The 144,179-nt window shown below is 39.9% G+C and overlaps 1 protein-coding gene and 1 long non-coding RNA gene across 3 annotated transcripts; one reads left to right on the forward strand and one right to left on the reverse strand.

Moving 5' to 3' along the window:
- Positions 1-24,950: 24,950 nt before the first annotated feature.
- On the reverse strand, positions 24,951-99,016 carry LOC112929208 (uncharacterized). Its single transcript, XR_011996674.1, has 7 exons — positions 98,836-99,016; positions 92,896-92,970; positions 86,601-86,706; positions 30,167-30,219; positions 27,459-27,480; positions 26,957-26,984; positions 24,951-26,655 (listed from the first exon to the last, which is right to left on the reverse strand). It is a non-coding gene; the product is annotated as an uncharacterized lncRNA (long non-coding RNA).
- A 168-nt stretch (positions 99,017-99,184) lies between these two features.
- On the forward strand, positions 99,185-113,582 carry CLXN (calaxin). Of its 2 annotated transcripts, XM_026011099.2 has the most exons (7): positions 99,194-99,336; positions 103,041-103,199; positions 103,913-104,017; positions 104,706-104,857; positions 105,130-105,234; positions 107,634-107,719; positions 111,195-113,582. In XM_026011099.2, the coding sequence occupies exons 1-6, from the start codon at positions 99,279-99,281 to the stop codon at positions 107,691-107,693; spliced, it is 639 nt and encodes a 212-aa protein (XP_025866884.1). In that variant the 5' UTR covers positions 99,194-99,278; the 3' UTR covers positions 107,694-107,719; positions 111,195-113,582. The 2 variants fall into 2 exon arrangements, with proteins under 2 accessions (XP_025866875.1, XP_025866884.1); XM_026011090.2 differs by lacking the exon at positions 111,195-113,582 and having other exon boundaries at positions 99,185-99,336; positions 107,634-107,746.
- Positions 113,583-144,179: the final 30,597 nt, after the last annotated feature.

Genomic DNA, 144,179 nt, shown 5'->3' on the forward strand with positions numbered 1-144,179 from the left:
CTTCCTTCCCTTTTTTAATGGGTAGGACCGCCATGCCTGCAGCAAAGCAGAACACAAAGTCACGAAAGAGAAAGTAAAAATGAAAACAAATACAAGCAAACAAGGGCAAATGGCCCTAAATATGCATTAATATTCACAGAATAATGTGAAGAGCCAAAGCAGCTGTTGAGACCAGGTATGTGTTTCCATCAGAGGTGGCAACAGTCCCTCACAAGTCCCTGCTATGTGTAGATCAATGTGTAGACTTTGGATTACAGTATCACTCCACAAATGAAACACCACAGGTGAAACGTAAAGAAAACTCTTGTTGTCTATATCATTTTCAAATCACTTAAAATGATCTGAAAAAGTGAAAAAGTCAATTGAACGACCTATCTTCTCTTTTTTTTATGTCAAAAACTTTTTAAGGCACTAGAGCATTAGGATACATGATGCTAATTTTCTGTTTGGGGAGAATCCACACTTAGAGTTGAATCAAAAGTAACCCTCAAGAATTATTAGTTGCACGGGATTGGTAACTAGGAAAGAATCAAGCTGCATAGATACTCTGAATGATAGAGGTTGTACTCTTCCTCTTGCATTTTCTAGAGCAGAATTTTTTTTAAAAAACCATGAAGCTTCAAAGAAAAGATATGCAAATTTCTCTTAGGTGAATCTGAGGGAATTTTCCCACTGCCTTATAAATGGACTGTGCATGGGTCAGTCACAGGGTAGGAAAAAGGAAGAAGTCCAGCAAAGGTAATCCCAGTGAGTCTGGAGAGAGCTGATCTCAACATATTTAGTAGCAGCAGGAAAACTTTGAAAAGAAAACTGGGGTGCACCTCAAGGTTCGTCTCCCCTTCCGTGTGAACAAAATTCATAGTTTCACCCTTTCTAAATTCACCTTTTCTCCAAGAGGCTCAGAAGGAAATAACTTCAACTCAGTTCAAAATGGATTTTCCCAAATTTGGCACTACTGAAGTCTGCACAGGGCGGTGCTTTGTAATGGATTGCAGGATGTTTAACGGCATCCTCAGCCTCCCTACCCTAGCTGCCAGTAGTCCCTCCTCTCACTAGGTACGGCAACTCAGAATGTCTCCAGGCATTGCCAAATGTTTCCGGGGAAAGGGGGCAAGGGAAAATCACCCTAGTTGAAAAGCCCTGACCCAAGCCAATGAGCACAGGCACTCACTGAAGTCACTGCCCCATGGGCACCTGACCCAAGTTGGCCTTAGCACAATGGCATGGGGACTGGTCGCTCTCTCCCTATTCCCACTTCAAAGTGAAGGAAAAGTCTGAAGCCCAAACTGCCCCCAGCAGCTACCCTGCCACTGCAAACAACATGACCAGCTTTTGTCAGTTTTGCAGCAGACACTGAGGACAGCTGGGCATACAAAACAAAAAGACCATGTGCTTGAGGACAATGCTCAGTCCTGGAGTTCTAGCTATGGGAGGAGACAGCATTTCTTACGTTCAAGCCAGTTTAAGAAAAGTTATCTTTGTCACTTGCTGGTAAAGTCATCCTAAATGATACTATATGCAAATCCAAGGAAGGGACATGACGTTATAAACTGAATGGCTATTTAAAGGCTGCATTTACCCAGGGTTTATGTACCTATATGCAACCTACACCAGACCAAATGTTTACAGGCAGCTCATCTCTAACCTATCCTCAAATGGAGGCCTGATGGGACTTGGAAACCTACTTTTCTCAGAGTCTTCCTCATCTCAGAAACTGGCAGCCCCTCTCTTCTAGGTTCTTTTATTTTTATAATAAATTTATTTTTTATTGGTGTTCAATTTGCCAACATACAGAATAACACCCAGTGCTCATCCCGTCAAGTGCCTCCCTCAGTGCCCGTCACCCAGTCACCCCCACCCCCTGCCCTCCTCCCCTTCCACCACCCCTAGTTCGTTTCCCAGAGTCAGGAGTCTTTATGTTCTGTCTCCCTTTCTGATATTTCCCACACATTTCTTCTCCCTTCCCTTCTATTCCCTTTCACTATTATTTATATTCCCCAAATGAATGAGAACATACAATGTTTGTCCTTCTCCGATTGACTTACTTCACTCAGCATAATACCCTCCAGTTCCATCCACGTTGAAGCAAATGGTGGGTATTTGTCGTTTCCAATGGCTGAGGAATATTCCATTCTATACATAGACCACATCTTCTTTATCCATCATCTTTTGATGGACACCGAGGCTCCTTCCACAGTTTGGCTATTGTGGACATTGCTGCTAGAAACATCGGGGTGCAGGTGTCCTGGCATTTCATTGCATCTGAATCTTTGGGGCAAATCCCCAGCAGGGCAATTGCTGGGTCGTAGGGCAGGTCTATTGTTAACTCTTTGAGGAACCTCCACACAGTTTTCCAGAGTGGCTGCACCAGTTCACATTCCCACCAACAGTGCAAGAGGGTTCCCCTTTCTCCACATCCTCTCCAACATTTGTGGTTTCCTGTCTTGTTAATTTTCCCCATTCTCACTGGGGTGAGGTGGTATCTCATGGTGGTTTTGATTTGTATTTCCCTGATGGCAAGTGATGCGGAGCATTTTCTCATGTGCGTGTTGGCCATGTCCATGTCTTCCTCTGTGAGATTTCTGTTCATGTATTTGGCCCATTTCATGATTGTTTGTTTCTTTGCTGTTGAGTTTAATAAGTTCTTTATAGATCTTGGAAACTAGCCCTTTATCTGATATGTCATTGCAAATCTCTTCTCCCATCCTCTAGGTTGTCTTTTAGTTTTGTTGACTGTATCCTTTGCTGTGCAAAAGCTTCTTATCTTGATGAAGTCCCAATAGTTCATTTTTGCTTTTGTTTCTTTTGCCTTCGTGGATGTATCTTGCAAGAAGTTACTGTGGCTGAGTTCAAAAAGGGTGTTGCCTGTGTTCTCCTCTAGGATTTTGATGGACTCTTGTCTCACATCTAGATCTTTCATCCATTTTGAGTTTATCTTTGTGTCTGGTGCAAGAGAGTGGTCTAGTTTCATTCTTCTGCATGTGGATGTCCAATTTTCCCAGCACCATTTATTGAAGAGACTGTCTTTCTTCCAGTGGATAGTCTTTCCTCCGTTATCGAATATTAGTTGACCATAAAGTTGAGGATCCACTTCTGGGTTCTCTATTCTGTTCCATTGATCTATGTGTCTGTTTTTGTGCCAGGACCACACTGTCTTGATGACCACAGCTTTGCAGTACAACCTGAAATCTGGCATTCTGATGCCCCCAGCTATGGTTTTCTTTTTCAAAATTCCCCTGGATATTCGGGGTCTTTTCTGATTCCACACAAATCTGAAAATAATTTGTTCTGACTCTCTGAAGAAAGTCCATGGTATTTTGATAGGGATTGCATTAAACGTGTACATTGCCCTGGGTAACATTGACATTTTCGCAATATTAATTCTTCCAATCCATGAGCATGGAATATTTCTTCCATCTCTTTGTGTCTTCCTCAATTTCTTTCAGAAGTGTTCTGTAGTTTTTAGGGTATAGATCCTTTACCTCTTTGGTTAGGTTTATTCCGAGGTATCTTATGCTTTTGGGTGCAATTGTAAATAGGATTGACTCCTGAATGTCTCTTTCTTCAGTCTCATTGTTAGTGGATAGAAATGCCATTGATTTCTGGGCATTGATTTTGTATCCTGCAATGCGGCCAAATTGCTGTATGAGTTCTAGCAATCTCGGGGTGGAGGCTTTTGGGTTTTCTATGTAGAGTATCAAGTCATCGGTGAAGAGGGAGAGTTTGACTTCTTCTTTGCCAATTTGAATGACCTTAATGCCTTTTGTTGTCTGATTGCTGAGGCGAGGACTTCCAGAACTATGTTGAACAGCAGTGGTGAGAGTGGACATCCCTGTCATGTTCCTGATCTTAGGGGAAAGGCTCCCAGTGCTTCCCCACTGAGAATGATATTTGCTGTGGGCTTTTCGTAGATGGCTTTTAAGATGTTGAGGAATGTTCCCTCTATTCTTACACTCTGAAGAGTTTTGATCAGGAATGGATGCTGTATTTTGTCAAATGCTTTCTCTGCATCTAATGAAAGGATCATATGGTTCTTGGTTTTTCTCTTGCTGATTATGAGGAATCACATTGATTGTTTTACGAGTGTTGAACCAGCCTTGTGTCCCAGGGATAAATCCTACTTGGTCATGGTGAATAAGTTTCTTAATGTACTGTTGGATCCTATTGGCTAGTATCTTGTTGGGAATTTTTGCATCCATGTTCATCAGGGATATTGGTCTATAATTCTCCTTTTTGGTGGGGTCTTTGTCTGGTTTTGGAATTAAGGTGATGCTGGCCTCATAGAACGAATTTGGAAGTACTCCATCTCTTTCTATCTTTCCAAACAGCTTTAGTAGAATAGGTATGGTTTCTTCTTTAAACGTTTGATAGAATTCCCCTGGGAAGCCATCTGACTTTTGTGTCTTGGGAGGTTTTTGATGACTGCTTCAATTTCCTCCCTGGCTATTGGCCTGTTCAGGTTTTCTATTTCTTCCTGCTCCAGTTTTGGTAGTTTGTGGCTTTCCAGGAATGCGTCCATTTCTTCTAGATTGCCTAATTTATTGGCGTACAGCTGTTCATAATATGTTTTTAAAATCGTTTGTATTTCCTTGGTGTTGGTAGTGATCTCTCCTTTCTCATTCATGATTTTATTAATTTGAGTCTTCTCTCTCTTCTTTTTAATAAGGCTGACTAATGGTTTATCATCTCTTCTAGGTTCTTAGGCCAAAATCCATAGAGCCATCCTTGACTCCTCTCTACCTCTCACACCCCTTACATTTACTGCAAATCTTCCCTTCCTACCACCTTCACTGCTTCTAGTTTGGTGCAAGCCGGCATCATCTTCATTGATACCAGTTCCAGAGCCCCATAAATAATCTTCTGTAATCCACACTTGTCTCCCTCCAGCCCGTTCTCAATGACTTGAGGAATCCCATTAAAAACATGGGTCACTGTGTGCAGTATTATCAGATTGTTGCCAGATGGAAAAGAAACATTATTAGAATAACTAGTGAAATTCAGATAAAAGCTATAGTTTAGTTGATCATATTATATCAATGTTAATTTTGCTAACATTTGGGGAAGCTGGATGAAGGGTTTGTGGGAACTCTCTATACTTCTTTGGTAACTTCTATAAATCTAAAATTAATCCAAGATAAAAGCTTTAAAAATATTGAAGTATTTATTTATTTTTTAAATATTTTATTTATTTATTCATGACAGACAGAGCGAGAGAGAGAGAGAGAGAGGCAGAGACACAGGCAGAGGGAGAAGCAGGCCCCATGCAGGAGCCTAACGTGGGACTCGATCCTGGGTCTCCAGGATCACACCCCGGGCTGAACGCAGCGCTAAACCACTGCGCCACCAGGGCTGCCCAATATTGAAGTATTTAAAAATTTAAAAACTATTATATAATGGCATTTCTCTGTACAGAATTTCCCAATTATACCTCATTTTATGCCGAGCATATATCCAAAGACTTACAGCCACTCCCAAGGCCTCTCATCATGTGGCCTTTGAGTCCTTTATCTGACTTTACCTCCTACTAATCACCGCCTACACACCCATACCCACACATATATATTATGCTGTTCTAGGCACAACAACCCCCCAATCAACACCCCAGGCACATAACTGTCTCAAGGCCTTTTGAACTTGACCTTCCACATGGCTTCATCTCTCACTTTCTATAGGTCTTTACTACAATGTCACCTTCTCAGTCTTCTGGCCAGCCTAAAATAGCAGCCCCTACCTACAATACTTATTTCTCCCTCTGTGTTTCATTTTTCTTCATAGTATGTACCACTAACTAATATACAACATATTTTCTTATTTACTGTAATTATTGTTGTCTTGTCCACTAGAATGGCAGCTCTAGAAGGGGAGACAGTTTTGTTTGTCTTGCTCACTACCAGTTTGGAATCTATAATGGTGCCTGGCACTTAGTAGCCTTCCTGGATGAATATTAATTATTAATGTTATTAGTAGTACATATTAATTATTCATATGCCTTGTAATAGTTTGTACTAAACTTGTTATCACAATTTTGTGGTAAAGGTACTAGTGTTATGTTCAACATATATCTAGAAATTTTAGGAAAGAGGAACATCACCTAACTGTGGTCCAAGAAATTGACTACTTACAGGAATTAATGTGAAGGAGCATAGAAGTCATCACTCTGTTCCAACAACAAGTAAAAAGTTAAACAGACTAAACAATTAACAACTATCTTGGATCCATAGGGAGACAAGGACCAGACCACTGTTCCTAAGTTTGGGCACACAGGCAAAGACAGGGAGTCATAGCTTATCAGAACTGTCTCCGGAGCAGAAATCACTGTGGAAAGCAGTACCTGAATAGGAAAACCTGAACTGCAATTGATGAATTTCTAGAGGTCTGGTAAAGGAAAGTCTGAGAGTTAAAGAATCCAAGCAGACCTCATCATGTGTGGGTGGGGAGAACACAATATTGTGGGATTTACCTCCAGGATCTCAGCCAACATTCCCACAGTAAATATCAGAGAAAAATTTCCTTGTGCATCCAGCAGTGGGAGGGAAAAGGAATTATTTTGAAATCCCCAGACCACTCTTCTTAAGATGGCTTGACTTTGGGAAAAACTAGTTAAGCAGAGCCTGACCTGCTGGAATATCATCAGAGACTAACTGACCTGGAGAAAGGGAAATATCAAATTTAGCCCTTTTGCGCCATTCTGTCCCATCTAAGGGGCAGGGGTGGGGGAACAAAATACAGATTAGGGAGGAAGAAATAAAGCTATTCTAGTTCACAGATGACATGATCATGTATGTAGAAAATCTGAAAGAAAAAAATGAACAAAATGAAACAAAAACCCTCCTGGAACTAACAAGTGATTATAGTAAGGTTGCAAGATACAAAGCTAATATATAAAAACCAAACACTTCCTTATACACTAGCAATGAACATGTGGAATTTGAAATTTAAAACACAATACCATTTACATTGGATTCCAAAAAGTTAAATATGTAGGTATAATTCTAACAAAATGTGTATAAGCTCTATATGAGGAAGACTACAAAACTGAGAAAAGAAATCAAAGAACTAAATAAATGGTGGGATATTCCATGTTTATAGACAGGAAGATTTAATATTCTCAAGATGTCAACACTTCCCAGCTTGATCTACAGATTCAATGTAATTCCAATAAAAATACCAACAACTTATTTTGTGGATATTGATAAGCTGATTTTAAAGTTGATATGGGGAGGCAATGACCTAAAATAACCAACACAACACTGAAGGAGAAGAACGAAGTTGGAGGACTGACATTATCCAACCTCAAGACTTACTATATATCTATAGTAACCAACATAGTACGCTTTTAGAAAAACAAACAAAAAAAGCAAATAGATCAATGGAATAGAATCAAAGGCCCAGAAATAGATCCACATATAGTCAGCTGATCTTTGACAAAGGAGCAAAGGCAATACAACATAGCAAAAATGGTCTTTTCAACAAAAGGTATGGGCACCACTGGACATCTACCTACCAAAAAAATGGCTCCAGATGCAGAGCATACATGATTTACAAAAGTTAGCTTGAATCACATACCTACGTGCAAAATACTAAACTATAAATCTCCTTAAAGATAACATAGGAGAAAACCTAGGTGACCTTGGGTAAGGCAATGACTTTTTAGAATCAACACCAAAGTCATTAAGGACTTCTGCTCTGTAAAATATGATGTCAAGATAATGATAATATAAGCCACAGACTGGGAGAAAATATTTGCAAAAGACATGTCTGATAAAAGACTGTTATCCAAATATACAAAGAATCCTTAAAACTCAACAATAATAAAACAAACAACTCCATTAAAAACTGAGCCAAAAGTCTTAACAGACACCTCACCAAACAAGATATACATATGGCAAATGAGCAGATGAAATGGTGTTGTACATCATATGTCATTAGGGAATCGCAAATTAAAACCAATAATAGGGAGCACCTGGGTGGCTCAGTGGTTGAGCATCTGCCTTCGGCTCAGGTTGTGATCCTGGGGTCCTGGGATCGAGCGCCGCATCAGCTTCCCACACGGAGCCTGCTTCTCCCTCTGCCTGTGTCTCTGCCTTTCTCTGTGTCTCTCATGAATAAATAAATAGATCTTAAAAAATAAAACCAATAATAGGATATCACTAGATATCTATTAGAATGGTCAAAATCCAAACCACTGACAACAAGAAATGCGGGAGGGGATGTGAAGCCAGGGGGACTCATTTTCATTGCTGACAGAAATGCAAAGTGATACAGTCACTTTGGAAGAGAGTTTGGTAGTTTCTTCAAACCTAAACATACTCTTACCATATGATATGGCAATTACTCCTTGGTATTTGTTTAAAGGAGCTGAATGTTTATGTCCATACAAAAAACTGTAAGATATTTATAGCAGTTTTATTCATAATTGTCAAAACTTGGAAGCAGCCAACATGCCTGTCCTTCAGTAGGTGAAGGAATGAATATATGCTGTGGTACAGCCAGACAGTGGAATATTATTCAGGACTAAAATAAATCAGCTATGGAGCCACGAGGAAACACAGAGGAATCTTACATCATACTGTTAAGTGAAAGAAGCCAATCTGGAAAGGCTTCATATGATATGATTCCAGCTCTATGACATTGTGGAAAAGAAAATCTATGGAGACAGTTAAAAAACAAAACAAAACAAAACAAAGGCAATGATTGCCAGGAGAGGGGGACTGGCGGGGAGGAATGAATAGACAAAGCACAGAGGAGGCTTAGGGCAGTGCGTGTACCCCACACAATACTGTAATAACAGATAAATTCTTACACATTTGCATAAATCTATAGGATATGCAATGTCAAGACTGAACCGCAAAGTAAACCATCAACTTTGGGTGATTATAATGTGTCAACATAGGTTTATCAATTGTAGCAAATGTACTATCTGGTAGGGGCATGTTGATAATAGAGGGGGCTGTGCATTGCATGATTTGTATCTACTTTTGTAAACACATACAATTATTATTAAAGAAAATTAAAGAGACTAAAAAAAAGAAAACTTCACGAGTGTTACACAGGTTGAGTTCCTCTCAAACACACTGTATAAAGTCAATTAGCTGGATTTTCCTTCTTTTTTTTACTCAATATATCTATCCCTAAGATAAGAGTGTCGATTCTAAGATGCAAAGATCAATGACACCTTTGGCACTCTGTAAGTATTGGGAATAAATTTTACCTATACAGACTCTGTGGTACAGAAAGAAATTGGATACAATTCCTTTAAAAATAGAAAATTATACACTCAACCTGTCTAGAAATTGCAGACAGAACCTTGAATCTGCTAGACCCTTCAAACAGAGCCCAAATAAAGTGAACAATGTGTATGGAAGACATGAAAGGGATGCTTCTGCGAGGCATTACTTCAGAGCACATTTCTGTTCCCACATCTGAGTTTCTCCTCTTTATTCTCTCACCTCTGGCCCTCTTTTACATCTGCAGCTTCTTTAGACACCGTGAGACTTCTACTCTCTACTGAGAGCACCGGCTTTAATCCTCCAGCCTTGCATTAAAGCTCCTCACAGCTACTGGATAACTGCATGCCTTTAGCATACCACCAAAATCCTGCATCTCCTTTTAGTCAGTGCAAATGGTCAAAGATCTCACAGTCTGATTGAGCAAGTGCCAAAATCTGTCAAGTGTAGGCTGCCTGGCTGGCTCAGTCTATATAGCATAGACTCTTGATTTTAGGGTTATAAGCTCAAGCCCCACATTGGATGTAGAGCTTATTTTTAAGGAAATACAAACTGGCAAATGATGTAAAGGATGATGCTTCTGTTATTCTTATAGCTTGTCCATGTTCTATGTCTTTCCAATTCCTCCTCCCGGGCATGCATTTAAACCAAGTATTACTTTTCCTTCAAATTATGTTTTGCTATTCCTAGATATTGGCAGGAGTAAAAGGCCAAGAATATGAAGATATGGTAGAAACAGTAGCTAAGAGACATTAATTGCCTTGACTACATTTAAATTCTGGAAATAAAATCACATTTGACAAGCTTAATATTAACAAGTCACAGAATTAGAGATAAGAAACATGAGAAAATGCTCTGTATCACTTGCCATCAGGGAAATACAGATCAAAACCACAATGAGATCCCACCTCACCCCAGTGAGAATGGGGAAAATTAACAAGGCAGGAAACAACAAATGTTGGAGAGGATGTGGAGAAAGGGGAACCCTCTTGCACTGTGGGTGGGAATGTGAACTGGTGCAGCCACTCTGGAAAACTGTGTGGAGGTTCCTCAAAGAGTTAAAAATAGACCTGCCCTACGACCCAGCAATTGCACTGTTGGGGATTTACCCCAAAGATACAGATGCAGTGAAACGCCGGGACCCCTGCACCCCGATGTTTCTAGCAGCAATGTCCACAATAGCCAAACTGTGGAAGGAGCCTCGGTGTCCATCGAAAGATGATAGATAAAGAAGCTGTGGTCTATGTGTACAATGGAATATTCCTCAGCCATTAGAAACGACAAATACCCACCATTTGCTTCAAGGTGGATGGAACTGGAGGGTATTATGCTGAGTGAAGTAAGTCAATTGGAGAAGGACAAACATTATATGGTCTCATTCATAAATAATAGTGAAAGGGAATAGAAGGGAAGGGAGAAGAAATGTGTGGGAAATATCAGAAAGGGAGACAGAACATGAAGACTCCTAAGTCTGGGAAATGAACTAGGGGTGGTGGAAGGGGAGGAGGGCGGGGGGTGGGGGTGAATGGGTGATGGGCACTGAGGGGAGCACTTGACGGGATGAGCACTGGGTGTTATTCTGTATGTTGGCAAATTGAACACCAATAAAAAAATAAATTTATTATTAAAAAAAGAAACTATGACTCGGAGAACTTGAGCATCACAGAAGAATGTCATAAAATAAGAATGCTACTAATCATTTGATTATAGGTCTGGTATATACCACAGAGTTCCTTCAAGGAGGTGCATACCAGTTTTCTTCTCTTAAACATAAAAGAAGTTAGAAGACAAGACACAGATATGACTGCAGCCTTGAAGGACAGAATTAAAACTCAAAGTCTCAGGATCCCTGGGTGGCTCAGCAGTTGAGTGTCTGCCTTCGGCTCAGGTCATGATCACGGGGTCATGGGATCAAGTCCCACATCAGGTTCCCTGCATGGAGCCTGCTTCTCCCTCTGCCTGTGTCTCTGCCTCTCTCTTCATGTCTCTCATGAATAAATAAATAAAATCTGAAAAAAAAAAAACTCAAAGTCTCCATGCTAAAAATCTGAGTGGCAATATTTCATATAGTTTCTAGTGTGTATTGTCAGCTAATGAGTGCCTGGCATCTAAGTGAACCAATGAAATCTGAAGTCCACTCAGAAATAAAGCTGTAGTAAGTTTCTCCTTCATATTATCTTACCAAGAAATCCAGAGTTTTGCCCCCTTTATTTTATTTGACTCACACCCTCAAGAAGAAGATAGAAACAGAATTTTACTTCTATCTTTAGATGAAGAATCAAAATAATAAGTTTTGAAAAGATTCAGATAATTACCACGAGATTCAAGTTCCAATATTTCCAATTACCAAGAAAACCCAGTTTTTTTTTTTACAAATGAAACTCCAGTACTTATTTTTCTCAGTTAGTGTTTCTCAAGTACTTGGAACTGGCAGTGATTGTGTGACTCTACGTACCATTTTATCACTCTGATAATGTTTTCATTGCAAATATCCAGATAGGGAATTAAAACAACTTGCTTGCAATGGCTGTGAGTTGGAAACACGATTCTCAATTACTGGATTGCATTCTAAGTACTTAATTTCACAATTCTTTGACAACAGACTGGTAATCGGGATCAGAAATGGGACTTGTCCTCTCAGTCTATGTTCTTCTCAAATGTCCTGAATCCCCTGTTGGCCATACCCCATCCTCGCTACATTTGGCAATAGTCTATATTTTAAGACCTTATCATATCAAATTGCTCTAGTGGCTTCGCTATTATCCCACATCAGAGCTGAGTGTCCTTAGATCGTCTCTTTCAACACCTGGCAGGTTCTAATAACCTATTTCTACTTCAACATAATTGTTAAAGCAACAGACTTTGAGACCCCCCCCCAAAAAAAAACACCAAACAAAAAAACAAACAATACCCACTTTGTTTAGAATCCCAGTTCTGTCACGCTAGCTTCAGAATTTAACTTTGTCTCCTTGAATTTTTAAATGAGCCCATTTTCTATCTGTAAAACAGATATCTGCTTCATATATATCTCTTAAATATTAAATGATATAATATATGGAAAATAATGAGAATTTACCAAACAATAGGTGTTGTTTCTTTTATTAAAAAGTCAAAATAGTTATTATTTATAAAGCTGCCATTGAAGCAAAGCAAGACCCCAAATTGCCTTTGAAATTATAAAAAAAAAAAAAGATAAAATTACCTTCAAATTAGCACTAGACTTTAAACACTTGCTCTCTAGCTATTTTATTCTCCTTTAAAATTTAGTAATCCTGGGACGCCTGGGTGGTTCATTGGTTGAGCATCTGCTTTTGGCTCAGGGCATCATCCTGGGGTCCTGGTATCAAGTTCTATATTATTCTTCCTTCATAGAGCCTGCTTCTCCCTTTGCCTGTGTCTCTGTCTCTCTCTCTCTGTGTGTCTCTCATGAATAAATAAATAAAATCTAAAAAAAATTAGTAACCTTGATAAATCATGTTATGTAATTTTCAATAAGCCAAAGTATTTAACAAATTAAAGTAAGTGAATGTTTATCCCACCACACAAGCAAGAGCTTATTAAATATCTTCCTGTGCTTTTCATAAGTCATGCTTAGAAATTTTTTTAAATCATACCATCGCAACTCTTTAATCATATTTCAATGTAATATTGTTAGGTTTACATTTCAGAATGTTAATAATAAAAATGTCTTATCAAGATAGTAAATTATAGAATATCAGAATAACAAAAAAGCTTCCTTTGACGTAAGTCTCTTGTTCAGACTATTCCTAGATTTGCTCTTGAAATCCAGCGCAATCCACCTACTCGTTATGAGTAAATGAAAACAGCAAACTATTTTTTTTAAGATTTATTTATATATTTGAAAACGAAAGAGCAGGGGAGGGGCAGAGGGAGAGAATCTTCAAGCAGACTCCCACTGAACCTGAGCCCAATGTGGGGCTTATCTCACCATTGTGAGATCATGACCTGAGCAGAAACCGAGAGTCCAAGGCTTACCCCGCTGAGCCACCCAGGTGCCCCAAACCCGCAAGCTACTAATAGACTCACAAATAAATTTGCATTTTTAAAATTCCGTGCTATAGATTGTGTAGCCAGGGGTACTCAGTGCTGCCTGCCTAAGATAGTAATAGAATCATTATGTAAACATACATTTTAAGGCCTGATCTTGGATGGAAAATGTCAGTAGGACCCAGTGAAAACACACACTAAATTACAAGTGGCAATGCTGGCCTGTCACGCGTGGCTGGGTACTTGATGCCGCACTGATCTAAGACCAGCCAGTCCCTCTGTGATTTTGAAAGGGAAGCAGAGTGATATTAATTGCCCAGAATAGGCTTTACCTAGGGCTGTTCTCCCAGCCTGCCCATGCCACTCGTCTTGAATTTCGAAAGGTGCAAGATCAAAATCCCCCTTCATGTTGCTGTGCCCCCCATTTGACCCATAGTTTTCCATCTTCTCACTTTCCCTTACATATTCCCTCACTGACTTGCAATAAATGCATGTTCCTGCCCGACTGGGGGAAGCCTGCAGCACTGTTCACCTCATGACCTTGAGAGGCCACAAGGGTCAGATAGACCTGAGAACACTTTAAGCCATGAAGCATCCTTCAAAGCAAGGCGCTATTGACATTTTTGCTTGTATCCACATGTAAACCAACAGCTCCTTCCTTAGCCAGCAGGGTCAGGCAGGTAATATGTTATTCTGCTGGGAGTCTGCCCAGGTAAGTACCTCTCAGGATGGCTCACTGCCTCCCAGGCAGGTACCCCGGGATCAGTGAGCCACACTCAAGCAAAGTGGCCTTTCATACCTTATGTGAGGAGTCTGTGCACACCTGGCTTACGGAAGGAAGGAAGCTTCCTAACCTGGCTCTCCCACGGGTTGGTGATGGAACACAGCCTGTCGGGTGCTGCTCCACCTCAGGGTGACAGTAGCAGCCACAAACCCGCAAGCAAGATGATATTATCATTTTTCATGATCAGAGATGTCAGAACAGCATCTTTTTTTCTTATCTTCAGAATCCTTCACTGGGTTTACTTTCTCTTTTCTCAGTATCTTTCAAGTATATTCCTACAGAAAATAAGTAGGTTTAATACTTCAATGTAAAATTATTGAACAGCATTAGTTATATAAACTCGTTCACTTTAAAGAGTACATGTTGGGTGAAGGGCTGAGTGGTTCTTTCAGTTCAGCAACCAACTCTTGATTTTGGCCCAGGTCATGAGATTGAGCCCCACATGAGGCTCCAAGCTCAGTGAGGAGCCTGCTTGTCTCTCTCCCCTCTGCTCCTTCCCCCACCATGTGGTGTGTGTGTGTCTCTCTCCCCCACCATAAATAAATAATAAATAAATAAATAAATAAATAAATAAATAAATAAATAAAGTAAATGTGAGCAATGAAGAAAAGTCTAGGAAGTATCAAAATCTGCTTTCACTGCTCTTCACTCGTTTTCTTTTTTTTTTCCTTTTAAATATTTTATGTATTTATTCATGAGAGACACAAAGAGAGAGGCAGAGGCACAGGCAGAGAGAGAAGCAGGCTCCATGCAGGGAGCCCGATGTAGAACTCAATCCCGGGCCCCCCGGGGATGACGCCCTGAGCCAAAAGCAGACTCTCAGCCAATGAACCACCCAGGCATCCCACTTCACTCGTTTTCAAGTTTTTTCATCAAATTCTGGCTCATTCTGACACATTTATTTTTAACGTTTCTGAAATTAAGATTGATCTAGGAAATCGTTTTGTCATAATCACTGGGAGCCAATAAGAGACCAGTTTCCAAACCAGCCTCTCTGTGATCAGTGAGGACAAAGCGCCTGCTCTCAGGACACCTGCCCTTTATCAGGATGTCACCACCATGTCCAACCTATGGGAATAGCTGCAGCTTTTTGCTGTGTATCATTGGGTCCAGTTGCCAGGTGTATAAATGAAGCTTATCCAGCTTTAGGAATTAGCTAAGAAGGCCTAGCTTTTAGCTCTAATCTGAAGTTCAAATATAAGGCCAAGGTGCAAGTATAAAGTTTCGTCTTTACCCTAAGTATTGCCACACCATGCTTGTGAGATGTCGGCTGTACTCTGTTGCTTTGTTTTGTTTCTGAAAATGAGGCTGTACCAACTTTTCTGAACTTCTCTTCAGATTGACTCAGATGTAATCTCCAGAGAATAAAAAACACAGGCAGCTGAAATCCTGGTACCATCCTGCCAATGCGCCCATAAAAATCACCATAAACTACATCTGCTATCTGGTGTGCAAAACACTGCTTCAAACCCATAATGCAGGTAAGCAGGAAATTCTGATCTACTGGGTTTAAATTCATTGATCAATAAAGTAGATCCAGATTTTTTAACTTGGTCTGCCAATGCTTCACTCCTTGGGATGCTCTCAGCTGAGCGCTAAGATTTTGACATTTCCTTTGGGGAAGAGAGGTCATTGGGGATGAGCTGACTTTGGTGCTACAGGTGTCTCCACTGTCTGGGCCTTTGGAACCAAACTCATTTTATCTAAAATATTTTCTAATCTTTTTTTTTTTTCTTAAAGAACTCACAGTCCTCAGAATTAAGCTTCTAGAAAATGTATAAAAAAATCAAAAGTAGATTTTTCCCCCAAAAGGATTATTACTTAATACACTTTTCTAATTAAAGCATTTTTTTCTTATAATTAAAGATGGATATGGAGGTGATAATAGAAACAAAGGTGATAATAGCCCTCTTCCTACCCTTGTATGAGTTGAGCAGATGACCCAGCAGAATCAGGCAAGACTCTCACAGGATGCTTCCATTGCCTTAAGGTTTTTCGTCCTCCACTATAAGGCCTTCACCCTGCTTCTCTCAGGGCGGATGTTTGGGTAGCCTTTGAATATCTGTCTAGATACCAGAATATTCCTCTTTGAATTCTCTTTTGAACATTCCCTCATCACACTTTGTATGGCCTGGAAAACAGAGACAAATTGTTCAAAGGCCCAAGACTTACAGGACAGGACACAGAAGGCAAGAAGGGGAGAAAGAGCCTTAGGAGAAAGGAGGCCTGGGGCAGAAACAGTGATAGAAAATGGTTGAAACATTCAAAACACAAACTAAGATTATTTCCATCCAAAGCTGTTCACAGGATAACTGATAAAGAGTCAGAAGTTGGAAGTCGGCTTTCAAAACCCAACGATCATGGTAAGACACAGAATACATAGTGAGGAGGCTGGCCAGGATCAGGAGGGGAAAGAGTGATTTTCAGAACACCTTTGGTGGGGTTCAGTGACACAAGCCACACCTTGAGGTCCAAATCACACAGCAAATGGACCTGAATATTTCACAAGTGTCTGGGGGATATGGATTTTCAAAAATTCAACTCTCTTTCCCTCTCTGCCTTTCTTCCCCCTTCCTCAGCTTTCCTAAAAACTAATTATGATTACTCGGAAAAAGTCATGCAAAGCTGCATGGGTTCAAATACTTCCTGAATATGAACAGATCCAGTGTACAGGAAATAAGAAAAGGATATTCCTTGAAGAGGACAATCCCCTTGAAGAATATATTTTGGAGAAGGTTATCTCTGCTTTCATTTAAAATGCCCACTTGAGGGATCCCTGGGTGGCGCAGTGGTTTGGCGCTTGCCTTTGGCCCAGGGCGCGATCCTGGAGACCCGGGATCGAATCCCACATCAGGCTCCCGGTGCATGGAGTCTGCTTCTCCCTCTGCCTATGTCTCTGCCTCTCTCTCTCTCTCTCTCTCTCGGTGACTATCATAAATAAATAAAAAAATTTAAAAAAAATTAAAAAAAAATAAATAAAATGCCGACTTGAATTTGAAAGAATGTTCTAAAACAAATAATCTGCCAAGAGACTCTATTCCAGGGACTCTACTAAAAGGCTGGTGCTCATTCCTGCCATCAGGCCACATCAGCTGACCTTGAACTATGGTCACTGCACTTCACTCAGCAGCACCTGCTCCTCCAGTCTATGTCTAGAGCTGCTCTTGAAGTCTCTGGTTGGTTGCTGCTATTTCTGACATCCCTGACTCCAGAACCTCCTACTTACACTGGTCTACTTACTTCTTCCTTTGAAAACTGACCTCCTTCCACCTTGGTCTGGAATATCTGCAGGATCCTTTCAACGGTGAGTGAAGTTAGAATCCTCGCTCTGCCCCATACTATTTAACAGCTTCCACATCTGTATGATTGGAATAATACTGACTGCACTTTGTGGGATTAAATAAGTTGTATGTGAAAGGAGATAATGCAGACATTGGGCGAATGTTTGTTCTTCCCTTCACACCTCACCCTACCCCACCCCAACCTCATCCCTTCCTGCTTATCCCTTTTCCTCCCTGACTCCCTGTACTGGCTCTCTACCATTTACCCCACGGTTGCTCCCTTCCAGGGTACCATTGCATGATGCTCCAGCCAGACAGATTGGGGGGGGGGGGCATTGAGAGACCCCGTAGGGCCACTGCACTAACCTGGACAGGTGACTGCAGGGCAGAGGGAAGAGATCCAACCCCGGCCTCAGAACTGGTGAGACATGTTCCAGCACTCCTGACAGGTGGCATTTATCATCTCCGACCTGAGGTTCTGCGTCTGGAAAGTGTCTTTAACAATACCAGCCCTTCCTCTGTCTTAAGGTTAGAAAGAGGGAATAAGAATACAAACGAGAAAGCACACTGCAGGTTATCAGCCCTGCACACATACTGGAATTGGGTTTGAGTTGGCTTCTCCCCCCACTATTAAGGTATGACTATGGTTGTGGAAACAGAGCATGGCTGAAGTCCTCGTGGCTCTGAAATCTGACCTTCGAAGCCTTAACTATAGCGTATTGAGGGCAACACCCCACTTAATTTAGGTGGCGCCCCACTTTGCCAGGTTGACTCTTTCCATGTGTAGCCAGGCCTGTCCCCAAGCACAGATTTGGGACCTACGCTGAGGGTAGTGACCCCCTCCAGCAGCATGCTAGTGCAGAGCTGGATCACCTTCAGATCTTCCTTCTCTAACCAGTGTTCACCCAGCGTACCAGGCAGCCTGTGCCTCTGTGCCACCACCATCTCATTAGAAGTGCTCCACCTATGTACTTTACCCTTTACGTTACTGTTATGCTTTGATTCTTTGGAAGAATTTGGTCTTCTTTAGCTCCCTTTTGGCACTTTGAAAGTCACACAAAGAGAAAGAAGTACTAAACTGTTCATTTAAAAGTGACTGTTGTTCCAGACTTCCCAAGCCATTTCCTTTAAAAACAGGTCAACAGCCTGAAAGAACAAGCTGCTCTTTGGCACCTTTGGCCTTCATGAGCTGGGAGGAGCACCTGCAGCTAGATGGGATCAAAGGGCTGGAGTCTGCATGTCCCACAGCCCCCGCCCCCAGTCGGCGCCCTGCCCACCTGCCCATGTCCATATATCTCCTCCATCTGCTCTGCCACCTGCTGTGAGTCTGTGACCCCTTCCTGTGGGCCGGCCCACCTGTTGGTTCCTGACTGTCCCTTCTGTTCTTCCAATCCTACCAGGTCATGACCGGGATCGTTTTCAAGGCTGACTCATCTGCCTCGCTGTCTGGCAGGGCTCCACTGGGAAGTGACTTCCATCCGCGGACTCTGGTCACCCTGGCACATGCAGCTCCAGTCCCCCACTCACGCCGCTGCTCTCTCAGTCTGCCTCCAGACATGGGGATTTGCTGCTGTTTGGAGGATCCTGCCACCTGCTTCAGGCTTGAGCTTCCCATTCAGCTGTTTGCTCCATCTGCTTAGTAACCCGGAGTCTGTTCACAAAGGAATTTTCTTCCCTTTGTCACAGTGCAGAATCCCTAATGTCAAGGTTGTGGGTCAGGCCCAAATTCAAAAACATGAGATCTTCCATGTTCTGTGAAAATAAGATATAATGTAGAACTTTTAGAGTACCTGCTTGTGTGTCACAATCCTCAGTTTTTAAAAATAGGGTCTGGGCTTTCTTATGTTCACTCAGAAGATGCCCAAGAAGAGCCCCAGTTGTGTGGTTGGTGGAGGAAAGGGACCTTGTTTGAGGTTCTGCAGAGATAGGAAATGAGCAAGGAGAAGAAAGAAGCTATGATGTGTGGAGGCGTAAAGAATAAGTGAAGAGATACAGTTAAGTAAAAGGGATTAAATAGGGGACTATGACTAATGTGCGATTCATAAATACAGGAGCTTTCCCATTTCCAATGCAATTTAGAGCAAAAAATGTAAAAAAAAAAACCACTTTGAATTACTGATACAATGATAATGAACGATACTTCTATACTGTAGTAAAAAAAAAAAATCCCTCATACAATCCATAACTATACCCTTTAGTATGTTTCAATAGAGAGTAGAAATATGATTTTCTCTTAATTATGTGCTTTCCCGATTGGCTCATACACATGAAGAAGTAGAGGACACACAATGGTTCCCCCAGGGCATCCTTAGACACTTTCCAGTCACTTTGACCCAGGACAGGAGCATCGTAACCTGAATGCAGCTGTGAGGAGATCAGAGAGTGGTCCCCTGTATGTTAAAGGAGCACAATGTTTCTCAGAAGCGAGGGCACCTGAGAACAGTTGTGCATAGCAGCACTGAGACTAGAGTCACCCCACTGCCTAACTTTTTATGGGTTCACAAAAGCCAAATTTAATTAACCACAAGAACAAAAAAAAGTGGCTGGTTTTCCTCACCCCTATGCAATGATCCCTGACACTCGCCCAGGGTGTGAATGTGTCACCGCATCTATGCTGTACACAGAAACAACTAACTACTGTGTCTATCACCACTGCTGTGTGTGAGCAGCCGGTTTTCAACTCGATAAAAGAATGCTCCAGAATATACGCAACAGAGTAACAGCTGGAAAAGCCATTGGAATATAATATCAACCCCAAAATAGTCATAATTTATTTTTTGAGACTTATAAATAGTTAAAGAAATGGAATCTACCTTTGGGAAATAATGTTTCTTTATTTCTCATCATATCCCATTTTCCCCCAAAGATTAAAACAAATGGCGCTGTTGTGGTAAATCATGTTTGTCAGCCTTGAGTAGCCCTGGAGCTCTCCTGTGCTCGCTGTTGGAGTAGACGAGATGTCCCCAGCTCACGAAGGGGCTGTCACTCATCCTCAGAAAGGAAGCAAGGAAGGAAGGAGGGGTCAGGACTAGGATGTAGTGGCAGCACATGAGAACTAGCACACGGCTATCTCAGAGGGGGCAAGCTTGTGGCGTGGCTGCAGGGAGCCTCCCACTTCCTCGATTGCACTGACAAACCCTTTCTGTCCCGTGCTCATCCTGTCCTGGCCTGGTGGCCAGACCCCCATTGTTTGGACACACTCAGGCTCTTGGCCTCTGGTGATGTCCGCGGCCCATTGTTGGCAGGCAGACTAAGAATCTCACAGCCTTAATGACTCCCTGTGGCTTCCTGCTCTCAGGCCTACCTAGTGGCATTTAAGAAATATATAACTGAGTTCATTAAAAATGAGTTAATCCTGCCTTCTTTTGTGTGGTCATTCAGAAAACACTTATTGAGTTCCTATCATGTGGCATGCACTTTGCTGGTTGTTGCATACATATAATGTACAAAAACACATGGATTTGGGGGCTCCTGGGTGGCTTAATTGATTAAGTGTCTGACTTAATTTCAGCTCAGAGGTAAGATCTAGCTCCTATCTGGCTCTACTCTCAGCACAGAGTCTACTGGAGATTATCTCTCTCTCTCCCTCTCCCTCTGTCCCCCGGCCCCTGCATGTTCTCTCTCTCTCTCTCTCTCTTTCTCATAAATAAATAAATAAATAAATAAATAAATAAATAAATCTTATTTTTAAAATACAAGGATCTGGCCTCTTGCAATCAAGCAGGAGAAATAAATAACTTTTTAATATCCAAACAATTATTTGATTGCAAGTACGATGAGTGTTTTGAAGAAAAAGGATGTTGGGAGAGTCCAAACCAGAGGGTCTTCACTTAGCATATGGAAATCTGTGAAAGCATTTCCTGGACAGCAACACTTAAACTAAGATTGAACTCGGAGTATAAAGAGTTGGCCAGGTCAGGAAGCAGGGGCTGGGGGCTGGGGGCTGGGAGTGAGGCGGGATGGAGAAGGCATTCGGAGTGAACAGAAAACCATTGTAAAGACCCAGAGATGGGTCTGGAAACAGCACAGGACAAAGGCCAGCATAGGCACCAATGGGCCAGGGGGTTCTGCACCGTCCACGTTGTCTACCCTGAGAATGGTGCCTGCAAAATGGAGTGCACTAAGTGTGGGGCATTAACACGGAGGGCTCACATTCCTACCCTGGGAACGGCACTCGCACAGCTTCACGTTACAGAATAGAGTGCGGTCGGTGGAGCGAACACGCAGAGCCCACACTGGCTACTCTGGGAATGATGCCTACACGGATACGTGCTGCAGATGGGAGTGCAGTAAGAGAGGAATGAACAGTAAGGAATGGGCCAGATCACATAGGACTTTTGTTTTCCTTAGGAATATGTTTCACTGCAGGAAGAGAATGTCAAGGAAAGGTGACCTACACAAACATGAACCTATTTGTCACATAAAAAGAGCTGGAGATGGGCTCTCAGTGGTGGCTCAACAATGCTGTTACTCCCTGTTTCCTGCTCTCTGCTATCAGTAGCACAGGGACTCATTCTGTGGTATCATAATCTTCTATACCTCTAGGGGCCACCTCCTCATTCCAGGCAAATAAAGGGTTTAAAGGAAATGGGGAAAGGATTGTGAGTTGTCTAACCAACACTGCCCTTTTGTCACTCAGTAAACCACATGTTTTCTTGGAAACTTTATTCAGAAATATCTGCACAGAAGGATGAGTTGAGTACACACATCAACAACTTCTGCCACAAGTTCATTTGGCTTTGCTAAGGATTTGAGATTGTAAAATTTGAAGATGTCAAGCCATTGTTCAGTAATTGCACTTTCAAACATATCATAATAATACCACCTTCTAATAAATATGCACACTCCGTGGACAATATTAGTGCAGCACTGGTCCCTAGGTTGTAATTCCACTCCATTAGTTTGTATTCTTTGAGGATACATAGAAGAGACCAAATCCCCTCCATCTTTGCACCCTCAGCATCTAGCACCATGCTCAGTACCTAATTCTCAGTAAGTAAATATTCATCCATGAAACAAATATACATCAATGTATGCCACATATGGTTCCAGGTGTTGGAGGCTAATTATTGATTCATTCATTTAGGACCTGCTTCAGGGAGCTATATGTCTCTCCATAAATAGTTCGACTTACTCAGTGCTTTCAAACTGGCAGATGACTGATTAGAATTTCTCCTTGCACCATCTTTATGGAAATTATACTTGAGAAGGAAGAATATTTCTCTTACAGTCTAAAATGATACATGTGAATGAAGAACACACTACAATCTTTATTATTCCCTTAAAATAGAGTTAAAGGGGAAAAATAAAGCATATTCCTGCCAAAGCTAGCAGTCTCATTTTTGTCTGCTGAACAGGGAAACATTATGGACTTACCACAATTATTTTTCCTCTTTTACACAAATAGCAAAATTTAAATTCATTTCAGGATGGATGTGTACCATTATGCATCGTGAGAAATTATATTCTATTATAAAAATAGAGGATATCAGATCCTCATCTTTCCCACCTTCTCCTTACTTTCTGATGAGCCTGATGAATTTCCTCCAAATGCCAACAAATCTCAATTTCCATCTGTAAACATTCACAGAAAAAAATGATGGACAGCTCTATAAGGCCATAAGCCATAAGCCGGCACAAGAGAATAAATGAAACTAGCTAAATGGGAAGCACATTTTTTTCTTTTTAATAGTCTATAAAATGGAAGTATTATGTGTCTTGAGAAAATATGAAATTATACCAGAGTAATGCAGTAGAAAGTCAGTCTCTAAACTGTTTGACCAATACACTTTACCATTCCCTAGCTGATTTTTCTGTTTCCAATAAGATAGCAAGTAAATGCATGGTTAAGCTGAGAAGGTCAAGAATATGCAAGCAATGTTTAAAATGAAAATTACAAATCTACTGTAAACTGGAATAAAACCAGGTAAAACCACCCAGGAATTAGGTAAAAATGCTGAAACATCAAGGTCAGTATCACTATAAGAAAAAATAAAATAAGATTCTTTTATGCTGCTCTTGAAAACCAGTGGGGTTCCAGGAGAACCATAAGGTATAAGGAATGGAAAATCCACTCATAAAGGATTTGTGCACAGACACACTCATTCTGGGACCCAGTGCAAAAGCAAACAATTTGAAAGACACCTGGATCATATGCAAAAGAGACTCATTTGTTAATCTTAAAGCATCTACCAGAGAGGCAGGAAGCATGGGACCTTCTCCAGGGATAGTGGTGCTGACAGGCACTATTTTTGCCTTCTCTTTATGACCTGTTGGTGCCAGCCTTGGTCAGTGCCATTTCTGTAACCCCTCCAGCCTGCATACTGGGGTGAGACTTCCCCACTTTGCTCACACAACCGTGGCCATGGGATGCATAGCTGGCATGCATGTGCAGCCCACATAAGGGACACCCCTTGACCAACTGAACCCTACAGGTATGGGATAGTTAGAGACAATCCTTGGCAGGCTACCACCTCCAGGGCACTGTACAAATAGCAGACTGAAACACCCACCCTGTTTTTATGTGGAAAAGGCCTATCTTCTTATCCAAGAGCTTCAACCTAAAAGGTCGAATTCAGGTTTGCTATATACCCAGAGGTGTCTCTGGGGAATTTGGGCAGGGAGACACCATATTAGCACCATCCCTTGGCCTCGGAACAGCATGCTGATACCTCCCAGAAAGGAGCTTATATATACATCTAAAACCATGATTTTTGCAGATGTCACTCAAAAGACACCTTCAGCTCTCCTAACCTGGAAGTCAGTAGGGTTTGTGTGTGGACCCATAAGACTGTGTACATTTACATATTAAATTCTGCTGCCTGAAGATATGGCTTACAAATAGACTGAACTAGGCACTGTGTGAGATCCCTCCCTTTGGAACACTCACAGGTCTTAGCACACCCTCAACAACTAGGACCTATCAAGAACAAATTAGGCTACTTAGACAATCTTATGGTCAAGAAACGTCCCAAAGCTAGGGCAATGTTAAACGATAAAGTTTATCTCCTAAAGAAAACCACTCCTTCAAGACAGAGAGAGGTAGCTATTTTGCCTAATGCATAGAGACAGAGTCAGAACAAAATGAGGAGTCAGAGGAATGTGTTTCAAATGACAGAATAAGACAAAATCTCAGAAAAAAAGAAAACTTTAATGATATGGAGATAAAGATGCTCACCAAGCTTAGGAGAAGAATGAACACACACAATGAGAAATTCAACAAAGAGACAGCAAACAGAAGAAAATATAGGACATAAGTCACAGAACTAAAGACTGCAAGAGCTGAACTGAAAAATTCACCAGAGGAAATCAGTAGTGGGCTAGACAACGTAAAATAATGCATCAGTGACCTGGAGGATTAAACAATGGAACTCAGACAGAAAGACCACAAGGAAAAAGAATTTTAAAAAGCAAAGATACCTTAAGAGACCTGTGGGACAACATCAAGTTGAATAACATCCACATTATAGAGGTCTCAGAAAGAGAAAAATAGAAGGCTTATTTGAAGAAATAATAACCGAGAACTTCCCTAACCTGAGGAAGAACACAGGCATCCAGTCCCAGGCAGCAGAGAGTTTCATATAAGACAAACCAAAGAAGTCCACACCAAGACACATTATAATTAAAAGGTTGAAAGTAAAAGAAAGAATCTTTTTTTTCTTTTTTTGTATGTTTTTTATTGGAGTTCGATTTGCCAAGATATAGTATAACACCCAGTGCTCATCCCATCAAGTGCCCCACTCAGTGCCCGTCCGCCAGTCACCCCAGCCCCCCACCCACCTCCCTTTTCACTACCCCTTGTTCATTTCCCAGAGTTAGGAGTCTATCATGTTCTGTCACCTCTGATATTTCCCACTCATTTTCTCTCCTTTCCCCTTTAATCCCTTTCACTATTTTTTATATTCCCCAAATGGATGAAACCATATAATATTTGTCCTTCTCCAATTGACTTACTTCACTCAGCGTAATACCCTCCAGTTCTATCCATTTCGAAGCAAATGGTGGGTATTTGTCCTTTCTAATGTCTCAGTAATATTCCATTGTATATATATATACCACATCTTTAAAAGAAAGAATCTTAAAAGCAGGAAGAGAAAAGCAAGTAGTACAAAGGAGCCCCCTTAAGACTATCAGCTATTTTTTTTTCCACAGAAACTTTGAAGGCCAGAAGAGGCACAAATATTCAAAGTGCTGAAAGGAAAAATGTCCAACCAAGGACACTTTACTCATAAAGTTTATCATTCAGAATTGAAGAGGAGATAAATAATTTTCCAGATAATCAAAAACAAAAAAAAAGTTATCACCATGAAAACAGTATTAACCAGTAACAAGAAAATATATGAAAGTAAAAATCTCACTGGTACATGCAAATATGTAGTAAAAATAGTGGATTAGACACTTACAAAGCTAATACGGAGGTTAAAAGACAAAAATAATACAGTTAATCAGAACTATAATAATTGGCTAAGGGATACACAAAAAGATATAAACTTTTGTCAAAAAAAACACATGGGCGGAGTAAAATGTAGTTTCTAGAATATGCTCAAGCTTAAGATGCTATCAACTTAAAACAGACTGTTACATACACATATGTGAACCTCATAGTAACCACAGAACAAAAATCTATAGCGGATGCTCAAAAGACAATTAGAAAGGAATACAAACATAATACACAATAAAATCATGAAACTACAAGGGAACAGAAAGAGAAGAAAGAAACAGAAAAGAACTACAAAAAACAGCCAGAAAACAATCAACAAACAGCAAAAAGTACATAGTCATCAATAATTACTTTAAATATAAAAGACTAAATTCTGTCATCAAGAGACAGAATGGATAAAAAATAAGACCCATCTAAGTGCTGCCTACAAGATACTCACTTCAGATACAAGGACATACACTCACTGAAAAAAACCACAGGATGGAAAAGGATATTCCATTCAAAGGATGCAAATAGAAATCTGGTGTAGCTATACTCGTATCAGACAAAATACACTTTAAAACAAAGATTGTAATAAAAGCCACAGAAAGGCATTACATAATGATAAAGAGGTCAATCCAACAAGAGAATATAGCATGTGTAAATGCTTATGAACCTTACATGCGAGGACCTACACATTAAAAGCAAATATTAACTGACATAAAGGGAGAAGTAGAAGACCTTAATAGCCCGACTTACATCAATGGATAGATCATGCCGACAGAAAATCAATAAGGAAACATTGTCCTTAAACACATTAGACCAAATAGACTTAATAGAGATATAGAGAACATTCTATCAAAAAGCAGCAGAATACATATTCTTCTCATATTCTTTTCTGTAGTTCATTCTTCTCAAGTTCATATGGAACATTTTCTAGAATAAATCATATGTTAGCACACAAGTCTCAGTAAATTTAAGAAGACTGAAATCATATTAGGTCTCTTTTCTGACCACAATGGTATGAAACTAGTAATCAGTTACAGGAAGAAAACTAGGTAAATCACAAATATGTAGAAATTAAACAACATGTTGCTGAACAATCAATAGATCAAAGAAGAAATCAAAGGATAAATTTTAAAAATACCTGGAGAAAAATTAAACTAGAAAAACAGCGGTTCTATGGGACAAGGCAAAAACAATTCTAAGAAGGAAATTTATAGTAATACAGGCTTACCTTAAGAAACAAGAAAAATCTCAAGGAACTAGGAAAAGAAGAATAATCCCAAAGTTAGTAGAAGGAAGGAAATAATAAAAATCAGTATAAATAAATAAAATAGACACTAAAAAAGACAACAGAAAAGATAATGAAACTAATGGTTTATTTCACAAGATAAACAAAATTGACAAAACTTTAGCAAGATTCACCAAGAGAGGGATCGAATAACTAAAATCAGGAGTGAAAAGAAGTTACAACTTACAACACAGAAATGCAAGGGATTTTAAGTGACTACTAAAAAGAATTATGTGCCAACAAATTGGACCATCTAGAAGAAATGGATAAATTCTAGAAACACACTCTTCCAAGACTGAATCATGAAGCACTAGAAAATCTGAATAGACCAATTACTATCAAAGAGATTGAATAAATAATCAAAACAGTTCCAACAAACAAAAGACCAGGACCAAATTGCTTTCAGTTGTGAATTCTACCAAACATTCAAAGATTTAATACCTACCTTTTTCAAACTATTCCAAAAACTGAAAAGGAGAGAACACATGCAAATAATTTTATGAGGCAGGCACTACCCTGATACCAAAACAAGACAGGGACATTACAAAAAGAGAAAATTACAAGCCAGTATCTCTAATGAACATAGATGCAAAAATATCCAATAAAATATTAGTAAATTGAATTTGACATACATTAAAAGGATCATACACCATGATCAAGTGGGATTTATTTCAGAGATGCATCATCTATAAATCAGTATGGTATGCCACATTTACAAAATGAAAGACAAGAATCATATAATCACCTTAATAGATGGAGAAAAATCCTTTGACAAAATTCAAAATTCATTTATGATGAAAACTTTCAACAAAGTTCATATAAAGTGAATGTACCCCAATATAATAAAGGCCTTTTATGACAAACTCACAGCTAACATCATACTCAATGATGAAAATCTGACCACTTTTCTTCTGAGATCAGAAATAAGACAAGAATGTTGTCTTGCCATTCTTTTGTTCAGCATAGTATTGGAAGTCCTAGCCATAGTAGTTAGGCAAGAAAAAAACAAAAGGTATCCAAATTGAAAAGGAAGAAATCAAACTGTCGTTTTCAGATGACATGAAACTATATATAGAAATCATAAAGACTACCCAAACACTGTTAGAAATAATAAATTCAGTAAAGGATACTAAATTGATATTCAGAATCTGCTGTATTTCTATGCACTAACAATGAACTTTCAAAAGAAGTTTATAAAACTCCATTTATAATTGCGTCAAAAAGAATAAAATACCTATGAATAAATTTAAGCAAGGAGGTAAAAAACCTGTGCACTGAAAACTACGAAATACTGTTGAAAGGAATTGTAGAAAACACAAATAAGTGGAAAGATATTTCAGGATAAAGGTTTGCAAGAATAAGCATTGTTAAAGGGGTCCTTACTACACAAAGCAATCAGATTCAATGCAATACTGTTCAACATTCCAATGGCAATTTTCGCAGAGGTAGAACAAAACACCTCAAATAGCCAAAGTGATCTTGAGAAAGAAGAACAGATTTGGAGGTACAACACTCCCTGATTTCAAACTATGTTACAAAGCTACAATGAAAGCAATAGGGCACATAGACTAGTGGATAAAGATATGATATGTATTTACAACGGACATGGAAAAAAAAGGGAAATCTTGTTATCTGTTACAACATGAATGGAACTTGAGGTATTATGATAAGTGGAATAAGTCAGATGGAGAAAGATAAATATGGTATGATCACACTTACAGGTAGAATCTAAAAAACAAAAAATAAATACAAAGATGCAGATTGGTTATTACCAAATGGGAAGGTACTTGAGGGGATAGTGAAATGGGTGAAGGAGCTCAATTTATATGGTGATAGTTTATAACTAGAATTATGGTGGTGCTCATGTTGTAGTGTATACAAATATTGGATTACAATATTGTACACCTGAAGCTTATATAGTATTATATACTAATTTTTCCCACAAAAACTCTTGTTGTTTTTAATGAAAGTAAGGATGTCATTGTCATACATATAAAGTTATTATTGGTATTTTAGGAGGAAAGTTACCTAAATTGCAGTGACATGTGTCAACAATCTCTTTGATGTCTATTCCTTGATTACAATACACAAGTAGAGATAAGTTTCCATTTTTTATCAAGCCATCCTGATCCAACCTTACCATGAACAGGCAATCTGTTGCACAAGTCTAATCCATTTTAGCTGGCACACATGAATCTAATGAGGTCTGGAAAGATGAGTTGTTTGATAAGAAGTCTTATACCATATAAAACTTTATTAGATTAAAAGTACGTATGTGTGTGTTTGTTGGTGGATGGTTTCTGGGAATGGGGCTGATTTAACTTCAATTAAAATATGGTCCAAATTATGCTCCTTTTCTAGACAGACTCTGAAAGTAAATGAGTCCTAAAATCCACTTCCATTTATCCTTGTCTAAAAACAATATTCAGCACATTTGGAGTAAAGGGAACCATATAGCTTTTGAAATCTTTGTGTCCTTAAAAGTAAGTCTTTCTATTGTTGGAGACAGGAGTCCATTTGGCTGACATTATATAGACCTTATATGGTCTGCACCCTGAATCCTGAGAGCAACCCATGGAATTCAAAGAATTCTCTAATGCATGCATAAATATGTGTGTGTGTGTGTGTGTGTGTGTGTGCATACCATACCCATATACACACATGAATGTGATTTCGACAATGCTGAAGTAGTAGAAGTATCCTGTACCAATATTTGGAACCAAAAAAATTGCTAGTCTTAAAAATGAATTTTTTTAAATATGTAAAATAAGAGCTCAAAATTATGTCTAAATATAGTAAATATATAAGGTTAGGTAAATCTAATGGTCATGCCTAATTCTTTTGTAAAAAAAAAAAATGGACTTATCCCTAAGCATATATAGAAGAAACACTGATTTTAGTTGTTTTCAATGAATGTCAATACTGAGGTAAAATTTTAAAAATATCAATATGTGTTTTACTACTAATCATTATTATCTATATCTAATGATCTGAACAACAATGTAAATTGCTGAACAGTTTACAAAGCATTTTTCAGGTGTGGTCCCATTTGATAACATCTGAACAACTCAAAACTTGTGGTGTGGGCAAGACAATTGTTGCCGTCTCCTTTCAGAGTTGAGACTCCGAGGTTCATAAAGTGAGTTAACTTACCTCCAGGTGGGCAGTCTGCATAATCCAGTGCCCTTTCTGCTGAACCATACTACCTAAAAACAGAAATATATCATTCTGTGAAATTAAAACCCCCAACACTTTCATTTCCTGTTTCTCTAAAGTAGGAAGGAGAAAATATTCCATCTGATGCTATCAAAGACAATGAAAGAGTTGAAATAATGTGGCTCAATTGAACTTCAGACATTTATTGCAAGGAATCATGATTTAAAAGATTATATAACAAATGAGAATAAGGAATGCAAGAAAGTTTAAGGCAAAGACAATTCCTTTCACTGACCAAAAAGCTTGAGACAGCCAAATTGGTTCTATCCACAGTTCAGGCTCATTTTATTGCAATCAACAAATGCCTTTTGCTTGAATTGTGCTTGTATGGCCTGAATTCAAACTCCATTTGTATTTTAGGTCTCTTCAATTTTATCTGATGTCTGGATTTTATCCCTAATGTATGAACTCTAAGGTTTCACATACACATTTGTCTCCCATTTCCTTCTCTCTGGCTTCTTCTCATCCTCCTCTTTCTTCCTCATTCTTTTTCTCTTTTCCACATACCACAGTATCTCTAAGCAAGCAAAATATTTAAAAGCCAGTCCACGGGAATACCTTACAGAAGAATCTGATCCAGCCCACTAAAGCAAAAATACACACATATGCCTTGTTAATTCATGAAACCCTGAAGTGTTGGATGGATTCTTCAGGCCATAGCTATATTTATGATCTGAGACTTAAAATAAATAAATAAAATCAACTCAAGACACAAACTTTTCAGTCTAATCTGATGAATGGATTTTAGTATATAGATCCATTGTTAAATGAAAAAGTAACCCAGAGAAATGCAAACTCAGAGAATTTAATAAAAAATGGTGGTGGTGATAATGATAATGATGGTGGTGGTGGTGGTGGTGGTGATAAATTGGCAGCACTCTCCCAGGGCACTATACTAAGCACCTTGCATGCACTTATGCATTTAGTTTTCACAACAGCTTCAGGACAGGCTAAGAAACAAGCTCTAAAAAATAAATGACTTGCTCAAGCTTCTCTAGTAAGTAGGGTTGCTGGGAGTCATATTCAATAGACAGAAGAATATTTAGAGAACAGGGAACAAGGAGCAGCTAAGAAAGAAAATCCTCATAATCCATACTAGAGGGAGAGTGGTTGCCAGTCATCACAAGTCAGAGGTCATGAATTCAAGCCCTTGTTCTGCAGCATATTAACAAATCCTCTGAGAATCAAAGCTCTTATCATTAGAGTAAATGGAATACTCTTAGCTCAAGGGTATGGTCTATAGTTTACTTTTTTTGTTCTGTCATCTTTTTATATCAAGGTATCTAACTTCATAAAACGAATTGGAAAGTGTTCATTCTTCTACTTTCAGGAAGAGGATGTATGAAATTTTGGTAGAATTTTTAGTAGAATTCTTAGGTGAAATCATCTGGGCCTGGAGATTTTTTTTTTTTTTTTGGAGATATATTTAGCTATAATCCTGATTTTTTTGATAATCATCAGACTATTGAGAGTGGCTATTTTACATCAGTAAAGAGTTTGTGCTTTTGAAGGAAGTGGTCTGTTTCCTCTAAGTTGTCAAATGTGTATGTACAGTGGGACGTAGTGTCCTCTTATTCTTCTGATGACTTCATGGTCTATTCTAACATTCCCTGTTTCATTTTCTCAACCCCTGAATGAGCATCCATACTGGTAATCTGTATGTTGCCTTTTTCCTTTGCCAATCTTTCTAGAGATTTGTCAAATTTACTGATATTTTCAAAGAGCCAGATTTTTGAAATGAATTAAATTTCATAGTGCCTTTGAAATTTGTTGATTTCTAATATGGGCATGATTTCTCTATGCCCTTCATTCTCTTTGCTTTGGCTTTATTGTGCTCTTCCTTTCTATTTTACTGAGATGGGATCTTAGGTTACTAGATATTAGATTTTCTAATGGAGGTATTTAGTGCTATAAATTTCCCTCTCAAGAATTTTAGCTACAACCTATGAATTCTGACACATTGTACTTTCAATTTTGCTCAGCTCAGTGTATTTTTTCATTTCCTTTGAGACCTATATAGAAGTCTGTTGTTTAGTTTTCAAGTGTTTGCATATTTTCTTATTATCATTTTGTTATTTTCTTTTTTATTCCATTATTGTCATAGAACATAATTTTTTAAGATGTTATTTATTTATTCATGAGAGACACAGAGGGGGGCGCAGAGATACAGGCAGAGGGAGAAGCAGGCTCCATGCAGGGAGCCCAATGTGGGACTCGATCCCAGGACCCCAGGTCATGCCCTGAACCAAAGGCAGATGCTCAACTGCTGAGCCACCCAGACATCCCATTATTATCATAGAATATAATCTGTATCAGTTCAGTTTTTAAATATTTCTTGAGATCTCCCCACATCACATCAGGATATGGTCTGTCTTGGTAAATGTTCCATCAGAACTTGAAAATAATATGGACATTTTGCTGTTTGGGTGTTCCACAAATGTTTATTATAGCCTATTTGTTGCATTTTTAAATTCCTCTGTATCCTTGTCTTTCTAGTTGACCTATAAACTTTTCAGAAAGATCTGAAATCTCCAAATATAACTGTGAATTTGTCTATTTCTCCTTCCGATTCTGTCATTTTTTGCTTCACATTTTTTGCATCTATGTTGCTTGGTGCATAGACACTTACAATTGATATCTTTCTAGTGGATTGGCTTTTCTGTCATTGTGTAATGACTCTCTGTGTCTGATTATTTTCTTTGCTCTGAAGTGTGGTTTATCTGATATTAATATAACTTATTCATTTCCTTTGATTAATATTTGCATGACACATCTTTATTATTATTTTGTCACAATTTACTGGCATCATTATTTTTCCAGTTTATTGATGTGGAAAAATTTTCCTTACTTTACTTCCATTTACCCTCCCACATTTACAATATAAATTATCCTACACATTTACTCTACATAAATTTACAATAACATACGACTGGGCTCTATGAAAGACATTCCCAAGAGAATAAGAAGACAAACCACATACTAGGAGAAAAATGTCACAAAAGACACATCTGCTAAAGGACAGTTATCCAAATATACCAAGAACTCTTAAAGCTCAACAATAAGACAATGAACAACTCAACCAAAAATGGGAAAGTGATGGAGACAGAACTGTAAAGGGGTAGAGTTTTTGTACTTAAATACAAAATTATCATTATTGAATTTAAGCTGTTTAAATTCAAATTAGAGCATTAATCTTTAGAATAGTAAATGCTATCACCATTGTAATCACAAATAAAATAGTTATAAACACAAAAGGAAGTTGTTGTTGTTGTTGTTTTACCTTTTAAATGTGTTTATTGTGGTAAAATAAACATGACATAAAATTTCCCACCTGAACCATTTTTAAGTATACACTTTAATGGTATCAACTCCAGCCATATTGTCATGTAACCATGACCACCATCCATCTCCAGAACTCTTTATCTTGCAAAACTGAAATTCTGTACCCATTAGACAGTAACTCTCCATTCTCACCTCCCCCCAACCCTTGGCAACCACCATTTTATTTTCTGTCTCTATTTTCTTTCTTTTCTTTTCTTTCTTTCTTTCTTCTTTCTATAGTTGACACACAATATTACATTAGTTTCTGGTGTACCCAACATAGTGATTCAACAAGTTTAGACATTATTTTATGTCCCATAAGTAATTATTTTAAATGTAGATGGACTAAGCTCTCCAATCAAAAGAGAGAAATGGGCAGAATAGATGAAAACATGTGATCCAAAAATGTGCTGTGTGAAAGAACTTATTTGAGATCCAAAGAAACCAAAGTTTGAAAAAGTAAAGATGGAGAAAGATATCCAAAAGAGATCAGGACTAGCTATGCTAATATCAGACAAAATAGACTTTCAAGTTACAAGAGGTAAAGAAAGAAAGATTATATATTAAGAAAGGTTCAATTCTGCTAGGAGGTATAACAATTATAAACATTTATGCACCTAGTGGCCGACCATCAAAAAATATGAATCAAAACCCTACAGAACTGAAGGCAGAAATAGACAGCTTCACAAAAGCGGCTGGAGACTTCAATACCACACTCTTAGCTACTGGATAGACCAGATAGAAAATGGGTAGAAAATAGAGAACTTAACACAAGAAGCCAGTCAGACCCAGCAGACACAGGCAAAACATGCTACCCTGCAAAAACAGCCTACACACTCTCCCTCCAGGACACACGGGATGGTTCTCAGGGTAGGCCTTGAGCTGGGACACAAGTTAAGTCTCTGTAGATTCAAACAGATGGATATCTCACAAAGTGTCTTCTCTGAACACAATGGGATGAAATGGGAAATCATTGACAAAAGAAAAAAATTTAAAAAAAAAATTTAAAAAAAATTAAAAAAAAAGAAAAAAATTAAAACTTCACAAAGTTGTGGACATTAAACAATATACTTTTAAACAACCAGTGGATCAAAGAATAAATGCAAAGGAAATGAGATAATAATTTGAAATGAATGATCACAGAAACACAACTACTCAAACTATGGGGTGCAGGGAAAGTGGTGCCAAGGGGGAGATCTTTAGTTAAAAATGCTTACTTTAAAAGAGATCTCAAACAGGGATGCCTGACTGGCATAGTTGCTTAAGCATCTGACTCTTGGTTTCAGTTTCAGTTTCAGATCATGATCTCAGGATCCCAAGATCAAGCTCCTAGTTGGGCTCCACATCCAGTGCAGAGTCCACTAGAGAGTCCCTCTTGCTCTTCCTCTACCACTTGTGCTTTCTCTCTCTCTAAAATAAATAAATAAATCTTAATACAAAAAGAGAGAAAGATCTCAAATAGGCAACATAACTTTACAATTTAAGGAGCTAGGAAAAGAGGAACAAATCAAACCCAAAACTATCAAGATGAAGGAAACAAAAACATAAAGATTAATGAAACAGAGAATACAAAAAAAATCAATGAAACTAAAAGTTGATTCTTTGCAAAAATTAATAAAATTGACAAACTTTTAACTAGATAGAGAATCAAATTACTGAAACCAGAAACGAAAGTGAGGGCATTATCACAGAATCTACAGAAATAAAAAGAATAATAAGCAAATACTATGAATAATTGCATGTCAACAAATTGAGTAACCTGAGTGAAATGAATGCTTAGAAACACAAAACCTACAAAGACTCAAGAAGAAATAGAAGATCTGGACAGTTCTAAAACTAGCCAAAAGATCAAAATCAGCAATCAGAAATCTCTCAACAAAGAAAAGCCCTGAACTTAATGGCTTCACAGTTGAATTCTACCAAAAATTTACAAAATGAATATTAATTTTTCAAAAGTTTCAAGAAAAAACTGAAGAGAGTACCTCATAACATATTCTATGAGATCAGCATTGCCCTGTTACCAAAGCCAGACAAAGACAGTACTAAAAAAGAAAACCATAGATCAATATCTTTTAAGAACATGTATGTAAACATCCTCAACAAAATACTAGAAAGCAGAATTCAGCAGCAGAGTATGAGAGGGATAATACACCATGACCAAATGCTGTTGGGAAAAAAAAAGAGGTACTGATAGACTTGCTTGACACAGGGTTGCCACAAACCTCCAATTTGTAAAAGCAAAGCAAAACACAATATTAATGAAGTGCAATTTCAATCAAGTGCAATACGAGGTATGCATGTATATCCAAATGATTTAAAAATGTATATACACACAAAAACCGGCACATGAAGTAAAAGCATTATTCATAATTTCCAAAATTTGGAAGCAACCCATATGTCCTTGGATAGGTAAATGGATAAATATGCCATGCTACATTAGGCAATGGAATATTGTTCCATGCTAAAAAACAAAAACCAAAAAACCTATCAAGCCATGATGAGACATGAAGTAAAAAAGCCAATCTGAAAAGGCTGCATACTGTATGATTCTAAGCATATAACATCCTGGAAAAGGCAAAACTATGGAGACAGTAAGAAGATCAGTGGTTGTCAGAAGGAGGGATAAGAATGGGTAGATCACAAGGGTTTTTTAGGGCAGTGAAACTATTCTGCATGACGCTACAATGGCAAATACATATTATTATACCATCGTCTAAACTCATAGAATGTACAACCCCAAGAGTGAACCTGATGCACACTGTGGGCTCTGAATGATTATAATGTGCCAGAGTAGCTTCATTGACTATAGCAAACGAGCCACTGTGATAGGGGATAGTGTTAGTGGGGGAGGTCCTGCTTAATTTCGTTGTGAACACAACAGTTTGAAAAAGCAAGTCTATTAATAAAAAAAAAAAAATGCTGTCCTTTTGGACTCTGTGATTCTTTATGAGATATCTGCTGTCTTTTGAATTGTCTCCCCACAACCACCCCACTATGTCAACAGCCATTTCTCTTACTACTTTCACACTTAATTTTGTCTTTATTTTAGAGAAGTTTGACTTTGAGATGTCATGATATAAATTCTTCTAGGTTTATCCTCTTTGGGCTATGATCATCTTCTTGAACCTATAGGTTAATGGGCTTTTGTTTGGTTGGTCGGGCTATTTTTTTTCTTCAAATATGAGACATTTTCCGATACTATTTGGGTACGTTTTAGCCCCATACTATTTTCCTCTTTTTCTGGGGCTCTGACAACCTCAACCTCAGATCTTTCATTATGATCCTACAGGTCCCTTATGTTAGGTTCTTACTTCTCAATCCATTTTTCCTCTTTTGTTTAGATTGGGTAACTTCTGCTGCTCTGTATCCAGTTTGGTCAAGGTCCCCCGTGTCTCTTCCTTTCTGCTCATGATCTCAGCAATTTCAGCTATTGTAATGTGTAGGCGTAAAATTTCTGTTTTGTTCTTCTTTATATCATCTTTGCTGAAACTTTCTACTATTTTTCTGATATTTTCTACTTTTCCATTGGTTTCAAGTATGTTTGGAATTTCTTGCTGAATTTTTATCATGGCTACTTAGAATCTTTCAGATAACTAACATCTGTCATTTCATTCTTGCATTTATGATTTTTTTAGAGTTGAGATCTTTCCGGTTTGTGGTTTGATGACCAAACTTTGGAGTGAAGTCTAGATAGTTTTTATATTATGTTACAGGGTAATGGATTTTATTTATATTTTGTCACTTAGCTGCTTTCTCTGATGCTGCTCTGATGGACGAAGGCAGGGACATAAACTTTTCTGCCAAGTGAGGTAAAGTCCAGGTACCCCAATTGACCACCTTTGGCACCTGAGAGGGAACTTCTTCTTACTGCTGAGTGTGGGTGGGATTTCTGGCTTCTTTATAGGCTTCCACTGATACTACCTGAGAAAGGTAGAGATGCTTCATTACTGTTCAGTATGTGTCCTCCACAGACACCCTGTGGGAGTGGGTAGCTGATTGCCTCTGCACTGCTGAGTAGTGGGTCAGTCCTGAGTCTTCACTAGGCCTCCTCTCAGGCCACCCTGAGCAGACAAAGAGGGCTCCTCATTACTGCTGGATGGAGTTGGAAGTTCAGGATCCCCACAAAGGTTGGGGGGTCATTACTTGCTGGAGGTCATGAAAGTACAAGCTCCCACCTGGACTTATCTGACAGCACTTTGGCCAGAGCTCAGCAGGTGATGGGATATTAGGACACCTCATAACAGCCTAGTGATTTGGAAGTCTCAGCTCTCCACTAAGCGTTTCCTGAAGAGAGTGAGGTGAAGCCACTGTTTATCTGAAGTGCTTTAGCTTCAATTTAGTGATTGCTGTCTAAAGGTCATATTTCTAGATTCCCTCGTTGGCTTTTTAAGAAGCATTTTTCTTCTTTGCTGTGTTGTTGACTTCTTCAGCTCCAAGAATATAAGCTCCAAGTGATATAAAAGACAAAAAGAAAACCCAAGGAACTCACCACCATGTTATTATTCCCTGGATTCTAACATTTCTAGCCAATCTGCCTTCTTTTCACCTTTCAGAGTCTTCTTACAGATGTTTTATGAATAATACCCAGAGCTTTTAGTTATACTTAGTAGGAAGAATAAGGTAAAATATATCTAATCTATCTCCCCAGAAGTGTAAGTCTCTAGATTCCTTTTTATTTAGAATCACTTTGATTTCTGTCTTTTTTGACCAAGGATATATATGATCATTTCTTATAGTCACATTTGAAAAAGCTGGAAATAAATATTATGCCTTTCACAGAAAGTGATAAAATAAGGGGGATGAGGTCATATGAGACAAGTGCAGCACACTGGAATTCACACATGACCAGAGATACGGGGGTCAAAGCCACTTGTCCAATGCGGCAGCAGAAACAGGCTAATCCCTCGCCACATGGAAGCCATATTCTCAGAGGAGAAAAGTGGACTCCCACTGAAAATCCATGCTGCAAAAAGTAAATCTATTGGAAGTAGACCCACACCCCAGTGAGTCTTGAGGACTTCACAAAGCAGAGAGGAGCAAATGGAAGTTTTCTAGAAGAGCCACAAATAATTGCTATAATTGCTGGCATGAAAATGTTTTTACTGGTGTCAGTTTTAAGGGCTTGTTAGCAGAGGATGCTGTTTTTTAGGTTTTATTGGCCTAAGCTTAAGGGTATCACACAACACTTACTCCCTCAAATTATGGTTACTTTGTCACCTGTAAGACTGTGCCAGGTCATACCTGAGCTCCATGCCATGGGCTTAGAAGTTCTAGTGTCCATTCTCTGACCTAAGAATTCAATTATGAGCACTTTGAAGAATAAATAATGCAATAAAAATATTACGTCTTAAAAATATTAATAAATGAATTTATGAACTTGTTAACTTCAATCTCACTTTCTGGTAGATTATTTTTAAATTTTTAAGTTAATTATATAGCTTTTCTAAATATTATTAGTCTGAGGGCCAATCTGCATAGAACCACTAGTTGAATACTCTACAGTTTTTGACTTTTTTGTCCCTGTTAACTGGATCACAAACAGCCAAGATTCTTCCATTGCCATATGCCCTTGTTTTACAATACATTAGTTTCATAGCCTCAATAATACCATCTATTGACATTATTTCAACTCTTTGAAAATCCCCAAAGTGACTCATGACTTACTGAGATATCCTATTCTATCCTTGCATCATTCCTAATTTTTGAAAAATTTTCCTTTTCAAACTAAATTTTAAGTGCATGCGGCTTCTACTTGCTTTGTCCACTAGAGAAAAACAGAGCAAGGTACGTATTTTCTTCTCCTTAGAGATCATATTTTGTAGCACTCCTCTCTGATCCTAACTCTTATATTTTCCAGCCCCAACAAAACAAAATAAAAAAATTTAAAAACAAACAAACAAACATAGAAGTAACAACCAATCCTCTGGTTCTTTCTGCCATTCCTCTCATGAAGTGATTTGAAGTCCTCTTGCCAGCTGATGTCTATGTGGGGTCACTTCCATGTGACAATGACCTCCTCAACTCACCCTTGTGGCCCATGTCTGGACACTGTACATGTTGATTATCCCCAAGACCACATTAACCCTTAGTTACATTCATACAATAACATTCACTGAGGAACTATTTACTGTACAACTACTTTGCTGAGAATACAGATGTCTGAAATGGGAGTCAAGGACTCAAAATGGTACAGTGTTGTTGGGATCCATCAAGGTGTTTATAAATCTACAACATTTTAGGAAGAAAATGCAAATGCCAGCAGAGAGCTGGAGCTTGTGTCCTATGAGAACAGAGATGACGGAAAGATCATCTAATCAGGAGGACACAGGATGCTTTATAATGCCAGAGGCCTTTAGGATCAATTCTTGACAGGTGGATGTGACTTGAACTTACAGAGGTAATATAGAGGGTACATGGCTAAGTTGACTGATAGTTAATGTCCACTCAACCACCAAAGTGTTTCCCCCAGTAGCTGAGTCTAGGTTTTGGTCCCTATTATGCAAAATGGTTCTTATTATTCCATGTACTTTTAAGCAAATGTGAAGAATTATATTAATCTCTATTAAGCTTTAGTTATTAAATATTTCCATATACTTGAGATGTCTTAGTACCCTTGTCTAGTTATCCTTCATGTTCGTTACCCACTCAGCTTTCTGTCATCCAGTAATTTGGTATATTTTCCTTCCACGTCTTCTTCCAAGTCCTTAAGGACAAGGGGCCAGGACCAAGCAGAAAGCAGGCCTGAGCTCACACTGAAGCTGCCCTCCGAGGTGACCTTCATCTCACTCATCGCTCTGTGGCTCTCACATTCTTTGACTCATACCTCACCATCTTTCCAAAAGGATAACAGGAGACCCCTGTCAGATGCCTCATTGAAATCCAGATCTGTTTACCAGCTGGCAAGACTGATGAAAAAGGAAATTAGGCTGGTCCACATACCAACTTGTTCTTAGTAAATCCATGGTAGCTTTGATGATCATGTTTCCTTTCTAAACATTTAGAAATTATTTCTCAACTCTTGTTTAAATCCATAGCAGGCTTTCAAGTCTATAATGGTAGATTTTTTTCCCTAGTAAAGATACTGGAACTTTACGTCCCACATTCCTATTCTTGCACAAGTTCTCTACTGTCTTCAACAATTGTCCACAGTGGTTGAGTGACCACTCACTCATTCAACAAACACATAGAAGTTTTATCCACTCAGATCTGTGATTCATTTTGGCCAAGAGGTCCAAACTGTAATCAAAGAGAACTTTCTTAAGATTTCCTTTGGCTTAGATTTCCTCTTAAAAATATTTGTTTTACCCTTTTTGTCCACAATGATTTAGTTTAATTGAGGGGGGCTGAATCAACACAGGAATTAATGAGTTTTGTTTTCTGTGTATTATTCATCAGCATTTCCTCGCTGACCTCTGGCAGATCTGTTTAGTTCTCTTTGATGTTTTGGGGACAGCTTTGTGCAGTATAACTGGGTCAGAGCATGGCTCTGAACTGTGGATGTGGGCTACAAAACTGCTGACTGTGAGCAGGAGACCTGGCTTCTCTAAGTCTCCATCCTCTCTCTGAAAATAGGGATAATGACACAAACTCACAACCCATTATAAAGTTAAAAGAAATACAACCTGACTCGAGTAGGCAACCCATAAGTAATAATTCATAAACTATTTTTTATTTATGTATTTGTTTAAGATCCCTGAAATTTTTTTTCTATCTTTGTTCCCTTTGTATTTACACCATCTGTGAAACCAACATTATATATCCTGTCATTCTTCTATATTTATTCTTGCTTATATATCATCTTTCTATTTGTGGACATGCCTTTTTTATATCAGAGCTAAATTTAGATCAATTAAACCAACATGGATAGCACAGTGTTTAAGAAAAAAAAACCTCATTTAAAAGCAAGTTAAAAAGGTGTATTTAAAAACATATTTATGTTTGAAAATTATTCAGAAGAGCAGAATGATATACCCTTACCACTCAGAATGGAGGGTCCCTCAGGAGAAAAAGTCAGGAAGGGGGGGCTAGCTCCTGGCGCTACCAGACATGGTGGCAAATACCATATGATCAGCTTGTAATAATTCATTATGCTATGTATTTATCTTTTATGTTTATTCATGTGTCTTGTGTTTCACAATAAATGTTTCAAAATGTCATTTAAAGCTGATTTAAATATACAAAAATACATAAAGTGTATGAAGATGGGAGCAATGAACACGATTTTATGAAAAGCATAGAAACTGTCAAGTTTGATTGGACTTTATCCTCACTTAAAACTATGGAGGGCCCAACAAATGATGAGCATCCTTGCCCTGCTTTGCAGTAATCTTTATTTTCAGAGTTCAGGTCCTTCTCTTGTTTCCTCAGTCTTAGAGTCCACAATGCCTATCTGATTTCACACACAGGTGTGACTTAGTGTCAAGTGGGTGGCATATTCTGGGAGGCTGTGTAGTCGTGTGGGAAAAGTCTTGAACTTCCTCTAATCATCCTGTGTCTTTTTTCCATTCCACTCCCAAATATCTCACGTATTTCTCCACACACACATGGAAGCCTCTGGTCAAATAAATCAGTGCTCTATTCGATGCAATTTTGAACAAGAGAGATAATTCAACCGCACTTCATTAAACCCATGACATTTCTTCTCCACTCCCCTCATCTTTTGAACCTTATCTCATAGATGAATAAAATCCAGTACAGCTCAAAATATAGGTTAGAATAATAAAGGAAATTAGTCTGTACATTGTTCAAATAAAGCCTCATAAAGGATGCACCAGTAATCAAACAAAGCAAATTCTTTTAGCATCTGCTAGACACCAACGTCTCAAAACGTAGAGAAACAAACCTCCGGTCCCAACAGGATGGCATAGATCCATTTCTTTCTGTTCTCCCTCACTAAATACAACTATAAATCCTGGGAATTGTGAAACAAAAACAGTGAAAGGCAGTAGAGAAAGATGCAAGCATTTGCGAAGCTGGGACTTGAAGAAAAGCTCCTGGACAGGAGGCCACAGCCCCTGCCCCACCAGCAGAATAAGGTAGTCCTGCTCCAGGGCTTCTCAACCCTCAACCTCTAACAGAGAATGGTGCAGGCAAGCCCATTCCTTGCTGGGGGAACAAGGTCCTTCCCACAGCACAGGTGGCATCACCACGGTTTAGGGAGAGGGCTCCTTCCCACTAGACCCGAGGGAGACCTACTTTACCTCAGAAAGCCTGAGACTCCCCTCCTCACTGGAGAAATGGAGTGGGCCGGGTAGAATCAGGAAGGCTGTGGCCACAACAAGCCAACCAGTTCGTCCCACAGTCTGAGACTCAACCTCCCCCACCAAGATGTACTCCACAGATGCACAAATATGCTGAACAGATTTTTCTCTATCAGACTTTATTTTAGAACAGTTTTAGGTTCACAACAAAGTTGGGAGGAAGACTTCCTCTATACTCTCTGTCCCTATGTATGCACACCCTCCCGCTTTATCAACATTCAGCACCAGGGGGGTATAATTATTACAAATAATGAACCTACATTGGCACATTCTTTATCGCTCCAAGCAATGAGCATTTGGGTTCATCCTGTGATTGTGAAAGTTTCATGCATTCTGTGTGTTTGGACAAATGTTTCTCCCAGTCTGTGGCTTATCTTCATACTCTGTATCTTTCACAGAGCAGAGTTTCTGATTTTATTAAAACTACTTCTTTCATGGATCATAAATTTCACGTTATATCTAAAAAGTCATTATCAAATCCCAGGTTACCTAGATTTTCTTCTATGTTATCTTGAGAAGTTTTATAATTTGGCATTTTATGTGTAGGTCTGTGATTGTTATCCACATTGAATTTATTTATTTGGTGAATATAAGGTCTGTGTCTAGATCCCAGTCTACACATATGGATGTCCAGTCACTCCAGCACCAGTTGTAAAAAGCCTATCTTTTCTCCATTGTATTGGCTCTACTCTTTTATCAAAGACCGGTTGGTTATATTTGAGTAGATCTATTTCTGGGCTCTCTATTCTGTCCTATTGTTCTATTTGTCTATTCTTTCACCTATACCAAACTGTTCTTTTTTTAAAAGATTTTATTTATTTATTCATGAGAGACCGAGAGACAGAGAGAGAGAGAGAGAGAGAGAGGCAGAGACACAGGCAGAGGGAGAAGCAGGCTCCATGCAGGGAGCCCAACCTGGGACTTGATCCCGGGTCTCCGGTTTCACACCCTGGGCTGAAGGCGGCACCAAACTGCTGAACCCGCAGGCTGCCCCCTAACTGTTCTTAACACTGTAGCTTTCTGGCAAATGTTGAAGTGGGGCAGTGTCAGTCCTCTGACATCACTTTTCTTCTCCACTATTGAGTTGACTATTCTGGGTCTTTTCTCCTTTCATTCAAACTTCAGAATCCATTTGCCAGTATTCACAAAGTAACTTGCTATTACTTTGGGATTGACTTAAATCTATTTACCACCTTGGTAAGAACTGACTGTTGATCGTATCAAGGCTTCTTATCAATAAGCATGGAATCTCACTACTTATTTAGGTTTTTAAAATCTATTTCATCACAGTTTTGTAGTATGGATCATATATATATATATATATATATATATAATTTAGATTTATACCAAAGTATTTAATTTTTTAGGACTTAATAAAATAATACTGTGTTTAAATTTTAAATTTGAATTGTTCATTGATGGTATATAAGAAAGTGCATTTTATATTAATTTTGTATTCTACAACCTTGCTATAATTTGTTCCAAGAGGGTTTTTAGTAGGTGCTTTTTAAATTTGTTACATAAACAATTATGTCATCCGTGAACAAAGCCAATATTATTTTTCCTTTCCCAATCCATACACCTATTATTTCCTTTTGTTGTCTTATTGCATTAGCTAGTACCTCCAGTACTATTAAGAATGAATGGTGCATACGGGTGCCTGGCTGGCTCAGTTGGTAGAGTGTATGGCTCTCAATCTTGGGCCTGTAAGTTTGAACCCCACGTTGAGTATAGAAATTACTTAAAAATAAAATATTTTAAAAGAAGAATGAGTAGTGCCTAATAAACAACCTAAGCTAGTTGAGCAAGGTCAACAATGACAGTTATAAATCAGGTCAATAGTATGTAGCCTTGGTTTGATGTGATGAAAATTACACTTCATCTCTGTGATCTTTATCCCAAAACCATAAACTTCAGCCTAATCTTGAGAAAAATATCAGACATATGCCAATAGAGCAGCATCCTACAAAATACTTGATCAATGCTTCTCAAAACTTTTCAAAGCTATCAAAATCAAAGGAAATCAGAAATTGCCGTAGCAGAGAGCAGCCAAAAAAGAAATGATTACTAAATATAATGTAGAACCCTAAGTAAGATCCTGAGTCAGAAAAGGGACATTAGATAAAAATTAAGAAAATCTAAATATACTACAGACTTTAGTTAACAGGAATTATTAATACTGGCTTAATGAACCATACTAACATAAGGTGATAATAATCTGTATATGGGAAGTGCAGGAAGTATATGGGAACTTTTTGTACCATCTGCTTAATTTCTTTGTGAATCTAAAACACTTCTAAAAATTAAAGTCTATTAATAAAAAAGGGGGCAACAAAAAGGATCCTTATGGTAATGAAGCTCTCAGTATCTTGACATTGATGGTAGATACCCAAATCTATATATATGATAAAATTGTATTGCGTTAAATACACACACACACGAGTACAAGTAAAACTGGAGAAATTTTAATAAGAATGATGGATTTTATAAATGTCATTATCCAAATGACTATAGTTTGGAAAATGTTACAATTGAGAGAAACTGAGTAAAAGATACAGCTATATGTAAATCTACAATCATTTCAATGACGATTAACCACTTTATACCACATAAAAGTCCAGATCAGGGCAGCCCCTGTGGTGCAGTGGTTTAGTGCCGCCTGCAGCCCGGGGCGTGATCCTGGTGACCTTGGATCGAGTCCCACTTCGGGCTCCCTGCATGGAGCCTGCTTCTCCCTCTGCCTGTGTCTCTGCCTCTCTCTCTATGAATAAATAAAATCTTAAAAAAAAAAGTTCAGATCAATAACTTAGAAAACTGAGCCTCCCCCGGAGGCTCTGGATTTTTTTAACACTTGGCTTCAGGGTCTGGGTTCTTTCTGCTTTTTCCTGCACCTGCATCCATATTGAACCAGCATCTGCCCCTATCACATGATCCAGGTACAGATGAATCGTGTTGAGTAGATCATATCTCCTCATCTGGCCTGGCATTTGTCTGTCATGCTGTGGCCGGAACATGATACCCACTTGACAAAACACAGCCCTCACATATGTTAGTAGCCCTTTGTTCCACCAGGGTGCTCCTGCTGTTTGGAGTCCTCCAAAAGTTCAGGGATTCAGGCCTCTATCTCCTTGGCCCTTTCAAGACAAATGGCAGATCACAGATCACAGCAGGTGCTGCTCAGCTCAACATTTGCATCTCCCCATACAAATGCACCTCTGCCCGCCACATTTAAGAATCAATCAAGGAAGCTTCATAGTCCTGTGCACACCCAAGAGTGTGCTTGGGTATGTGTGTGTTTGTGCCCTGTGGTTTGGAGTGAGTAGGTTCTTAGCTTTGATGTTTCTTTTTTTATCTTGAGCTTTATCCTAAAACTTCTTTGCAACCTGATGAAGTGGCAGTTAACAGCCAGGCTCAAGGGCTCTAACAAAGAACTCTCTAAGAAGTCACAGATGCAAAGTATCTGCTCAGATGTGTGGTCTAGGATGCAAGAAAGAACAAGGATTTCATAGTCCAAAAGGCAAGCACAGCAATCTCCCTTCTGAATTATAAACAGTGTTCTCCTATCTTCCCTTTATCCTCCTTCTTTCTTATTATTACTAGTATTGGTATTACCTTGCCCTTCCCCTTCCATTTTGGATATTCCTTGGTTCACATAAAGTTTGAGTTCAGAGTCATGAAATCCCTCAAAGCTTTTTCTCTCTTTTTGTTCTAACCAGGAGGAAAGTATTATGCAGCCACAGGACATTTTGAACCCTCTGCTAATGCCCTGAGGTCCTCTCTGCCACTGGGCTACTTATTCAACAATAAAATCTAGTCTGTCCTTAAGGTAAGTCCTTAGAAATATTGGAACCTGAACCAACATCTTAATGTTCATTTATTGAATTCTTTTAACATCCCAGGCACTATAATCAGTGCACTGGAGTATGCAAACTTGATATGTCAGGGCTCGCTCTCAGATAACTGTGATTGTGGGATAAGCTTCAGATGTTGAAATCATGGCAAAACCAGGTAGCAAAGGAAACCAAATATGAAATTTCTATTGACTTAAGTCATTAAGGACAGTTTTGTGGAGTAGATAGTCTTTGAAAAATGGCTAGGTTTTCAAAAATTGGGAAAAGGAGAAGAGGAATGGAAATAACTGGAAAGAAAAGTATATGCTAAGAGAACCAAGTCAGCAAGGGAAAAGAGATGAGGGGTTGTAGGCTGTGCTCCGGACCCAGAGAAGAGTACACTGTGGTGAGCAGCAGGGCTGGCCACAGTTGGTGAGCCAGAGTGGAAGCAGACCATACGCAACATGGCCACGTATTGGTGAATTTAGATTTTGTTCTTCTAGCAATTGCAAGTCACCGAAGAAGCCTGAGCAAGGAAGTAACATTCTCAAGCTAATTCTGCACAGTGAAGGGAAACTGGAGCTGGCAGAAAGGTGGTAGACAGACGTTATGAAATCTGGGATATTTTGCTGCTGGGCTTTTGCCCACCACACTGTAGCCCACTTGCTCCCTTACTCTTCCATCACTTTAGCCTCCTCAACCTAACTCACATTACCCTTCCTGAAGTAAGGCATTAATCTTTTTTGAGAGATCTTCACTTTAGGGGCACCTGAGTGGCTCAGTAGTTGAGTATCTGCCTGTGGCTCAGATCATGATCCCAGGATCCTGGGATCGAGTCCCACATCGGGCTCCCTGCACAGAGCCTGCTTCATCCTCTGCTTATGTGTGTTTCTGTGTATCTCATGAATAAATGAAATCTTAAAAAAAAAAAAAAGATTCTCACTTTAAAGTAAAAATTCTTAAAAAAGTGAAAAATCCTCAAGACCCCAAATAATGTCACCACAGTGGGAGGAAGGATGGGTGCTAGCACCTAAGACCACCCAATCCTTGTAGAAGGCGGCAGCGGGGAAACTGCATAGGAGGGCTGCTGCTCTCTGGGCTGGGATTCCAAGTGACTTTGAGGGGAAAGCAAAGGAGAATGAGAGCTCAAAAATGCTTCCTTTTTAGTACTGACTCCTCCCCAGGGAAACCCCACAGCTCTTGAACTGCCCTAAAATCAAGGTACAGGCACCAGTTTTTAAATCCAATGATTAGTCATATCCTTTTCTCAAACTTGAGGGTTCAGCTTTTCTGCCCCCTGTGAGGCACAGTTCTGGAAGGAAGGTCAGCAGCAGGAGCGGAGCCGATGCTGGAGCTCTGCAGGCCTGGGAGCGAAGGTCCTCACTTCAGTGCAGCCTCCTCATGTCCCCTTCCTTCCAGAGAACAGGGATCCCACAGAGAAAGCTCCGTGTTCCAGGACTCATTGCTTACATTCTTGTCTTTAATTGCATCATATAAATAGTAATTTTATTTCTGACCAGTGTATATAGGTTAAAAGTGGGGATAAAAAGAGAGAAATGAAGAAAGCTGAGAATAATAACAAAAACTCAAAGCTAAATTCTTAATACATATATATTTTTTAAAAAGCATGCAAGAAATAGGAAGAGGCTTTCAGAAATTCCTGTGGTCAAATCTAGGGACCAGTGATTTTAGATACAATTTATTTTTCTGATGACAGAGCCAAGGACCCAGAGGGCACAGTGACACTAAAACCTCTCCTCTCATAAAAGCTCAGGGGCCCAGCTTCTAATTTTTTTAAGTCGGGAGAAAAACCCAAACAGGAAAGAAATGCATGTTTCTCCACTAACAAATGGGTTTTCTGGGACTTTCATTTTCCATACACGTCTCCAGGCTCTGGGACCTGGCAGGATGTCAGGTGACCACCCCTGCATCTAGAGTCATGTCACACAAGAATGGGGGGCCCTTCTGCAGACCCCTACCCACTGGGGCAGACAGGACACTCTGAGGACACTCTTTACTGAAGCATTGCTGCCAGGGAGAAGTTGGTCTCCTTTCCACTCAGACGCACAGCCTGTAAGCATAGAGGCTGGAAAAGAGGAGGGTGGAGCATGATTCACTCTGAGCTGAGAAGTGACTCAAAAAGGAAATTGCCTGGTGTGCCTGGATGACACAGTTCATTGTAACCTGCTATGACTAGGCCTGCCTGTCAGGCAGCTGTCTACCTTTGCCTTGGAAATCAGTCAAGTGAACATGCCGGGCACACTCCAGGCTCCACCACCATGCAGTGACTAAGACTTTTCCTGGCTAGGCCTCTCACTTGTGACCACTCCCAGCCTCTGTGCCATGTGATCACTGAGAATCCAGGAAACAATCTAGAAACAGAATAGAAACAACTTAGATGTAAAGAGGGGACTTCTGGAGTACCAGAAAGAAAAGTGAGGAAAGGGGGAGGAGAACCACATATGCTGAGTTCTTAGGACCTGTGTTGTAACTTATCCAGCGTCAGTATTTCCTGCTTCATGCTTCTAACTCTACAAATCACATAAAGAAAAAGAAAAGGAAGGAAGGAAGGAAGGAAGGAAGGAAGGAAGGAAGGAAGGAAGGAAGGAGAAAAAGAAAGAAAGAAAGAAAGAAAGAAAGAAAGAAAGAAAGAAAGAAGAAAGAAAGAAAGAAAGAAAGAAAGAAAGAAAGAAAGAAAGAAAAGAAAGAAGAAAGAAGAAGAAACAAGAAAAAGAAAAGGAAAAAGCTCACTTTTGTTTTTACAACTGACTTTTTTTCTTTGTAAGGTCAAGGGGCTTATACATTTTAAACCTTGAAACAGATACTTCCTGAGCTGTAAAGCTTAGAGTGAGCTATGTGGAATTACTATTTTGTTAAGACAAAAAATGGACAAATAGCTTCACTTTATATAGTTCAGTCTAATAGACTACGTGAGGAGTAGTCAAAGCTTCCTCAGATATTGCTAATGTCTTTTTCAAAAAGCTTCATTGGCATCTCATTACATGTCCGCTTGCTACCTCTTTCTCATCAACCTACCTAGTAGCCCTCCCCAGCCGCTCCCCATGAGTCAGCTGGGGGTAAAGAGAAGGAATAGTGTGAGGACCCTTTCCCCGTGCCACAGCACTCGTTCCCTGGTGTTGGTTTTCTCAGGTTTGTCAGAGAACTCTCAGTTCTTCCTGACTCCTAATAAACTGAGCACTGAAGCCAACTTAGTAAATTTGACCTTTAATATGACATTCTTATTTTATTGAGGTAAAATGTACACACAGAGAAATGCACATATTTTAAGAATACAGTTTGACATTCTGATAAGTACCTACACCTGAGACACCACCAGTCTAATCAAGACAGATTGTTATCAGCCCAGAAAGTTCTCTCAAGTCCCTTTCCAGATGATACTATGCATGCAGAGTTAACCACCATATATTAATTTTGCTTGTACTTCAAATTCACATAATGGAATCAGAAAATATATATTCTTTAGGGATTGACTTCTCTCCCTCAGCATGTTTTTGAGATTCATCCACAATGTTTTATTTGACAATAGTTATTTATTTATTTATTTATTTATTTATTTATTCCATAGTCCATTGTATGGCTACACAAGTCCTTTATCCATTCTCTTTTGATAGACATTTGGTTTATTTCCATTTTTTGGCTTTAATGGATAAAGCTGTTATGAATATTCTTATTGTAGTCTTTACAGACCTATGTTTTCAGTTCTCTTGGGTAAATACTGGAATAAAATGGCTGGGTATGTGTTGAAACTTCAAAAGAAATTGCCAAACTATTTTCCAAAGTAGTCACACCATTTTATATCCCCACCAGTAATGCATGGGAGTTCCAGTTCCTGAATATCCTTGCTGATATTCAGTGCTGCCAGTTGTTCCAATTTTAGGTATGCTAATGAATATGGAAGTGTGTCTCATTGTGGTTTTAATTTGCACTTCTCTATGATCCTGAGCACTTTTTCATTCGTTTCTTGGCCATTGCTGTATTTTTCAGTGATGTTTCTATTCAATTTTTTGCCCATTTTTAACAGATTGTCATTTTGAGAGGCGATAGATACATGAATACATACACACTTACGTACAGAGATACATAGACGTCTTCCTTCAGAAACATGTATTTCAGTCTTCTTCCAGTCTGCAGCTTATGTTGGCATGTTCTCAATTTTTATGAAGTCTGACTTACCTTTTTTCTTTATCTTTACAACTTTTTCTGTTCTCCCTAAGCAATATTTGTCTACTTCGATGTTGTAAAGATGGTCTCCATTGTTATATTTTGGAAGTTGCAGACTCTTAGTTTTTATGACTAATTCTATGTGTCACAAATTAATTCAGGAATGTTTATGAATGATAAAGGCTGAGAATAATTTTTTCTATATATTGATATATTGAGTAGAACAGATTTTTTGCAAATTCCAATGACAAAACTTTCTTTCTTACCACTGAATAGCCTTGACACCTTTGTCAGAAATGAAAAATATTAAAAATAAAACTACCATATTATCCAGCAATTCCACTTCAGGGATATAGCCAAAGGAAATGAAAACACTATGTCCAAGAAATACCTGTACCCCCATGTTCACTGCAGCATATTTACAATAGCCAAGTGTCCATCCACAGATGGATGATGAATGGATAAGGAGGATATAGAATCTAATGCAATGGAATAGTATTCGATCATAAACAAGAAAAATCCTGCCATTTGCAATAATACGGATGGGTCTTAAAGGTATTACACACTAAGTGAAATAAGTCAGATAGAAAAAAAATACTGTATGATTATATATATATATTTCCATTTAGGACCTAATATTTCCCCTTCCACATCTCCTGTCTATCTTCCCTTTATCCTCCTTCTTTCTTATTATTACTAGTATTGGTATTACCTTGCCCTCCCCCTTCCATTTTGGATATTCCTTGGTTCACATAAAGTTTGAGTTCAGAGTCATGAAATCCCTCAAAGCTTTTTCTCTCTTGTTGTTCCTTGTGTTTAAGAGCTGCTCAATTCTTTTTTTAATTGAAATCGTCATTGAAATGATTGTAGATTTACATATAGCTATATCTTTTACTCAGGATTCTAAATGTTATTAAAAGCTGGAGATTCCAGTGGACTCTAAGCTCTCTGTGAGAAAACCACTGCGATTTTGATTGGGATGGTGTTGAATCAATAAATTAGGAAAATCAGTATGTTAATAACAATATGTCCTTCCATCCATGAACATGGTTGTTATTCTTCATTTATTTAGAGCTTCTGAAGTCTCTCTCAGCAGTATTTTGTAGTTTCCAGTGCAAAAGTCTTGCATATTTTTCCTAAACTTACTCTTAAGCATTTTATTTCGCATTTGTGATCAAACACTTCTGTTTTGTTCTCCAATTCTTTGCTATTAGCATATGGAAATATAATCGATGTCTGAATATCAAGCATGACCTTACTGAATTCAGTATAGGTTCTAGCAATTGCTTTGGAGATGTCTTAGCATATCTATGTAAACTATCACATCATCCACAAATAATTTCCAATCATTATGCCTTTTATGTATGTCTATTACCATACTGCACTGGCTCAAACCTCCAGTAATACCTTGAATAGAAGTAATGAGAGTGAATATCCTCACACTTGTTTTGGAGGAAGGTTCTAGTATCTCATGATGAAGTTTGGTGTTAGCTATAGTATGATCTTTTTAATCCGTATTCTTTACAGATAAGGAAGTTACTCTTTATTCCTACCGTACTGCAAGTTTTTATCATGAACAAGTGTACATTTTTTAAATGATTGCTCTATATCTATAGGTATTATTATATAATCGTCCTCATTTATTCCGTTAATATGATAAAGTAAGCCAATTAATATTTAAATTAGTATTTAATATTTAAATATGAAATGCAACTTTACATTTCTGGGATAAACTCTGCTTGGTCATAATGTACTATCCTGTTTGTATATTGTTGGATCCAATTTTCTAACATTTTGTTTAGCATGATTGCACCTGTGCTGCAGAGGGACACTGTTCTGTAATTTTCTTTTCTCCATTGGCAGAAATAGAATGCCCAGTTTTAGACTACTTGTGGGGTCATGAAATTTTAGCAAAAATCACTCCAACTGAATAATTTAGAAATTCAACGTGTTACTAGTATTAACATTTTCTCTCATGCAAGGTAAGTATCATACTCCCAAATGCTTAGATTCTCAAAAAGTGAGACATCAGATTACCTTTTATGAAGTAAATCAAGAAATTTCCCCATGATTCCGGGTTACAAGAACAAGTTTCCAAGAGATAGACCTGAGTATTCATTTTCACACAATTTTTAAATGTGAAGTAAGTGCAAGTCACTCTATAAGCCTCTAAGAAATGCTTATTTGTCCTGTAGAAAAAACCAATATTGTAAATAAGTCTGTGTGTCCTCTCCTGCCTGAAAGGATACCATTCTATCTTTTCCTCTCAACAATCCCTATGCTATGAAATGGTTGATATTGGCCAAGATGGAGATAACTCTTCAGAAATACCACTTTTTCCAGAGTCTCTGGGCATTTTCCTAAGGTCTGCCCTAATGGGAGCTGTTTCATGGAATGAGATAATGGTAGGGCTAACTTCCACACTCAGGTAGCATACTTACACCAGCTTTGAGAGGAGGTCTTGAATCTTAAAAGAAGACTGTATTTTGAACATTTTACATAGTACTTATCTGATATTGTCTATACCTATTCCATGAATATTCAATGGCATGACATATGGAGGTATATAATTTAGGGCTTCCAGAATGTAACTTCTCTCCCATACAGTAAGTTAAATTTCCTAATTTGGCTTGGAAATGAGGAATAATATTTAAGGTGATCATATAAATAAAACATAAAAGGAAGGTACAAAGCTCAAGCAGGATTGGGTGTAGGGGGAAGCAGCCTAAAATCTCCCAAAATATTAATTCAGGAATAGAAGACTGATCACTGACCATGGAGCAGTAAGAGCATACTATGTGTTATATGTTTCACCTGTGCAATAGGACTGAATCCTCACAATAACTGAGCATGATAGTTATTAACTCTGCCACTAAGAAAGAAATGGGGGATGTGTGCTAGGTAGCATTTCCAAGATGCCAATACTAAAAAGTGATGCAGTTGGGATTCCAGCAGGAACAATTCTAACTTTAGTGCCTTTCCTCTTTACTGCATTGCTTGTACAAGAAGCATTCAGGACCAGGCCTGAAATACATCACAATATAGACAGAGGGACTACATGAATGGTGCTTATCATTGTAGTAAATGGAGCACAGTATAGAGCCTCCTCAGCCAAGGTTTGGCTTCAGCTATAACATTCAGTTGAATGAGTGTACTTGGTGGGGAGATGTAGAGGGAGCTGAGTTGACAATGAAGACCACGGTGGGATTTCTGCTATCTTGATGATGTTAACATCACACATAGAGATTCAGCATGAGATGAGACTGTCATTCATGGGATGGTGTGCAGAATGGGTGTGAGTGAGGGGCTGGCTCTTTGGGGGTCTGCTTGCATACAGTGACATAAGTGTGGGACTTTGTTCGTCACAGTAGAAGGAGGGCATTTTACCATTATTATTTTGTGCTAATAGTGGTGAATTAAACGGAATGAAAAAGACCTTGGACCTTCTTCACTTTCTAACCAGTGAAGAAATTGTGAGAAGGCTGGTTTCTGGGCAGAAGTAGGCTCAGACCCTGCACATAGTAGGGAGAGGAAGCTCTTGATGAGTACCTGCAGCTTCACGGGCATCAGGAAGCAAGGTACTTGACACCAGGCTTGCCTTTTCACTATGCAGCTTGCAAGCAGTGCAAAGCATAGGTGCCCTCCTGAAGCATTGATGAAGGAACATGTCAGGCACCCAACACACAGCAGAAGGAACGGAAATGGGGCTTTCTGTACCAGCTGGAGTGCTCAGGAGCCCCACCAGGCAGCCCTTACAACTGATGCTGCTCTGTAAGGGGCCTAACGAGGTAAGAGCCAGGGGCCACTGTAATTTAACCATTATGTCACAATGATCTCATTCATTTATTCATTTTATTTTATTTTTTTAAAGATTTTATTTATTTATTCATGACAGACACACACACACAGAGAGAGAGAGAGAGAGAGAGAGAGAGAGAGGCAGAGACACAAGCAGAGGGAGAAGCAGGCTCCATGCAGGGAGCCCAATGTGGGACTTGATCCCAGGACTCCAGGATCACGCCCTGGGCTGAAGGCAGCGCTAAACCGCTGAGCCACCTGGGCTGCCCCATTTATTCATTTTAAAATACACATTTAACACAGTCTATGTGCCTTAGCACTGTTCTAAGTTGCTCGAGGTACAATAGTGAGCAAATCAGACCTGCCTCCGTGGAATTTAGACTATAGGAAAATGGCATTTATTCAAATAAGATCAAAAACACTATATCATTACAAAATAAGATCTATGCTATGAAGGAAAAGCGAAATGTCTTGTGCAAGCATAATAGGTGCTCCTGACCCAGGCTAAGTGATCGGAGGAGAGCAAGATGCCTGAGGAATTTAAAAGGTAACATGGTGAAAAAAAGGGCTGAGGACACAGAAGGTGTCAAAGATGACTGCTGGGTTTGGGAGAGTGCTGTGGAGGAATGGCAAGCCCCACAGTAAGGTGCTTGTCTGGCAGCAGCCTGTCCTGTATTTTATGAATGGAATGAAAGCAGAGTAGTGGCTATTCCTTCCTCCATTCACCTGGGAAATACTTAATTCATGCCTGAAGGCACTAAGCACTTTGCCAGACATGTTTCAATGTCAAAACTTTTAGTTCACATCTTAGATTCTTTTTTATGCAAAATCTTTGGATTCCAATAAAAATAGCACATTTGTAAAAACTACACCAGGGAGGCAGTTAAATCTCTTCTAGTTTGTTGTTATATGCAGTCAAATCTCAGTGGAAATGCCCTAAAATGAATGCACAGAAATAGTTTAATAGATCAGGTTTTTTTGTTCTGTTTGCTTGCTTTTCAGCCTTCCTTTGTTAGATTATTATTATTTTTTGCTTTGTTTTAGCATCAAAAAGAAACTTTTCAGCAAATGTGTGACTTAGACAGTGTTGGCCATATTTCTTGAGAAATAGATAGTCCCTGTATGTTTTATCCTGGAGATACGGTGAAATTCCAGATCCTTGAGAATCACTTTAATAAGTAGAATTCTTTTCTCTCTGCAAATATACTCTCAGATGTTTATTCTAGCATAAAAGCTTTCCTACATTATCAAATAAACACCGTAGAATAATTTCAATTGAGAACAGAAATGCTTATATTTAGTTTCATCTCCAGCAGTGATTATATTTATTCACGCAATAAATACTTCCTAAGTGGTCTCTATATTGTGAGCCAGACACTCTTTAATAACTTAGCTAAATGACTTTCTTTTACTGCCTTCAATTTACAAATGTAATTAGAAAGTTCTTCCCCTTTGGAATCACATGCATAATGTTAACTATATATGCATACATATTCATATATAACTATATACTCATAGATACATTAGCTGTAGATTCTTAAAAAGTAATTATTATACAGCATAGGATTTTCAGTGAAAGTCTAGAAAAGAGATACAAGTGCTTCAACAAAAAAGATATTATGTATATGGCATATTATATAATAAACTACCACCTCAAGAAACTTGTATACGTACTTCCCTTGAATTAAATCCACAGTGAGAAGAAGAACTATTCAGGACAAAAACAAACATCGGATTGCACTTTCTTTCGGCTTGTGTTCAGCGACTCTGCGGGTGCAAAACGGGGACAGGCCTACAAGTCCACTGGGAGTTCCATTTTTCTGAGGGTGCTAAGATGCGCCTCCACTTCTAGGCATCATCACCAGCCTCATTATGCTGTGGTTTCAGCCAAGATCCAGTCCTATAGGACCCAAGAGGCAATGTTTACTGTAACTAGACATAAGCAGCCAGCTTGTTAGGATCTTCTCACCTGCTGTGCAGTAAAGGTTGTCACGTCCTTCTCAGTACTTGCCAGAGCCATGTGGAATAATAATATCCTCAAGCAAACAGAATCGTGCACATGCAGATGGATAATAGGTGCATAGATGAGGTGGCCACATGGGTAGACCAGGAGTCCCTGCTGGATTCTGCCATACAGCCAGAGCCCTAGGTCCATGCTGAGCAGACCCTTCACTGATGCTCTCCGAATCAGAGCCCTTTCTGTGAGCTTCCCTCCATAGCTATTCAAGCAATTTTCTGGCCTGGAAAAGTTATGAGGGCCTTTGAACAAAGTTTGCCTTAATGACTTAAAGAAGTGGATTTCTCAATGAGGTATAAAAAGCTTTCAGAGACTCTTCATCAAAGTATTTTTCCCGAAAACTCTTACTTAAATGTTCAGCCTTAAGTTTCCTAGACTATTTCACTTAGAACTAAAGATTTTCAGGTTTTCTCTCCAGAGGAGAAAGTGAAGATATTCCAATGGATAAGAACTCTGTTTGAAGAAGGTATATAAGGCAGTGATACTAAATAAGTTTACATGCATGCATTTTTTCTAAGAGTAGTCACCTGAGAAATGTTAGAAATATCAGAGAAACAATAGAGTAAAACTACCGAAAGTACATAAAATTTGAATTAAGGGAAAATTACAATGTGAAAGTGAGTTATAATGTACCACAGGACCACAGAGCTGGAGGACAAACCACACACAAGGCAGGAAAGTACAAATATCTTTGCCTTGGTTGTTCTTAAATTACCTTTGAAAGGATAAAAAAAAGGCCCTGGATATGACATGACGCTGAGGAAGAGATATGATGCATTTCTTTACTTATGACACCATAAACCCTATGAGTGGTTGAACTTCCATGAGGTTAATGCATTAGTGCTCATAATTTTAAGTAAAAAATATTTATTGCTCAGGTAGTAAAAAGCCTGGAATAATCTTTCAGATTCATTCATTTTATCTCTATTAATTCCACTGAGGGATGTCTGGGTGGCTCAAGTGGTTGAGCGTCTGCCTTAAGCTTGGGGCATGATCCTGGGTCTGGGATCTAGTCCCACATCAAGCTCCCTGCATGGAGCCTGCTTCTTCCTCTGCCTGTGTCTCTGCCTCTCTGTGTGTGTGTGTCTCTCATGAATAAATAAATAAAATCTTGAAAAAAAAATTCCACTGAGTCCTGGCTCCAAAAATCACAACTCAGCAGTATAAAGATACTGTGACATGGAGAAAAATTTTGCCTTCATTACCTTTAGAGCTTCTTCAAGAATACTCATTTTGTAGTATATGCAAATGAGAAAAGGGCATACACACTTATCTCTTGAAACAGGCAATACTGACCTTGAATATGGGATTGTTATACCATTAGCCAAGAGCTTAAATTCAGATCAAACTGTTACTCTTAGACTCAAAATATGCAGTTCGTATTTTTATTCCAGTGTGTGTCATGATTACAATACTAGATACCCTCACCAAGGGAGTGTGCCATCTTACTTAGGACCATTTGAATCAGCTGCTTTCTCTTTTGCACATTTCCTTTGACTTTTAAGTTTTCAAGTGCAGAATTATAAAGTAGATGTTGCTTTGAAACTTGCAGAACAATGATGAACCAGAATGGATGGTAAACAGCAACAGTGACTTAGAAAAGAGCCACGGCATACGAAGCAATGCAGGGTTTTTGTAAGCTAAAGATACAAACAGAGCTGCCAAGACATAGCCCTAAGTCTGCTGCCTATATCTGGTAAATAAGTAAAGACTTCATTAATTTCCCTTACATCTTCCTACAGACCAATTGCCTCTGATTAAGGCAGAAAACTTGGTATTTCAGAGCCTATTTGGCCCTTTTGCCAAAAAAACACAATATTTGTATAAGCAGAGCTTTGTCAAATGAGAAATCTGGAACTCAGTGCATAAGTAGCATGGACCACTATGTGCGGTTTCACTCTAGGCACTGATATGCTAGGAACGTATTACTATGATTACATCATAACACCGTGAAAGAAATAACTACAAACAGTAAAATGAGAAATCATGAGCATGAAATAAATTTGCTTCCCCACCGTAACAGAACTCAGTAAGCAGATCTTTAACTGTACATTTCCTATATAGATAAATGTTTCTCTCCCTCACACTGGCAAATCCCTCAGATCCCCCAGTTTCCATGGAGCAGGGCTGCACTCTATTCATTCTGCAGGTCCTTTTTGCTGTTTAGCCTTTGGAGGACCACAGCGTGGCTTGGAAAGGCCATAAGTTCAATTCAGTCCCCAAATGCAAACATGGGTTGGGTTTCTACTATAGCTCATGAACTTCACATGGCAACCGGGTGAGGCTCTGGGAGTTGGTTTGGCGTGGAAATAAAGCATAAGACCTAGGAAATAGCACAGTTATCCCATTTGTCTTCAGAGCCATCTCACAGGAATCCCTGTCCTGCCTGCCCAGGCTTCAGGGAGGGGGCAGTTTCTTTCCATAGCCAGGCAGCTAGAGCCCAGCCCTTGGGACCACCAGCACCTTGGGGCTGTCCCCTCTCAAACTGTCCAGATTCTACAGCTCCTGTCTCTCATCAACTCACCCTTGAAAATCAAGACTCTGTACTGACAGTCACTTGTCACCTCATTGGATCTAAACCCAGCAAGAAAGCTATCTTGGTTATTCCCTGTGTGTACTTTCATTTTTGAGAAAAGAGATGAATATATTGACCAAATATCCAAAAGCGGTTGCTTCATACAGTCAGAGCATTCCTCCCCACATCCTTCATGTGAGCAACCACACTCATTAACAAAGACTTTGGCTTTAGGAGGTGCATCCACAAGGCGATGAGACCCGTGGGGCAGAGCATGGCCTGGGAAGTGCCCTCAGCACAGGGTGAGTAGAGAGCCGTGGCCACAGGGCCCTGGAACTTCCCAAGGGGAACATCAGGGATGAGTGCCAAACACCAAGGTGGTAGCACTGAGGTTTATAGGGTGTGGCCATGTCAGCCTTACTGATTTGGGGTAAGCAAGCAACAGCACATTCACAAAGCCCCCTGGACTTGTCACAGGATTGAGGAAATGCAAGGAAAATTTTCTCCCAGTGCAGGAGAAACTGTTTTTTTTTTTTGGTTTTGTTTTGTTGTTTTTGTTTTTTGTTTGTTTGTTTGTTTTTGCGGGGGGTTGGGGTGGAGATTGCAGTAAAACATGCATTCCCACCCCTGTGGACAGAGCCCCAAGGCTTTCCCTACCTTCTGGCCACCGACTCCTACATTAGATGCGAGAACAGAGCCCATAGATACAAACAAATCAGTAAAGATCTGAATAACACAGGAGAGTACTGCAAAGAAATGTGTGATGCCTCACCAAGGCCTTGCTGTGTATAGAACTGGAGCCCAGTAAGAATCGCAAAGCTCCTAGCACTAAGACTTGGAGTAGAAGTAAATATGGCCACATTTCACAAAACAGCTCAAAACTCTTGTCAAATTGATTGTATTACACAAAAATAAACACATCAACGTTATGGTTATGCACAATGGCTTTTATTTTATGTTTCCCTTACTGGAGACCATACTTTGGACCCAACAAACAGACCATTATGAAATAGCAATCCACACCCTTTGTGGTCGAATAGAGGAACAGTTATACATAATTTCCATGTCATAGTCCCCCCAAAACTAAATGTGAATTTTCCAGTATTTCTTCTGCTGCAGAGTAGAAAATGTATATCTGAGAGCACAAGGCATATAAACGCTCCCATGCCCAGGGGCAATTACTTACTTAGCTGTTACCAAAAGATCATTGCGTAGTATTTTAAAGATAAACTATGACCACTGCCTTGAGCAAGCTCCCACAACCACATATGCCATTGAAAGGAACTAAGTTTTAAAAAACTAATCTATTACTTGATTAAAATCATATAAATTCAATTAACTGACTACATGGTAAACAGACTTTTAAGGTAACAACAGAGTAGATTATGTTGTGAGGGTATTTTTTTTTTAAATAAAAGATGACAAAAATAACTTATCTATGCTCTTTCTGCTACTTTCTACACTCTTGTCACTGAGTCCAGGAGACAAAAATCAGTAGAGAAGGAGAACAGATGGAAGCCAATGGTGGGAATTTGTTGGGCTGAAGGAGAAAAGACAGAGAATTAAATATATTTAGCATAGACCTTGGAAGAAGAGAGTGGAAGCAATGGCAGGGGAGCAGATGTTTTCTATGAACATCAGGATGGAGTGACTGTGTGAAAAAGCCTTTCTCTGACCAGCCTGCCCACGCACCCTGGTGCTTGTTACTTTGGCTCTATCCACAAAGCATAAAACTTTAACAGAAATAGAAAATGCAGTAAAAAAAAAAAAAAAAGAAGAAGATAATTTTTTAGAACATTTAAAAGGAATGCCTCATAGCTGATCTTTATACACCATTCGGTAAACTACTGATTTTGTCTCAAATATAGATTCTTCGAAGGATTCTCAGTACTGCTCATCTCTCTCTTCATGTTTAAACTTGATGCTTTTTTCACTTATAGTTTGGAGATACAACTGACAAATAAAAATGTGAGATTTTTAAAATATACCTTGTAGTGGTTTGATATACACACTGTGAAAGAATTTCCCTGACCTAGTTAATATATCCATCAACTCACATTTTTATTTCTTTTTCTCTTCTTTTTTTTTCCTTTTCTTTTCTTTCTTTCTTTCTTGCTGAGAACATTTAAGTTCTACTCTCAGTAATTTTCAATGATACAATACAGTGTTATCAGCCATAGTCACCATGTTCTACACTGGATCCTTCAAACTTACTCATCTTAGAGCTTAAAGTTTATTCTCCTTTACCCGTCTCTGCTGGTTTCCCTTCTTTTCCCACTGCCTGCAACCATTTTACTACTCTCTGTTTCTTTGATTAAACTCATCTTAAAATGGAAAGAAATAAAATTACCCACAATGTAGACAACTTTAATGCTAGTTTTAAGACAAAGTATCCACAAAAAGCAGTTATGTTTAGAGTTTTTATATTACTAATAAGATAGAAAGTTCTGTTTACTAATAATAAACCACTCCAACTTTATGTATTTTTTAATGGTCAATGTTTATTTGATAATCCAAACCCTGTAAATTTGGGATGGGCTGGTGGAAGCAATCCAACAACTAAAATTACATTATAATAATATAAACGTCATATCATATTTATAAATGATAGAGCCAGGATTTGAATCTGAATCTTATTCCCCAGCCTTTGCTTATTCTAATAGAAGCAATTGACTTTCTCAGTTGACATATAACAAATTGACCTGCTCATGTCAAGTTTCAATTTCCAAACTATATTTTTTCTCTGACCCTGGTCTGTCTCACTATTCCGCCCACTTCATCTCCACCCCACCACTTGCCCACTGTGAAGAACATCCAGGCATTAAGAGCCTGTGTCCCCACACTGCTGTTCAGAGGTGTAAAATCCCTTCTGGGTCATGTTCTCACTTACTGGTGTCTCTATAATAACCAGTTAGCATACACATTCTAAAGTAAATCAAGATGAATTAAAGACATTTTTCATTTTTTAATATAATATTTACATTTTGTCTATATCATATTTATAAATTCATTGTAAACATGGGATTCAAAAAAATTCCTTTAAATACTAGTAAAAAAATTCTGGTTAAAAACCAGATATTTAAAACAAAAACAAAAACAAAAAAAAACAGATATGTAAAGAGACATTGTAAAAATGGATATCATCTATTTATTGATGGCTTAATACAAGATTAACTGTACTGCATAAACAGATTTGTTAGCTTCTGAGAATAATGGTGACAATACGTGAAATGACACAATGGATAGTGACTTCCCAGCCAGGTCAGTAGCAAGAAAGAAAATCAAAACATATACAAATGGAGGAATAAATATTTAAGTCAAAGTTATTTATACAATGTAATTTTACAAAATAGTCCTAGGTCCCTGCCTGGGGTGCTTTGAAGTAAAATATGTTGGGAATTATTTTTTTTTACTTTTTTATGTAGAAAGAATTAACGGCTTAATATCAAAAATGTGTGCAGAATTCAAGTCTGGTTAAAATGAGTCTGTAGGATTATTCAAAGTAATTTGCTGCATAGTTCTAAAGAAAGAAATGAGTCAGCTTTAATGTTTCTACTAACAGATACTATAATGGGTATGAAAATAGATCAGACTGCTATAGAAGTGCAGTTAGAGTATTGAATAATCCAAAAATTCAAAAAATAATTCCTATTGAGTTAGTTTGAAGTTTATGCTTATGTGACATCTTTAGAGTTTAAAGGAAAACAGACATGCAGATGTCTCCTTTTCTGTATTTTAGTACAAATTCACACACAGAAAAACACGAATATATATTATTTTGCTAAACTTTTGACATGTGTGCAACAGAAGTAATTTTTAAGAATTTGTGCTAATTTTAAAAACATCATCAATAAGTTGGCAAGTGTTATATATTGATGCTATGAAAGTTATAGCAGAAAGAAACACAGTGTCATGGGTACTGTAAAAACCTCTAGAGAAAATTGGTTTCTCTGTCTACAGAAAGACATTTAAAAACACTGACTCTTAAAACGGTAGCATCTTTCAAAACACTATTGAATAATGACATACACTGTTGTTTTTATTAGCTATGGTCTTTAAGTTTCATACTTCTCATTTTGTAATGATTTTGTTTGGCAATAAAGAGGATCCTGCTGGTAAAAAGCTTGAAAACCTTTAGAACTTAAAGTTATTGGAATAAAATAATCACTTACCAAAGGCATTTTTTTGGGGGGGAGGGTAAGCAAATAACATCTAGGTAACAATGGAACTAATTTATATCGATTATTTACTCTGTTCCAGGCACTATGCTAAATGCTTTGTGCCGGTAATTTCATTTAATAATTACAAGAGTGATGAAGTAGGAATGGTTGCCTCTCTCATTTTACAGATGAGAACACTGAGGCCAGAAGGCATCCTGGCTTGGCTTAGTTGGGAGTGAGCAAGAAGGACCTGTAGAAACATCTGGGTGGATGAGCACTCCTGTGAACTCCACACCCCATGCCATGAACCCTGCTTTCTCGAGGGCTCTGACTCTGTAGCCACAGTGAGGGCAGAGCGGCCGAACGGGTCACTGCTGTGAGGAATGCCAAATGCTATTTGTCAACTAGTAGTAAATTACCAAGGTTTGTACATTGGAAAGTATCCGATCCACCCCATAGTAAAGTCACTCCTGAGTGTTCTAGTGTTTTCTTGAGCAAAAGGAAAAGGGGTAGACTTACAGCGGGCTGGATAGCATGGGTTAGTCTTCATGGGTGATTGAGACGTAAATCACACACCTGCTGGTGTCACAGCAGAAAGGCAGGCAAAACAGATACAGAGGTGAAAGCCGCTGGCCAGGCTGGGCCCAGGATGGACGCTTCAGAGCTGCAGAGAATGGCCTTGCCCGTCACCTGGGCTTTGGCAAGATCTGAAGTACACGTTACTCAGACGTTTAAGGCTGCACCGTGGATTCAATATGGACCTTTTCATTCAATGCTCTTGCAGGAGAAATGGCAGTTCTTGGGACAAAGGAACTACTAGTTTACACAGCACTTAGCAACATAAGGAAGGCAGCATCCTAAGAGCCAGACTTATAAAGAAGTCTAAAAAGGTAGGCACATTCATAGGTGGTCGTCCTCAAGGGCTGCCACACCAACTCCATGCTCGGTCTTGCATAAGTCATATGCAATTATGCTGATCATATTCCCTGTAAAATGTAATCACTGTCATTTTCTAGATGGAGATTTCTCAATCTTAAAAACATTCAGGGACGCTGGATGGCTCAGTGGTTAAGCACGTGCCTTTGGCTGAGGCCTTGATCCTGGGGTCCCGGGATCCCTGCAGGGAGCCTGCTTCTCCCTCTGCCTGTGTCTCTGCCTCTCTCTGTGTGTCTCTCATGAATAAATAAATAAAATCTAAAAAAAAAAAATTCAAATGTCTTTGGGTATATACTTTCTCCACTATTTGAAAAGTTTGTTTTACGAAATTAGTTTTAGGCCACCGTTTGGAAGTATTTATTTTTTCTTTTCTTCGGTATGCCATAAGAATCATCCCCTAACAAGTCCCTCCCTGATCACACTGCTAATTCTTATTTAAATAATTAGGGTGTTAATAAGAACTAATAGAGCAAAAGATGAGAGGCAACCACTTGTTACTTGAGCCAGAGAAGGAGGAGATTTTAAAAGATGGTAATATCAATATTATTGTCTAACCCGTAGTTTTGAAACGTAAAACCAGGTTTGATAAAGAACCACGCAAGGGTAGTGAAAACACTAGTCAATGTCCATTAAGAACACATACGTGGCACAGATTCTATAATTTATTGAAAATATTTGCCCGCTGTAAAACATAGTGAGCCTCCTTATGAATTAGTCCTAATGCCTAAGTTCCCAGAAGCTATGAAATAAAAAATAAGTTGACTAAGTTGCTAAATGCACAATATTGCTGAGCAATCTGGCTTCGCCTTAGACAACTTTCCCTTGTACAAGACATTTCAGAAAGGAACTCCTGTGAAATTCATGTAAGTGCTCACCCTATGGGTAGTGCTATAATATTTTAACGAAGTTTACTCAGAATGGTGACTGAATCCAATTATGCACAGTCTCCAGGGCTAACCCCTTCCACCACTTCCCCACATACAGGCACACAAGTGTACACACACACACACACACACACACACACACACTTGCAGGCATGCACGCACACTTAGGGAACTTAGCTAAGGTGGATCCTCAACACATTATATTTATTTTTCAAAAACTTGAATGTATTTAAATGTTGATGAGAATTTAAAAGTATCTCTCCTGCTTCTCTTGTTGTTTAAACTCCGATGCACGTTTTAAATATACAGTCATCACTATTTAGTCTAGGCAGGCAGAGACATCCATAGGGATTGGAGGGTGCTGTCTGCAAACCTAGGATGAGGAAGGATTGCAGATAAAATATGACTTACTTCAAACCCTTTTCCATAATAGATGCTGAAGTCAAGCCAAAACTGCTTTGAAGAGCATAATAAGAAAAACTGACTTCACTCTAGGTTTTGCTGCTTTTAAATTATCACTAATCTACAATATCTGCAGTTCTGAATCCTTATTATAGCTAAGTACTGTTAAGAAAAATGCCATAACCAGTAGCTGGCCGGCAAACCCTTATTGAATGCCTGCTATGTACCATGTACAAACAAATCAACAACTAATTCCTTGGGAATCTCTGAAACAGGTAATGTTTGGGATACTGATGGAAATAAAATGCAATGCGCTGCTTCAGTCAAAAATGCCAGTATAAGGAAATGGATTTTTCCATACTTCTATGCTTTCCAGTTTTCTTTCTCCCTTACAGAAAGAGGTCCTATAGGGTGGCACACTTCTTTGAGAAATCTGCAACCACAGTCATAAACAATTAGCTATTTGCCAAAGGGACATTTGTGTATGGATGGTCAGCACCCTACCCATAAAGCTCAAAGACAATGGATAATCAGTAGATGAAACTGGAAATCATACTAGTCTCGTACCCATAAGAGAAATTGAAAGTCAGTATAGCACTTGTCAAAATGGATAACTTTGACCAATGTTTAATGTTCATTTCCAGATTCCCTTGACATCAGTGTCAATTCTACTTCGACTATTCACAATCAAAAGGATGGACCCCAGATTTAAGGGGCCATAGAAATCCCAGGACTCTACCAGGCACTTGAATACCATCTGCCACTTGCAGAGCAAGTAATAATACTGGATGAAAGCATTACTTTTCATTTAAAAAATTATTAATATAACAAATTATGTAGACAGTGCAAGTCCACAGAACAGCACTGTCAAAATGAGGCTTCCATTTAGAATGAAGACAGCTCTGTTGTTAAACCCTCTTCAGACCCCAGTCCTGCCACTTACTAGCTCCATGACGCTGTGTGAGTTAACCACGGTGGAACTTACTTTCTTCTATAAACTGGGAATTTATACTACTTACTCCATGCAGTTGTAGGGTCTGTTAGCATGTGCCTGGTGCAAAGTAGGAATATTCCATCCCTAGTAGAGAATAGTGCCTTTTCAGCATCAAACACTTCCTTTGTCCTCCCTCACAGGTGACATTTCAGGCACCCACCTCCCTTACCAGAACTGCCCACCTGCCTCAGGGGAGTTGGCCTAGTCAGGAATGGGCGTGTGACCCAATTTTGGCCAATAGGATGACGAGAGAGAATTTACAGGGTATGGAGGGAATAGCTTCTGGAATCAGAGTTCATCTCTTAAAACAAAGAAACAGGAAAAGATTCATCCCCCCTTGTCTCCTCCTGGGTGTTGTGCCTGGATCTGACAACTGGGGATGAATGTTGTCACATGAATACTAAGAAAGAGCAGAGAGAAGAAAAGAAGCTCCGAGTCTCCCAAAGCAATGAAATCCTAATTCCAAGAACTTTTGGACCTAGAGATACTTAAAACGGTTAAGCTGTCAGAGCCGCAGGGTGCCGGAGACTCTGCCCCACCCCCACCCCAGCAGGCAGCCGTCCTTAGCAAAGGTCCCCTAGCACCAGGTATCTGAGCTCCGGGTGTTCTCCATAAAGCAAAATTTGAAGATCTTGCAGCTGGTCAGGATACCTCTTTTTTTTTTCTTTTAATCAAATGAAAATTTTGAAATAATCTATACTTATTTTGTAAGAAGTGTAGATACACACAGAGATATAAGGAATAATTGGATGAGAGCTACTGCACCTTCAACTAGTTCTTTCAGCAATATCTTGCAAAACCATAGTACAATATAACAAACAGATATCAACCTTGATACAATCAAGATGCAAACCTCACCATCCCCATGGGTCCCTACCTCCTGCTCCCATCCTTGACTCCCGGCAAGTACTAATCTGTTTTCCATCACTGCAATTGTGTTATTTCAAGAATGTTACACAAATAGAATGATGCAGTATGTAACCTTTGGGATTGGCTTTTTCTTCACTCAGCATATTTCTCTGGATATCATGCCCCTTGTTGCTTGTAACTCATCCCTTCTTATACTGAGAACAATTCCATGTATGGATGTACCACAGTTTGTTAACCATCCACATATTGAAAGATATGTGAACTGTTTCTAGATTTTGGCTATGAAAACTGCTCTATTTGTATGAGATTTCTGTGTGAAGACAAGGTTTCAATTATCGGGGATAAATGCCCAAGATAGTAATTGTTCAATCATATGGTAGTTGGATGCTTAGTTTTTTAAGAAACTGCCCAATTGTTTGTAGGACTGGATATGCCATTTTACATTCCTACCCACAATAGATAAGTGACCCAGTTTCTCAGCAACCTTACCAGCATTACTAGTATCATTTTTTATCTCATCCATTTTGCTTGCTATTATCTCCTTATTTTAACTTGCATTTCCCTAATGGCTAATGATGTGGAGAACATACTTTCATGTGCTTGTTTAGACGTCATTTACCATCTACAAACTCTGTTCAGTGAAATTTCTGTTCATGTCCTTTGCCCATTTTTCTAATACAATCTTTTTGTTTCTTTTACTGTTGAGTTTTGAGACTTATAAAATTGTTTAGCTTTTTGTTTATTTTGCCTTTCAACATTTCACATTCTAAAGCAATCTTGTCTATGTCTACAAGAAAATCTTCCTTGGATTTTGATAGAAAGTGTGTTAAACTTGTATATCAATTTGGGAAGAATCAGCTCCTTTACTACGTTGAGTTTTCTGATTCATGAACCAAGTATCATTCTCCATTTATTTAGATCTTTGACTTTCCTCATTAAAATTTCACAGGTTTTAGTATACAGCACATGCTTTCTTGTAAGTACTTTTGTATTTATAATTCTATATCCCATGTGGTCATTGTTAATACAAAGAAGTACAATTGATTTCTGTCTGTTGATCTTATATCCTGTAAACTTGTTAAATTCACTTATTTCTAAGAGATTTTGCAGATTCCTTTAGATTTTATAAGCAGATAATCATGTAATCTGTAAATGGTGACAGTTTGATTCTTTTCCTTTCCAATCTGTTTGCCTTTTATTTTCCATTCTTGCATTATTTCAGCAACAAGACTTAAGGTGCTATATTGAATTTAATGGTGAGAGCAGACATTTTTGGCTGTTCCATCTTAAGGGAAAGTAATCTTTTACCATTAGTATAATGTCCGTTGTCAGATTTTTGTAGATGCTTTTTATGAAATTAAGGGAGTTTCACTATTATACCTATTTTTAAGAGAGCTCTGATCATGAATGGGTGTTAGGTTTTACCAGATGCTCTTTCTGCATCAATTATATGATCATGTGATTTTTCTTCTTTAGACTATAAATACAGTTTATAACATTGATTGAATTTTTAATTTTAAACCAGCCTTGTGTCCATAAGTCATATAATTCTTATTTTACTCACTGCAATTTTGTTAAGGATTTTTTACTCTGTATCCATAAAAGATATTGGTCTAAAGTTTTCTCTTGTTGTATTGCTTTCTCTCGTTTGGATTCTAGTATAATAAATTGGAAATATTTTTTTTCCTCTTTGATTAACTGCAAGAAATAGTTGGTGTTGATTCTTCTGTAAAAGTTTGGTAACATCCATCATGGAAACAATCTGAGCCTGGAGATTAGGTTTTTGGGTTGCTTTTAGATACAAGTTAGATTTCCTGAATAGTTAAAAGCCTATGCAAATTACACACTTCATAATGGGTAAGTTTGGTACTTTGTGCTTTCCAAGGAATTGGTCCATTACATCTAAGTTGTCAAATTTATGCGTGCAGACTTGTCCATTTTACTCCTTCATTACCATTTCGATATCTGCAGGATCCATAGTAACAGCCTCTGCTTCATTCCTGGTATTGGAAATCTATGTCCCCTCTTCTCTTCTTTGAGGTGTGTGTGTGTGTGTGTGTGTGTGTGTGTGTGTGATTTGTCAGTGTTGTTGATCCTTTCAAGAAAAAGCTTTGTATTTCATTGATTTCCTCTACTGTTTCCTCTTTTGTTGTGCTTTTCGTTTCACTGTTCTGTTCTTTCCTGTGACTTTCCTTCTGCTCGCTTTGTGTTTACTTTTCTAGGTTCTCGAGGCGGAAGCTTAGATCACGGACTTGAAGGTGCCCCCTCTTCTAATAGAAGTGATTAGTGAGGTCTGTTCCCTCTCAGAACTGCTGTGGCCACGTCCCACACCTTTTACAGGTGGTATGTTCCTTTTCATTCAGGGCAATGTATGGTTTCTTCCTCCTGAGACTTCTTTGACCCACAGGACGTTTAAAAGTGCATTGCTTGATTTCCAGGTGTTTGAGGCTATTTTTCTCCATTTTTGATTTTTAGTTTGACTCCAATGTGGACAGCAAACGCATTCCATATGACTTCAGTTTTTTTCAGGTTTGTTGCTTTTGTTTCCTGATCCAAGATACAGTCTCTCTTGATATGTCAACTCAGTCCTGTTGGTGGATGGTGTTGCTGAGTCCTTCCATAGCCTTAGTGGCTTTCTGTCTAGTTGTTCGATCAAGCACATACAGAGAGGTGACGAAGTCCTCAACGACAACCACAGTGTTGCTACCTTTGTTTGCAGTGCTGTCAGGTTTTGCTCCACATGTGACGCAGCCCTGTTGTTTGGTGCATACATATTTGGGGTTGCTAAGTCTTCTTGGTGGCATAGGCTTTTTATCGTTCTGTGCTGTTCCTCTCTGTCACCTGTCACAGCTAATTTTCTTTGCTCTGAAGTCTGGGTCATCTGATATTAATAAAGCTTTTCCTCCTTTCGTTTGATTGTTTGCATAATATATCTTATTCTTTTTCTTTCTATGTAATTATATTTGAAATGAGTTTTTTTTTGTAGTTGATACATAATTGAGTCATGATTTTTAATCCACTTTGACTTCTTTGTCTTTTAAATGATGTGTTTAGACAACCAAAGATAGTGTAATTATTACACTGTTAAGGCTTAGGTGTGCCATTTTACTTTATTTTTCTGTGTCTTTTTGTGTGTCTTTTTTCTTGGCTTTCTGTAGGTTAGTTGAACTTTTTTCTTCTCTTTTTTTAGTTCCATTTTGATTTATCTCTCTGTTTTTTAACATAAGCCTTCATAGAGCTTTTCAAAAAAATCACATTGTACTGCTGTAGATATTTTACTAATTTGAGTAAAGTTTAGGAACTTAACTTCCTTTTATACCCCATTTTAACCTTGCTTAAAATCTAATTATCCTACATATACTTTCTATGCATGTTTAGAGCCACATCAGAAAGTGTTATAATTTTTGTTTCAACCATCAAGTGTAATTTGGTGTTTTTTTTTTATTATTTATTTAATTTTATCTTATTTTTTATTTTTTTAATTTTTTATTTTTTTTTAATTTTTTTTTTACATCCAGTGTAATTTGGAAAACTCAGTAGGAGAAGGAAAATGTATTAAATATATATATATATATACACACATACATATACATATATATATATATATATATATATATATACATTTTATTTACTCTTTCCATTTGTTCTTACTTCCTGTTATACCAAGTTACCTTCTTTTAGCATTTCTTTCTGTTTAGGGAACTTCATTTAGCCCTTTTTTATGGTATCTCTTATGGTTGAAATTCTTCCTTTTTTTTTTTTTTTTTTTCAAGTCAGATGTATTGGATTACCTTTATCATTGAAGGATATTTACAAATATAGGGTTCCGGGTTGATAGCTCTTTTCTTTAACTACTTAAAGAATAATGTGTACTCTAATTTTTGGAGATAATTTTATTCCCATTCAAATTGTGTTTCCCCTAAAGATAAGGTATTCATTTCTGCTTGTGTAAGACATTTTTTTTTGCGTGTGTTTACACTACTAATGTGGCTATAATGTTTCTCTATATGGATTTCTTTGGGTTTGGGATCTGCTCAGCTTCTTGAATCTGTGGAATTATGTCTTTTGTCAGATTTGGAGATTTTTTCCCAGCCATTATTTCATTGGATATAATTTTTTGAGTCACACTCTTTCTCCTTTCCTTGAGGGACTGATGCTATGAATGTTATTATATTTTAATAGACCTACAGGTCCCTGAGATTTTGTTCATGTTTCCTTTTCTTTTTTTAAAATATTTTATTTATTTATCTATGAGAGACACAGAGAGAGAGAGGCAGAGACACAGGCAGAGGAAGAAGCAGGCTCCATGCAGGGAGCCCGATGTGGGACTTGATCCTGGGTCTCCTGGATCACACCCTGGGCTGAAGGCAGTGCTAAACTGCTGAGCCACCCAGGCTGCGCTCCTTTTCCTTCCTCTATCTTTTTTCTTGAACTATTGTGATTGGTTAATGTCTATTGTTCTATCATCCAGTTCACTGATTCTTCCTCTGTCTTCTTCATGTTTTTGTTTAATCCAATTTAATTTCAGTTGCTGTATTTTTCTGTTCTAAGATATCCTTTTTGTTTTAATTTATATCTTTTATTTGCTTAGACTTTCTGGGGGTTTTTTTGTTTGTTTGTTTCAGGTGTGTTTGTCATTGCTCATGAAGCATGTTTATGACAGTTGTTTTAAAATCCTTCTCAGATAATTCTAACATCTCTGGTATCTTGGTGTTGGTGATTGTTGATTGTCTTTTTTCTATTCAGAATGGGATTTTCTTGATCCTTTGTATAATGGGTGATTTTCTTGATCCTTGGTATAATGGGTGATTTTCAACTGAAATTTGGACACTTTGAGTATTCAGTTATGAGAGTCTGGATTTATTTAAACCCTGTGTATGAGCTGCCTTCCTCTGACATTGCACTTGGTCCCACGCACCTCTATCTGGTCGGCATGGTGAAAGGTGTTTTGCTATTGCTCCCCACATGTTCTATGCTGACACTGCATCAGGGGGAAGTGAAAGTCTTGATTTTACCCAAGGACTGTTTATACCACCCAAGTGGGGAGTAGGAGGAGTTCTTCATTAACCTAGGGTGAGGGTGGATGTCTGTCCTCTGACACTGAAGGTAGGGGGGACTCGATATCCCAATTCAGGATGCAATCCCCAGTTCATTACTTGCCCTTTTGTGACACATTCTGGCAGTGTTTGTGGCATCTCATTACAGTTTAGAGAGACTGGGGAGCAGGCCCAGGAGGCTGGTGAGGTTGGCCTAGGATTACAGGTTTTTTTTGATATTCGGCTAGAGTACAGCAGTTATTTCCTAAAAGTTTTCTGTATTGCTGGGCTGCCCCTTTTCTCGCCTTTTGCCTAGAGACAGGCAACTAGAGAGAGAGAAAGACTTCTTTGGTTTGTACCAGTTAACACTTCTGGAGTGCCAGGGTCTTCAGCTTCATGCCTGGGATGCATAAGGCAGGGGAAGAAAAGCTAAGGAATTCATCATCATTTTTCCTTGAGTCTCACATATCTGTCTGCCTTCTCTCTGCCTTTAAGAGTCTTCTTATGATTGCATTATATACATTCTGTATGCTTTTTATTTGTATATAGGAGGAGGAAAAGGAAAGATATATCTATTACATTTTTCTGGAAGTAGAAGTCTAGTGGGAGCTGGCTTGATTTTTATGCTTTCTACTTTAAATATTTTATAAGCTTCTTACTCAGCAAGATTTTAAAATTCATTAAATTTTTGTAGTTTTTATAAAATAACAATTGTTTTATCACACATTTATTCTGCATATATAATAGTTAATTTTGTATAATACATGTAAAATTATATATTATTCTGTACATATAATATGTAATATAATTAATTATGTACATTGCAATATATATTGGAGGCACCTGGGTGGCTCAGTGGTTGAGCATCTGCCTTCAGCTCGGGGCGTGATTCCAGGGTCCTCCATTCCACATTGGGCTCCCTGTGGGGAGCCTGCTTCTCCCTCTGCCTATGTCTCTGCCTTTGTCCCTGTGTCTTTCGTGAATAAATAAATAATATCTTAAAAAATACCAATGTATTAATTATAATTATACTATATTATATATTATACATTAGTTACACAATGTATTGATGTATTAATTTATATAATTCTATATGATTATATATAAAGTATTATATGTATTATTAAATATATTTATGTTATTATATATTTGATATCAAACTGATAGCCCAACAAACAACTTTTGAGGTCCTTTATTGTTTAAGGCTCAGAGCTATGTGTGTGTCAGGGATCAAAAGAAGCAGCATTAGTTTGTCGGGGCTGCCATAGCAAAGCACTGCAGATTGAGTGCCTTAAACAATTACTTTCTCATAGTTCTGGAGATCCGAAGTCCAAGATAAGGGTGTTGGCAGGGTTCTTTTTTGCTAAGGCTTCTCTCCTTGGTTTGCGGATGGTTCCCTTCTCCCTGTGTCCTCAAGGGTCTTCCCTCCATGTGCATCTGTGTCCTAATCTTCTCTTCTCAGAAGGACACCATTTATATTGTGCTAAGGCCCACCCAATGACCTCTTTTTACCTTAAATACCTTCTTAAAAACCTCAACTCCCCATAAGGTCACATCTGAGGTACTCAGGGCTAGTTCATATTTAACACATGAATTTGTAGGCCTATAACAGAAGCCTAAGGCCTGACCACTGCCCTCGCAGTGAACTTGCAGTCCTGTGAGTGGCTGAGACATCAGAGAGAAGAGCAACAGGACCGGCATGCGCAACTGTTCCTGGATTTAGTGGTGGTGGCCAGGCCTGGGGCTGCACACAGAAGCTCCCTAACAGAGGTAGTAGCCATGTGCTGGGTGTTGGAAGAAGCTTAGCCAAACTTCAGGGAAGGATGGCTCCCTCCTGCTCTAAACCAGGAGGTATTCTCATTCACGACAGGGGAATTGAGGCTGGTGATGTGCCTCCCAAGCACTCTCATAGCTACAGTTTTTCATAGTACATACTTGCCCAACAGTGCTCACAGGATAGGTCAGTGTTTTTTTTTAAATGATTGAAGGCTTTTTTTTTTTTTTTTACAGATTTTGAATAAAACTGATGTTTATATCTGAATGAAATAGAAAACAAACGATACATTTCGATATGCCCTTTGTTAAGAATTCACCTGTCTTGGGGATATACTCTTGGGTTTTTTAAACTTTTTTTTTTAAACTGAATATAATGCATACACTTAGATTTACCAACTGAATTTTCTTTGACCTCAAAAACCTATGTAAACCAAGGTTCCACACATGTACATCTTTTTAAAAATATTTATTTATTTATTTATTTATTTATTTATTTATTTATTGCTTCCCACCTCAAACATATACACATTTTCTGTTGGATTCACAGCCCAGTGAAATCTAAAGCAGCAGTTGGCAAGGAAAAAAACCCAGCAGTATAAAAGCCTCCTTGCAGGCCTGTTTAGCAAATGCTTTCTTATTTTAATCTTTCATTATGATTTATAGAAGGATCCAAAGTTTGTCCCAGCAACCCGTCCAGCAACCCCAGCCTGTGGAGATAAATATCCTTTCTGACTCTTAGCTACATTTGGCAACTTGTTCACTGCTAATTTTTACTGCGCCCCTAAGGAAATAAGAGCACTGTGTATTCTAGGGAAAAAAAACACCCCTTTCAAATACTCCTTTTTCCACTGCTGTGTGTGTGTGTTGTGTGAGCATTACCTGGTGGCAGGGAACAGAGTGGCTTTCTGTGGAGCCGCGGCTCCCGTCTCGGGCAGCAGACTCTGTGTCTGTGTGGGGAATTCCTGCTCCTGGCCCAGCCCACAGGCCTTGCTTGAGAGCGGCTGGGCCGGCCATGGCCCACACCCTCTCCTTGCTTGGATAAGGATCTGTGCTCTGGGGACTCTTCCACGGAGCCCAGCAAGAAAAAGAGAAAGAAGCTTTCACTCCATCCCTGACTGGGAAACTCAGCTTGTTCTTTCTAAAGCAAACTTTCTCCTGGATCGTTCTACCAAGTAGGAGACGGAGATAAAAACCAACCGAACAGCCTTCGTGTCTCTTGAGAATGAGCTAGCTATGGAAGCCATAATTCAAAATCCATGTCGACAGCCCTGTGAGGGCTGTTCTTACAGGATGTTTCACACTTTTCCTCTCCCCGGGGTCTTATTTGAGTGACCCTGAGCTCTGCAGCTGACCAACTCCCTGTCTAAAGAGGACTTCTTGGCTTCAGATGGATACCAGGCCACCCAGGAAACCTATGGTTTCCAGAGCTGCCTACTTCTGTCACAAAAGAATAAGGCTCTGTGAGGTGGTGGACCTTGAAACTAAGACGTGCTTAAATCTTTAATCTGTGGCTTGTAAATAAAACACTTCCAACCCCTCTCAGAGCAGAAATCTCTGGATGAGATCATTAACCCCTTATGGGCTTCACAGTAGAAGAAACACAAGCCTGGGAGTCTGGAGTTGGTTTCTGCTTATAGGTTTTGTTTGTAGGTATCGGAAAGATAAAGAATTCAGGTGAGACCTCTTGCTCCCAACCTTCCCTCAGCTCATCAGAATTATCCAGGAACCTTTTGAAACATAAGTCTCCCTAGAAGAGTCTGATTAACAAATGTGTTTGGGAAGTCACCTGGGAAAATATGTTTCTTAAAAGTTCCAGATGTGATTCTGATTCCAGAGAGATTTGGGAACCATTCATTTATTTTGATTAATTCTGGTGTCCTGAGCAACGAGAGACAGGAAAGACCCAGAAGAGGAATCCTTCTGAATCCAGCCCAAGCTGCATGCCTCTTTCTATTTATGATAAACTATTGGTAGCATCATAGATGTAAAGGCTAAGTAGCTGAGGGGCTGCCCTTTCTGTATGGGGACCTGAGGAGCCACGAGGAAAAAAGGGAGGGGGTCTTCTGTCTGAGGGGACACCTGCATTTCCCTCAGCACAGGGGACTAGAGACTCTTATATGGAGACTTTATCCTGGTAACCCAAGGAATGCATTGATTCGTAACTAAATTTAAAAAATTCTCCTCTGCAGAGCCTAACACCTTGAGTATCTGAAACAAAAGATGGGGCCATTGACTTTTTTGGGGAAATATGTGTATTAACTATGCTGGTATATTTCTCTTACCTGAATATCGGTGGCAAGAAGAGGGGAACTTCTTACTATTTAATGGCTTATCCCCCCTTTCAATAATCATAAAAGCTATTTACTGGTCATATTTTAGTAAAAAAAATAAAATACATTTATACAAGCCCTTGAATTCCCAGACAGAAATGAAAGAGGCGCCAACAGGGCACAGTGCTGGGCACATTAACTGTAACACTCACTAATATGTATTGATATTGAATCAATATGCACTGATCCATTAAGCACATGACCTGAGACTTAGGGCAGCTGAGTTGAAGCTTTTGACTTATTTGTTATTTCTTTGTTTATGTATTATTTAATGTATCATATTTGTTCAGGGGAGTTAGACTGAATTATTTACTAACCGCACCTATACATTTAGGACAGCATGGTTGAATTAATAACTTACTTAATGACTCTGCCTCACTCTGAAAACTGGGAATTCACCCTAAAATTGAGAAAATATTAAGTCTTTGCTTCTCAGAAACACCATGATCCCTGTTTATAAAACAACAAACTAAACCAAACAATCAAAAACCAAAACCCCAAACTGGCCCCCACCATGAAAGGAAGAGAATAGTGGAGAGGATCAGATGGCTAGCATTGGTGAGCTGGGCCAGCATGGCTACAGGATCCCTCTCTAACCCGGGACATGGCAAAGACCTTGCTTTCAGTAGGATGAATTAGATGTCCTTATGTTGGAATGTGGTCAGAAAAAAAATTAATAATTGTAAGTTTATCATTTTCAGAGTGGTTCATGGTACCTAAGTATACTAAATTGAAATGATATTAGGAAAATAAAATATAGTCAACATGCTAAAAAAAGAGGAAGCAGCTATCAAAAGCTATATTAATATCAGATGACCCTGACTTCAGAGCAAAGAAAATTAGCTGTGACAGGTGACAGAGAGGAACAGCACAGAACGATAAAAAGCCTATGCCACCAAGAAGACTTAGCAACCCCAAATATGTATGCACCAAACAACAGGGCTGCGTCACATGTGGAGCAAAACCTGACAGCACTGCAAACAAAGGTAGCAACACTGTGGTTGTCGTTGAGGACTTCGTCACCTCTCTGTATGTGCTTGATCGAACAACTAGACAGAAAGCCACTAAGGCTATGGAAGGACTCAGCAACACCATCCACCAACAGGACTGAGTTGACATATCAAGAGAGACTGTATCTTGGATCAGGAAACAAAAGCAACAAACCTGAAAAAAACTGAAGTCATATGGAATGTGTTTGCTGTCCACATTGGATCAAACTAAAAATCAAAAATGGAGAAAAATAGCCTCAAACACCTGGAAATCAAGCAATGCACTTTTAAACGTCCTGTGGGTCAAAGAAGTCTCAGGAGGAAGAAACCATACATTGCCCTGAATGAAAAGGAACATACCACCTGTAAAAGGTGTGGGACGTGGCCACAGCAGTTCTGAGAGGGAACAGACCTCACTAAACACTTCTATTAGAAGAGGAGGCACCTTCAAGTCCGTGATCTAAGCTTCCGCCTCGAGAACCTAGAAAAGTAAACACAAAGCGAGCAGAAGGAAAGTCACAGAAAAGAACAGAACAGTGAAAGGAAAAGCACAACAAAAGAGGAAACAGTAGAGGAAATCAATGAAATACAAAGCTTTTTCTTTGAAAGGATCAACAACACTGACAAATCACACACACACACACACACACACACCCCTCAAAGAAGAGAAGAGGGGACATAGATTTCCAATACCAGGAATGAAACAGAGGCTATTACTATGGATCCTGCAGATATCAAAATGGTAATGAAGGAGTCAAATGGACAAGTCTGCACGCATAAATTTGACAACTTAGATGTAATGGACCAATTCCTTGAAAAGCACAAAGTACCAAACTTACCCATTATGAAGTGTGTAATTTGAATAGGCTTTTGACTATGCAGGAAATTTAATTTGTAACTAAAAGCAATCCAAAAACATAATCTCTAGGCACAGATTGTTTCCATGGAGAATGCTACCAAAACTTGAAAGAAGAATTAACACTAATTATATAAAATCTATTCTAGAAAATAGAAGGATGAGGTTACCCCAGGCAGAAGGAATAGCAAATTCTGAACAAGCGCCAGGAGCCAAGAAGACACAGGCTCCTTCTGAGTCTCAAGCTTCAGGAAGCACTATGCTAGGTTTTTTGAGTAACTGAAAGTAATCTCGGGGTTTATTGAGAAAGATAGATAAAGAAAAAATAATTTATACAGAATCTGATAAGCATTTCGAAGTGAGACTGGTACCTATGGGGGCATGGAACAGGGAGGAATAAGATCTGAAATAGCAAACACTTTGGATTATAATGCATTTTAAACAACCTTAGTGTCAGTTCTTTGAAGTAATTGCACATCTAGTAATTTGAGCTGTTAAAAGGTTGGACAATGGGAGCACCTGGGTGGTTCAGTCAGTTAAACCTCTGATTCTTGATTTGGGCTCAGGTCATGATATCAGGGTGGTGAGATCGAACTCCGTGTTGGGCTTCAAGCTGAGCCATGCACCCTGATTAAGATTCTTCTCTCTCCCCCTCCCCACTCCACTCATGCACTCCCTATCTCTGTCTCTCTCTCAAAAAAAAAGGAAGAAGAAGAAGAAGAAGAAGGGAAGAAAGAAGAAGAAAGAAAGAAAGAAAGAAAGAAAGAAAGAAAGAAAGAAAGAAAGAAAGAAAGAAAAGAAAAAAACAAAAAAAAGATTGGATGATGCTAATGAATAATCAAGTCTACATTGTAAGGGACACGTTGATCTTGCATATTATGTGCATATATATTCTGAAGGACACAGAAATGTTGTCATGAATGTATTCTATGTAAATCCTAAACTCTGCTTGTGTATTAATTGTAAGCAAATAACTCTTTATGTGATTACAAACTTAAATTGTAGCCAAGCTATATGACTAGAGCAGTCTGACTTGCTGAGGTTTTGCTATAAACACAGATGATTTTTGGATCTGTTTTTAAAAGATGATTCTTGGCTACCAAGTAAGATAAGTCTAAGCCATAATATAAAATGTGATGAAGCACGCGAAATAAGTAAGTATGCTCATATGCCCTCAAGTGCACAAATATCTGTTTATTTCTCAGACACACAGATTCTACTCTTCACCTTTAACTTTTCTTTGCAGAAAGGAGTCTGCTTTATAATGTGCCTAATAATATAAACAATCTGCCCCTGAGCCAAGAAGTCAAGGCATTCTACAAAGCAGACTCAGAGCAGGGCCTGGTGCTCACATCACAGCATACCCAGGTCTGCTGAAAAAAAACTCAGCAAAGAGGACTATGGAAACAGAACATTCTCTTTACCCAAAAAGCAGCATCCACATCCATCTTCCAAGGGAAATAGCTTTCCAGGGACTGCAGGCTGATAAGAAATGGCAAGTGATAAATGGAGCATCAGCGTCAAAGGACAAATGGCCCCTGAGGATGGGAAAAGTAGTTAAATTTTGACGGGAGTTATGCAGGTGAATGTGCCTGCCAAAAACATCACACACGTGTGCACACACATACACACACATGCACATACAGGAAACACATAAACAATCGGTCCATTTGGAAAGGAAACTGAAGCCCCTCTGAAGTGGGACCCCACCCTTGCCTTCCAAAATAAGCAACTTTTCACTCTGAGCCTCAGTTTCCTCCATGTAGAACAGAAAAAAATAATATTGCCTACCCATTAGGTTCCATGAGGTTGGATGCTTTAATACACATAAAATGCTAAGAACAATGTTTAGTATATAGTAAGTATTTAATAATTTTAACTCATTCTGAAAAACAAGGCATAGATTTTTCATTGGAGTTTTTCTGGTGTTCCTCCTCTACCTCCAACTTTTTACCTGTTAAAACAAGAGTCTTTGATTACACATGCTAGTGAATTCCAACAAATCAAGCTTAAAATCTGTTCTTAGGACAAATCTTTATCCTTAACCAACTTGTGCGGTCACCCTGGCTGTGTTTTCAGATGCCTGCTCAACACTAACATTTCCAATTTAAGGAAAAGAAGAGGGGAAAACCCTCCCTTCCTGCTGGGCTGTTTGTCCTCTATCCCCCCAGGCATAAATATCTGGGCACCAGCAGGAATGAGGAAACCCAGTCCTGGCAGTTCCAGAGGCCAGTGGACCTCCTGCCTCCTCCAGACTCTGGGATTGTGGCCCACCCTCCCCGCCTTCAGAGCAACGCATCTTAGGCATGAGGTGAATGGCTAACGGCTCCAAGTCTCCCCTTGGAAAAGCACCAGCTATTTTTGAAACAAAGTACTTCCTCAAGACCAAGAAAGTCCATATTAGTAAAAACACTGGGGAGCAGCTTCTCTGGCTCTTCCTCTAAAATCTCTCTCTGGTTATTTTAAGTAGTTCCTTTCTCCCCGACCAAAAGTGAGGAAGCAGGGAGTATTCCCAGGATGAAATATCTGACTTCCCATCTCCTGATAGCTCTGGGCCATGGCCAGGATCTCAGTGGCCGCAGAAGGTCACAGGGAAAGGCTCAGTGTGAAAGGCATTGGTAGAAGCCCCAGCTCTGGCACTTGTGCCGTCTTGGGAAAATCACTTAACCTCTCTGGGTATGGGTGTCCTCGCCCTGCAGTGCTGCTCTAAATTAAGTGATAAACGAACTCAGCCCCATGCCGGTACGCCATAAACATAGGTTTTATATTTGGTAGTAATTAGCAGTAGTTTTCTGCCTTGCTACTAGTTAGTTACATAATATTTACCCAGGCAACCTATTTCCAATGATTTTTGAAGATTTTCTAACATAGCAGGCCAAAACCTGAAGAAGTATCTTAACAAAGTCACTAGAACCTGCAAGATCTACATGATTATGCCCCAGTACTTGTAACCTTGTCATCCTCATTTACTCTTACAGTGGACAGTCTGTAAAGATGTGAATCCACAGTGATTCCTCCCACCTTACTGAAACGATCCTTGCAGTGTGACTTGGCCGCACCTCCCCATAAGAGGGACAACTTCCATCTCCACCCCTTGAGTCTGTGTTGGCCTGTGACTTGTTTGAACAAACACAAAGTAGCAAACAGGGTCTGGGGGCCTTTGAAGCCATGCTCTCAGGGTGCTAACCACACCCATGCTAGCTCCTTCTGCTACTGATGTCCGTGTGAAGTACAAGCTACCTTCCTCAGAGGTGTGAGACCTCCTGGCAACAAAGACCCAGCCAACAGCTAGCACCAGTCCCAGAGCACCAACACCATTTCAGACCATCCCACTCCTGTTGAGCCATCACTTCCCATGAGACCAGTAGAAAGGCAGTTCAGCTTACTTGAGCCCAGGTTGCCAACCCACAGAATTGAGATCTAATAATCAGTTGTGGTTTTCACTATAGGGTGACTTGTTCCATAGAAACAAACAGCCGATAAGACTCTTCCTCAGGCACAATGGCCTCCTTGCAGATCTGCAGGCTTGTCGGGCTTTGTTCTACCTCAGGGCTTTGCCCTGGCTGCTCCCTCCCTCTGGAGTGCTTTCCCCCATCATGTCTCCTGCATTGCTAGCTCTCTGGTGTTCTTCAGTGGTCTCCTCAACTGTCTTTCCCAGTGAGACTTCTCCTGATCCCCTGTCCAGAATTGCAATCATTTTCCCCAACACCTTTGTTTTCCTTCTTGGCTCCCATGAACCCTGTGCCACTTATCCCTGTCTAATGCAGCAGCACATAGCTAACTCCTTGGGCTGTTTGCCGTCTGTCTCCTGCAGTAGAATGGGATCCCCATGAGGGCAGTTTTCACTGCTTTGGCCCTAAAACACTATCTAGCATGGTGAACTATGTTAGCTTGGCCAAGCTTGCTAGCGGTAACAAAGAAAGCCAATAACAATCTAGTGGCTTAAAACAGGTAAGTGACTATTTCTCTCAGATACAAGGTGAACTTTCCAGGCTGGCAGATGGCTCTGTTCCACAAAACCCTTCAGGGACTTGAATGCTCTACTACATTCCACCTGAATGCTCTACTGAATGCTCTACTACATTCCCTGCGTAGTTCAGGTTGGGTGGCAGACTTCCTCTCCATCCCAACTCGTGGGAAGCAAAATATGAACCTGCTTGGGTATCTTAAGTAACAGACCTCGAGGTGGTACAAATCTCACCTGCTTCCAAGGTCATTCTTACCACATGAAAGGCTAAGGCCAGGGTCTGTCTGTGCAGGCTTATGCCCAGCCAGGGCCACAGCATGGGGACGTAAGGAAGGAACTAAGTACCAGCAATAGGCTTGGCCACCATTTGATCAGAAGTGGACAGTTTTCCTAGGAATTGTTCTTAAGAAACTTGTACTAAAATAACTAAAGTTGAAATGAACAGTTCAAAGGAAGAAATAAATCACATGCACGTGCGACTTTTTTGAGGCTCCTCAAGCTTAGCTGAGAGACTTAGCTGGTGGGATCCACAGCATACACACTGAAAGCCAAAAGTCAGCGGATAGAAAATAAGCATCCAACCAGGAACGCAGAATGACAGAGAAAGCTATGATGCCAAGGAGTGTGCAGTGGATGTGGAGACACCATTCCTGGTTCAAATCCAACTTGGCCTCTAATTGACTGGTCTGCGCACTAATCAATCAGTTAACCACTCTGATATTGGCTTCTTCTTCTATAAAATCAGGAAGAGCTTTCAGAGTGTACTGTTGAGGATGAAATTAAATAATGAATATGAAAGCAGGCTAGAGACTAGAGGATTGTAGAAACACTGCATACAGCCTGGGGCAAGTTTGGTCCTTTGGAAATCTGCACTTCTCTGAATCGGCAAATTTTCTTCTGATATGACAGGCATACCTCTTACTACTTGGTCGTAAGGAGAAACATAAATGCAGGGCATTTCATGACTACCTTAAAGGTAAAATTTGCATTGCTTTACAGAGTATTTTTTTTTTCTAATGCTACTCCAAATGCAAACACAGACACTTCATTTATCTGATGCACACACACAGGTCAGGCATACTTAGAGGTCTGTGAACCTCAGAGGAAAAAAGGAACGTGGAATACATGCAAGCAGTTTTGTTCAAAAGATGGTCTAATATACCAGAGGTGACACAGGAAGAGGGAATACCAGCCATACTCAAACCATTGTCTACGTTGAACTAAACTCCATAGTCCTGTTATAAAAGAGTAATGTTGAAAGCCTTCCCAGAGCCAGCTACCGTGGAGCCTCCCTTCAGAGAAAGTTAGATTGACCTTTGAGGTTCTCATTAAATTATTATTTTTCAGGAACTGTTATGAGAACAATCCTAAATGACTTTGTTTATATGAAACATAATTCTATTAGAGTTGGCATTTTTAAAGCAAAGCCCTAAAAAAAAAATAAAAATAAAAATAAAAAAAATAAAAATAAAAAAAAATAAAAATAAATAAAGCAAAGCCTTACAGAAGATCTTATGCAAAGCCCAAAGGACAGAATGGGAGTACTTTTAACTGTGTACTGTTGTTCCTGACATCATCGAGAGCATTTATATATCAGATATTCTTTGCGTTTCATTTGTTCACTATCTAGAGCTTTGTTAGTTAAAGGGAAACATTAAAATGAACCTTTTTTTTTTTACCCAAATAAGAATGACTTGGTTATCCATTTCCTGGTTATACTGGTATATACCCACACAATGATAAAGTAAATTTTGGTATAAGTATAATAGACATCAACAATTCAAACAAAAGACTCTGAAACAGAAGCATTTAAAAACTTGAAATCCAGAACAAGAGAAACTTCAGAATTTAATTACAAAAAAAGGCTTTACTTCTGATGAGCAATGGATATTCTATGTAAGTGATGAATCACTGAATTCTACTCCAGAGAAATCAATACTGTATGTTAACTACCTAAAATAGGGCACCTGGGTGGCTCAGTGGTTGAGCATCTGCCTGTGGCTCTGGTGATGATCCTGGGGTCCTGGGATCAAGTTCCGCATCAGGCTCCCCACAGGGAGCCTGCTTCTTCCTCTGCCTATGTCTCTGCTTCTGTCTGTGTCTCTCATGAATAAATAAATAAAATAAAATATAAATAATTTTTTTAAATAATAATTATTATTTAAAAGGGCTTTAAAACACTGGCCCACTTTTTGTTTAAATGCAAGGTTCTCTGACCATTAAAAACTGACAATGTTTAAGTTTTAGATTGAATTTGAAATTATAGGATTTCCAATGAATTTACAGCAGCACAGGCCAATCTCAGAGACTTTCTTACACCTTAAATTGAATCACTGTCCTCTCACTGAGATCTACTGGTCTCCTCTAATTCCCCCAGTACCTGTCAGTCCCATAGCACTCACTTAAGCCTACAAACACCCACATTCCCAGCCACAACAGCAGCTTCTCAAATTCATTATTGCTACCTGCAGAAAACCTGTCGGTTAGTACTGTAACGATTACAAAACAATGCTTAGTCAGTGATTTGGCCTTTCTCTCCTAAATTATCCAAAGTGGTTGTCTTGTTAACCATGTCCTCTAAAAGTGGTGTTACTCACACTTTGCTATTTTGATCCCCATGTCTGAATTGAATGGTTCTGTTCCAGGGGAGTCCAAAAGAAGCTCATCATAATTTTGAAGTTTCACTGACACAGACTCAGTTGATATAGTTTTCTACATGCTGGATGCTTTGGGGAAAACAGCAAAACAACCTCAGCCTTTGTACCTTGACCTCTTGCCTACTATGACTCTTGAACGGTCATGTATGTATACAATCAAAGCTTGAATAAGAGACTCTTAGATTTGCCAAAGGAAAAAATTGACATCAATCAGGAGCTGATTTCACCAGGGATGAATAAAGAAGAAAAATGTACTTGATTCCTCCTAAACCCTTCCTAAAGAAAGTAAGGTCAAATGTGTAAAACTGGTATTTTGTTAAAGAATCTCTTGGGTCTAACTCTTGAAGTGTGGGTAAACTGTATTTATAGTTAATAGAAAGCAGAAGAACAGCAGTGATATTCCTCTTCATCATAGAACTCAGTGTGGAGTGAAAAAGAGAAAGTGAAGGTCTAGTTGATCTTAAGGCCAACTTACCACCGAGGCCTAAGGAATAGATGATGAACAGCCATAAAATTGTAGGAAACTAATCATCTACAAATTCAAACCAAACTTTGACATGTCAAATGATGTCATTATAACTAAAGCTCTCTTTGGAACGTTTTATTGTTTAACATGCTATCTCCTTAACACAGGACATGATATCACCTAACAGAATACAATACAGTTCAAGGTAGACAGATGCTCAAAGACAATAGAAATGAAGAAAAAATAGAAAACTAATTTACAAAGTTTCAAGAACATCATTAAAAAGTATGCTTGAGGGCAGGCCTGGTGGCTCAGCGATTTAGCGCCGCCTGCAGCCCAGGGCATGATCCTGGAGTCCCGGGATCGAGTCCCACGTCAGGCTCTCTGCATGGAGCCCGCTTCTCCCTCTGCCTGTGTCTCTGCCTCTCTCTCTCTCTCTGCATCTCTATGAATAAATAAATAAAATCTTAAAAAGAAAAAAGTATGCTTGAATATAAACTAAAAAGCTAAAGGGAATTTAATGTGATTTCGGGGAACATTATTAAGATTACTCTTCTTGTGAGGGAGAAAACACTTCTTCCCTAAAACAGGAAAGAAGGATAGAGGGAATTTCTCAGGGTAGGAGGAAAAGCGGTAACAACTTAGAAGCTTCTCATAGGATGCTCTCAATTCTCTGTTTGAAATAGGAAACAAGGATACATGCACAGGGGTGTGATACCTACAGTAACATGAACAAAGAAATGCAGCAACAGAGTTCACAAATTGCCAAGAAAAATTCCCCAGGATGAGTTATTAAATTAGAATTGGTTTTGTTGTTGTTGTTGTTAAGTATATCTTAAGGAAGGCTCTCAAATAATGTGTCCTCTTGATAGTGGAATGGTCATTGAGTTATCCTAAAACAGATATTCTGAGAATGTAGGGGAGGTGATGGTGGCCCCTTCATTTACTTTTTGGCTTTCACAATGTCATGGGTATTGCAGTTCACATATACCTAGTTAAGCAAATATGTCGATTAACTTATTTGGTTTTACTAAACTAGCCTTAAAAAAAAGGACAAGTTAGGTTAAAATCATTCCTTCATGGAAATATTCTGTTGAGGAGAATAGAATAATGAGGAAGGCTCACCCACAACAAGAGAGAGACAGAGCTGCTCCTAACCTTTCCTAGTCAACAATATGGTGAAGTACAGCCTGCAGTGGTCCAGTCAGATTTGCAAGAAGCTCTCCGCACCCTGCAAAAAAAAATTGTTAATTAGAAAGCTATTTGGATTATGAGATTACAAGTGAATCATTGGAGAGAAAACTTGAATTTAGTGTGCACTGTGACTTAAAATATAAACTAATGATAGCATCATGAGTAAGATAATTAGAAATAAATATGTAGAATGTGGAAAAATATTTATAATTTTAAAAAGATATTTATAGCTGTGAATAACATAGAACTTTACAATTTTTTATTATTTTTTTATGTATTCGTTTAAGAAGAAGAAGAGAGAGAGGGACCACAAGCAGGAGAAGAGGCAAAGGGAGAGGGAGAAGCAGACTCCCCAGTGTGCTGGGGAGCCCAGCAGAGCACTGAATCCCTGAACCTAGAGATCATGAGCCAAAGGTAGATGCTGAACTAGCTGAGCCACTCAGGTGCCCCAGTACTTTACAAATTTTTAATGAACTTAGTGAGAAATATTTGTAAGTCTTGCTTGGTCTCTTATTTAACAGTGAAAGAAAAAAAAAAAGCCAAATACCTTTGGGAAGCTCTTGTTCCTCTTTCTGCTATAAAATATATTGAAGTAATATGTGGGAAAAAACAGGTCAATGATATAGAAATATTCAGCAAAACTACTAGAGGATGCTTATAAAAGTGTTTATTTAAAGCATTAAGAGAGAGTGACTCCTTTTACAGAGTTGGAAGATTTGCTATACCATTTTGCTATATAGATTTTTATTAGTCAGTATTGGTGATCTGTAGCATAAAGCCCTCAAATCCCAATATTGTGGAGCAATGGGGATTTATTTATTCATCCCATGTCCACTGAAGGTCTTCCTGACAGGACACTCTGTCTGTCCTCCAAGGAGACCCAGACTGCTAACAACATGTGCCCCCACCATACAGTGCTTTTTGCTTCCAGCTGCTCAGAACAGGAACCAATCAGATCAAGAGAGATATTGTAAGGTCAGGCCTGAATGCAGCTTCTCTCAATTCTATGTTCCATTGACTAGGACCCAGCTATATTGTCCCACCTTGAAGCAAAGGAGCTGAGTAGTTTACCCATGTGACTAGTAGGTATACTAAAGATGTTTTTCAAACTGTCATGATATAAACCTAAAATGTCTAAGATTATATATTTGGCCAATTCTGCTTCCAGAAGGAAATTTAGTAAGCCTCTAAAAAACAAAATGCCAAAGAATTCTAATGCAAAATAAAGTAGCAAATAAAAAATAGACTCTATTGAAAAACTGTGAATCTTTGACCAGAATGAAAAACTAACACAAAACAAAAACAACCAAGTAAGATTATAGAGATGGTAGCAGACATAAAATGAAACTATCACATAATTCATAGGCAAAGTACTTCAGTCAGGAAGTCAGATTCAAAGTAAACAAAATCAGTAGTTAATTCTATTTAAAAATAGAGCTTTAAAATATTATGAAATGCTGACAATAATTCACAATGAGAAAGGGAGCAGTTACAAACCCTTTCTGCTGTACTGAGTTTACTGATCAGAGTATGACAATGTTTATAAAAACTGTCAACTTTCAGAATGAGTTATTAATCATTTATTTTACTAAAAGACAAGCATTCCAGATTTGTTGATGTCTTCTGTGATATGCAGCTCTCACCTAATAGACACTTGTGCCACTTCCAGCAGTGGTGGCTGAGCAATAAAAAATTCAACAACCCACTGGGTTGTTGAATTTCCCTTAGGAAATTTGGACTGGAAGACAACTTCCTAATCTGATATAGGGCATTTGTAAAAATCTACAGCTAACATCATATTTAATGGCGAACTATTGTGCACATTCCTTCTAACACAAGGAACAAAGCAAAGATTTCTACTTCTACCACTTCAACATAACATTAAAAGTGGTAAAAGTAGAAATCCTTGCTGTGTTTTTTGCGTTGGAGAGAATATGCTTAATATTTCACCATAAAAAGGAGGACAGATTAAAAACAGTCATTGAGATTAGAAAAAAAGAAGTGAAACTGTCTTTATTGGTAGACAACATCATCAATGTAGAAAATCTTAAAATCTACAAAAAAAGATCTCATAGAACTAATATGTAAGTTTAGTATTATAAATATATTATATATATATTAAACACTATAAACATTAAACATTGAATTTATATTAACATCAAAAATACTTATGAACACATATAACATAAATGCTCAGATGTATACACTTAAAACCTCAAAATAATGCTGAGAGAAATGAATGAAAACCTCAATAAATGGAGAGGTATACCATATTCATGGATCAGAAAAGTCAATATTATTAAGATGTCAATTTTACCCAAATCTCTATACAGATATGATGTAATATCAAAATCTCAGCAGGGTTGTTTGAGGATTTTTGGGGAAATTGACAAGCTGATTCTAAAATTAATATGAAATGAAATGATGTTAATTGATCAAAACAATTTTTTTTGTTTTTTTTGTTGTTGTTGTTGTTAACTTTTATTTATTTATGATAGTCACAGAGAGAGAGAGAGAGGCAGAGACACAGGCAGAGGGAGAAGCAGGCTCCATGCACTGGGAGCCCGACGTGGGATTCGATCCCGGGTCTCCAGGATCGCGCCCTGGGCCAAAGGCAGGCGCTAAACCGCTGCGCCACCCAGGGATCCCGATCAAAACAATTTTTTAAAATAACAACATTAAAAAATTTTCCCTACCTTATTTTAAGGCTCATTATAAAACTACACAATATCAACACAGTATGATATTGGCATAAGGATAGAGATAGTGATCAATGGAACAGAATAGACAGTTCAAAAGAAGCCCACACATACAGCCATTTGAAAAAAATGCCAAGGTAATTCAATAGAAAAATTATTTTATATAAATTGGATATTTATATGAAAAATAATGATCATTAACCCATAGCTCACACATATGCAAAAATTAACTAACGTGACCAGAGCTCTAAGTGTAATGAACAAACCATAAACCAATGTAAAAAATACAGGAAAAAAATTTTTGTGGCTTTATGGTAGGCAAAAACTTTTTAGATAGGACACAAAAAGCATAAACTATAAAATTAAAATTGATGAATTGAATTTCATCGGAATTTTAAAATTTTGCTTCTCAAAAGCCAACAGTAAGACAATAAAAGAAAATGAATGGTATTCCATCCATAATGTATAAAGAACACTCAAATTTAAAAAAAAAAGAACCCTTACAACCCAATATTAAATAAAACTACAATCCACTAGCTAATAGGGAAATGCAAATTAAGACAACATTGAGGTAATACCATACACGCAATAGAATTACTAAAATTAAGGAAACTGGAAATATTAAATGCTGGTGAGGATTGGGAACAAATGGAACTCGTACACATTGCTGGGTTGAATGCAAAGTGGTATGGCCACTATGGAAAACAGTTTCATAGCTCATTATATAGGTAAACCTATATTTATCAGATGACCCAGCAGCAATCCCTTTCTCAGGCATTTACCCAAGAGAAATAGGTACATATGAGCTCACAGACTTGTGTTTGATGTCCATAGTAGCTTTATCGGCAATAGCCAAAAACAAGGTGTACGTGTCCACTGACTGGTGAAGGGATGTGGTACATCCATATAATGGAACAATAATACTCAGCAATAAAATACACAAACAATATATGCAACAGCATGGATGAATTTCAAAAGCATTTATGCTAAGTGAAAGGAGTCAGATACAAAACTGTATGATGCCATTTATATGGCACTCCAGGGCAAACAAAGAGACAATATGCAAATCAGTGTCTGCCAGGGTGGAAGGGAGGTAGTTCACCACAAAGGGGCAGAAAGGCCCCATGGGTTGCTATAGCATGGTAATTTTAGGCGGTCCTATGAATATATCCGTTTTAAAATTCATCGAATTATATGCTTAAAATTGCTGACCTTTATTTTGTGTAAATTATATCTCCATTAAGCTTTTTAATAGTTCCTTGGAATTTGGATGTTTATTATTATTATTACAATGCATGTTGAACTTTTTAAAATACTTGAGAATGTTGGTGTATTTATTTTCTATTGCTGTGTTATGAATTAGTAGCTTAAATTATAAGCTTAAATTATGATTATGCATTATAATTTTGTAGCTTAAAACAAAAACACAAAGTTCTGGCAGGATCAACTGGGTTCTCAATTCTGGGTCTCACAGATCAGAATGAAAGTTGTCAGCCATCTGGAGGCTCTGTGGAGAAATCTACTTCTAGGCTCATTCGGCTTGTTGGCAGGCAGCATTCATTTCCTCATGGTGTAGGACTTGGCTTCTCATTTCCCTGACATGTACCCCCTGCATCTTCAAGCCAACAGTGGCTCGTGCAGCTCTTTGCTTTAAACCTCCCTGCCCCCCGCCTTCAATTTCCTTTTCTGCTTTTAAGGGCTCATGTCATTATATTTGACCTATCTGATAATCAAAGATAACATCCCTACTTAAAAAGTCAGCAGATTAGTAACCTTAATGACATCTGCAACGCACCCTTTGCCATCTATTCTCCGTCCTGGGATAGAGATGTGAATCTTGGGGACCATAACACCCCCACACACAGACTACCACTGATAATGTGAGCTGCGAATGAAGGAGCACTGAGTGCAATCTACCGTGTGCCAGACAACAGGCTAATTGCTCCAGAGTCATCCCTCCACTTTGTCTTCCCAGCTGCCATACCAGATGGGCACTATTTATTTGGTCATTGTCCAACGTGGCAAATGGGCATGGGAAGGTTTGAAAAGTGCCAGGATCACTCACTAGTTAATGACAGGGCAGACCTTAGATTCAGATGTATCTGAGTCCCAGAGCACTAGGCTGATGGTGGTTGCATTTTGGTCACTGGTACTCATTCTTGTCAGCGAATGTTATTTTAATACAAAATAGCTATGTCCTCTCACCAGCTCTCAACCAGAATTGCTTGCACTTTCCCTTCGCGATATGTTGCACGGCTTGTAGTTACCTACACTTTCAAGTATTTATCCAACATCTGCTTTTTCACTAAGGGACCAATGCCTTCATGTTATATTTCCACATCCCAACTGATGTTGGTTCATGGTAAGGGCTCGATATGTGGCTGCTGACTGACTGAGCAAGTGAATAACATGTAAGTACACACCCCTCTCTCGTCATCTTCTCCAAATACTGATCATTACTCCTTGCCTTTAAGATGATGAGAGAGAAGAACGGGAGTATGAATAATCAAAAGCATGCACTTGTAGCCCAACCTGCTCCCTGACAGATGAATTATGATATCCCACCAGTGATCTCTGGAAAGAATTGCTAGGATCTCCTATCTCTCTGTGCTACTCACTTTTCTCTTCTTTTCTTCTTTTCTTTTCTTTTCTTTTCTTTTCTTTCTTTTCTCTTTTCTTTTTTTTTTTTTTTTTTTGAAAGAGCGAGCAACAGTCAGGTTGAGAGCCAGATTGAGAGTCAGGCAGAGAGCAAAGGGAGAGAGAATCTTTTTTTTTTAAGATTTTATTTATTTATTCATGAGAGACACACACAGAGAGAGAGGCAGAGACACAGGCAGAGGGAGAAGCAGGCTCCATGCCACCGGGAAGCCGATGTGGGCCTTGATCCCAGGTCTCTAGGATGACACCCTGGGCTGAAGGTGGCGCTAAACCGCTGAGCCACCCGGGCTGCCCGGGAGAGAGAATCTTAAGCAGACTTCACAGCCAGCACAGAGCCTGTCACGGGGCTCAATCTCAGAACCCTGAGATCATGACCTGAGCTGAATCAAGAGCTAGATGCTTAACCAACTGAACTACCCAGAAACCCCCCTCCTTTTTTTTTCAAGTCTGTGCTACTCACTTCTGTTGACAACTAATACTTTTATAATAGTATAGGTCATATCTCATCATCATATTTGAATGAGTGAACAAATTGAGCCCCCGCAACTCTGTATTTTAGGAAACACTGCCTGGATTAGCACATCTAGAGAATGAATTTATTTATTTATTTATTTATTTAATTTTTATTTATTTATGATAGACACACACATACACACAGAGAGAGAGAGAGAGAGAGAAAGGCAGAGACACAGGCAGAGGGAGAAGCAGGCTCCATGCACCGGGAGCCTGACATGGGATTCGATCCTGGGTCTCCAGGATCACGCCCTGGGCCAAAGGCAGGCGCTAAACCGCTGCGCCACCCAGGGATCCCTAGAGAATGAATTTATTTATGGAATCACACAACTTAGTCTTCCCAGACTAGCACATACCTCTCTTTATCCAGTGACTTTACAGCAGGATGGTCAGCGCCCAACAGGCAGGAACTGGGCAGAATTCATGAGTACCTAATGTGGTACGATTGAAACATATGAGCACCCAAAATATTGATTAAATGAATGAATAAATGCAACAAGTGTGCCACATTGAAACGGATCTCAATGACTTTCCTAAAATTTGTATCTTTAATAAAAGAAAAGTCTTTCTCCCTGAAATAGAATGAAGCAATATCCACAACATACAAGGATAATAATGCTGGCCAAATTATTTCTAGAATTTTGAGTGTGAAATTGTCTTTCTTGATTTGCTTGTGTTTCTAGTACTACAAAGACAATGTCCTTTTGATGTTCCTAAATGTAACCCCATGTTAAAGATTAGATTAGTGCAGGAGGGGTTCCCTTTAAACATGGCTGTGATTCTCAGAATGTTAAACAAAGTGTGTCATGAGTGGCTTAATTACCCATTAAAATATTAATTATATGGGTGCCTGGGTGGCTCAGTCGATTAAGCATCTGCCTTTGTCTCAGGTCATAATCCTAGGGTCCTAATGGAACCTGGAGTCAGGCTTCCTGCTCAGCTTCTCCCTCTCCTCCCTGCTCACTCTCTCCCCTGCTCATGCTCTCTCACTATCTCTGTCACTTTCTCTGTCGCGATCTCTGTCTCTCTCAAATAAATAAAATCTTTAAAAAAATAGATAAAATAAAAGAAAATACAGAAAATACATCACCACGGTTTTGTCATCCCCTAACAGTGAAAATATATCAGTGCCTGTTCAAGGTACAGCCTGTTCCAGGTCAGCCATTTGGTATATTACCCACCAATATGGGAGACAAGTTAAAAGAAAAATATCCCAAATTCCTCCCAAAAGCAAAGCACAAATCTGGAATGAGAATCACAGGGAATTTGAATGGCTAAAGGATAATGTAGCAACTTTGAATTTGCAGATGGACTCTTGGCTTTGCTTAGTTAATTTGAAATATTAAATATTTTTTTTAATTTTTATTTATTTATGATAGTCACAGAGAGATAGAGAGAGGCAGAGACACAGGCAGAGGGAGAAGCAGGCTCCATGCACCGGGAGCCTGACGTGGGATTCGATCCCAGGTCTCCAGGATCGCGCCCTGGGCCAAAGGCAGGCGCCAAACCGCTGCGCCACCCAGGGATCCCTAATTTGAAATATTAAGCTAACATAAAAAGATATCATGACACTTTAGACTGATGAGAGATCACAGTTTTTTGTAGGTCAAAAAAGATCAATTGCTAAAATTTTTATAAGGTTGAGCCTAGTGAAGAGACTGAGAATAGATGAAAATCAAATTTTATTTTTGTTTTCAAGAATCACAAAGCCAGAAGGACCCTTAAAGAAAATGAAGTCCAACTTTCTTATTTTAAAACTTATGCTTGTAGGATTAGGCATGAATGAAAGTAGTTGAAAACCCTGAAATATCAATAGGATAAATGAGATAGAAGCTTATTTTATTTTAAGATTTTATTTATTTATTTGAGATAGAGAAAGAGAGAACAGAAGCATAAGGGGGTGGGGAAGGTGGAGGTAGAGGGATAAGTAAACTCCCTGCTGAGCAGAGAGCCTGATCCCAGGACCCTGAGACCACAGCCTGAGACATCGAATACACAGGGGCTGGTTGGAGAAGAGGCTTACACAGCAGGCAGAGGTGAGACCTTGAACTATGGAAACTGTACTATATGGGCGTAGACATTGTCTTACAGGCAGTGAGAAGGCATTTCAATATGGAGCAGAAGGTAGACATGGTTGGATTTGTATAAATCCTTCTGGCAGCTCTCTGGATGGCTTGGAGAAGCTCAGGATGGAAAACAGTGGGCTAATGCAGGAGCTTATTGAGAGAGAACAGATGGATGAGACAGGAGGTGTGCACTGAGGCAGTGAGCACAGCCCACACTTTCTGAGAAAGCTGATAAAGAAAGGAAGAAAGAGATGATGCAGGCCAACAGGATTGATTTCCTTCCAGCTGCAAACAAGTGGGTATGAAAACATGGGCAGCCTGTGCTGTGGGGTGTGTACAGAAGAAGCAGGCTCAAAGGAGACATGGGAAGAGATGGCTGTGTGCACAGATGATGGATCATGTAAGGTAAATGTTCACAATTGAAAAAGTATTTGTTAAGCATGGTTCAAAGGGGTCAGAGAAATCGAGGCTAAGAAAGAGAGTTGATGGGGGTAAAATCATTTGGAGATAGGCAATTCTAGGAGCTTCCTTTCCTCTGAGTGATCAAGAACAATGGTTGAGAATGTGGTTCCAGGGCCTGGTCTCAAATATTTGGACTGGTCCAGGTCTTTTTCTGGTCAGCATCAGCTCACAGAGCCAGGTAGTGCCAGGCCTGGTTGCTCCAGAAAGCTACCTGGCACTCTAGGTTCCCTTGGAACTACCTGGACCCATTCATAACCAAATAACACCACTGCCATGACCTAGCCCTGGGTACCCATGACCCAGCAGTCAGTAAAAAGAAGCATGGCAGGACCCATGGGATTTCTTGTTTGGCCCTGTGAAACAGAGAAACAGCTTTCTTATTCAACCTGCTGACATGATGGCTGTTGCAATGATTACTTCTCATGTATCACATCTTAATTCACAACTACATAAGATGTAAGAATATTATCCTTAGTAAACCTTAAGTATTTGCATTTACCCACCAGTCACTTGATCATATTTTTTAAAATGTTATCTGGAAATATGTTAACACCAATAAATGTCAGTATATTTTGGGAATACACAAATTTATTTTATTTTTTTATTTACTATGCCTTCACAGGGGCTCTTCACAATGGGGTTGTTGCAAGGGAACTGAGGACTCATCCTTGCTCAGGCAAATTCTCATGCTCCCCCTCCCTTAGCACAAATAATAGAACATGGACCGTGTTAACCAAACTTCAAAGATATAGACAGAGGGATGATAGATACAGAGATCCAGAGATGAAAATAGTCATGAATATAGGGAGAGAGAGAGAGAAAGAGAGAGAGAGAGAGAGAGAGAGAGAGAGATTATGTAATTTACAGTCTAGTGGGGAGAAGAGATCAGAGAAAGAAAGTAATCATGGTAGCAAGTGCTAGAAGGAATTGGGGTCCTGAGGCAGAGAATGAGGGTTGGGTAGAGAAGGATTCACTTTACACAGGGAAGTAAAAAACTCTCCCAAGAGTTGCCTTTGGAGATGGGTGAGGAATGTAGAGTTCTGGGGCAGACAGCTGGGTGGCTGGAGGTACTGAAGGCAGGTTGTCACCCAGGGTAGCAGCAAAGACAAGTGGCAAGAGAGAGTAGTAGAGATTCAACCACCCAAACAGTTGGCTAAAATCACCTCCAAATTTCTCATCATTCTCTCTACACAATAAAATTGGTAAAATTGAATTTGTTATGTAGATAAGTAACCTTTATACTAAAGGTTTGTAATTGACTTGAAAATCAATTCTGTGATGTCATTTCCTAAACTGCTTCCAAACGCCTTTATCATAAAAGGTCCTCATGAAGTAAAAGACTTTAATCAATTCAAGGCTCAAGCTATTTATCATGGCAAAACTCCAATTAATTGTGAGTCAAAGGGAAGACAGTTTTGCATGAAAAATTAAAGGAAACATATATAGCATTGATAGTCACTTTAATGTACTTTTATATTTATAAAAACATCCGTTACAAAGTGGAATTTTGGAAAGTTCTGTGATTGTATCATGCCGAGTAAAATTTGCATACAGTACAGATTAAATAGGGTTTTTTATTATCCTATTATTGATTGATTTGATATGAGGTAACTGTTCAGGCTTAATTACTTACTCTGAAAAAGCCCATGAGGGAGGAAGCGGTCCTGTGTCTACTCAACACAAGCAACTGAAAACTACAAATAGGAATTTCAGTTTGCTTTGAAATGAGACTAACTAACACTCTCAGGCCTATAGCTTGTTTCTGAAGTCTAAAAATATTAAGTTCAAAACTTCACAGGAACGTAATGAACGCACTGAAGTTTTCCAGTATGTTGAGCAAACGCTCCCCCACCGAGGACGTTGCCCACTCTCTTGGAGAAGTCAGTTCCACATAACAACGCTTTTGGAAATTTTTCACTAAAAGAAGAAAGAACTTGAGGAAGGGGAGAAATGGGAAAAGAGGACCACAAAATGTTCTTAGCAGATTAAAGGATTTTTGCCTGGTAGAAGAGATTTGACACTTTTAATCTCAATCTTCTGTGGTCTTTTCCCTACATCCTTTTTTCTACTTTAAGGGAAGATGGCTGCTGGGTCCTAAGCCTGAAGCTTGCGAAGAGCTGATTAGCCCGGCCATAGATGCTCACCGACAGGCTTTCAGGGTATGATGTCTGCGAAAACACCTGGACATGCCCATCCGTGTGCTTCCCACTGGTGGAGACCTGGTGGAGACCTGCTCTCTAAGACATGCCAGCACAGAATCTGATCAGACCCTAATGCATGGTTTTCAACAGACCTGCCAGCACAAAGACAGGTGGGGCCCATGGCTTCTCTTATTTGCTACCGACAGCCACTCTTTTGGGTCCTTGCCTTTTAAAATGAGTACTGTAGTAATCTCTATAAATGAAATATTTACTATACAATACTGTCATTGAACAAAAGTCACTAGGGTTTCACAGGTGAGTGTGATTAGAATGTTTGGTCCTTTCCATTTTTTTCTCTACAATCTGATTAGAAATGTCACGGCTGCTAGACAAGAGGACATATGGGAGTATTGTGTAACCAGAGAATGGTTGCAAACTCAAAGTCGTTAACATTTTCTATTGGTTACCTGTTCTCAGAGATTTTGCTTTGGGATAACACAGTCCCTGCCTTCATGGAGCATCCTTGACTCAGGTTTCAAACAGCCTCCCAAACCTTCATTCGACAAACAAATGACACAAGGAGACAAACTCAGAGACCTCAATACTGGAACTATTTCATTCTGGACTGTTACTCATGGAAGGCAGAATTTTTCCTTCAGTCTAACGATGACACCACATATACTATGAAATAATGTGTTGTCTTATTTATTTGTGAGAGAGAAAGGCAGAAAACTAGTGGAGGGGATGGGCAGAGGGAGAAGAACAAGCAGACTCCCTGCTGAGCTGCACCCTTTGTAGTGCTTGATCCCAGGACCATGAGATCATGACCTGAGCTAAAGCCAAGAGTCAGCCCTTAACCGACTGAGCCACCCAGGCCCCCCTGAAATAATTTGTTTTCAAAGGCATTTTCCCATCTGAAATAAAACAAGTAGACACCCTGGAGGATAGTGTAGGATTCATGCTACTGGCTGGGCTATCCCATTTTATTGCTGTCTTAATTCAAAGAGGGTCCCCTCTGTGGTTAAGAAGAGCAGAAAGTCCTCCCGCATGAAAGGACACAGACTCATCTTTCAAATAAGTAAAGGTCCCAATTTACTAGGATATTTTTCAGAAAACAAAGGTCTTCGAAAAGTAACCCCACACAAAAGTGCCAGTTGTCAACGTGGCTCTTGGGGAGTTGGCCTTTTAACCAGCTCAGCATTGCCTTTGGCTTTCCCCGGGTTCCACCGACAACCTCACTTCCCCCCTAAGAGTGAAGGAGGGAGGGAAGACGAACTATTCCAAGTCACTTTTGCTCCCAGCACCACCACCAAAATCTTAAGGGCGTCTCGTTCCAGGCTACTTCCAGGCAGCAGAGCAGAAGCAGACAACCAAGAGAGTGATCCGGCTTTAGGGGCCAGCTCCTCGCCCTCTTGCATCCCGCGAAACAGTCCTGGGGGGGGGGGGGGGTGTCACGCACCTGCTGATTCTTTTTTTTTTTTTAATAAATTAATTTTCATTGGTGCTCAATTTACCCACATACAGAATAACACCCAGTGCTCATCCCGTCAAGTGTCCCCCTCGCACCTGCTGATTCTTGAAGCTCCTCCAGCCTCCCCCGGATCTCCCAGACGATTCCCAGGCTCACCTGGTGTAACCAGGTCCCAGGCTCACCATCCACGGTATCCCTCCTGCAGAGAGCTCGGTGGGTTTTTAGACCTTGGGCCACACTGCGGTGCATCAAAGGGGCTGTGAGCCCAGGGGTCGGCCACAAATTAAAACTCCGCAGTCCGCGCGCACAGGGACCCCGGCGGGGGCGAGCCCAGCGCAGCAGCCAATCGGCAGCCGGCGGACAGGCGTTGCCATGGCCACGGTGTGTCTGTGTCCGCGGCAGCCAATCAGCGGCCGGACAGGCGTTGCCATGGCCACGGCGTGTCTGTGTCCGCGGCATCCCGCGGCAGCCAATCGGCGGCCGGCCCGGCGTTGCCATGGTACCGCCCTGCGTGGGTGCGGGCGCCCGGCCCGGAACCAGCGAGGGTCCGCCCCGCCGCGCGCCCCTGGACACCCGCCGCCGCCGCTCGCGCCCCCGGCATGAGCCGCAAGAAGCTGCAGAAGCTGACGGACACCTTGACCAAAAACTGCAAGAATTGTAAGTAGGGAATCAGGGCTGGATGAGCAGGAGTTCCCGGCCCGCGCTTGCCCAGGGTCTTACGGCCCAGAGTGCAGGTACCCAGCACCTGTGCACCGGCTCCAAGTCGCTTCTCAAGCCCCCCCTTCTCCTACCTTCCCACTGTGGGGCCTTCCATCCTCCATCCCTATTCCCAACACCTTTTCCATGATAGAAACGTCATTTATAAGCTGCCACAACAGGTGCGGTTGCAGCCTCAGGCAGTACTGAACCCCACCGGCCCCAAGAAAACCAGCACAGCCAACCTGTCCCTGCTTTTTAGCTCCTTGTTGTGCAAACAACCTGGCAGGGCCCAAGTTTTGAAGACTCACCAGGAGATGCATAAGGGAAAATTGGTGGTGAGTAGCTGAACATCCTCGGGGGAGATGAGTTGAAGGGGCACATCTCAGAGCAAGGGAATGTGTCTCGAGACCAAAGAGTTCCACAAAAGCTAAAACACAGGAAAGAATCTGCCCAGTTGCCGGAGGGGCTGTGAGGTAAAGGAGACTTTGTAGGTGGCAAAATGAGCACCTGTTAAAGATACCTGCTCCGATCACATTCCAAGACGTAGTCCTAGAATTTCATGGGTAACCTCACAATTGTACCCAGACTCAGAAGCAGAACTGCACTTGGTCGAGGAGACCCAGATGTGGTTTAAAATGAGAAAGATACTGTCTGATAAGCAAGCTGATAAGCGGTGTTGCTGATTACAAACTAATGGCCACTTGAGAAATTAGGAGAAGCCATAATTCCAGTGCCACCTCCACTGTGCAAAGGAGGAACAGGTATAATGCAGTTCTAGAGCTTATAGGGTCTGGTGCCTTCTAGGCGTATTTCGTATCTAATGTAATGAGTGGTGGGACGCGCTCCCTTGGTGAAGCGCCACTGTAAATAAAAGTTAGGGTGTGTATAAATGCCTCAAACTTCTTAGAAGAAAGCCATCCTATATATTAAGGTATTATTATGGTTATTATAGTGTGGTCTTGTTCTGTTGTTGTTTTTCTCCAAATCCATTTCAAGGGAAAGATCAAATCTTAAACATCTAGAGAACATCTTGAATAAGCAATGCAGTAACTGATATACACAGTTCGATTTAGTACCTGTCCAGTGAGTACACCATGAATTGCAAACAGACATTCTGTGAACAATCAAAAGGTGAATGTATTAAAAGATAAGTGAAAACCTGGCAGTAAAAAATAGTCAAGTCTTTGATTTTTGTCCTTACGTAAAATTCTTAAAGTGGGCCTTAAAAACTTTGATGATTACCAGTTAAATTCTATAGAAATAGTTACAAGTCATGGGCATTATAATTAAAAAAATTTTTAATGGAGAACTTTTCCCCTAAAGTCAAATTTCCTTTTAGTTGCCGGTTGTAATCCCACTAGGATGAACTGGATAAATTCTGTAGAATCAGAGAAAAAAAAATACCTTAAGTGATTGCCCACCATTCTACAGAAATGATCTGCAGAACACACTTAGACCAATCCAAAAAGAGGAAAATCCAATCTTGAATTTCTCTTAATTTCATTTAATATTTTATTCTGGAATTTAAGAAACATTTCAGCAAGTAAAACTTTCTTGTGGCTAATCTTGGATCCTTTGGGTAATAAATTAAGATAATATTCTTTAATTTTCATTTTAGCCAAGATGGAAATATGGCTAATAAACAACCTCTCTGCTAAAATTTCATATACATGAGCCTCATTCTTAATACAGGCTTTTCTTCTCCAATTACTAGCAAGCTCTTTTATTTTTGGAGGTGTGTGTGTGTGTGTGTGTGTGTGTGTGTGTGTGGTTAAATATATATACATAACAAAAATTTACCGTTTTAAGTGTACAGCTCTGTGGCATTAAATACATTCACATTGTTGTGCAGCCATTACCAACGTCCATCTCCAGAACTATTTCATCTTTCCCAGCAGAAATTATGCCCATTAAACTATAACTCTTCACTTCTCCTGTCCCCAGTCCCTGGTAACCACCATTCTACTTTCTGTATCTGTGAATTGTACCACGCTTGATACATTATATAAGTGATATCATACAATATTTGTCCTTTTATATCTGACTTATTTCACGTAGCAGAATGTTTCAGGCTTCATCTGTCTTGTAACATGGGTCAGAATCCCCTTCCTTTTCAAGGCTGAACTGCATGCATATACTCCATTTTACTTATCCATTCATCTCCTGATGGACACTTAGCTTACTTTCATCTTTAAGGCTATTGTGAATAATATTGCTATGAACATTGATATACAACTGAGTCCCTACTTTCAATCCTTTTAAGCATCTACTCAGAAGTGGAATCACTGGGTTACACAGCATTTCTATGTGTAATTTTTTTTTAAGAACTGACATGTCATTTTCTACATCAACTAACAGCTCTTTTTAAAATCATAACCATTACATTGTTTTCTACTATTTAACCACTTTTTTTTTACTAAATCATTTATTTCCCCAAATTTTCAATATTCCTCCTAAATTGTGGTATCCCAAACCAGAAATCACATTCAAGCCTGTCTTGACTTGTAGATCGAGTCATGATTTCTCCATTCCTATCTGCTGTCATCCTTTATATACACACAGATTTCATCGTGTTTTAAAGTACTGAAGCATAATTTTGTTCTATTTTGTTTGTTTTTTTTAATTTTTGTTTATTTATTTATGATAGTCACACAGAGAGAGAGAGAGAGAGAGAGAGAGAGAGGCAGAGACACAGACAGAGGGAGAAGCAGGCTCCATGCACCGGGAGCCCGACGTGGGACTCGGTCCCCGGCGTCCAGGAACGCGCCCTGGGCCAAAGGCAGGCGCCAAACCGCTGCGCCACCCAGGGATCCCCAATTTTGTTCTATTTTGAAATAAAACATTTCTCATCGTCCACCTATACCTCATATTTAAACTCACTTTTATGCCAGGCAATAACACTTCCACCTATGTACTTCAAATGGGAATTGGAGCACAAATAATTAACTCAGCGTTTATAAACACTCTTCGTGCATTTATGTGTATGGGCCAGAATATATGTCCGTATATTTATTTTCAATAAAAATTCCCCTCCTCCAAAATACTAAATACCTACATGTTAATTTTCACATCAGGTACAATAAGAACCATAATGGGTGCTGGAATATGGTTAAATGCTTCTTTATTGGAAAATAGATTTCTGATGTCCAAAATCTGGCTCACTGATTTAACTAAGGCTGATGTGAAGTGAAAATTGCTGCCTAGTGTTCAGGAGTCTGGTATCTATCTCCAGGCAAAAGCTTAGTTGCAAATACCATAAACGCCTATAAGCAAAGTTACCATTCTTAAGCATTACCTTGCTTACTTTGGATTGCACCTCTACTGCCTTTAAAGTTTAGCATCTGACCACATAATCGTTATTCAGGTAACTTGGCTATTATTCTTTTCTTCCTAAATGTGACTGAATTTAATATTCAACTCCTCTTTGGAGGAAATGCTCTAGAGGAAGAGAATATTTTAGAAGAGAATCCTCTGTAGTGGCCATCCTTTATTAATTTAGTTAATTTTATTAATTTAAGGGTCATGAATCTTAAAACAGGATAGCCTTCTGTTGAAAACTAATATTTGATGTCCTTGATGTTGTCTATAAACTCAATAATGCAAAATTTAAGTTAGAAATAAAGGTTTAAAATGCATTTTTGTTATATCTTATTTCTTCACAGTTAATAAATTTGAAGTGAAATGTCTTATAGATCTTTTTTATAATTTGGTGGGAGAAGTAACAGAGCGGCAAGGTACCACCATTGGACTAGATCGCAATGCATTTCGAAACATCCTGCACATGACATTTGGAATGACAGATGATATGATTATGGACAGAGGTAAGAAGACATACAGTATTCAAATAGGCCAGATCCAGCCATAACTGGGAAAAAAAAATCTTGGAGTTTAGACATATTCTTGATAGGAAGTTTAATGTTCTTAATTCCCAATTTCATTTGAATATAAAAAAATCAATTTGTATGTTAGGGAAGCGTCGTAGTGAAGGTGACTCTACCCACTCTATTCCGTGTATTCAGGAAGAGGACAAAGTCCAGCTTGAATAATTAGATTTTCCTTACTTTATACCCAAAAACCTAAAATATTTCTGTTTCTACTTAGTAAATATAATAATGAAAACAATGGTTTTAAAAGGACATATAGATTTCCTCATGTCATCAAAAATATTTCAGTAAATTTAAGTTATAACTTTATCATGTAATAGCATTAATTTTCTTGAGTAAGAAAAATATAAAATTACATATTTTATGTCAACATATCAACACATTTAATATACAATATATCCACATATTAGTAATCATTGATTACTCAGAACTTACTTTGTTTCCACAAAATATGAAGAGAAAGTGTGAGAGTTTAAATAAAAGAGTTTTCCAATGTTATGATGTCTTAGTTTTCCTCCTTTGTCAAATGAGAATGGTGGACCATCTTACCCTGGAGTTTTGTCCAAATTTTAAAAGTGAACAGAACCAGTGTAAATATATTACTGAGAACAAAAATGCAGCACAAGTGTTATGTTGTGCTTCTTTCTTAGTATTCCGAGGTTTTGACGAGGACAACGATGGTTATGTAAACGTATCAGAGTGGATTTATGGATTATCAGTATTTCTTCGAGGAACTTTGGAAGAAAAAATGAAATGTAAGATTTCAGGTTGTCCTGAACTTTTTACACTAGGATTAATGTATCTAAAGAACTTATGTCCATTGTCTTCCAATGTGGCCATTGAAATAGGTTTGTCTCTCGGTTGGTTGGTTTGAATCCCCATTAGCCTCTTCTATGGAGCAAATTCAAGTCAGTTATAAAGATTGAAAGAAATAAATACAAAGGAAAATCAAGAGATTCTGAGGAGTAATTCATGCGAAGCAAGACTGCATAAGCATTAACTATATGTGCTATGTACATATGCATTTATGCATGAAGGTATTAAATATTTTACATATTTCATTACCTACATTGTTAACCATGGAAGTAGAGAACACTGATTCAAGTGCTCTGATTCTTAGTTAATTCTTAATTCATTCTGATGAACTCTGTGTAAGGATCATATTTCAGTCAGTTTTCTAAGAATTTTAAGATGAAATGGTCAAATCATTGTTCCTTGGCTTTCTTATTCATAGCTGAGTGAGTGTAAGGAGCCGTTTTCTAAGGGTTGTTGACTATATTCAACAAATAGACATTAAACATTGGCCATGGAAATTAGATTGCACTAAGTCCTGCAGGGTTGACACGGACATCCACAATACAGACTTTGGCCTTGAAAATTTTATCAAAGCAAATGTTCCCTTAGTCATAGTATCAAATTCATAATTGGTTATTTTTTTAAAAGATTGCTTTGGAGTGTTTGATTTGAATGGTGATGGATTCATTTCAAAGGAGGAAATGTTCCATATGTTGAAGAACAGCCTTCTCAAACAGCCATCTGAAGAAGACCCTGATGAAGGAATTAAAGATTTGGTTGAAATAACACTTAAAAAAATGGTAAATATGGGAAATGTAGGGTTTTATATTGACATTCATAGGCCAGATTGGGATAGAATTAAGAATTCAACTTGTAACTATCAGTTACTTGTTTGGTGAAATGAAACACTTATATCGTGTTTTTTAATTACGAGTTTAAAAATTCTTTTCAATTTCATTAGTTTCTCATTTTTCCAACATCTTTCTTCTGTCAACACTTGACCATGAAAAGACAGGTTTGTTTGTGATAAGTGTTGTACATGTTGACTGATGCGTGGCTGGTCAACTCCTAGGACCATGACCATGATGGGAAGCTGTCTTTCACAGACTATGAACAGGCTGTGAGAGAAGAGACCCTTCTACTGGAAGCTTTTGGACCATGTCTACCTGATCCAAAGGTAATGACATTACTTTCACTGAACAGTGACCCATATATAATATAGGAACAGCAACCCAGGACTTCTTGGTTTGGTGAGTGAAGTATCAGATGAATTACATTCACCCACAGGGAATAGCTTCTGAGTAAACCAACTGAAGAAGAACCTGCTGATTCATTTCATAGTAGTACTATAGCCTAACACTATTTTTTCCCGTTCACAAACTCATCCACTCATATAGGAAGCAATTCTTAAAGCATAATGTGTTCCAGAAACACAGATGAAAGGCTCCATGTCTGCATTCAAGGGCTAATATTTTCCTGAGAAAAGCCAATGGGAAAATAAGTACACAACAGTGTGACAAGTATTACTGTAATAGTAAGGGCTTGTTCAGTGCTTCATCTATGCCAGGCAGTATTTTAAGTACTGCCCCATATTACTTCATTTAATCCCCCTAACAATCCTATAAAGGATGTAGTATTATTAATCCTCATTTTATAGATGAAGCAGCTGAGTCTCAGAGAATTTGGACAAGTTGTTCAAGTTCAGTCATCAATTATGGAGTACTGCAGGCAGTCCCTTGAGCTCAAGTTCATAGATATGTGTAGTAGAGTGTTGCAGTAGTCAATGGCATCTCATCCAGCTGTATGGAATCACTGGTGAATGGCTGGTAGGACAAGGAAGGCTTATCTGAGTTGTTAGGCCACAATCGTCAGTCAGGTCAAAATGGAGAAGAGCAATAAAAATGAGGGAATGGCATATGCATGAGGGTGGGGAGGGGAAAGAGAAAGAAAGACTGTATTAGAAGAGCATTCAGTGTGGTACGAGACTGATGTTGAAGCTGGAAGTGCTGAGAAGAGCTAAGTCCAGTGGAGATTGGAGCTTAAATTTTGTCTTGAAGGCCATGAGGATTCATTGGAAGATTTTTAAGCAGGTGGATATTAACACGCCCACCTTCCCAATCTCTCGTCTATATCTCTAGTTGTCTACTCAACGTGTCCAGTAGATAATCTGAGTAAACGCTTGGTTTTCTCCTAAAAATCACTCCTCCCTCATCTTCCCTACCTCAACAAATGACACCCCTGTACAGTGTTTCAGTCAAAAGATGTGAACCACTCTTAACTTCCCTCTTAGAGCACTATCAGCGACTACTTAAAAATATACCCTTGAATATAACCTCTTCTCCACACATCTGTGTTTGCCAACCTAAATCAAGCTGCCACTCAGTCATCCTGCCTCAATCATTAGCTTTCTTCTACTCTTGACCCCTACTGACTATTCCGCCACAACATCTAGTATATTTGTAAACACAAATTCTGTCATGCCCCTCCCTTGCCCAAAACCCCCAGTGCATTCCGAAGTCTATTCAATGGCCCCTGTTTCTCTCTCCAACTGTGGTCTCCTACTATATTCTGAATGGAGGGCTCCTGCCCTGGAGCCATTCCAGCTACCTCACTCTTCTCCCTAGGTGCCTTTGCACTTCTGGTAGCCTGCGTCCAAGCATCCTGTCCCCAGACCTTCACATGCCTCAGACCCTCACTCCATTCATTCCCTGTGCAGATGCCATCACCATCTTAACTACTATGCCCTTCCACTCCTCACCACTGTGTCTTTCTACTTCATAGTCCTTATCACTACATAGAATATATTTTCTGATTTGCTTATTGTCTGTCTCAACACATGGATGGGAAAGGAAAGAAAGGAAAAGGAGAAGGAAGGAAGGAAGGAAGGAAGGAAGGAAGGAAGGAAGGAAGGAAGGAAGGAAGGAAGGGAATTTACCTTAATCCACACCTACTTCTATTTTCTGTCCAATGACTTTCTTTTTCATAGTCAAATGCTGTAAGAGAATTATCTATATTTGTGACCTACACTACCATGGCATCTTCAGCACACTCCTGAAACTGTTCTTGCTGAGGTCACCACTGCTTACTTGTTAATAAATCCCAAACATAGGGCTCTTGGCTTCTTGTCTTGCTTGTCTTGTACCACATCCCGTCACCACCCCAGCTCTCAGTGTAGCTTCTCAGCTCCAGGGCTGTAGGCAGCACCTCTACTCCAGCTATAGCCTGGCTGTGACATCATGTGACCTCTTGGACTCCAGAGCCCTGGTTTGCTGACCCTATCACATCCTCCCTACAATGAAGTAAGCTCAGTTTCTGGCCATCCAGCCACCAGGTTGAAGGTTCTAAGCTGTGTCATATGCTCTTGTTCATCTTTGTGGCCCCAGACCAAGGGTCATATTGGAACATAGCATAGTCACCATCTTCAAGTGGAAAATGCATGAGTGTCACAAGTTCTTGGTCCCCACTCCTTTTCAGTTATCTTCTGGCTCTTCAGACATTAAGGAGACATACAGAACATTTTGTTTTTCTTACCGTTTTATGGAAGTCTGTACTAATTTGAACATGTTTTTTTTACAGAGTCAGATGGAATTTGAAGCCCAAGTATTCAAAGATCCAAATGAATTCAATGATATATGAATACCTAAATGTCTGTGTTGTCTCGAGTGAGTAAAAGAGGAGGTGCACGTGTATTGTTTATTTTTTCTACTTAGCTCAGAAAGATAACGTTGAATTGTGTGTTTGGGGTGGGGGATGGAGCTCACCAACAAGTATCATTCAACTTTGGTGCAAGATGCAAGCAAAATAAATAGACAACAAGAAGTCCCTTAGTAAATGTTGGGTTTGGCAAGACAAGTTAGCATTGCCAGATATTTTATCATATAGACTATCTGTTAAAGCATAAAACTATCATAAAAAAATAAGTATCATAAAACATATTATAAAATGAATAGATTATATAATCATGAATGATGGAGGCAAATATTCTTCATACCAGAAGGATGCTGTGTATACATTTAAAAATCAGTGAAACTGGAGATCCCTGAGTGGCTCAGCGGTTTGGCGCCCAGGGTGTGAACCTGGAGTCCCGGGATCGAGTCCCGCATCGGGCTCCCGGCATGGAGCCTGCTTCTCCCTCTGCCTGTGTCTCTGCCTCTCTCTGTGTGTGTCTCTCATGAATAAATAATAAATAAGATCTTTTAAAAATAAATAATAAATAAATAAATAAATAAATAAATAAATAAATATCAGTGAAACTACCGAATTTCCTTTGGAGCAGTAAATAATGAAGACAGCAATAAAAAAGAATAACAATAATGGCATTTAGCATTTAAATGCCTCTCTGCTAGGCATTGAGGGACATTTAGAGAGCTGAAAACAACATGGAGCCTACTTCAATATAATGCATATTATTATTTGAGGCTTTGCCACAATAACCTGCACAGAGAGTGAGCATCTGAGGGCATGGGTCCCTGCACCCATCTTTATGTTTGTCACAGCAATTAGCACAGTCCTCAGCACACAATGAACATCATGGATAGAAAAGTAAGAAGATACAAGATAAATCCAAATAATTGGTGAGCGAAGGGGAAAGAAAAAGCTGGTTCTGTACATAATGGATGATGTGGCCACAACTTTCTGTCTATCTCTGGAGTTGCTCCAATGTTCCCCACCCCATTGCAGATGGCAGCAAAGCCCCTTAGCCTCCCCAGTTTCTCCTGCCTCTCCACCTCAGCCCCATCCATGTCCCCATCTCCCTGTCTGGGTGCACCTCGATGTCATCCTGCCACCTTTTGGGATCCCCTCAAGTAACCCTTACAGGAAGAACATCACATCATGTCCCACCAACAATGAACTCCTGAAAACAGAACAGCTTCCTCTCTGCCTCCTTCCATCCAACAGGTGCCTATAGGCATTGGATGCAGCATGAGAAAGATGGGGCCGACTTGGGTTTCTAAAGTTACTGTTTACTCCTGTCTTAAATGCATGCAAGCAGCTGAGAGAAGTATTATGCACATATCCCCTCTGTCCATATACAAATATTCAGAGGCTACTTGGGACATTAAATCCCTTTTGTTACTACATATGTGTCAAGCTTAAGCAGAAGAGTACTTTGTGTAAAAAAAAAAAAGGACTATTACAAATAAATGGAATAAATTATTCCATGAAATAAAAAGTATTTTACTGTCTAATTATTTTTTTAAAATTTTAGATTCTTATATAGATGGACTTTGATACAATTTTTCTTTCTGTCTTGAGTATGTAGAAGTAGTGAAATACATAGTGTTTTTAATTTTTAAAGTTTGTATTTTTATGATTACAAAGTAATAGAAGTACACTGAAGACTATTTCAGAAGTTTAGGAAATTAAAAATTAAAATTAAAATATTCATCAATATTCTGGTATAGATCCTTTCAGGTTTCTTAAGGCTTTTGAAAATATACCTATATTTTTGCACAGAGTATATCTATATTTTTTAGATGATCATATTGAAAATGCGCTTTTGTAAGCTGCTTTTTTCATGGACCACTATCTCATGGCATTTTCTCAGATCAATTAATATCTGTTGTCAAGCCTGACTTGCGGTGGCGACCTGGCCTTCCGTTACACTTATTAAAGCACTCTCGTCATTGACATTTCAGTTGTTCCCACATTTCTTTTACAAATAATTCCCAAGTAAACTGTCCTTATGAATACATCTTCTCATGTTTATCATTGATTGCTTGCTTATTCAGAGTAAGTTTTTAAAAGTGAAAAAAGTGAATATTGGGTCAGAGTGTGAGGTTTCTAGCATGTTGCCAGACTACCCTCCAGGGGCCTGCTGTGCCCCATACATGCAATGCTGATTCCCCTTCCTTGTGGTACACATTCTTTTAACCTCTTTGCTGATGTTGTGGGCCAAAATTGACCATGGTTTTAATTTATCATTTAAAGAACTAATCTTACACATCTATAACTAAACTTTTTATTGTAGACTATGTAAAAATCGACTTCTATATGAATAACGCTATTTTATTACTTGACATGACTTAAAACTAAAAAGCCTATTTAGAAAAGTCTAAATAATTTTAGTGAAACTTAAGATAGTGTTGGTGCAGAGTCATTAGCTCTGTTTGAGAGCTTCCCCGTACATTGTAGAATATATCCCTTCTGCTGTTCCTCATCGTATCTGCCCAAATCATTTCCTTCTGCAACTGTATCTGGATTTCCGGATTCTCTTAATTTTACTAACATAGCAACTCATAAATGATTTTAACATTGAGAATTCTCTCAACTTAAGAGCAGGATCATCCAAGTACACAGAGTACCTTTGAGGAAAAGCCATCTCCCCTCTCACTTTGAGCTCTGTGGCCTGCTCTCGGCCTTGCCTGCCTGCTGGTAGTTTGCCCTGACTCCCAACTCCCAGGTACAGCCAACTTGGCTCAGCCCCGTCTTTGCCTGTCTTTGAGTGGCTGGGTTAGGACTACAGATGAGCAGTTATAATTTGGAGGGCTAATATAGACTTCCTCTCAATTGGCTCCTCAAAGCATCGGCTTCCCCCTCTCCCAGTGCCCTGGGAGGACCAGCAGAAAACCAACCAGGCCCCTCTGGAAAAGGTACACATTGCATTGCTCACAGCATGGAGAACATCTGTCTGGGAAACAAGTACATTTTTTTAAACTACAGGATTTAAAAACTACCACTGAAAACTGGTAGTCCTGCATTCTTAACCTGCAAATATCTTTGTGTACAAGATTGCACTTGTTAAGAAGCCAAGCCTGCAATTGCTTGCATCATAAAGTCATCCAAAACATTCACCAAGTTCCCACTTGGTGCCAAACCATGAGAGTGAATATAGTCTGGGTCAGTTGCCCTGCTTTCACCTCACGTGTGTTGAGAATTCTATGCCCTGTGACATATTCTATGCCCTATGCACCTTTACTAGTTGGATGCACGGTTACAGTCCCTCTCCTGTCCTTCTCCACCCCTCCCCCCCAAAAGTTACATCATGTTTAATTAAACGAGATTGTTAAAGGGAATTAAGATCAAATATATTTTGAAACTGTGAAGACAGCAGTGTCTAGGAAAGGCTGCTCTGAGCCGCTCCTTGGATGGTGCGTTTTCGCTGACTGCATTTTATCTGTGTCTATTTCCTCACAGAATCACCCCCAGCTCTTCCACAGTTACCCAGAACTGATGGCAAACCTCACCTAGTGTGGCTAAGAAAGGATGGCAATTGCATTTGACATAGAGAGATTATTATAAATGGTCCATAATAAAAGAGAAACTCGACCTCTGTATATGTTAGCTACAATTTGGCAAATCTTGAGTATTGGCTGGTAATATTTCAAAAAGAGGGAGAAGCGATATCTTTTTTGATATTTATCTTTTTTGATTTAGTGACTGTTCTCTGTTAGAATGAAGCAGATGAGCTCGTCAAATGTTTTCAGGCTCAGTTACCATTGAAGAAGGAGCCAACCACTCTACATACCAAGCAAATCAAAGTCCCCTTCTCCTGTGATGTCTCTCAAGGAAACTCTCAGTTTCGAAGGGGAGTGAAAAAGGAAGGCGGCCTACTAGTGAACCATCCTGTGTGACACAAAGCATGCTTCCACATTTGAATGGCTTTATCAGAGTGCCATTAGCCTGAGCAGTAGTTAACTGCTTACAGTTCCATCGTTGGTAATTTGTGGCTTTCTGTGTACCTCCTGCCTCCTACCTAATCCGTCAAGAAAATATTCCTCCCCCTAAGACACACATCCTCTTGTTTATTTTCACCTCCCTCCTGCCTGTTAAGCTCCACACTACCCCTATTATGTGGCCCCAGCCAGACTCACAGAGAGTGCCCTGGGTGAGAAGCTTGTCAACTTAAAGGTTAATAAATTGGGTGAAATACAGGCTGTCCTCCCCTTAACCTGCGGTGCACCTTCCTGTCTCCTGTCCCCAACAACAAAGTCAGCCCAGAGCTGGGCAACAGTGAGCCTGAAGACGGAGAGTTGCATGGAAGGAAGCAGAGGAATTTACAAGTTCTCCCTGCAAGAGACAGTTAGAGCTTGTGTCACTACCTCCTGGTAGGAGAGATTAGCGCCAAAGCCCAGGGCAGTCCAGAAGAGTAATTAAAACCACTTGGCAAAGTCCTCCTTAATGATCCCTTCAGAGATACGATAGAGTCAGAAAGTGAGATAAAACTATCCCCACAATCTCATTAATACATTATACAAAAATCCAATGAGCACTTTTGTTCTGGGCATTACGCTAAATACTTTATATTCATCTTACTCATTTCTCACAACTATCCTAAGAGGTAAACATAAACATTACTTACTATCTTCCTCCTACAGATTGAGGAAACTGGAGTTTAAGAAAATCAAGAAACTCCCTAAATATCCTAACCTGGTCAAGAATAAAGCCAAGATTTAGACCTCATCCAGTTCTAACATTGAAGACCTTCCTGTAAAGCAATATGTGCTCTTTTAGCCATATGTACTCCTGCGGTTTGAAATTACTGAGCACCCCTGCTTCCTAAAGAATCTTCAAATTGCCCCTTCAAGGCTCCCTGGTGGTGCTCTGTACTTGGCATGTTAGTGAGTGAGACCGTTGACAACCCAAGGTGCTCCAAGGCACTGTTCTTATCTGAAATACCTTAGAGTTTTCTTTCTTTAGTGGAAATTTCCAATTTGGATGTGAAGGTGCCCACTTTGGGAACCAATAGGAATCTAGACATTGGACTGGGACCTTGCCTCGTCAAGAGTCCACACACGGTGAATGGGGTTCATGAATAGTGGCCAAGCTGTCCGTGGTCAGTACAAGATTAGAAGTGAGATGAGGGTCCGCCAGCCATGGAAGGAGAAAGCAGAGGCTGATACCATTGCTGATTTGTGAGGGAAAGGACAGAAATCCTTCAGGAAGGAGAAGAAAGGGCTGGACTCCTCAAATAAAGAATGTTTCTTAGGTCATCTTGGGTGATGTCAAAGAAAGATGTCTCTCTGAAGAAGAAGATGCCAATGATGAGAGGCCACGATCCAGTGGTGAACACCAGCAATTATGATGTAGCCCTTCCTGGTGCCAATAACTGGCCCAAGGATGCTAGGTAAGGCATAGCTGGATTTGTAGTCTTCCCAGACCCTGTTCTAGCTCCAACTGCCTCTAATTGTCACAAGGTATCACATGGCCTTGCACAGGTCACACAAAACTTTAAAAGTCTGATATAAGTGAAAAGTGGTGAGTATTTTGATGGGGACATTGTATCTGTCATCCAAACTGAAAATACTGAAAGGAGATGCTACTATCCTGGGACAATGTAATCCCAGGTAAAGTGACATGTATGGCCACCCATTTATAGGCTATAGCCTATTCAAATTATATTTGATGTGGGCACCTGGGTGGCTCAGTAGTCGAGCATCTGCCTTTGGCTCAGGTCGTGATCCCGGGGTCCTGGGATCGAGACCTGCATCGGGTTTCCCGTGGGGAGCCTGTTTCTCCCTCTGTCTGTGTCTCTGCCTCTCTCTGTGTGTCTCTCATAAATAAATAAAATATTTTTAAAAATCACATTTGATGTAAAATGGGAATATTCTCTGTGTCTCCATCACACAGGGTTTTTGTAAGAATTGAATAAGATAATGTCTATGGCATCATTTTGTAAACTGTGAAGTCTGAGACAAATACATAGATTGATACAGGTATGCACTAGACAGTGGATTCAGTGCCCTGTCTTGGAGCACGCTTGTGTTCTCAGCAGGAGCTCATATATAATGATTCAATAAGAACAGCAACAACCTGGAAATGAGATACATTGATTAAATGTGTGCCATTGCTTGAGCTACTTGACCAGTTAAAAAAAGCTGAAGGACATATCTAAAAACATTTTTAGGGGGGTCCCTAAATTGCGGTACCAATTTGACGGGTGGCTCAGTGGTTTAGCACCTGCCTTTGGCCCAGGGCATGATCCTTGGAGTCCCGGGTCGAGTCCCACGTCGGGCTCCCGGCATGGAGCCTGCTTCTCCCTCTGCCTGTGTCTCTGCCTGTCTCTCTGTCTATCATAAATAAATAAATAAATAAATAAATAAATAAATAAATAAATCTTTAAAAAAATATTTTTAGTAATGTATTTACAGAAATGAATATCATGAAACTTGGATAAAACTTCAGTGTAAACTAGAATTTTGATGATTGCAGTTAATGAAATTATGTCTCCTATTAACACACACACACACAGAGTCTCTCTCATAACAAACTCACAGAAATACACATGGTAGTTCATCCCATTTAACAGACACATTAGAGTGTCTTGAATTTCTCTATCATCCTGTCCGGATACCACTAATTCTAAAGCAATTGGTACCATACTGTCAATGACTATAGTCCTGATTAACTGCATTCAAGACTTGATGTGTTTGTTATGCTGGCTCTAAGATGCTAAAATATTAAAGAGAAATTAATAAGGTGCATGGTTTGTATGAAAGCATAGAAGTCAGAAAATCCACTGTGTAAACATGAACTTACATCCAAGTTATGTGAGCTCCAACCAGCCAAATTCACACCTTGGTCTACTTGCTATGTTCTTAAATTGGATAGTGTAAATTTGACTGAGGGCAAAACAGACTGCTGGGCTTGAATTTCTAAATATTACTTGGTACCGCATTTTGATTCATGCATATGCAGAAAATAATACAACAGCCGTAAAAATTAGAGTCAAGTTATTAACTAAGAAAGTGGGTGAAACCCTGAAAATCCTCATGTTTGGATTTATGCATGTGTACATGGCACTACATCTAATCTGCAGACTATATACGAGGCAACACAAGGGATATGGGAAACAGGACATTGTCTCTATCTGCAAGTAGCAAACCGTCTAGGAAATCAGACTTGCTGTTGTCTTGGAGAAGAGGAGAAAGAGGAGAAAAAAAGAAAGGAGAGAGGAGGAGGAGGAGATGGAAAAATAAAATGAACTGAGTAGGAGCAAATAGTGTTTATGGCATGACCTTTATAAAAGAAAACAGGTAAGAAGGAGAGTAAAGGGGGTTTGTGCCGGTCTCCCCTTTAATAGCCGTGTTATTTCAGAAAATCAAGAGTCAGAGAGAAGAGAGACAAGCTCCCTCGCAGAGTGTGTTGAGAAGTCAGTGGAGTGGAGGAGCTATCATCAGGGCAAAGCAGGATGTGGAACAGGCCAGGGCCTGCACGCCCAGCACGAGGTATGTGACTGAGAGGCAGGGAGCTGGCCCGCGGCAGGTGCAGCACAGCCAGTGCCCGTCGGCCCCAGGAAAGGAAAACCTGCAGGTGCAGTTGGGACATGTCCTGAGCCTCCAAAGCCACGCGTTTTTCTGAATAGCTGTCCTATCTTCATTGTCTGCCTGCAAGATTATGGTTTGCAGTGGGAGGGGACGGGAGGGAGGGAGTGGTTTGGTGGAGTCTCCAGCTCTGGCGGCTTGGATGACACACATGGGCTGCTCCAGAAGTGAGGTACAGTCGGAAGGGGCCAAGACTGGCCAAGGCGAATGTTGATGGTGGGGTCTTGCCGCGCCAGCCCCGTGCAGCCACAGGTCCCCCCAGGAGGGCTCCCCTTCCTCCAGAGGCTGTGCTGGACATGGAGTTTGCTGGCTTCCACGCAGCACTGGCCTCCCGTCCTGCACAGGGAGCATCTTTTTCCTTTCTCCTTCAGCCGTCCGAGGGCTGAATGATTACCTTAGCACCCCAGAACTCAGTGCTCAAAGCCCCAGAACTTCCTAATGCCACCCAGATTTTCTCTACACATCCCCAGGAACCAACCAACGCAGTGTCATACCCACTGTTGGGACTCAAAGTCCTTTGTTAAAGGACCTCTCAGCAACTCTCATGACCTGTAATCAGAGGCAGTTGTACAAATAAGCAACTGCCATGTTCAGTTGGAAACAGGAGAAAGAAATGGAGCCGTGTGTCTTTTGGAAATTCCCAACACTTGGTCAAGGTGAAACTCCCACCTGGTTCAGAAAGGTCTATTAGAGATGGGGGAAGATGTGTTAAGTATGAGAGTATTTTATATTTTTAGGAACTTAACTCAAGGGTCTAGTAGTTGCTATAGCAATGCCTGTGACCAAAAAAATGAGGAGGAATGGATGGTGGGGTAAGAAATTGTTCTATGACTGTATGTGCAACCAGGGAAAAGATACAGTGAGCCATAAAAGGCAGTGCTGAGGTATGAAGAAGCCTCCAGAACAAAAATTAGAGAAAACAGCAAGGAATAATCTGGTCCCTTCAAAACAGTACCCTAAAGAGTCATCCAAGCCATGGCACAGTGCACTGCATCTGGAAAGAGGCCAGGGGGAAGAAAGGGTGAGGAGTGTGGAGAGACTGCTGGAGGGGGACAGAGGAGGCCACCAGGACGAGGGATGCAGGCAGGTGTCCTGAAAAGCCATGTGCTCGGGAGGCTTTACACATTTGCTTGGATCCCTCCCTCCCACATGCTGGCCTGTAGAGCTCCGGGCGGGAAGACCACATCTGGGTGGGTGGGGAGAGGTGCACCCGTGGAAGAGGGTGAGGGATTACTCTGGGTTGAATTCCTCCTTTCTCAGGTGACTGCATTCTGGCCGCCCCACACCTCCCCCTTTCATTCTTGGCCTGCCACAGTCCACCTGGGGCATGCAGGCAGCTGCTCCAACCACATGCCCTGTCAGGACCTGTTGCTTCCAGGGGAAGAATGCAGGAATATCAATTCCCTTCAAATGCTGAAAGGGGAGAGCCCTGCTTTGGGAGCTGTAGGGGTGTGAAGAGTTAAAGTACAAAATCAGAATATAGAACAATTTAAGCCTAGACCCCAGGATGGAGGGGGGTGGAGGATGGGGGAGTCAAATTGAGTCTCTTCGGTTGCTGAGCTCAAAGAACCAGAGGTGGTAGAACTCCTTTGCCTCCCAGCCCTGGGGGAAGGGGTATAGCACAGCACCCTTCTTCAGCAAGGCCTATGCTCCCGTCTGAGCTGCAGGGGTCCTGGGACTTGTGCCTTGTCCAATCCCAACACTCAGTATGGCACCCCCAGAACTTGAGCAGACTTACCTTCTGATAGGGCTACTGAGCAGAGCACCATGCCAGGAAATGGGGTACCCTCCTTCAGAGCTCATGCACACACAGCAGCCCCCCACACACCCTGAGCAGCCTTTGCATATACCTGGAGAGATCACACAAGCAGGATTAGGGGTGGACTCTGCAGCCATGCAGGAGTGAGCACTGCTCTCACCATCTACTCATATGGCCCAGGACAGATGCCTTGACCACTCTGTGCCTTACTTTATACAATTGCACTTTGGGGGTTAACAGAACATCTGCCACATAGGACTGTGAAGGTTTAAGTACATGAATAGATTAAAAGCTCTTAGAATGGTGTCTGCCACATAATAGATGCTCAATAAATGTAAGCGTTTATAATTATTAGCTATAGATGACTTATTATATAAAGATTGTGTGCTACGGCTATATTTCAGGAATCTGGGACCTGTTTTATTATTCAGTGTCATGTTTTCAAGAATAACTGTAATACTGGTTGCTCCTTTGGTTGCTCCTTTGATTACCCCTTACAGCATTCACGTAGCACTTAGTAAGCACCACTGGCTGCTGGCCTGCTGCAGTTCATGAGCAGAACTGGAATTCCACTATGGGCTGGCATCCTACATGGGCACGCTTGGAAAGGAGCAAAGGCAGGTGCAGTTCTGCAGATGTGAAGAGGTAACTAGGAGTCCTCGGTCTATGAAGCAAAAATATTTCCCTGCAAAAGTTCTCAGCTAAGAATGAAATGGCTCATTTCATGGAATGCTAACCCTTGGCCACAATCAGAATCTCTATTGGCTGAACATCCAAGGGATTTCTCCACTTTTTTAAAAGATTTTATTTATCTATTCATGAGAGAGAGAGAGAGAGAGAGAGAGAGAGAGAGAGAGAGAGGCAGAGACCCAGGCAGAGGGAGAAGCAGGCTCCATGCAGGGAGCCTGATGTGGGACTCGATCCCAGGACTCCAGGATCACGCCCTGAGCTGAAGGCAGACGCTCAACCGCTGAGCCACCCAGGTGTCCCCCAAGGGATTTCTCCTTACAAATATCATATCCTAGAAGCACACTGGCTACTTCTAAGTGTCCTTCCTCACATCTGTTATTAGCCACCAAATCACAATCCACTGCTGTGTAAGTTTTGGTACCTGGTCCTAATTCTAGCCACGGTTGTGTTTGGTGTGTGTGTGCCCTCACATTGCTCACGTTCACACACCTGAACTCACCCGTCCATGCAGTGAGACTTTCTCCTTTCCAGATCTCTCAGATCTTCACTACCCAGCTCCACTTGTTTTTGCACTAATTTATGTGTCTTCCCATTATCTGGAAGCCTCCAGATAATGCCTTTTTTATTTGCCTGAAGTAGATGATCTCTACCCTTGAACATTTCTGGTTATTTCATGGAAGGTGATGGGAAAATAGCCTCCACATTGGACTCAGAAAACAAAGGTGAGCTGGACACAGTCTTGGGGTCACTGGACTTTGACTACAACTTTCAGGCCAAAGGCTGGTCCTGGATACTAGCTCCTTAAGGCCCATCTGCAAAAGCAGCACTCCTCCCATTTACAATGGGGACAGGTGCAGGGAGTGAGCTGTCTGGCTAGTGCCCAGGGCTGAGTGGATGGGGAAGGAAAACCTGAGTCAAGCCGCACAAACACTACATGGTTATGCAAGTGGGTTCCTTAAATCATTCTTTTTAGAAGAAGCCCATAACCTTGAAGAATACAAGCAGTCAACAAGAGTGCCAACATGTGACTACAACAGGCATCACTGTAGGAGTCCACATAGAAGCACAGACGTCTGTCCTTACATGAGTAATGCCGAGCTAGACGCACACAAGGAGAAGAGGGAGGAAGATAGGCAAAGAGAAGTGCTGTGAGGCAAGAGGGAAAAAAGTAAATGAAAAGAAAAGAGAAGAAAAAGAACAGCATGAGCCTCAGCCTTATCTATGGCTTGCCAGGTGTGTGGTATAGGAAAACAAAGATGTGTTTTACCTTCTCTAGGAAAAGCCACTTCTGATGGACATTAGGGGGAAATAGCTAAGCACAGGCTCCAGGAATAATAAACAAACCAGACTTCAGGCTCTGTGGGGAGCAGGAAGAGGCGGCCTTCCTCACAGTGGTGTCCCTACACACCCCATGCTCATGGCACATGGCCCAGCTTGATACACCGGGGGCGGGTAGGATGACAAAGAGCTCTTAGGAATGGACTACTGGTTTAGGGTCATCCTTTCCCCTGGTCCCAGCAGGAATGAGATAGGATGGTGGAGGTGAGCAGAGGGACAGGAGGGCACAGAGTAAGCACCTCAACCTCATAATAGAACACCCTGTATCAGGCCAGTGCTTCAGCACAGGTGCAAGTGTTTACTCATCCCAGGGTGCTCCCTTCTCTCTGGAAGGTAAGTCTGAACATACTAAGGGCCCATTTGGCCACAGAACATCTGCTGTCCACTGCCTGTGGAGCAGCAACAGCTCATGGGGGGCTGGCTAGAATTCAGAGTCTTGGGCCCCATTAGCCCTGCTGAGTAGGATCCCTCCTTTCCTTAGATCCTGTGGTGATGCATAGGCATGTACAAGAAGCTTGGCTCTGGTTGTCCTGGAGAGCAACTGAAGCATGACCTTCGGTACTAGCAAAGACCTTACAAATACATCACACATTGCAAAATAAATCAGAAAACGAAAACTGAGGTTTGATTCCATTGCACTGAATCCTAAAAGAACAACAAAAGTGGGGAGTTTATTTAATCCAAATCCCAATCTAATTTTACTCATGCCCAAAGAAATTTTTAAAAAAGAAAGGAGAAGAAAGAAAGAAAGAAAGAAAGAAAGAAAGAAAGAAAGAAAGGGTCCTTTTTTGCAGCCAGAAACAATTTGGTGAGACCTGAGGAAGAGTGCCCTGCTAGACCATCAGTCCAACAATAGCTTGCATGCTTTCCCTCCTTGGAATGTTTGAACCAGCCTAAAGACACCAGTCTAGATACTTGAGAAGATCATGGGCTTATAAATGAGGAAGGAATGGAGCTGACATGAAAGTCTTCCAGTCAATCTAGTACCTAAAAGAGATTTTACCTCAGTGTGTACATCAAATGGACGCAGTGTCCTTACTTGCCTTTCATCCACATACATGGACACTCTCCTGGAAAGGTTAGGACCCACATGGGGGGTGCTGAAGACCTGCCAGAAATCCCCTTGGTATGTCATATCTTCACACGATCGCCAGCATCCTTTGGTATGTTCAACAGCGTGGCCTTCATCCTTAGTAATTTGTGGCTTGCTGTGTACTCACGCCACGATTTAATCCCTCAAAAAAATATTCCTTCTCCTAAAACACACATCTTCTTGTTTATTTTCATCTCCTCCTGCCTATTCAGCCTACACTGCTCCTATTATGTGGTCTGCCCCACACACAGAGCTCCCTGCATTAGGGATTGTCAGGAGAAAGGACATTGGAATGAACGGGTAAAACCTAGGCTCCTTTCCCCCTTTCGCCTGAAACCCACTTCATAATCTACCACTCTGTGCCACCAGCATGCAGGAGGTGTCCTCACCTGCCAGTCACACATGCACAGAGTGTTCTTCTAGCCCTACACAAAATGGAGTTTGAAGGAAACACAAGTGTCTAAGTAAAAAAAATTCTAATAAAGCAGGAAACGAGACTTTAAACTCCTATCACTGGAAAATATTTTGAGTACTTTAATCACTGTTTTGGCTAGAAAAGTTATGGCATGTGCTTGATCATTAATAGCAAAATCTTCACATCGTTCTAGTACTGAGTAACAAATCACAGAAGCAATATTATTAAAGAACCATCCAGCCTAATGCTCGCTAATGAGTCAGGTAGTCAATAGAGCTCAGGGGAGTGACTTAGCAGAGGAATTCACCGCCCTGCCCTCATGCTTGCACACTGCTTATGAGTTTTACACCGCTGCTTCTTCATGTCTCCCTCCTTGTCTTTCTATGCAATCCCATTCCTGAGATACCTCTTAGAGCTCAAAGCAAATTATTGGAATTTCCAAGGAAGGTACAGTAGCAAATAGTGTTTTATTTTACAGGGCTGATGCATGAGTTCTGATCGAAAAGCACAACCAGCTCCGTCCTCAGAAGAGCCTTCCAATCCTACCAAATTCTTGTTTTCCTGATTGTTTTTATCTCTCTCCCAAGATCACCCACTGGTGTATACATACACACTGAAACCCATGGATGTCGCATCGTTTCGATTCTTGGAAAACTATTAAAGATGGGAGCTGATGAGCAGCAGGATGGATGAAGGTAAGTGAGGGCCCACCATGGACTGTGGCAGGGAGTGGGACCAAGAGGGTGGTGCCGGTCTCTCCTTTAATAGCCGTGTTATTTCAGAAAATCAAGAGTCAGAGAGAAGAGAGACAAGCTCCCTCGCAGAGTGTGTTGAGAAGTCAGTGGAGTGGAGGAGCTATCATCAGGGCAAAGCAGGATGTGGAACAGGCCAGGGCCTGCACGCCCAGCACGAGGTATGTGACTGAGAGGCAGGGAGCTGGCCCGCGGCAGGTGCAGCACAGCCAGTGCCCGTCGGCCCCAGGAAAGGAAAACCTGCAGGTGCAGTTGGGACATGTCCTGAGCCTCCAAAGCCACGCGTTTTTCTGAATAGCTGTCCTATCTTCATTGTCTGCCTGCAAGATTATGGTTTGCAGTGGGAGGGGACGGGAGGGAGGGAGTGGTTTGGTGGAGTCTCCAGCTCTGGCGGCTTGGATGACACACATAGGCTGCTCCAGAAGTGAGGTGCAGTCGGAAGGGGCCAAGACTGGCCAAGGCGAATGTTGATGGTGGGGTCTTGCCGCGCCAGCCCCATGCAGCCACAGGTCCCCCCAGGAGGGCTCCCCTTCCTCCAGAGGCTGTGCTGGACATGGAGTTTGTTGGCTTCCACGCAGCACTGCCCTCCCGTCCTGCACAGGGAGCATCTTTTTCCTTTCTCCTTCAGCTGTCCGAGGGCTGAATGATTACCTTAGCACCCCAGAACTCAGTGCTCAAAGCCCCAGAACTTCCTAATGCCACCCAGATTTTCTCTACACATCCCCAGGAACCAACCAACGCAGTGTCATACCCACTGTTGGGACTCAATGTCCTTTGTTAAAGGATTTCAGTCTCTCTGGGAGGGCTCTCCCCTGTCCTGATGTCTACATGACATTGCAAACTTAGACTGGGACCCCTGCTTCTAACACACAGTGTTGTCCAGCCCTCTGCTTCTCCAAAAGGCTTTGATCCTCGGACAGTGTTTAATATTTCTTTCAGTAATTTTGTGAGAAAATGGGAGTCAGTGAATTGAATTCAGCTACCTAAACCTTACTGAAAAGGTAAATATGAAGTTCAATAGCATCATCATCACCATTTAATCTCATAAACCACTCAATATTGTAAAAGGGAAGATTAAGCTTATGACCTTGGCCCTCAGAGGGGAGGCCCAGCCTGGCCCCCACATGGTGTGGTTGCCAGTGAAGGCCTCAAGTCACCCTACTGTTACTCTCTGCTCTTTTTTTTTCTATTTACTTGTTTCATTGGGCTTTTCCTTCTACCAGAATGTGAATCTGTGAATATATAGATCTTGCCTGTCTTACAGTTGTCTGTTGTCTTCCCTGAGCCCACACATAGATTGTAGGCACTCAATAAATATTTGCTGAATGTCCTAATCCCAAAATAGGTTCTATTGGAATACCTTTGTGTGTGTGTGTGTGTGTTGGATCTCAACAGAGTTTGTGTATTCAAGGTAACATTGTCTTTTGAGAAAGTTGATATGACACAATTATGTGCCTCACAATACAAAGTGAGGGGCTGAATTGGCATTTCTTGGTCCAAAGCAGCCCTGAGGGCCTATGATTTTTTGCATGAAATCATGAGTGGGAGGCGGTATTTTTATGCTACCCATCAATGCATGGGCTTCAGTAGCATCTTGTCCGTTTGGTCAGCAAACAAAACTGAAAATGGACCATTACAGAACAAAATGAGTTAACCAGGAACACTCACATACCTGGAAAAGTTACTAGGATAAGTATTTCTTTGCCTGGAGAAGAGTGAGAGCTCAGTCAAGGCCTTTACTGGAACCCTACACATGGAAATTCATTAAATGGAATATATTTTTCAAATAGCAAAACAAAAGTAAATAGACTTCAGCTGAAGTATAGAGTAAATTTGGTTTGACTTCAATAAAGTTTATTCTATTGACATGGCTACAATGAGCTGTGACCACCTGCTAAGGAGCAAACATCATTGTGAAACTTAAAGTTGTATTGTCAGATATTATGTGACTGCAAGATGAGCTTCTGCAGGGAGCTGATTGCTCTCAGGGGATGATGACTCTACTGATGTTCCAAGCCCTGGGTAAGGTTATAATGTCCAGGGTTTCAAATCTTATAGTTTTTAGTGCATGGCTAGCTACAAAACCCTAACTTTCAAAAGAAGGGAATGTGTAGGCCGACAGGATTGTGGTTTTATGGTAAAGGTCACACTAAGAAAAATGTTCCTTTCTTAGAAGGTATCTGTTGCATTTCAGAAGTGCACAACGTCTGCACCAGCTAGGAGAAGGTGTGGGGGCGGTTTGGCACTTCTGAAATGTTGCCTGATTCTTCATGTATCCCGGAGTGCTGTAATAAGGGCAGACTTTGAGAGTCACTTCAGGCTGTGTTTGCTATGATGCTCATCTAGGTGGTCCACCAGAGTCCTGTCACCTCCACCCCTTCTTCAGAAATGCCCTTCCTTCCATCTCCTCCTGCGTGGCAAAATCCACTCACCCTTCACATTAAACTTCACCTCTACTGTGAACCACATTGGTCTCTGCCAAGAGGTCTGCACCCCCTACCTCCACAGAGCTTGTGCAGAGGTGTAGACCTCTCTCATGGCATCATACAGCATTGCACTCATTTATCAGCTTTGATTTCACACAGTCCAGGGACTATAATTCACTTCAGTGCCTTCATCTGACATATGGTAATTCTCCATCAGAGTGACAGATACGTGAAGTGTGTTCTCAGGCCAAATTCTTCAACTCTAGAGAGCTCTGAAATTTCCCCAGACATATTCAGATCTTCTATCCTTGTGAATGACAATGGTCTGTGTGACTACGCATCCTATCCTACCCTCAGGGTACCTAACCCTCGCAGCAGGTAAGCCACACCACAGACTTGGCCATCATTGGGCTACATTCGCCTCTAAAAACTCCATTTTGATTGTTCTGAACTTTGAACACAATCTGCTAAATTCCTGCCTCTCAAACTCTAGGCTCATTTCACTTCAACACCCATATCATCGATCTCTCCATCATTTCATCCCTACACTCTCTCCCAAATGACCAACTTGCACTAACCTTACTTTATTTTCTCTTCCTGACATCCCTTGTCCTTTTTCTCCATCTTGGGAATTCCTGGGCTTGCACCAGACTTGCTTCTGACCTTGTCTCTATCAAGAAACTGCCCCTGGTGATCCTTGGTGAGATGTTACCACACCCTGCAGACACCCCATGCCACTTATTGTACAACCTCCTACTAGTGTACCTTCATATTTTACAAAAGATAATCTCCTCAGGAATAAAATGTGCCTGATTTATCAGCAATCGCATGTTAGCATACGACTCATTAATACCTCGTCTGTGTGAGGACTCTATACACAGCCTGGGTAGTGTGCGTAAAGCTGAAGGATTGGCAGAGGGTAGTAAGGTGCCTGGATCCTCTTAGAGCACTCCAGGAGTACTGCTAAGACCTAAGGAAAACAAAACCTATTTAGATCCTTCTCTATGGGTTTAAAATTCCAAATGGGAAAACAAAACACTTCTTCATTCAAGAGCTGACATATGTAAAGAATTTTACCTCCCATTTCCTCTTCCACCCACAATGCAATGCAGCCACCATCTCCTTGAAGATTTCTCTCTGTCTCGGGTTAATCTTTGGTTTCCCTACAACCGATAAGAAAAATGAGTGCTCATCACATGTACTGTGGGTATACATAGGAAAGCAATAGGTGGCTGAGTGTCTTGGGACAAATTCCAAAATATGATTAGCATCAGTACATCAATGAATTATCTTGTGAGCCTATCTTTCCTCTGTCGACCAAGAGGCAGTTCATCCTTGATGGTGTAGGTCAAATTCTACTTCCATGGCACATCTCCAGCCCCAGCTTCACCAGCAAATAGTAAAAAAATGAAAATGTGAGAGATGTGCAGGAATTCCCTTCTCTGTCCTTTGAATTCCTGACACTATCTTTGTCTTTACCACCAGTTGGCACAGTTTGGGAGGTATAAGGCTCCTGAGAGACTTATATTCTCCACTGCCTCCCTACATATTCATGTTTAGGCATAATTGTCACATTACCTTCCAAGTTACAGGTGTTCCATAAACGCTGTTCAGTTGAAAGAGAGTGGTCCAGTTTCATTCTTCTGCATGTGGATGTCCAATGTTCCCAGCACCATTTATTGAAGAGACTGTCTTTCTTCCAGTGGATAGTCTTTCCTGCTTTATTGAATATTAGTTGACCATAAAGTTCAGGGTCCACTTCTGGGGTCTCTATTCTGTTCCATTGATCTATGTGTCTGTTTTTCTGCCAGGACCACACTGTCTTGAAGACCAAAGCTTTGTAGTACAACCTGAAATCTGGCATTGTGATGCCCCCAGCTATGGTTTTCTTTTCTAAAATTCCCCTGGCTATTCGGGGTCTTTTCTAGTTCCACACAAATCTTAAAATAATTTGTTCTAACTCTCTGAAGAAAGTCCATGGTATTTTGATGGGGATTGCATTAAACGTGTAAATTGCCCTGGGTAACATTGACATTTTCACAATATTAATTCTGCCAATCCATGAGCATGGAATATTTTTCCATCTCTTGGTGTCTTCCTCAATTTCTTTCAGAAGTGTTCTGTAGTTTTTAGGGTATAGATCCTTGACCTCTTTGGTTAGGTTTATTCCTAGGTATGTTCAGTTGATTAATGAAAAGAACACACTGGTTACTGATCTGAAGGGAACATTTCCCAGGAAACTGAAGACCAGAGTTTCTCATAAACAGGACTGGCATTCTTTAGAGTTATCCTGGCCACCATGAAAACAATCCCTATTTCCCAAATGTATTCATTAAAGAGCTACATCCTGAGTCAAATGGTTGGCAGGGCTAACCCAGGTAGCTGCAGGATTTTTATTATTTGTGTGGTATTTTTATACTTTGCAAATCGCTTTTATAACCATGACTGCATTTGATCTTTACAATGTCCTGGAAGTGGCTGGGGCAGATGTGATGATTAATGGATGAATAAACTGAGGCACAAAGAGGTCAGCAGACTCAGCTCTAAAGTCTGCATAAGAACTGCATAAGAATCCTGACTATGGACATGATCACAAGGGCTGGCACAGAAAACTCCAGCAGCTTACTAGGACAAACAAAATCCACATGCAGTTGAGCCCAAGAGGGAACGAATGCAAAAGCAGAGGTCTGACGAAAGTGTAATGGAACACAGGGAAGATCTAAAGACCAAACTCCCAGACATTTACTCTCTACCCCAAGAGAGTCTCCCACCCAGTGGGGGTCTGCATCCACAGGACCTGAGCAAGCAGTCTAGCACATAGACGTTTCCAAATGCTGCAGGTTCTGAAGGGATGAAAGGGTCTCTGAATATGTGCACCACAATAATTATGTTTGTTTTAATGAAGTAATGCATGCTTCTGTTGTGCTATGGTGCAAAGGCCTAATTATTCAAATGCAGTCATTAGTTCCCACACAGCAGAGATGACAGCAGATGTTATGAAGATAGCATCTCTTGGCCATTTGCCCACCAAGCCCAGCCACGAGGACACTTCAAAAGCAATAGCAGCTCTGCCAAGAGCGTCCCACCATATGTCCTAAAACATCAGAGCCCAACGTTGACTTGATACACCGGAGGGGGATAGGAGTCACCATGGCAGTAGTGGCCCTTCCTCCCCAGCTCTCAGGTAGATAAGGCAGTTAGCACAGAGTGATCTGGGCTGCCAAGAGCCCCCTATCCTAATGGCTGTTTCATGCAGACAAGCATGTGTCCATCAGGACACAGAGCCTATGTCAGAATTCATTCAAACCTACAAGGCTGAAAGGAAATCATTCATTTGACTGGAGGACAAGACGTTCCCAGAAACCAGTCCAACTTCTTGCTGCCACCACCAGGAAAGAAAAAAAAAAATATATATATATATATATATAGCTGAATTTGTGTGGTATACTATTGCTCAAACTTGACTACTCAGAAGCAGGCACCAGCCTGCCTGCATTTTTCCTATCCCGGCCCTATGAGTAACAGTTAGGAAAACACAAAGAGCTTTAAAAAGTTCAAAGAATTTTTTTTTTTAAAAAGTGACTGCATCATTATCATCATCAAACTGCTGAATATTTAAACGTCTGTAAACTAAATTTAAAAAAAGTTTTTAGGTTGAGAGACCAGGAGGGATTTTTTTTTTCCTCTGCATCAAACATAGCAAAGAAATTTCCTGGAAGTGGAGTATCCCCCAGGCCTCAGTTCCTTTGTTTCCTATGCATGCATACGTGTGCACACATGCACACGCACATTCACACACACACCTGTCTCTCCAGCAAGCAATCTGCCTGGAAACATGAGACTTCAAGAGAGGAGAGAAAGGGCTCTGAGGAAATTACTCTTCTTGACAAAGATTTCTGCCACCTTGTGTTTGAATCACATTTCTCTCTGACTTTGCTTCTCACCTCCACCAAACCATGGGAAGGGTTCTGCCCATAAAAATTGCAGTGCAAAGCGTTCTCGGTTTAAAAGGAAAAAAAAAAAAGAAAAGAAAAAAGTGAGGAAAAAATTCTGCCGTAATAATGAGGGAACCCACACTGGGTTCCTGCTAACAGGAACGACAAAGCCAAGATCTGCTGTCACGTGGAGACTTCCCTCTCGGAAGTGGAAGGAGGAGTGAAAAGTGCTGAGGTCCTGAAGGATGTCCCCTCCACAGCAACGTGTTGTGAAAAAATTCCTATTGGTGAGGGATTTCCCAGTCTCAATGCCTTGTGGGTTGTTTTTTTTTTTTTTTTCTCCTGACGGGATATGTAAAAGAAAATCTAAGTAGGAATGAAGTCAAAGACCTTGCTTCTTAGTGTAATAAGAGGAATGTGAACTTTAGAAAGAACCTACAAACTTATGAGGGCTCTGGAATATATCAGTTTCAAAAAATGAGCACATACAGTTTAGAAAAGTTAAATAACAGCCAAAATGTTAATGTTAAGTAGCGTGAGCCCACTGGTATGGCATGTTGTAACCTGTATGGCAGGTGCAACCAAAGAAGCTCAGTCATGGCCTTTTACTAGAACAGAATCATACACATCTGGAAAGAATCTTGAAATAACACTGAAATAGATCACTAGGAAATCACTAGGTACCACCTCGGGGGCTGGGGATGCGTGGAGACAGGGAAAGCCACCCTGTAGGTGGGAGAGTGTGGCCCAGTGGTGCCCAGCCTCACAGCTAGCTCATAGGTTTAGGACTGAGAATGAAACAACAGAAGGCTCTGGTATTACCCCACTTTACAGGTAAGGAAACTGGACCAATTAATGGGTCTAGGGCAATTCAGCAAATAAACAGCACAGAACAGCTCTGATCCACTGCTGGCTACTTTTGAACCCAGTACCCTCAACTTCTACACAACACAGCTCCAAGAAACAGTGGTCTCAAGTCTGGATGCACAAATGGAAGATACACCAATGGAACAAGATGAGTCTTGGGTTCACGTTTGCAAATCCTTCCTAGCAAAGCAAACTCCTTTCTGCCCCAGTCACAGATATGCCCTGGAGCACAGCCAGGAGCCCAGGTGCAGGGACATGGAGGGATGTCACCATTGTCTTTACTGGGGTTCACGCTGTCTGCAAACAGAGCTCCAACCCCTCCTGACACCCTACAATCAATACTTGATTTCCCTGGCATGTTTCTTCTGAGCAAATATTGTATTCCACATTTTGTCCCCTTATTTTCCACACAAAAACACTGAAGCAAAAGCAGAGCAGCTGTATCTTCTGAAGGAGGCACTAGAGCAATAGGCAAGATTGGCATAAGACCTCGATGAAGAGACCAAAAAAGAAGCTGCATCACCCACAGCTCACCTAGGCGTAGTGTGTGGGCCTGACAGGCCCTACTCGTGAAGGCTGGAGGGTTCATCCTCCAAGAATCATGACCTAGTTAATCATACAACTGCTCTTTAGGGCCAAAGGCCAACTCATGTTCCTGTGTGGGAAATGGATTCCTTTGACCCAGAGGATCATTTTCCAGGGTCACTCTTCATAGAAAGAGGCCGATCTTGGAGTGGGTTGAAGTAGGGAAGTACGTCCTCCTTTGCGGGGCCAGATGTCAGGCCTGAGGTTTCCTCGGGTGGAGAGGAGGTGGAGGCCGAGGGGTGACAGCAAACTAAAGTATGTGGGACTTCTTGTGAATTCTAGAATGCACTCTGGCAAGGGTTCTTGGCCTCTCTGAGCATGGACTGCTTTGGCTCCTGTGAGGCCTGTAAACTTCCTCCTCAATATAATAAATACACAACATAAATATAATTAAAGAAAGCAAGTATGTTGAAATAAATTGTATCCATGAACCCTTTGGTACATGTGGAGCAAAAAAGGTATTATAAGGTCTAATTTTGTAGTCTCAGATTGTCATAAGCCATTTGGCTTGCTACTTCTGATAAAGGACATCTGGTTCCTACAGGAATTAGGGATCAGAGCATCCAATTCAAAGTTGCAAAGGCTTCTGGGTGTTTGCCATGAACAAATTAGATTCTGTATTATACAGGAATGCCAAAGGACAAGCCCAAAGGCCGTTAAATGTGACTTCCAAGTACAAAGATATTCGCGTAGAATCATATTTCTAATAAATTGTGTTGAATAGATTTGGTTTTATAGGACATTAATACATTATTTTTTTATATTGCTTTTCTTATAAGGTGCTTAAATCATAAATAAACCCAAGGATGTTCTCTCTGGAACAGATAAATATAGGGAATCTAGGACTCAGTTTTCATTTTGTTTTATACATATTCAGAGTAGTGTTCTAATGGCAGACACTTGCTATTCCTTAGAAGTTTTTCAATGGACCCTGAAAGCAGCCATATGCATCCTGGGCCCCCGAGGTCATGAAGAAGCACACTTGCCAGACCCACACCCCTGCTCACCTGCTCCTGGGGAGCTCTGCATCATGAAAAGGGCATCTGCACATTTAGAGGAACTAAGTACACAAACGAGTCTGGGCCTGTAGTTGTTTGCCTCCAGTAATCACAGACCCAGACACATGACTCTGTGGGGGAGCCAGGAGGCAACCACCACCCACACTCAGCTTCTACAACTACCATCAGGACCCTAGCACGCTGCGGCCCACCATACCCCACCACCACCCTTGCCCTGAGTTACAGGGGCCAGCCCCAGTGCCAGCCACAAGATGCAATCTCCCCTCTCCACCCCAGCCCTGCTCTTCATTCCCCACACTCTGTAAGCTCAGGAAGATATTTTGCTGTATGTACTTCATTCTTCTGCAGAATACAGTCACATCATCCCGCTCTTCAGGGGAAGAGGGAGCTTATAAAGAATGTTGACATCGCAGTTTGCTATTCCTCAATTTTACAATGCAGGCACATTTGATGAGGCAGTCCTAACCCAGAGTGGGAATAAACACTTGCCTCTGGCTCTTGACTCTGTCCTGGGGGCTCCTGGCTCCTGGTGAGGCCCAGACACCAGGGGTACCTTTGAGAGGTGTGGTAGATGATCCTTGCCAGAAGATCCTGATATTACTTCTTTTGTACAAATAACCAAAGGAGGCATTTCTGGGTCATATAGTAATTCTATTTTTAATTGTGGAACAAACTAGTATCTATCAACAGAGCAGTTGTGGTACATGCATTCACCCTTAAAAAAAAAAAAAAGGGAAGACCCTGCCGTATGGGACATGGGTGAAACTTGAGGACATTATGCTAAGTGACATAAGCCAGTCACAGAAGGATAAATATGCACAAGTCCCCTTACATGAGGTGTCTAGTCAAACCCACAGGAAGTAGAATGATGGTTGCTAGGAACTGGAGAGAGGGCAATGGGGCATTGTTGTTCAGTGGGTATAAATTTTCAGTTAGCAAGATGAAAACATTCTACAGACCTGCTGTACCACACTGTATTTGCAGCTAACAATACTATGCACTTAAAAATTTGTTAAAAGGGTAGATCTCATGTTATCTGTTTTGCACACACCCGCGCGCGCGCGCACACACACGCACACCAAGCATATAGAGGGACAGCTCCTGCTATGCCCTCTGCAGCCTCGCAGAACTTGAGGTCTTTGCCCACACTGCTCTCTCGGTCTCGAAGGTCCTTTCCTCCTGCTCTTCTTCCTACACTTGGGAGGTGCATTAGCCCTGTCACTCTGTTACAAATAGGAGGAAACCAAGGCTGTCAGGTGCTACATCTCTAAGACGCTGTCGGCCTTATGGTGCTGGAGCCCAGCAGTCATCCCATCTCCCTGTGGTTACCCACCTTAGGGTCTTTTTGACTTGGGGAAGATGGAATTGACAGCTGAGGGCTGTTTTTAGGAGTAAAGTAATTTATATTAGTACCGTATGCACTTAGAACAGTATCAAGTGTAACTATTATTTATGTTGTAATATTATTAGCATATAATTTCTTAAAAGCATTTTCTTTGATATATTTTCCCCTTATATATTTCTATATGTTTATGTTGTTTTGAATAGGAAGGCTTAGTTCATTCTTTAATTCGAGCTTAAATAATCAAACTTTCTTTTCATTAACCCCACATAAAAACCACGGTCATTGAATAAAGTTTATTGAAATGCAACAACTGCCCTTTGAAATGGACACTGCAAGGTTGTGGTGACTTCGCATGTGTCCCCAGGGCAGATATTTGTTTATGCTTATTTAGTTTATCTGGTGTCTTTTGTTTCAGACTGATGGGTAGGGGAATGTGAAGAGGTTAGCAATCTGGATTATTCTCTGGGGGTCCCTTGTTCTGCACTTGGGCCCTTTCCTATAAAAGGTTCCAAGTTTTACCTCTTTTATCAATAACTGGAATATGTGTTCTATGTATGCAGACCAATTAAAGGCAACTGCAAGAGTCACTATGGTAGAGCAAATCTGGGAATGCTGCTTCTAGCCTGGGAACTGAGCAATCAAGCTTTTCACAGTGATTGAAGCTACAGGTTTAACAATGCCAAGGAGGGATGAGCCCAGCCTCCCTGTAAATTCATTAATTGGGTTTATTGTACATATTGTCTACCTGTGTCTTTGAGGCATGGGATCATAAAGTATGAGTGGCAGCACCTCACCTACAGAGCTGTTGTTCCTGCTCGGGTCAGGTTCAAAGGAAATCCTGTTAGTGGCCCACCTACAGGGTGCCAGCACTTCCTAACAGGCCAATCAGCCCAGAGAAGACCCAAGAAGTTCATTCCACCCAATTGGTAAATGTTATATCCAATCATGTGAGTATAAGTAAATTTCACGTAGGGAAAAATGTGAGTTAATGGAGAAAATTATGTACCTTTACTAAGAAAAGTCAGATAGACATTTGAATTGGACAGTAGAGGACACTTACACAGGTGACCAGAGGTAGCCAGGACACAGAACATAATACCTCCTGGTCTTTCCTCTAGGCACAGGCCAGAGGGCTACTCCCAGTGTGCTGATGGCTCTCAGGACCCCCACACCCGGCCTGGTCCCAGAATAGTTTGTGAAGGGCCTGGCCACAATTGTGAGAAAGTCTCTGCTCTCCAGCAACAGTCATCAGGGTACTTCTCTTCATATACTATTTATTCATTCTTTACTTCCTGTCTTCTGGAAAGTCACACATGTGTGCAAGCCAACAGTACCACACACTGGGGCTTCCGCACATAAGAAACACCATCATTCCTAAGTAAGTCAGGAGCCAGAAGAAAAAGAAGTGGATATTGAAACAAGTATTTCATATTAATTTCATTTGGATAATTAGAGAATCCCCCTCAAAATTTTAAAAGTAATCTAGAGACCCAAAGTTTTCACACTAAGATAACATATTCAATATTGTCCTCCTATCTACATTTACTCAATAATCACTACTTAGGGCCAAGTTATACTTTATATATTGACCTCATGAATGGTTTTACCTGTGTTAAGTGGTTTAAATATGGATGACACATTATCATAATGGTAGACTGTAATAATTAGATGCAAATTACCAAGAATAATCCATGTTATTTTATAAGAATTTAGAGGGGCCCAGTCCAAACACCCATGGAATTTACAATCTGCATTTTGTGAGGTTCCATGTTCACTGTCAATATGCAATCCACAATATTTGCTATTAGCAATTAGGTCAATTAATTGGCTCACTATTACTATATATATATATATATATATTCTGATATATTTCAATTAAAGTTTCCACATACATTATGAGTTTCAAAGGTAACTCCATGAGAGAAATGCAAGGAACTGATCTTGTTAGGAGCCAGTGTTAAATGTTCTGCAAATTAAGTACCACATCTTAAAAGGCTCTTCTAAAACTATACTTATATTTAATGTTAATGATTGAGCCATTCACCAAACTCAACTGGATAATTAACAGTTTCAGGGGAAATATGTTTTGCCCAGACCAGCAATATGGTAGAACAAGCTCATCGTGTCCATAGGAAACATCTGTTAAATTTTCAGGAAGATTTTTGGCTGTTTGTTAAATCTACCATTATTTAATATTAAATTATATAAACTTATATATTACTATATGAATGCAAAAGTAGTAAGAACTCAAAATTAATCACTTCCCAAACATTTTACTCCATTTTACTATGTCCTATGTTCTTGAGGGGTTTTGCATCTATCACATCAGTGTGGTGGAAGTACTGCCCAATGGTCAGCTAAGGCACACCTAGTCCTAGCTCCATGTTTAGTTCACGCATCATTGGTAGCATGAGGTGGGCTGTGGGCTGATCTTTATGCCACAGAAATCAACAAATGCTACAAAACAGGGTTTGATTTATTATCTTGTCTGTCAAGGCTTCAGGAAATAATGAAGAAAATATTTATAATGCATATCAAACCTAAAAGTGTGTTGTGTATATAGTTGTTACCCTACGAATAGCACAAGAAATTGAGAGAGTGCTCCTTCAGTGTTCAACACTGACTATCCAATTTAGCAAAGAGGTCACTCATGTCCTGAAGAGCCCGTGAAGCCCTGGCATTCATCTGCATGATTTCACTTTCTCTTTCCTTGCAGGCTCAATTATGAAAATGTCAACCCACAGACATGTCAGAACCACATTTGTATGTCTGCTGCAATGCTAGGTTGGCTATAGACCTAAGATTTCAGCAAAAGTCAACAAAAGTATTATTTTAGAATCAAATGGAATCTATGATAAAGAATAATGTGTATTTTATTAGTTCTGAAATGTATGCAAATATCTTTATGTCAGGATTGTTCATAATAAAATTATGTGTGTATTGTATATGCACACATTTTTTTCTCTCTGGAGAGCTGGTTGTTAAACATTTACTAGTACAACATTGGCTATTAGTTTTTCTCATGTGTATGGAAATCTAGCCAGTTTAAAGGAGATCTACTTACCTAAATGTTTTTCCTAAGAAAATAGTATGGGATATTTTGTTTTTATAGAAAGAAAGAAAAAAAGAAAGAAAGGAAGGAAGGAAGAAAGAAAGAAAAAAAAACATTATATGGTCTCATTCATTTGGGGAATATAAAAAATAGTGAAAGGGAATAAAGGGGAAAGGAGAAAAAATGAGTGGGAAATATCAGGGAGGGAGACAGAACATGAAAGACTCCTAACTCTGGGAAACGAACTAGGGGTGGTGGAAGGGGAGGAGGGCGGGGGGTGGGGGTGACTGGGTGACGGGCACTGAGGGGGGCACTTGATGGGATGAGCACTGGGTGTTATGTTATATGTTGGCAAATTGAACTCCAATAAAAATAAATAAATAAATAAATAAATAAATAAATAAATAAATAAATACAGAAAAACAAGAAAGAAAGAAAGAAAGAAAGAAAGAAAGAAAGAAAGAAAGAGAAAGAAAGAAAATAGAAAGAAAGAAAGAAAGAAAATAGAAAGAAAGAAAGAAAGAAAGAAAGAAAGAAAGAAAGAAAGAAAGAAAGAAAGAAAGAAATTCTGATTAAGAAATAAATTTCTTTGGTGATAATTACCAAAAGATAATTTACCAAAATCCGAGTACTCAAAACAGTTTAGATATCCTCATGACAGTATAATCGTGAATTAAAAAATATTATCCATGTTTGTCCATTTAAATTATATTCTTATCTAAACATATAATAATGGTATATACCTGTGACTTAAATTGTTTTTTAAAGATTGTTCTCCTAAAATTTTAGTTACATTAAAAAAAATTGCACATATACGCGCACTTTGCTTTTTCAGAAGAGACATCAGGAATATAACAACACTTTTAGGGTCCAGCTTCTTCCCAGAAAGCTAGGTTGGAAGGTCAGCCTGAATAGGCAGTAAAAGGGTACAAGGCCCCATTCCTGGCTCCGGCACTGATCCCATAGGAGCTTGCCCAACAAAGCCCATAGCAGGTTCCAGAAACAAGGAGACAAGACTGCAGTGAGAGCAATAATTTAGGTCATGCCAAATTGAGATGAGACGTAGATTGTGCCAAGTAGTACAGCTTGAAGAGGCATTCAAGAATCTCCAGAAGCCAGAGGAAACAGCTGAAGTGAAACAGTAAGCAACACAGTTCTGGACGCAAGTATCTCAGGACAGATATTTTAAATAAAGTTTTAATGTCTGGGATCATTCTTCTTTGGCATCTAGAAAAATGTCTCACCACAGTTGGGTCCAATATCAGGGCGGGAACGAATGAATGAAAAGTGTGCTGAGCGTGCCACAAAGCGAGGCATAGTTGCTTAAACGCTTTATGTTTGGAAAACACGAAGTACAAAAATTTGCTTATGGCATTGAATTTAAAATGCGAGATCTGTGCCAACCCTTAAAGCAGGAGCAGGAAACTACAGTGTCTGCACCAAATCTGGCCCAGCACCCGCTTTGTAAATTAAGTTTTACTGGAACACAGCCATGCTCATGCGCTTATGTGTATCTGCAGCTGCTTTTGCACAGCAATGGCAAAGTTGAGTAATTGTGACAGAGACAGCATAGTCTGCAAAGCCTAAATATCTACTATGTGACCCGTTAGAGGAAAAGCTTTCCAATCCCTGCCTTGGAAAAAGTAATCCCACAGGTAGACTTCTTCCAATGTTTCTTTCTTTCGTATGTTTCCATAGGACCAAAGAGTGATTACATGATAATTCATTTGTCCACCTAACATTGGTCAAATGCCTACTTTATCACCGGAAATAAATAAGACACCTCCCCAACCCAGCCTCGCTGGCTAGAAATTCTAGTTGGAAAGACAGAAATATAGACGTGCAATGTCATATCCAGATCTTGGCCGTAAACTTGAAGGAGATGCTCCCCCTCAGGATATTGCAAGTAAGGTCTCAGGTTTCACAAGGCGATCATCTCTCTGCTCCTTTGATGCCGCTGGGGTCCTGCTGCCTCGGAACAGGGGTGAGAGGCTAAAGATGACCACAATGGGCCTCTGTAAGCGGGAAAATGTAGGGCTCTAGCTCAAACTACAGAATGCCTCGTTTCTCATTCGACAAGTGGCCCTGGTCCATACGGTCTCCAAACGCAGGGAAGGGGTGAGGGATGCTGGATGCTGCAGTGTGTACTAGGCACTGTGCTAAGCCCTTCAGGAGCATCACTTCATGGGATCCTTGCAGCAAACCTACGCTGTTCATACTGATTTCTCACATTGCAGTGGGAGACTGAGGTTCAGGGTGGGAAAGTTTCCCAGCATGCCAGTGGTAGCAGGTGCTGGAGTGAGGACTGAGTCACTCTGACTTCAAAGCCAAGCTCTTAGGCATTCTACAGGAGTCTGAAGCCTGAGGGTGGAGGGAGTTTCCAGACATAGGGATCAAGGAGTGGTAGATGCAGTGGAATGTAGCAGGAAAATGAAGACAACTACAATCCCCTCCTGATATCACCCCTTAGTGTCACTGGTGAGCTTAAGTGTGGACAAAGACCCTCAACCTCTGTCTGGTATCTGCCCTCAGCCAGGTGATTTTAGAGAATTGGCAGTCTGGACTCCGTCTTATTCTTTGTGCTAAAAATCAGCCTTAAGAGAAAGAGTCATAAACGAGCTTCAAAGATGAAGTTTTACATTGAGACAATAACTGAAAAAAAAGAAAAGTTACTCAAAAAATACCATGAAACATATATGCAGCGCAGAAAGATGCGTCTGTTTGGAATTCCCATTCCCTAATTAAGGAATCAGGTATACCTGGGTGGAGACTCAACTACATCAATTAGTAATTGCTCAATCTTGAGCAAGTGTCGTATCCTCTTAGAACCTCTGTTTCTTAATCTACTCGCCAGGGATAACAAGGTCTAATTCCCAGGGTGGTTGTGACAATAAAATGAGATCATCCTTCTAAAGCAACTTATATGGCACTTGGTGCATAAGAGGCTACCAATAATGCTGCTATTCCTGTGTTAATCTGATTAAGGTGGATAATATTATTATTGGCATTACAATGGGTCAGGTTCTATGCTTAAAAAATCAATATATAAAAGTGAATAGGTGCAGCCTCTGCCCACAGGAAGTTCCTGGAGGTTTGCTGAGTAGCAGCAGGAAAGGAGAGAAACAGGCTGTAGAATCTCTCCTTCAGTTTACTGCCTATGGTGTAAAATAAAATAAAATTAAATGTGTTAACTATTTTAAAGGACTCAACACATTTTGCTGCTTCAGTTTGATTCCAATTTGTTAGAAAGAAAAGATAATAGTGTTCATCACGGTTCTTTCTTCATTCCTCATCCACGAAGACCAGGCCTTGGTTTTCTAGGGCTACAGACTGTATCCACTGGGCTGCCACTCACAGACCCACATCTAGGCAACCCCCACACCTCTCCCTCACCAAAATGTACCACCCTCAAGAATTCGCACAGACCTTCTAACACACGGCACTTGTTGGACAGGTTGCCGCCTCCAAAGCGCATGTTCTAACAGACTACGGATGCTACACTATGTAGCTGACACGTGTGCGTCTCCAGTCAGGTTAGTGGGGGCACAGAGGGTAGGTTCCGTGGTCACCTACTTTGTGTTAACCATCCCAAATACTCAGAGGAAACCTCCACAGTAATAAAAAGACTCGCTCGATGGTAAATCCAAAGGGCTTCCGTTCTTTCCAACCAAACCAGCATCTTGCTCCATGTGGATGATCAGAGCACTTTTTCCTCTTGTTTGCTGGCCTCTAAAATGTTGATGATTCGAGAACTCAATACATTGTGTTACTTCAGCTTATTTTCCATAAAAAGGAAAGGAGTGACACTTATCACATGAGTAAATTTCAAGGGTTGTTTGAAGCTGCTCAGAAAAAAAAAACATGCTCTTTATTTTTTTTAAAATTTTTTTTTATTATTTATTTATGATAGTCACAGAGAGAGAGAGAGAGGCAGAGACACAGGCAGAGGGAGAAGCAGGCTCCATGCACCGGGAGCCCGACGTGGGATTCGATCCCGGGTCTCCAGGATCATGCCCTGGGCCAAAGGCAGGCGCCAAACCGCTGCACCACCCAGGGATCCCAAAACATGCTCTTTAAATAAAACACATGATTATATTACCTACTGGTGAAGAAGAATGTTTTGTGTACATCCTATGTGCCCATTTGTAGATGTTGCAGGCACAATTTTTAAAGAGGTAAATTCAAAATATTGGGAATTTATTTTCTATACACATACAAAGTTCACCCTGCCGAACAATACGTAGGAGTGAAGAGGATACAGATTACTTAGATCCAACTAGCTACACCAGTAAATATAGATAAACATAGTTTTAAGCAGTGGTATACTAGTAAATTTTAACAATACATTTTTGAGGGGCAAACGAGGTGAATCTCCCTGGCCTGGAGCATTTGCCCATGTTGGTAGTTTAAATACTTCCACCAGAGCTGAAGGCCCTAATCAGGGACCTGGGGAAGAGCCCCAGTCAAGCTCTGAAGAATTGGTTGCAAGCAGGTCCAGCAGCCACTGAACCATAAGCTCTGCCGACTAGGTTTGGGGATATGGTGGAACAGGAAAACTCCGCATGAGGTGCTGCAAGATGTGGCTAATACCTCAGTTCTAGAGCATTCCATGTAAGTCACTCATCCTTGGGACCTGAGTTTCCTCGTCTGTAAAATGGGTGGTTACAGCAGTCTGAGAGCCTCCATGAGATTTTCATGGTGATGAAAGTTTATCGAGGTACTTGAAACTCTCAAGTTCCAAGCCATTATAAGTTTTTGCTGTGATTTCCGTGGCACTCAGCACATGGCATGGCAACTCTACATCTCTATTTGTCCACATATCTTAATTAGAATGCCAGAAATCCCTAACTTCCATCTGACTCCCCAGGGGTATTCACTGAGTATCCAGAGCAGTGATCTAGCCTAGTTTGTAGTAGATTTTTTCACGAGTAAAATTTAAAGATCACTCATTAATCTAATTATTATAGCAATTTTGGATTACTCTAGATTACTCTAAGAGTCTCCTAGTCATAAGGAGGAGAAGAAAGCTTAATGCCAAACTTCACGGAAGCTCCTAAGATAAAAGATACTGCTCCGTAAGAAGATGGAGCTACAGCTCCCTCCGCACTTAACTGACTGATAGAGCAGATTATTGTAATCTTTACCCTGGAATTCAATTTGAGAATAGCATATTGTATGAAAAACGTGAGCCCCAGATGCCATTAATTCAATTCAGTTAAGGCCCCCAAAATACCTGGAAATTGAATCTGGATTCCTACTAGCCATGTAATCTCAAGACTTTACTTATCAGGAGAGATGATAAATAAACCTGTTTCTTAGGACACTCATGAACTGTTGAATCAACCAACCCAAATCCTGTTTTATTTCTGGACTTCTTTTTTTGTGATATCATAAATGTCTTTGTTGTTAGAGTCTTCTCTTACTTGCAGCTCACTGAATCTTTACTAATTCTCACCCTAATGTCAAAGATCTTAGAGTTATTGAAAGAGTAGTCAAGGGGCTCCTGGGTGGCTCATTTGGTTAAGAGTCTCTTGGTTTCAGCTCAGGTCATTATTTCAGGGTCCTGAGATTGAGCCTCACGTTGGGCTTCCCACTCTACAGGGAGTCTACTCCCCCTCTCTCTCCCCCTTGGTCCCTCCCTGCTTCTAGAATAAATTTTAAAATCCTTTTAAACGCTTTTAAAAAGGAAAGCCGTAAAAAAAAAAAAAAAAAAAAAAGGAAAGCTGTGGTCCAAGCTCACCTAGGGACCTATGTTATACCTCAAATGCTTTACTGGGAGACAAAGTGCTATCGTCATGTACAGCACAAAAGTCAAATAAGTAGGATCTCTTACACACTGGAAATGATGTCACCTATAGCTCCAGGGGCTGCATAGCTGGTGGTTGGAGGGCCTACAGATATTTGAACACGCTGAAGAGCCGTCTAATCTCTTATCTGTAATTACTCGAGAAAAGTTCTAAGCAGAATGTGTCTCCATCTCCTTGCTTCATCTTTAACTCCATCTGAGTGTATTTTTCTAAATTAATAAAACTCTCAGTGAGGAATGAGAAAATGAGGTCAACAAAATTATATCATTTTCAATAGTCGCCTGGTACAGATGTGGATCAACTCGCTAGGATGACCTCTCCAAAGTAGAATCCACCAATAAAATGGCATTAAGGGTGTTCCATTATGTTTAATAATATTTGATAAGGATGATTTCATGTCTCTCATAAGCTCAATTAATTATGTTATTCTACTAAAATATAGCAGGGTTAGGAATTGTGTCAGGAAAGCATCAGTATCATATCATATTAGAGGCCAATTTTCAAAAAAGTAAGGCAAAACAAAACAATGTAGTTTTCTTTAATAATGAAAACTACAGTGTCAGGATGAATTCAAATAAGCACACCAAGAAACATCTATTAATATAATAACAATTTGAGTAACAAAAAGTATGTAGCAATAAAGCATTGAGGAAAAACATTTGCATGTTCCAAAGATGCAGAAGAAACTGAAGACAGTTCATCTATATAAAATATGACCCTTTGAGTATTGCCAAGGTCAATGAGACCCAGAACGATCAGTTTGGTTTAAGACTGAGTTTGTTCATTTTGTTTTCTTATTTGTGCTAGTTCCTCCCTTTCTTGTATATCTGCCACTTTCTTTTACTTTCCTACATCCCTCCATCTTTACCTCCCCCAGCACATACTTTATAATTGTCCTAGGAGAGATACACCACATTTGTTGGAAATCAGAGGCACAATCGTATGATCAACCCCTGTTTTCAGGGACTGATTCTTCTCCTGAATGCCTGTTTCTCAGTCAGACGCCCACTGTCTTTGTTTCTCTGTGGCCTGACTTGCAGTAGAAGTGGGAAAAGGACAAATGTACACTCTCAAGTCATCTGAACCAATTTCTTACAAATTAGTTCAGTGTACTCTCACCACAACTTGTCTTTCCGTATTCCTGTCACCCTTGGAATCTGTTACAAGCTGTCAACCTTCCACAGGTGAGATGCTCACAGAGAAGAAAATTCATTAGGAAGTTACAGAGTATATGGTTTTTGACTAAAGTTAAAAATTACATTTTCAGGACTGAGGAAGTAAAATCTGTCCTTCGATGAATAGATTTGAATTTTAATTAAAATAGAATTTAATAGATTTTAAAATCTACTGGCAAATATTAAGGTAGTTTAAGCTTGAAATCACCTCTTGAAACAATAGTCACAATTGCTCCCCGGATGTACGATTGACAGCACTATCCGACTTTCAGAAACATTGATGCTTTTTATTTCTTTTTTTTTTTTTTTTTTAGTTCTTATTTAAATTCCAGTTAGTTAACATACAGTATAATATTAGTTTCAGGTGGACAATGCAGTGATTCAACACTTGCACACAACACCCACGCTAATCACAAATGCACTCCTTAATCTCCATTACCTCTCACCCATCCGCCCACCTCCCTCTGGTAACCATCAGTTTGTTCTCTATAGTTGGCTGTTTCTCAGGTTTTTTTCCTCTCTCTCCTTTTCTTCCCTTTGCTTGTTTGTTTTGTTTCTTAAACTCCACAGATGAGTGAAATCATATGGTATTTGTCTTTCTCTGGCCTATTTCACTTAGAAGTATACTCTCTAGCTCCATCCACATCATTGCAAATGGCGAGGTTTCATTCTTTTTTATGGCTCAGTAGTGTTCCAGTGTATATATAAATGCCATATACATACACACCATGTCTTCTTTATCCATTCGTGTCAACGGGCAGGGGCTATTTCAATAGTCTGGCTATTGTAGATAATACTGCTATCAATGTCACGGTGCATGTAACACTTTGTATCAGTATTTTTGTATTCTTTGGGTAAATACCTAGTATTACAATTGCTGGATCATAGGGTAGTTTTAACTTTCTGAGGAACTTTCATACTGTTTTCCAAAGTGACTACAGCAATTTGCATTCCTACCATCAGAACAAGAGAGTCTCCCTTTCTCCATATCCTCATCAACACCTGCTGTTTCTTGTATGGTTGATCTTAACTACTCTGACCGTGATAAGATGGTATCTCATTGTACCTTCGATTTGTATTTCCCTGATGATCAGTGACGCTGAAGCATCTTTTCATGTGTCTATTGGCCGTCTGTATGTCTCCTTCAGAAAAATATCTATTCATGTCTTCCACCCCTTTTTAATTAGATTATTTGTTTTGGGGGTGTTGAGTTTTATAAGTCTACATTTTGGATACTAGCCCTTTAACAGATATGTTATTTGCAAATATCCTCTCCCATTCCATAGGTTGCCTTTCAGTTTTGTTGATTGTTTCTTTCACTGTGCAGAAGATTTATATTTTGATAAAGTCCCAGAAATTTATTTTTGGTTTTGATTCCCTTGCCTCAAGAGACATATCTAGAAAGAAGTTATTTTAGCCCACTCAAAGAAAATTGATACTTTGTAAAAAAAAAAAAAATCTTATGTAGTAATGAAAACAGAAAAAGGGTGATAATAAAGAGCTCTTTAAAAATCTTTTAATACTAAGTAAAGCAGAGTTTCAAGTCAGAAATAAATGAGCACATACTGTGCTTTCTGACGACAAAAATTACAAAAGCAAAATTTACAAAGGGACAAAATACATTATTACACTCATACTAGGAAGTTGAAGTTTCATAAATATTTTCATCAGAATTCCCATTTATATATCATTTTCCTTCATGGTTGATTTTCTGTAAAGCAAAATATTTTTTCCTAAAACTTTCCATGCTATGATTTTTCTCTTTCTCCAGGGGTCACTTATTTACATTTTGGTAAAATCTGAAAAACATCTGTTCAAGGATTTTTGAATTTGGAGAGGAATGCTTTTAGGGAAGAATGAAGTGGGAGAAGCAGAAAATAGTATACTTGTCCCTAAAAACTATCCATTCCTTTTAAGTTTGGTTCACTAATCAATAAAGAAAAACAGCTAAACTTATTTACAGACCTCAACAAGAAAAGTAATTATGTAAAATAATTGAGCCTAAATTTCAAAAAAATTTGCGTTTGACAATGAGTTTTTCTCCAAATAGCGTGTATTTTTTATAAATCACTCCCCAGAAACATGTGTTGGGTGCTCTATCTTTCCTCCATTTCTTTAGTTTGAAATGGTGCATTGATTCCCTGAGAATAAATATCAGCAGCTGTATAACCTCAATTTAGCATTAGACTATATAATTACAGCAATACTTGAATTTCTATTGCTTTTTGCCCTCTGAGGACTCAAAGTCCATTCACATTACACTACCCCACTGACTCTTAGGTGATACCCATGAAGCATGTACCATAGTTGAAGTAGCTGTGCCATGGGCTGAAGGAGCTTGGTAAACAGCATCAACAGCCCCTGAGTCTCTTGCTAATTGCCCTGATCCTGTATCACGGGGCTCCATCTAACTCATGTCTCCTTCTAGAACCAGAAGACTCGGGAGAAGTAGTAGATACAATTTACTGACTTTACATAAAAGTTACCTGCATTTTTTAAAGTCTTAGAATTAGGGAATGACTCTGCCTAGTGGCTTGATACCAAATGTTACTGCCAGGCCTGTTAAGAGAATCCAATTCTATTCCTTCCTGGCCGTATCC

Source organism: Vulpes vulpes, chromosome 13 (genome assembly GCF_048418805.1).
Source record: "Vulpes vulpes isolate BD-2025 chromosome 13, VulVul3, whole genome shotgun sequence".
NCBI lineage: Eukaryota > Metazoa > Chordata > Mammalia > Carnivora > Canidae > Vulpes > Vulpes vulpes.

Coding starts and splice junctions, on each gene's coding strand:
- CLXN (XM_026011090.2), top strand. CDS start 99,279: ATGAGCCGCAAGAAGCTGCAGAAGCTGACGGACACCTTGACCAAAAAC. Junction 103,200..103,912: donor TGATATGATTATGGACAGAG/GTAAGAAGACAT, acceptor CTTCTTTCTTAG/TATTCCGAGGTTTTGACGAG. Junction 104,018..104,705: donor TTTGGAAGAAAAAATGAAAT/GTAAGATTTCAG, acceptor TTTTTTTAAAAG/ATTGCTTTGGAGTGTTTGAT.